Raw genomic sequence first — 133,666 nt, forward strand, 5'->3', positions numbered from 1 at the left:
CCAGGTGTGCTAGGGAGTGGGATTAAGGTTGCGTGCACCCTTCGAAGAAAGAGGGGAAATGTCACTGAAAAGACAATAGACATCATGCATTTATTTGCCTATGTTTTGTAGGTATAGGCTTAGCTTAACAGTTTAATCTGCAAAAAAAATAAAATCTAACGTCGGTGCGTTTGACTCGTTGTATCGGATTCCCATAATGCCATATGTGCATGTTGGAATGTGATATATCGGTTTTAGTAGGCCTATTGTATTGTGTAATTGTGTTGTGTGTGACCCGTTCGTGTATTGTGCATGTGTTAGTGACTAGCCTTGTGTGTTTGATGTTTTGACCTGTCTGTGTTCCCCGCTCCTGACCCAATAAATGTACTGATTTGAACCTTGTTGCCTCAGTTGTTACAATATGAATATAAATATAAATTAGTTGTATGTCACTTTGAACAGAAGCATCTGCGAAATACCATTATCATAACCATAACCAAATACGTCCTTGGTCAGCTGGCTACTAGCCTATATGCTTCCTTAGGCCTTATCACGTGCATCCCCCCACACCCCCGCCCCAATGCAATTAGCTCATTCTAGATTCTTCCTCCATTACTATTCTCCCTTATACCAACATAATACAGGCAACGATAGGCTAGTCGCGCATACAGAACAACAGAGGAGCCCAAATGCATATTGTCGTGCCTCATGCTAGGCCAGTGAATTGTTGTCCGATTTTCCCCAGCTCTGCGTTCTACGGCTTCCACTCCCCTTGCTCCTAGTTGATACAATGTAGCTGACATTTCTGCGTAAGTTAGCTTGTTTACAAACATGTCTCTAATTAAAACGTCATAGGTTTCAATGTAGGACAGCCTAGCGGGGATAGGCCAAATGAAAAATTAAGGAAAGTGCCGATTTCACATTCTTGTTGTGCGGATTTTGGATTTCGGTCTTGGGGATACAAAGTTTAATATCCAAAACAAAAACACGAGGGAATGTCCTATTTTGTTTTTAAAAAATACAGATATAAGGTCGTTTTTCGATTTTCAATTTTCGTTTCGAATTTGAAAATCAAATGAACAGAAGGTACACGGACCCAGAACTAACTTTAGGCTAAAACAGAGACGTGAACATAGTAAAATGAAACAACACAGAATGTTAATTTGATTGTTTCAGCACACTCCGAAGAGACCCAAGGTTAGTGTTCATGGAATATGTACTTATAAATATGCATGTAACTTTGGACTGTAATTAGACCATCTTTTCACTTGCTAAGTTGAGTAGGCTAAGTTAGTTTTAATTGACGTGAATGAACGAATACTTTCACCGCCTTAACAATCTTTGCTTCCACACCGGTGATTTCAAAGTAGCAAGAGGGGCTTTGATTTCGGTAGGTTGGTGTGTAGGCCTATATTTTAACTGGCTGCAGCATAAAATTAGAGGAGTGTTGACGCTGCAGTTCAGCACGTGCATGTGTGTTTGTGCGTCTTGGCATACACGCTGGACGTGACATTGGGGGTGTGGCTGCATCGTCGATTCTACTTTTAAGTTCGAAGTTCGAGATTGAGATGTAATTTCGATCGATTTCGAAATAAAATCGAAATCGTGACACCCTTAAATCTGTTTGATGTTTGTTGTTTTTACATAGCTATACAAGGAGTTTCATCGCATCAACCAGAACCTGGCATTCTCGTTTTTTGGGTCGCTGGATAAACATACACCACAGCTGTTCAAGCAGAAACGGTCTCGCGGTTCTGGGCAAAAAATGGCTGATCTTCTGTCTGACTACAGTATGCAGGTAAACATTATGCAAGGGTTGATGAATGGTAGGTTGTACTGTACTGTTATGCAGATACTTTTAATTAGCTATCTAACCTAAACATCTTCCTTTCTCTCCATCACTCGTACTCTATATATCTCTGTGATACAGAAGCTTCTTTCTCCCCCTTCTGTTCTCTCTCCCATCTATACATTTATCTATCCATCTAGTAGAAACATTTACATCCGTCTTTCTCCATCAGAAACGTCTTTCCTTCTTTCTCCTCCTCTCTCCTATATCTATCTAGCCATCCAGCTTAAACAACATCTTCTTTTCTCTCCCATCACTAGCTCTCTATGTCTATCTGATACAGAAACTTTGTTTTCCCTCTCATCCTCTCTCTTATGTCTCTTTCCCATACTTAATTGTAATTTTTGGAATATGTATGCACTAATCTACACTGTTCTATTTTATGTACTACATACTGTGTGCAAATTCACAAAATAACCTTTCTGTCCAACAGGATAAAAATGATATTCAGGCAGCAAGAACAGCAGTACTATTCGGTTTGTCGCTCTACATGCGGGAAGATTCTTCCGAGATATTCAGAAGTTGCAAGGTATGGCCTATATCCCTCAGCTCTGATTTTACAAAGGCCTCAGACCTCACTTGCTTTCCACTAATTTTCACCTGTGCATTCCTTTCCTGCCACTCTCCCAAAACAACATAACACTCACACGTACAGTGTCTCATGTACACACATAAACTTACAGCTCCTACACACAGCTGCGTGTGTTGCGTTGCTGGAGACGCATCCCATTCACTTTATATGGGCTCACGTCATCCGTTGCCGAACTGAATTGTGGGTCCGTTGCGTCGCGTTTCTCCCGCCGCTCGCGTTGAGAAGTTCAGCTGTTGCTGCACCGGCCAATCAAGCCAATCAAATTACGGTTATACTTCAAGTCATTTGCATAGCTACCGTCGGGAACACCCGCTGGCATGCGTTGACGGAACGCAACTGTGTGTAGGAGCCGTTAGACAGACACTACCTCCTCTCACATACAAATTAATTCTCACACACACACATTCACACTTCTATGAATAATAGTGTATTTAATAATTATGTACAACATGTGTATTTGCAACATTTTCAGGAAGAAGACTTTAATGAGAACCAAGGAGGAGCAGTCGCGCTGTTGGCAATCACAGATGAGGACACACCAGGTCTTGGTCTGTGCTCAACAGGACATCATGCACACACACACAGGATGACATGCGTGTACACACATACACAGGACATCATTCACACACACACAGGATGACATGCGTGTACACACACACACACGCACAGGACATCATGCGCGCACACACACACAAACAACCACAGGAGGACATGCGCACACACACACAGGACATCATGCGCGCACACACAACATGACATGCGTGTACACACTGTGAGGGCTCTGTCGGGGATCAGTGCCCCACATGGCTACAGGCAGGCCAGCAAAGGCAGATGAGAGGCATAGTATTAGATGGGCGGTACTACCTGAGAGCAGTGCGTTAGGAAGCTCCGCCCCCCAGGTGTCTGTGCCTGTCTCTGGCCAGGTGCAGAGGGTTAGTCAGGCAATTAGCTGCCTTTTTAAAGCTCAACAGGACAAACCTCAGGCAGACTGGCTTGGACTTAAGAAGAGTGGAGACCAGACGTCAAGGCCAGTCTCAGGTGGAACGGAGCTGAAGTGGAACGTGGCTGAAGCGATTGTGCTACTGGAAGCTACAACGGCTGGAACAGGAAAGAGGGCCTGAAGAACCGTGAACAACCAAGACAACCGATAGGGCTGGGTGACAAGGTCAGTGGCAGGGACTGAACTCCCCACTAACGTTGTCTTGTGTCTCTCTCTCTCTCCTTTGTCTCAGAAGCCGACACGAGTCCTCTGACTGCCTCAGTCCAGCACTGAAGATTTGAGTTGAACTTTGCTCCCCATCCCTTTTCCCCACACATTATAAATAAATTCCTAAGTTTGTTTCACTGCAACCTCTGCGTCTGACTGCTTTGTTCCGATTGGTTGACCCACTACTCTGCCCCGCACGGCCGGGCGGCCACAACACATACACAGGACATCATGCGCACACACACACATCATTCACACACACACACACAGGATGACATGCATGTACACACACACACACACACACAGGACATCATGTGCACACACACACACACAGGATGACATGCGCGCACACACACACACAGGATGACATGCATGCGCACACACACACAAACAGGACATCATGCGCACACACACACAGGACATCATGCGCACGCACACATACACAGGATGACATGTGCACACACAGGACATCATGCGCACGCACACACACACACAGGACATCATGCGCACACACACACAGGACATCATGCGCACACACACACACACACAAAGGACATCATGCGCGCGCACACACACACACACACACAGGACATCATGCGCACACACACACACACAGGACATCATGCGCGCACACACACACACACACACACACTGGATGACATGCATGTACACACACACACACTGGATGACATGCATGTACACACACACACAGGACATCATGCGCGCACAGACACACACACACACACACAGGACGACATGAGTGTACACACACACACACAGGACGACATGCATGTACACACACATGCGCACACACACACAGGACATAATGCGTGTGCACACACACTCTCATTCACTCACTCAAAGGAGGATGCAGACAAAGTTGCACTTCTTTTTTGTTCTGTTCACTCGTATCCCTACCTCATTCTGAGTAAAACACTTTTATGTTACATTTCGGAGAAAAAAACTTGTGATTTGTTTTTATTGAAAATGTAAAATGTTGTTAAATACAGAATCTGTCATCAACTGTGTTTTTGTATGGCAAATTATCCAAATAATAAATGGATTTAATATATTTCCGTCTCCTGATACATATTTTTAATGAGTTACAGTAAATTAAATGGTTTAAGGCAATCAGTTTTGTTAAATGGATTGAGTAGTACATTCGCTCTATTGATATTAGCCACTGCTCAAACAGAAAAGGTAGTGTTCAGATAGTTAATTTCTGTCATTCTTATGTAATTCTTACTTGTCATAATTACTTAATTGAAATGAGTGGAAAGCAAATATTTCACTCGAGTTGAAATTAGGTGAATAAAATTAGTATAGTTTACTTGACTCCTGTAAGTTATCCCAACACAAAATACACATGTACTCATAACTCAGTTGAATGACTTATTTACACTTATTTTAAACGAGTTACCAAACTCAAATGGTTCAAGGCATCCGGTTTCCTCAAATAATTTGAGTTAAGTTAACTTCCTAGGTGTCTTGCTACTGGCATGAGTAAGTGCAGTGCATAGTTTGACATTGTTTGGATATAAAAAGCTAAATATATTAGCCTGGCGGGCCATGCTATATCATTGAAATGTATAGTCTGGAATCGAACCATTCACCTTGCTTAATCTAAGGGGCGGGCAGAATTGTCTTTCAAACTGCCTAGGTATGCAATAGGCCAGCGGTACGGTCGGCAAAACGGCAAATACATCCTTCTTCGAAAGGAATGACTTAAAGCAGGGGTCCCCAACCTTTTATGTACCATGGACCGGTTTGATTCCAATTTTTTTTTCACGGACCGGTGGGGGGGGGGGGGGTTCGGGGGTTCCATGTTCCGTGTTGTGCATGCATTACTTGAAAAAAACTAGCTCCAGTTATGTATGAACAGTGAAGGTAACAAACTCTTAAAAATGTGAAAAACGTGAACTTGAAGAAGTGAAAATTGAACAATAACTATGAAGTCATTGCCGAAAACCTGGCCTCGCATAGATACGTGGTGGGAAATGGTAGCAACGTTTTCAGCGCTTTTACGGCTATCTCGGAATATCTGCTTTGGTTTTCATCCAAAAACCCGCCAGAGAGGTTTCCTCATAGCCTACACTATTAAGACCACCGTCATTTGCAATTTCGATCAACTGATCTTCCTCCTGCGCTGACAAGTTAGGACTATTCGGGATATTGACAAATGGGTTGCGGACCCACTCATTGGTTTGCCGTGGATCTTTGGAGGATGGGAAGTAACGCTCAAACTCATTTGAAAGCGCAACAAGGTGATCGCGCACCAGCTGCGAGAGAAAGGGCCCGGCCTCAGTCTCTCCCAAAACCCCCACTACTGTTTGGAACATATCAAATACACCCTGATCCACTCGTCGTACCCACAAATCAAGCTTGGCTTTAAATGCAGCGACTTTATCTGCCAGTTTAAAGACAGTCGTCTTTCTCCTCTGCAGTGGCAGGTTGAGGTCATTAAGCAACCCGAATATGTCACACAGGTAAGCGAGTTTTGACACCCAGCCCTCATCACTAAAATATGCAGCTAATGGTGACTTTTTTTTCTGTAAGAAATCTCTGCAGCGGCTCTCGCAACTCAAACACTGGCCAGTGACCTGCAATCAACCAACTTGGATATCGTACCACGGTGATCCATTCGCCCTGTCTAACAACTGTGCCTCAATATCCTCTGACATATCATCAATTTGCCTATAGACAGTGCTTGCAGAAAGCAGTACCTGAGCTATTTTTTTTTTGCTGCAGCCTCCCCAAGGAGTTCATTGCACATGCCTTTACCAGCAGGCAGAATTAACTCTTAACTCTAAAGGGCTTCTTAGATTTAGCAATCCGACTAGCCACTATGAGGCTTTTAGCGCAGCCACGTTCACCGATGTGGTTGCTTTACGCACTAGTTTTTTGTCCTTCTTGCTCGCGTTTCTTACGCTCAAAGAACTTAAGGGGTTTGTCTTTAAGTGTACGATGCTTCGACTCTAGATGTCGAATTAGCTTTGATGGTTTAATTGCTTCGTTTGACAACTTATCGCCAAATACCACACATAAAGGACTTGGTGCATGCGAGTCACCGGTCTCTGCGAAACCATAGGCTATTTTAAATATGACTCGTCATATTTCGTATTGAATGACCCCTTCTTTTTCTTTGAGGTATGTGGCTCACCATCGTCAGTGCATTATTGCGAATGTGACATTATTGCGAATTAAATTGAGTTTATTTAGTTTGCATGCATTTTTTGTCGTAGGCTACGGCCCGGTTAGGAATGTCCCGCGGCCCGGTGGTTGGGGACCGCTGACTTAAAGGAACCATATGTAAGATTGTGGCCAAAACTGGTACTCAAAACCATATTATGAACATTCTTTGCCATAGAGAAACACACAATAGTGTTGGATTATAAACATGCTTTGCCACAAAAACAGACAAAAACGTGAGGTAAGTCGAGCTATATGAAGTTATTATTTTTCTGTCACTTCGTCTGTACTTGGTATCAAATGATAGCTCTGTGTCTCCTCTTTCATCTGACATGCATGGCATATCTATGCGATCACAGTTCCACGAGAGTAATGGGTGTGCAGCGTTCGTTTTTGACATTATTTTGCAGTCACTTTGTCTGTTTTCATAAGCCAGAAAGATCAACATACTTGGTACGAATGGATAGCCCCATGTCTCCTCTATCATCTGATATGCTTGCCATATGCCTTCACGGGTTCGCGAGTAATTCAAACGAGAGTAATGGGTGCGCAGGTGAACGCAGAGAAGTATAGACTATGATGCAATTTCATTTAATTTCATGATTTTTTTATTTTCATACTTTACGTACAGACAAGTGCGTGGTCTCGTTGGAAAGCCTCTGTCACGCAATAACGGTTTCATCTTACTGCGATGAACAGTTGCGGAGCAGTGTAACAGAAGAAAGGGTTTGTTTTTTGACGGACTTTGCTTCAATCAGGTTCTAAGGGTTAAAATCTCACGTACCCCCTGGAGTGCCTTCACGTACCCCCATTTGAGAACCACTGGCCTACACTATGTTCTGCAAAAAGTGATTTGGTGTTGCTTTAATATTTCTAACTTTATAATTTATAATTAATATATATTTATTTATTTATTTAAAAAAAAAATTTTTGGGGGGGGTGTCCCGGATTTTCACAAATCAAATGTGGCAACCTCTGTATCTGCCTACACAAATGCCGCCTGCCGTCAGCTCTACACTGACCATAGACAGTAACACGGTCAGTGAGTGAGGCCAGCTAACACGTCGAAACATTTCATAACATCCAGGCTATTCATTAGGTTATGTCGAGATGTCATTTAAAACGTTGTATAGCGGTTTCTCGAACGCAGTTAATCCACACTTCAAGAACAACCCATAACTAGAAAAGCATTTCCTGAAGGAAATACAGTGCATGAAAATGCAAAAATATGATGTTAAATATCATACAGAGTAAAAACAAACTATACTGGTTGCTAGGTAGATGAGGTTTAATATAGTTGGAATGACTGAACAGTTAAATAGGTGGATAGTTTATATGGTTAAATTATTTGTTAGGTAGATGAGGTTTAATATAGTTGGAATGACTAAACAATTAAATAGGTGGATAGTTTAAATGGTTAAATTATTTAGGTAGATAGTTGACGATAACTTAGCCTGGCCCTTACCGCCTGTGACTACGAATTCTCTTCGTCATACAGTCTGGAACAAAGTAATAAGAATCCGTCTCCGTAATGGGCGGATGCTTATTTCGAGGTTTAAAATCATTGGAGTTCCCTTAACCAATCAGCAACGTTTGGTAATGACGTATTCTGTGCGCCGGAGTTCAGGCTATTACGCTTACCACTTCCGCTTCAGGCTCTTACGCTTCCCACTTCTGCTCTCAGTAGTAAACAGACCGCTGGCTAGTATGTAGGCTACCTGACCGCCAGGGCAGTCTCTTCGTAGTGGATATATCCCTAACTTGCGCCAGCCACAGACCGAGAGTTGTATACCAAAAGCGTCATGTCACCGAGATTATATCAGCTCTTGTCACACGCCAGTTTTCCTCTTATCTCTTCTCGCCGCTTATCAGACGATTGTTGTTCTACGCAGCCCGGTGACTTCGTCGGAGCTACGGAGCTTTTACTTCGTCCTACACGGGCTGTTCAGACTACACTCTTGGATAAGTTGGATTGTACTGATGACCTACGTGTTATTTAACCTGGAGCTTGCTCAGTTAAACTAACAGTTGTTCGGCATAAAACAACGCAGCCTCACCTTGAGCCATGCTCCGTGACTGGCCACAAGCACGGTAGCCTCGCCTGGAGCCCAGCTCAGCCACAGGCCTCTGTCAAACACAAACACGGAGTGGTTTACCTTGAGCCCAGCTCGGTAACCGCTAGTCCAAGTCAAGCACAATCACAGCAGCCTTTCCTTAAGCCCCGCTTGGTAACCGGCTAGCTCAAGTCAAGACACACAGCCTCGCCCTCGCTCGGTAGGCTAGTAGCTAACATTCCATTCCTTAAGTAGGCCGCATTGATTTTGTAAAGGTAATTTGAGAGTAGGGGGGAGAATAACGAGCAGCAAACGTTTATTTGAAAACATGAAAAGTAGTGATGCATGTAGTACACTTGTGCGTTTAGGTTTAGTAATCACCATCTGATAAATCAAACTTTTTTTCCAAAGCCAGTTGGAAGGAGAGTTTTACGACGTCCTTGCCATTTATAAAATTGACAAGACAAGCCTATTGTTCCTGCTTTAATTGCGTGATGCCCTCGAGAGTTGAGACAACTTCGCCGATAGCTTCTAGCGTCTCTTCCTCCGTCGCCATTGTTGCTATAATGTTGAACTACAAGCTTCGCTGGACTACAACAAGCAACTCGGCAGGCAAGTTCCGCGTCATCACTCAACTGTTCGCTGATTGGCGCAGTTGTACGCGAACCGCATACTGACTGTTGGGCCAGACTACGTGCGAGGCTTAAATCAAATTTTGGCCGGAAGTACGTAGGATGGTAACACCAGGCTAACGATAACTGACAGTTGGAATGGCTCTAATGTTTGCTAGCAGTTATGCTAACTATGTTAACAAAGATAATAATGCTAACCAAGTTACTTAACTTAGTTAATTTAGCTAATGTTTTCTAGCAGTTTTTTTTTTAAATGTTAATAATGTTAATGCTGTTAACTATGCTAACAATGCTAACTATGTGACTTAGCTAACTTAGCTATTCATTTTTAGCAGTTATGCTAACAATGTTAACTATGCTAACCATGTTACTTAGCTAATGTTTTCTAATAGTTTTGTCAAAAATGATAACTATGCTATTAATGCTAATTAGCATGTTAACTTTGCTAACCATGTGACTTAGCTAACTTAGCTTATCATTTTTTGTAGTTATGCTAACTATGCTAACTAGCATGTTAACAATGCTAAAATGCTAACAATGTTGACCATGTGACTTAGCTAACTTAGCTAATAATTTTTAGTAGTTATGCTAACTAGCATGCTAACAATGCTAACATGCTAACTATGCTAACCATATGACTTAGCTAACCTAGCTAATCATTTTTAGTAGTTATGCTAACTATGCTAATTAGCATGCTAACAATGCTTACCATGTTACTTACATAACTTAGCTAATCATTTTTAGCAGTTTTGCTAAAAATGTTAGCAATGCTAACTATGCTAACTAGCTACAGTGGGCATACCTGTCAACACTCCCGTTTTCCCCGGGTTCTCCCGTATTTCAAGGTCATCTCCTAGCACCCTCCCGTTTTGTTACTTCTCCCGGTAAACTCCCGTAATTTGCATGGTCATCAAAAATCATTGATCCATTCATTTTTTCTATTAGTCTGACATCTCCCAAGTTGCCAGATTGTGTATGAAATACACCCTACACATACACGATCACTTAGTTTCAATTTCAACCGTTTTGTCATAGGCTAAAACTCGGCAACCCAAAACCCAAATAAGGTAGCGGGTGCCGACTGCGCAGCCTGAGTCTCGTCGTAAGCAAGCGGGCTAGTTGAATGGCCTACTCCAGAACTAGCTGTTGTGAAATTGTTAGGGAATTTAATTGAATAACACATCACATAAACTGTTATTGAGTGTTGTTGATACACTGAACTTGTGCCCTCGGAACCAAATCTGATAGCAAGCAGCTTTGGAGTTTTGGAAGTAGGCTGCAGGCAGGCAGCTGGTGGATACATAACTGGCATGCGTAAGGTAATGGTAATGTAAAAGCAACGACCGAAATGCAGTGTTGAAACACGTGTATGAAACGTATTAAATATGCAAACACAGATCCAGTATAAACACTGACCCCCCCCCCCCAAAAAAAAAAAAAAAAAAAAAAATCTCCCGTTTTTGGAAAGCTAAATGTTGACAGGTATGACAGTGGGTAGGAGTCATAGTTGATGACAAGTAACAGTTACAATGGCTGAACAGTTAAAGAGTTCAGTAGTTTAAAGGGTTAAATTGTTTAACAGTGAAATATTGTAGTGAGGACTTTTATTTTGAAACAGTTTTTGGCAGAGGAAGCAGTTGAACAGGATGTGTAGTCTTAATAGGGCCAGTTTGTATGCTTAAAGGAATTATCCGGAGTAAAATGCACTTTAGATCAATTTACGGATGATTGGGAGTACATACGTTGAGTTGACACCCAAATCATGTCATTCGGATGTGTTTTGAGAAAGTTCGATGTTACCGTTTTTAGTCAAAGCTCGTTAGCCTGGACGAGACACGGGCATGTCATTTCGCCGCTACAAAACGCTATTTTTATACCTCTTCTACAGTTCCAAACAACATTACACTTACGTGGTAGTGAGTAGATGGTCCCTAAAGCCAAACCGAAGTTTCCCGAGGTCTTTATGTGGTCGGATAGAGAGTCCAGAATGAATTTCATCAAGCCAGTACCTTTCCGGAAATGTTGGCCTCCTAGACGGTTTGTCGGATTCATGTGAAATTTGGCTAAAATTATGCCAAGATGTTGCTGATGTTAAATTGCGAAGGGATTTTTGATATGTTGTAATATGTCATGATTTTAATATCTCACCATATAAACTGGAAATGTGTCATAAATCACAGTGCATTGAATGAATGGTCTGAAACTTCTCAGGTTAATAGATATCATGATTATGATGATATCCAGACACCCAATGGGCCTGCCTGGCATAGCGCCACCACCTGGCCCATCTTTTGTCTTGTTGTTATGTGTCTTGTTTGTGGAGCGCTTTGGATTGCACTATGTGCATGTTAAATGCGGTTTATAAATAAATCTGACTTGACTTGACTTAAATCCTGAGACTGGCAGTTGATCCAGGTGACCTGACCACCTGGCATAGGATTCTAATTGCTTAACGGCTCTATTGTGATGTCATCAGCCTAATGTTAAGTCTATGGGGGGAATTTTAATACAAAAAAGCCCCCATGTCCTAAGTAAGACCTACACAACGCAGTTTGAATGAAGTTTCTACGTTAAACGGTTGAAGCTGCATTAAATGCGTTAGAAGAAGAATCAGAAGAAGAAGAAAAAGCCTTGGAATAACAGTACAGTGCATTTTCATGCACTGTAATAATGTTGTAGGCCTAGGTTACACATTCAATGCATTAATTGAAAATCTCTAGCATTAGGTAATTGAACATCTCTAGCTTATAGCCTAGGTAGGCTATTTAACATATTTTAATTCATGTAGCCTAAGTCAGTCATTAGGCTACACAATATGATAGCCTATTATTTTGAAAGGATTTAACAAAATAAATAAATGGGAAGACTAGCTAGCTACCCTACTGACCAAATTGAAGGCTGGCATAAAGCACATTTACACCAGCCTCCAAGAATTGTCATCAGGTATTCTACACTTGATTGTAATTGACTGAACAGTGAGTTTGTGTAATTTAGACCATCTCAATCAACAGTCGGCTTCATCGCTCAGATGTTGATGTCCGCCATTGTGGTCAGAAAGTTGCCAGGGACATTGAAACTATAAAGCAATATGTTTTTGTCTAGAGCCATTTGTGCTGCTGTATCGCAATCGGTATGTGTTCTCTAATACGTATTTATGAATATATTTTAGATGTCGAGAGAGTTTAACCGCAAATTGTCTGCAAATATGTATGACACCGCACAAGGACAACCAGAACTTGAAATACCTTAGAGTGGCTAACTAGCGAACTAGCTATCGCGTGGGTCGCAGAATAACAGCATACAGTTATGCATAGCTGTGGTAAATACATATTGTTCATATGTATGGATGTTGCAAGTTATTGGCATGTTATTTGCGTCTCGGATTATTGTTAGTAACGTTACTCTGGCGTCTACTAACGCTAGGTATACATTAAAGGTTTCATCACTAGCTAATGCATGCTAGATCACTGGACATTTCGAAAATAAATATCTCCGTATGCTTACTGAGTATAACTATGCCATGAATACATTCATCCATATAGTTAATAACAAACCCTTGACATTATGATGTGTTGACTACTTTGTTGTCAGATGTGACCTGTACTAGTTAAGCTAGCTTGCTAACCTCTGTATCGCTAGCTAATACATTGCAGCGGTTACGGCAGGGGGAGTCATTAACGTTAAGAGTCAGGGAAATTATGCCTTTAGCTTGTTATGACATCTGCTTACACATTTATGCTTTTGCCTTTTTATTCAACAGGCCCGGCAGGTCCGTAGCCTGCACCGGTCTGCCGTGCGAGCAGGAGCAGGAGGTATCTTTGTGGTGAGTGCAAAATCTGTTCCTTGCATGCATGGTGTTAGTTGTAGCATTGGTGCAGCACGGACTCCAGGTTGCCATGCATCCATCCGTGATTACCAGGTGCCTTGAATCCCTGTTTATCCTCAAGCAGACCGTCTTTCACATATCATTAGTTTGGGCCATTGACGTGCATTTCTTGATATGTGGTCACTTTGGCCTCCTCTATGGGAATCATATCTCACTGATTTGAGCTTCTCCTACCGAGCCTGAACCCAATTTTACACAACGCGATTATGTCAATAGTCCTCACACCAACCTTACAGGCCACCATATGCTGCTCAGCAGAAGCCAGAGAAGAATGAATCTAGGTTTACTGTATAAAGTTACCTGCACAGAGATTGGCCTTGTTTGAGACTTTGATCTTTGCCTGGAAAAGCTGGTAGTCAGTGTGCTTTCCAAACTGCGTGCAGCAGGAAAAGAAAACCATATTTTTAAAAAAAAAATTGCCTTTAATAATTATTAACATTTTGCCTGAAATTGTAGCCTACTGAAATCTAATTTCACAAAATTGCTTCCAAACCTGACTCTGAAATTGCACTACCACATTGTACTTTATGTTCATTGTTTGTCTCTTATACAGTGTACTGTAATTGTGTCCTTTCTGTAAACGATATACACTGTCTCTGTATATCTTACACTGTTTATTTATTGTCTTTTTTGGAATTTATGAGGTGTATATATTTTCTTGCCTACAAGGGACTCCAATAGCCGGAGCCAATAAAACATTCTGTGTTTTTCTCCACCTCTGTAGCACAGAGACACACCCGACAATAACCCAGACACCCCCTTCGAGTTCACCTCTGAGAACATGAAGGTGAGTAAGCTCTAGGGAATACGCACATCTACGGACCTACTTAATAAATATTAAATAGGAGCATGCACAATATACATGAAGGCATTCAGGTGCTGTGCTGTTGTTTCGTATTTCACTGGACTCGTCCAAAGCACATTTTAATTAAGATTTTCAGTAACACTGAAATCGTCTTTAGCAAATTTGCCATTCAAAAAAGGTTTATAGGACAACCTACTTCAGTTTGTGATGGTATTCTTTGAGTTAGTATTTTGTTTACATCTCTATAAAAAGTAAACAAGTTGATCCTAATTTGTGAATATTTATCTAATGAACAAAGAGCTGTGGTCTATTGGGACACTGGTAGTAGACTGGTATTGCATGTTGTGCTGAAAGACAGGCGTCTGACTCCTCTCTGTACCCTTTCAGAGGATTGAGGCCATCATTCTCAACTACCCTGAGGGGCACAAGGCGGCTGCCACCATCCCCGTGCTGGACGTGGCGCAGAGGCAGCATGGCTGGCTGCCCATCTCTGCCATGAACAAGGTACCTGTCACCACGCCACACCACAGAGAGGTTTTTCCCTCTTTGTACCAAATCCTTCAGGTCTACATCCACATCTAGAGGCTTCATATAAACCTATATCCAAACCTTAGCGAACTGTATGCAGCAGTCCTGTGACACTATGTCATATTATAAATGGCACAACAAATTATTGTCAGACTTTTGCATACTTTTCTTAAATTTTGCATACTACAAGAGTATCACTTTGCATACTCTTGTTTACATTAGGGCTGTAACGATATGCGATTCGAAACCAAAATCCCGACACTCATATCCACAAACCTGTGTCGCGGTGTGAAAAGGCAGAACCGCGACACACCCTTTCGAGTGTTTCAAGCAGTGCTTTGCAGCTTACGCAGCCGCATAAGCAACACACATCTCCCGCTTTACTTACCGGTAGCCTACGTTGTCCAAAAATAAATAAATAAATCATAATTTCATACCTCTTGTTGCTTTCATTGTGTAGACTATGTGTTCAACTTTATACCAAACAGTATAGAAGTAAACCCCCTCTCCTTGCCCCGCTCTCTCTCGCTCTCCCTCCCTCCCTCTCTCTCTCACTCTCTCTCACTCATGGACACGCGCGACTCAGCCAACACAATCCAAATAAAACATTCAGTTGTGAAAGCAAGGACGCATAGAAGACGACTAGCTAAATTACTATTAAATCCGCTTAGCATCATTAGCATGCTGCACATATTTGTTTAAAACTCTTGCATTTAAGTTGACTTATCATCTCAATACCAATGTTTCCCAAAAGGGCCTGTCCCAAGGAGAACCAGACAACTGAATCAAAGAGGTAGAGTTGTAATAGAAACAGTAGGCCTAGGCTATAGGCTAATCTGCATAAAGTGTGCTGTCATAAAACCGTGGGTCAAAAATCGTGATACACAAACCTCACAATTTGGTTTGTATCGTTACAGCCCTAGTTTACATAGTACTTATGCATTCAGGATAATCTAGTGGCCTGAGTGAATGGGATCATGTTTTCTATGTTTGATTAAATCCCCTACCAAACTTTAACAGTACACTCCAGGTGGTTGTTTTGAGATGAGCAACAAGTTATGTGCAAAATGAAGTGCGCTTCAAACAAAGCTCCATACAGTCCAAAGGACCCTTGTTCCTTTTCTCATCTGTATAAATAAATGTTTGTTTGTGTGCGTGTGCGAGATGCCACAGTCATCTCCCAGTAATCGCATGGAATGGCATGGCACGAAAGCACACAGAGGATTTTTTTTTTAACTGCATCATCAACTGTGGCTTGCAGAATACACACAGAGTCCTTCCTCTCCTCACCTTCGTTCATATCCAGTGGTGTGTGTGTTTGTGCTCCAGGTGGCGGAGGTGCTGGAGATTGCTCCCATGCGCGTGTATGAGGTTGCCACCTTCTACACGATGTTTATGAGGCAGCCGGTGGGCAAGTACCACATCCAGATCTGCACCACCACGCCCTGCATGCTCTGTGACTCTGACAGCATCCTCGCTGCCATCCAGAACAAGCTGGGTAAGAGAGAACATATGCACGCACACACACACACACACACACACACACACACACACACACACACACACATATACACAGGCACACTACATACACATATTTATACATACACACTACATACTCTTACACATCCATACAACCGACACTTTTGCATCCTTGCTGCTATCCAGAACAAGCTGGGTAAGAGATAACATGCACGCACTCTCACACACACACACACACAGGCACACTATACACATATTTATACATACACACATTACATACTCTTACACATACAGCCCGGAGTTGGAGGATGCACCAGCGTCGCATAAGTCTGGTGTGTGTGAACATTTTGGATTTAGAAAACGGTAGATAGAACTGCGACTGTGTGAAAGCATTGTGCAACACGTATTAATTATGCTAGTACAGGCCCGGAGTGGCTAATCGGGAGTTTCGGGAGGATGGGCCTGTCTGAATATCGTGAGCTTAAATGTATTGTTTCTGAAGTTAATTTGCTGCGCCCTAGCAGCACTTCAGCAGCTTAGGCTGTGCAGTCGCAGGCTCTTTAGCCCTTTACTTGCAGTTTCCCAAATATTAACAAAGTAGCCCTCACAAAAACTGTTTGAAAATCGCAACTGAATTCTATATTTGCAATCATTAAGGGGAGTAGGAGGCTATATGAGCGGGCCCTCCAGTGGCACGCACGGCACTGATGAACTCTCATGTGCAGGGAAGACGTGTAGTAGGCTAATAATAATAAATTTTACTGTAAGGTAATTACCCGAGATCTCAAAAGCCCTCGAAAATAAAATATCATTACAATGTATGTTGGGTCTTCCTCACATGGAAGATCTAACGTTCCTCTTTAGTGAGCAAATATCCCCGTTGAGAGAAACTAGAGGAGCGTTCAAATTCGGCAGAGACGGGAGAGAATGTGCGCGTTTATAGGGCTAGTCAATGTTATGTGGTAGCCTAGAAGCTATCTTGCATAGCTTGGGTACGCTACGCTATGTGTAAAAATAAAATATTCCATAATATTTCAGTCAATCTTAGTGTGCTACAAAGGCACAGAAGTTACTGCAGATGGCAATAACACACTCTAAATTTTTGCCAAATAAATGAAAAGCAATTTGAAATCATCAATGCTGTATCAAAATCTCACCTTTCCTCAGAGATGGTCTTAATGATGTGCTTGATGTGTCGTTCTTTCAGTTTGTGCATGATCTAGTTACATGATATAACTACTAATACTGTAGCCTAAATGGTGGATAATTAAGCTATACATCTTATGCTGAAGTATGGTAGGCCTATTTCTGAAGTGAACCGTGACCTTAAAACCGTGATACAAACCGAACCGTGGGTTTTATGAACCGTGCCACCCCTAACATACAACCAACACTTTTGCATCCTTGCCGCTATCCAGAACAAGCTGGGTAAGAGAGAATATACACTCACTATACATACACATTCATACATTCACACGCTTTACAGACACATACACACACTACACACTCTTACACAGGCATTTATACATACATACACACACTATACACATACATTGCGCACATTCTAACACATGCATTCAATCAACACTTTTGTATATAAACAGAAATGTACATAAGCATACACAAACACGTTGATACATATAGGGTTAGTTTCCTGTGCATTGATTAAACCTAGTCCTAGACTAAAAGAAAAAGATAGAAAAGGCTTAATCTAGGCTTTATCTTTATCTGGGAAACTTCCCTTCATAATGCATTATAAAGGCATTTAACTAATCACTTTAGCAATCTGTGTTGAAAGACTACATCACAATCAAAATAGTAAACTTTAAAAAAGTAAATTGGTACCTCACACTCTAAACATAAACTAATAAAGTAACTGATGAAAGGTCATGGAACCTTTATAAAAAGCATTATCACTTTGCTGATATTGGAGACTGCACATAGATTAAATTATACTTGTATAAAACCAGGGCATGCTACAGGAATGTCCTTATTTTACTCTACAACCAGTTCCAATAGAATACAATTATCAGATATTTCCTGTAATTGTGTGGGTAGGGTTTTGATCCTTTTTGCTCTCCGTAGGTATCAAAGTGGGCCAGACCACGCCAGACAAGCTGTTCACTCTGTCAGAGGTGGAGTGCCTTGGAGCCTGCGTCAACGCACCCATGGTCCAAATCAATGACAACTACTATGTGAGTGCAGATGACACACACACACACACACACATACACAGTCAGTTTGTGTCAGTATACAACATCTTGTGTGTTTAAAAGACATTGGTTTCTGAAAACCCCAGTGAGTGGGGTTGGGAATGGAATGACAGAACCAAAGTCTGGGTGCCATATTGGACAGATCTGGAAGATGTCAGCAAGGGATGCTCACTCCTCCTCAACTGTGGCTGTGTGGTTGCCTGTAAGGGCAACTGTAAGTGCCACCGAGCTGGACTTCGCTGTATAACATTGTGCAAGTATGAAATACTTGAAATACCAGATTTCAAAATAATTCAGTGGAAATGCATGGATTCCAGTTGCTGCTACTGGAAGCAACCGGAATCCATGCATTTCCACTGAATTATTTTTGGAATCTAATCCCTTATCATACCTGTTCATTCTTACTCGTCGCTTGACTTATCGTGACTAAATTCAAGATGGCGGCGAACGGTAAACTTCATGAAGGTACTGTCTGTATAAATCGTCTTGTAAATAAACTATCAGTGCTTTTTCAAAGTTCTCAATGTCTCGTTTTAAATGTCAAGGCCCTCGGAAGTCTACCAATGAAGTATGGAGCTACTTTGAGCCTCGTAAATGGTGTAAAACAGTGATTTATTTGCATGGCTAGGCCGATGCCCGAGGCACCCCCATCGAAAAACTGTTGGTAGCATCAGCTAACTAGCGCCAGATTTCTAAGTGCAGGGGACAAGCCGAGATGAGCTATGAGACATACGTTCACACTTGGTATCATGTTTCAACACAGTTTAGGTCAATATCACACCAGAATTCTCCTTTAACATGGTGAAAAGCCCAATATAACTTTTCACTGTGGCATAGTTTTGAAGTTGTGTTTATTTAAAGCCTCAACAATGGTCCTTTTGGTCACATGTGATTTTTGACACTATAGTGATAGTGACGTGTCCAATCAACAAAGAAAAGCATACCTTGGAGGTAAAAATATGGGTCTAGGGCCCTGAGTAATATTTCAATGTGACTTTTTCAGAGATATTGACAGTTTATCTGAGCTAAATATGACTATGATAATAGATTTAACATGGAAATGGACTTAAAATAAGAAGAATATATCAGAATTGGATTCCTTGTATCAAACAAAGTAGAAAAAATACATTATACAATTATTTAAGACTAAAGGAAGCTGAGATATTCACCTTATTTAGCCCCGCCCATTTTTTAAAATTCCAATTGTCTTTAAACTTCTGGTCAGGGTTGCCAGATTGGGCGGTTTTGCAATCTATTTTGCGGGCAAAAAAGGGGTTGGGCGGGTGTATAAAAATTGGGGTGGTTTCGGATCAGTTCGGCGGGTTTTTGTAGCCGAAACACATAGGCACTTCAGACCCTTCTTCCAGCGACCCTCTCTGGTCAGCAGGCAGCAGTCTCTCACTCACTCACTCACTCACACACCCTCTGGCTGACGTGCCCCCTAAACTGACAACAGACACTCTCAGCTCACGTCACCTTATGTATCGAAACATGCATTCTAGCTATAAATGGCATAGTGCATCGTATTTCCATAACCGCGAGATATGCGCTTCACAATGACGGCAATTAGTTGTTAGATATGCATAGCAGACAGTAAAGCCCAGCAGTAATTTATCTAAAATAACACATATTAAGTACCATTCATGATGTTGTCAAATATTGAAGTTGTGGGAAGTTTAAGCTGATGTTTCTTTCGTCCCCCATGTCGTTTCATTTATCCCGGCCAGGAGGGACGAATGAAACAAAACGCACGTTCGATTTCTCCTTAAATAACTCCTGAATGGTTGCATGGACCTGAAAATGCAACTGTATTTGACAGAGGACAGATGTAGGTTGCTTGTGACAAAATATTAGCTTTCAGTGTTTTACGATGTCTTTGTAAATTACGTTTAATTAAAAAGTGTTTCAGTCTGGTTCTCCTCTACTGCGGCGCAGACCGCCCTTCAAACACACAGCTCGCGGGGTTTTCAAATTTAGCTAGCTGACTGACAATATCAATATGCCAAAGTGGGCAAAGATCATTTTCTCATTACAGTCAATCTCTTCATGAGGGTGCACACTGCTGAAAGATTACCTACGAGACAGGATGGACTTTCCCCTTCTTTCAGGGTTGATGGATGTGCGCACAGGTCTTGCGCGAATGGCTTGACATAGGACTACGGCCCACGTTCCGTCCAGCCCGACAGTTGTTGAGGAAGTTTGACAAAGCCTACTAGAACTTTTTAAGTATTTTTAGGCCTAATAACAATTGCTCAAAGCAATTTTCACGAAGGGCCTAGGCCATAGGCCTATGTTTTTTGTGTAGAGATGGCCCGAATGCATGAATGAGCGCACTGACACCCCTGTTCGTTCAACGCGACTTTCATGAAAACTCTAGGTTTAACTGCCTGTCAGGTAGGCCTACTAATTGTTCTAAATTACAGGTGTCAAACTCAAGTTTGCCTTTAGCCTATATCTGGCGTATGAAAATATTTTTTGCGTGTATAGAGTTGCCATGCATGAACGCACTGCTTCTGCAAAGAGCGCACTGACACTGTCCTAAATAGCCTATAGCCTAATAGGCCTAACTGCCTGGCTCAGGGAATAGATAGCGCCTATGTATTAATTAATTGTTCTAAATCACAGGTGTCAGACTCAAGTTTAACTCAAGCCTTTAGCCTACATTTGGCGTAGGCCTATGAAAATATTTTTTGTGTAGCCTAGAGTTGGCCCACCAGTTATGAACGCACTGCCTCTGCAAAGAGTCAACACCCCTGTTCTATAATCAATGCGATTTCATCTAATGTTATACATGAATATGCATGTCATGTTGCTATTATAAATAATTGAAATGTTGTGTGTTAGGCTATTTTGTATGTTCATATAGCCACTCAATGTTTTTATGTTAGGCTAGCCTACTGAATGCTTTTGTTCCAAGCGTCTATTGACACAGACTCATTGATGGTCTACGTTTATTGCATTATTTTCCGTAACATAAGCTTATAGAAGAATAGTCTGACTGAGGTCCGTGTAGCCTACTTTTGCGTTCATTTGATTGAATATTGTTTCTGAAATTGGATAGGCTAAGTCGAAAAATGGGTAATTTTAAAGCTTGTTAATGATTTCAATGTGTTTAAATGAGAAACAAGCAAAAGCAAATTTGGGCGGTTTTTGTGCATTCTCGCGGTTTTTGACGAGGCTTTGGGCTGGAAAACCTTGCTGGCATCTGGCAACACTAGGCCCTTTCACACAGAGATTACGCAAAATTTGCGGGAAGAGGAGACGTCTTTTTGCCGCAACGTGTGTCTGAAAACGAGGTGAAAATTTGCCGGCCTGCTGATCTGTTCACAAGTCCCGGCGATTTGGGGAGCCAGGAGACAGGACCTATGGGTGGGACCAGCTAGCAAATTTAAACGTGACGTGCAATAGGGGGCGTGTAGACTGATATGCGTGGGCCTTATGCACCCTTCAGATGCAGCAGGTGTGTAATTTTCAAAACCATGGCGGGAGAACTGACAACACTTTGGCTAGCTGCTGCCCACATCTTTAGTAGGCCTACCTTGCAGATGCAATTGAAGTTGCTTTGCATCATCGTGCAGTGCTATGCTTCGATAGAATCGGATTCATCTTGCGAGCAACGTCTTCGGACAATAAAAAGTAATTTGGATGAGAAATTGAAGAGAAGCAGGGAGCAGTTGCATTAAGCATTACAATACCTACTCTTGTTCAAGAGCATTATCGCCTGTCCTCGAACAATACAGCAGGCATTCCTAGCATTAAAGTCCACAATATTCTAAACAGGTGCAGTTATCAAAGCAATCGGTATACAATGCATTAAGCATTACAATAAGAAGTGTGATTTCACCGATTAGACGTCCACATTTGAATTACCGCGGACTTAGGCTGTATTTGTGAAGTCTGGCGAATGTAAATGAGTGAAGTACACAGGAAGATTAAACTATAAATGTTGTAATAGAAAGAAATGTGCTTGAACTATTTACAAGTGCAAAATGAAACATCCAACAGTGCAATGTAGGCATATTATAACTATTTACAAACATGAACTATTTACAAGTGCAAAATGAAACATCAGTGCAACAGTGTATTATAACTATTTACAAACATACAAAAAATACCATCCATACCAAAAATAGAGCCCTATAACTGCAAAATATGCAGTGCTAAAAAATGTTTAAAAAAATCGCAAAATTAAAAACAACAATATGATCAGTCCAGCTGCTGATAAGACGCAGACGGCCCGTTGTGTGACTCGTCCATGTGGAAGCTGGGGAATGGTGGCGGAGGAGAGTGGTAGGACGCTGCAGCAGGTGCCCGGTAGTGGCGTGGGGTGCTGTGCTCTGGTACAGGAGCTGGTATTCTTGCAATCATGTCCCGCATAAGGGAAGACTGCGACTGCATGTCCCTTTGGATACTTAGTTGGGTTGTTTCATAGGCAAACAAATCGGGGGAATGTTATGGCCTGCAATTGCGAAAATGAGTAGGCCTACGAATTTACCTGGTTGGTTATCGGTGGCTGATTGTTGGCTTTCGGTGTTGGAATCGCTGGTGCTGGTGTCGGCGCCAGAACAGACACTGGATGCTGGGGATGCAGGTGTCGCCTCCATGCTGCTCTGAAGAGCGACAGGGTTGGCCTAGTGGCTGCTCCCCCAAATCGCACAACAGAGGTCGAAATATGGCCAATCCAGTCTCCCCCTGCCACTTCTGCCGTTGTGGTCATTGACGCTGTTGAATTTTTTGCAGGCTTTTTAATTTGCTGGTGACCTGCATCTTGTCCCGTGCATAGCCGAGGTCGCGGAGTTTTCCGGCCAGTCTTTCCAATATAGGACCATCCTTTACTGTCCCGTTCATGTGGCGCCTCATCTCATCTTCTCCCCAAGGGCAAGGAGCGTCCGGATTTTTTGGTCTCCCCAGTGTGCCATGTTTTCTTTCTCCTTGTTGTTGTTGTTCTTCTTCGTTCTGATCAGCTGTGTGTGTTTTTAAATCTCCCAGGTAACGTCACTAGACACCCCCGCCCACGTCCCCTTCCCACGCCCACGTTCCCCCTTTCCGCCTTGACCCATTCACACTGGTGGCGGAACGAAAAAACTCGGCAAAATGTCTAGGGGGCTTGGTAGTAAATTTGGCGAGACCCTTTGTCCCGCCGTTCCGCCTCGGTCTATGTGAAAGGGACACTCGTTCCGCGATTCTGGTACATTAAATCGCGGCAATTTTGCCAGTGTGAAAGGGCCTACTGCTTCTGGTCGGCTAGCTACGTCTAGTTAGTTTCGTTGGGATAACACGGCAGAAGAGGATAGAGAGGCTAACTTACAGAACAGCCGGTCCAAAGTCAGTTTTTTCCTAACTTCAGATAGGAAAGCTGTATAAGAGAAATGTCTTAAGTCACCAAAATCCTAAATAAACGTTCCTAACTTTAGGATGACCCATAATATATGATGGCAGTCATCTCGATAGAGCTCTGCTATCTCAATGTATCGCAATGGCTGTACTGCTCAATCGGAAGTTCGGAGACAATGTGGGCAAAGCTAGAGCCCCCATGTTTGCGTGCGGAATAAGGTGAATAACCTTTTCTCTTTTCGGCGGGTGCCATTTTGGATTTTATGGATAACTGATAAGTCCGGATGTTTATAGTTGACATCAACTTAGTAGCGGCTTATTCCACTGCTTGGTTGAATTTCCCATTGTCCTACGTAATTTAAAACGACCATTAACCGTATGTTATCTGCACACCTATGAAGAAGATCCATTTTTTTGGCCGTATCACACTTGTATATTAATTCGCCGAACTCGTTGTGAAGTTTAAATGAACTGTCACGTTGCATCCGAGCTGTAAAATGCATACGTTCAGAACATTGCAACATTGTAGCATATGACGGAGGTGGCTTTTAGCTAGATGGATGACAGCAGGCTAAGTAAAATAGCGATGTTTCAAAGCTAAAGTTCATCAGAATCTTGGGATACGCCCGCTTGACAACGGGAGAGATAGAACTAACGACTGGCCTTTGGCCGTAGCAACCATCCATTTAGAACTAGTAACGGCAGTTTGTCCTGTGAGTTGAGAAATTAGTTGATATGTTTCGGAAGAAATTAGTTCTACAAACAAGACAGTTTTAGCGATTAAAACGTTTAAATTGTAACAGGAAATGAACACAACGCAAGTGGCAACAGTGGAATAAGCGGGATAATGGTTTTCACGGTGGTCTGTTTACAGAAGTTAATGCACTACGAGGTTTAAACGGCACTCCGCTTTGCGTCGGGGCCGTTTTACAACCTCGACCGTGCATTAACTTCTGTGAACAGACCACCGTGTCGTCCATTATCCCTTACATAAAGACCCCGTAACTTTTGAACGAGCTGATACCTCGCCTTGCAGCCACTACTGTTTTGCTGTTTTGCCCCTGAGATGAAATTTCATTGGGTGAAAATCGCGAGGTGTTTCGCTGTGTGGAAACGTACCGTAACGGTGTGTTTCCACACAACGAAATTTCGCGTCGCTCTCATTGAGGTTGAATGGAGACGAAATTCGCCCTAGTTGGGCAAAATGAAAGCGAATCGCCGAGGCAGGCGAAGCTAAGTTGGCCAAAGTTTAACTTTATTTAAATGAGGACCAATCGAGAACCAATCAGGTCCGCGTCTTTGTGTTTGGAGGCGGGAGTTACAAAAAAGTCTGACCAAGATGGCGGAGACTACCTGAGCTGTAACACGAACATTTGTATGTGATTAAAATGTTTCTACACGAACATTGGCACTTGTATCAACACGAATTGTGGTTTATATGCCACACGAACTTAGTCAGAGCACATACACCACTAAATAGACCACTATATATGTTAGTTTATTAAGCACTCGATCTTTTTTAGCTAGCTGACAGGCGAAATGCTAGTATTTTAGGACATTGGATTGCATTGTAAACCTAGCTAGACAGCTAGGCTACATGCTGCAACACAGGTATGAAATATATTATGTCTTATTGACCTTTGTTGTTTCTATGAACATGAATTGTTGTTTATAGGCAACATCAACTTAGTCGAGGCATAAAGACCCCTGGATATCTTCATTAAGTACTTAAACGTTTGAATTAGCTGATTAGCCTAATTAGCTCGCTTGCCACCACTGGCTAGACACTGCAGTCAAAAGGTTAGCGGTTTCGCCGTCACGCCCCCGAGGCGAAATTTCGCTGGCCGAAAATCGCGAGGTGTTTCGCTGTGTGGAAACACACCGTAAGAGAGAGTCAACCCACCACTCTGGTGGACCGGTTTTCTGTCAGGATATAACGCCTAAGACAACTGCAATTCCTTGCAATTCCTGAGCTCTATCTATGGGTCTCTGATGCATAAAAGTGTCTCCTCATGTCATCATGGTTAACCAGCAGGGACTGTCTACCCCCACCCAACCACTCTACCACCCGCACAAGCAGTTTTTAGCATTAATAATAATAATAATAATAACAATAATAATAATATTTATTTATATAGCACTTTTTAAGCTTTGAGCACAGTAGCAGCAGTAATAACAGCAGTAACGTTAATATCAAGGTCAATGAGCAATGACTGCAACTTAGGACTGCAGATGTCTTATACAGCTAGCCTGGCTCACACCAGTGTTGTAATAGTTGGTATTAAATTAGAACTACAACATGGGCTATTAAACCGTATATATTTTACTTTTTGGTTTTAATCCCCTATTAAACCCATGATTGTGGTTTTCAGGAGGATCTGAACACTGCCGACATTGAGCAGATCCTGGATGAGCTGAAAGCTGGAAAAGTTCCACCACCAGGACCCAGGTAAGGCTGACGCATCTCTGCAAATGTATGTTACAGAGAGGATTCAAGGATTCAAAAAACCTCAGAACCTTCAGAAAATGGTCTTGCTTAGAGACTCATAAAGGCCTTGGATAGAGGAACATAAAAACAAGCATTAAAGAAAGTAGGGATGGCACGATACTACTTTTTCATGTCAGATACCGATAACACAACCGTTACAACCGCAATATCTGCCGATACCGATCCGATACCGTTTTTTTTTCTCAAGAATTTATGACTTATCCACAATTAAACATTCCTGTAACGGTGGTTTATTATATATATGCATTGCTATGATGCAAAAAGTCAACAAAGCAGGTGAATAATATCAAAAGAATATTCAGCATGCAATACAATAGATGAAATTGAGCTAAAAAAAAAAACTGCCTATAAAACCTTTGTTTACAAGAAAGATGTGTTTTTTGTTTTAGATTAGATTCAACTTTATTGTAATTTAGCAGAGTACAGGTACAGAGCCAATGAAATGCATAGTATATAAGTATATATACTCTTTTGATCCCGTGAGGGAAATTTGGTCTCTGCATTTATCCCAATCTGTGAATTAGTGAAACACACTCAGCACACAGTGAGGTGAAGCACACACTAATCCCGGCGCAGTGAGCTGCCTGCAACAACAGCGGCGCTCGTGGGGCAGTGAGGGGTTAGGTGCCTTGCTCAAGGGCACTTCAGCCGTGCCTACTGGTCGGGGTTTGAACCGGCAACCCTCCGGTTACAAGTCCGAAGCGCTAACCTGCTGGTTAGCACAGGTTACATCCAACCAGAAGTGCAAAAGAAGCATTAAATACCAAAGTGCAGGTTGAGTACAGTATTCTGTGTAGTTATTTAGACGATAGAGATCGAGAATGTTGCCATCTTTGCTGTAGGAGTCTTATTGCTGAGTGTGTTGTAACACGTTCTGGAAATTCACAATTTCGTCGCCTTTAAAAAAAAAAAAAAAACATAGTCCAGTCCATACAACTTCATTTCAATTTCGAAAGAAATACTGGACTATGTTTTTTTTTTTTTAAACGGCGACGAAATTGTGAATTTCCAGAGCGTGTTACAACACACCCAGCAATAAGACTCCTACAGCAAAGATGGCAACATTTCCGGAAAGGTACTGGCTTGATGAAATTCATTCTGGACTCTCTATTCGACCACATAAAGACCTCGGGATACTTCAGTTTGGCTTTAGGGACCCTCTACTCACTACCACGTAAGTGTTATGTTGTTTGGAACTGTAAAAGAGGTATAAAAATAGCGTTTTGTAGCGGCGAAATTGAAATGCCCTGCTCACTTCCAGGCTACGAGTTGTGTGACTGAAAACGGTACAATCGAACTTTCTCAAAACACATCCGAATGACATGATTTTGATGTCAACTCAACGAATGTACCCCCAATCATCCGTAAATCGATCTAAAGTGCATTTTACTCCGGATAATTCCTTTAAAGACAATTTTCAAGAAGGAACTTAAAATAGGTGAATGAGCTAAATGGAAATACAGATTAATGAGTTTATGACTATACTCAAGGATACAAGGAAGTTTATTGTCACATGCATATAGTTACTGGAAGTAAGAAATGCAGTGAAATTATGTCTGGTGTCAGCCTATTTGTGCATTAATGGGGGGGGGGGGGGTAAAAAGTGCAGTAGAAGAGGGGTTTAGTAGATTAAGTGGCAAGGGCTGCATAAGGAAGGTGGGGGAAGATTGGGATTGGGTGGGGGGCACCAACAAGGAGCACCCAAGAGCAACAGGGGCAAGGAAAAACTCCCTTACCAAGGAAGAAACCTTGGGCAGATCCACGGCTCAAGGGGCTAACCCAACAACTGCCAGGGGTCTTGGTGTGTGTGTTGGGGGGATGACAAGGGAGATGGGATAGTAGGGCTGCACGATTATGACCAAAATGATAATCACGATTATTTTGATCAATATTGAGATCACGATTATTTATCACGATTATTAATTAATTTTAGTGACAAAAATATTTTTTCCCTAAACATATTGGACTTGCTATCTGGCTCACCCAAATTCTTCCCCTCACATTTACTCCCCTAAATTACTGCAAATCTAAATTTGACTGCGACTTCCAAACTTCCAAACAACTTCCAAACAAATGTTTTGTGCGTGCTACTTTGTTAAGATTTTGGAAAACGCCCACCGGGAATCCTCCCAACGCTCCCCATTAGCCACTTAAGCTCTGCTTCGTGTTCATGAGTTTACTGTAATCGTTAGTCCAGGGGTGTCCAAACTTTTTGACTGAAGGGCCACATTGGGTTTTGAAAATTGGCCAGCGGGCCACACACAAATAATAATAATAATAATAATAATAATAATAATGTTTTGTATTATTTAAATGACAAAATAATTTTGTTGTAGAAAATTAATTTCTTAAGAAATACTGTTAATTTGATGCTGTTTAATTCATTTATAAATGGTGCACTGTCACTGGGACTCTGCCAGCTCCACTCAAATATAGCCTATGGCTAGTGCTGTGCCTATGGCTGTGCCCTCTCACAGTTTATAAATGGTCAGTAATGGGAACTACTGTTGTCATCGCCCTCTCTCCCATGCTCAAATGCGTCCCCAATTAAATGGACTAGCATAACGTAGTTAGATCTGCTGCAATGGAGGTTCTATGTTTCTCGATGTGACAAGCTGTTTTGACATTGACATTGTAAACGTTCTCTAAGAAGAGTGTAAAGCAGTTTGCAGTAGCCTAAAGTTAACCACAACGTCGTCTATCGCTGGAAAAAAATAGCGAGCGGCCTATGATAAACTAATAAATGCTCGGCCGGATTAAAGTGCATGGCTGGCCGCAGTTTGGACACCCCTGGTTTAGTCATTTGTTGATATGTAAAACACTGACGTGTAGGCTACATTTTCATTATTGTTCACTCGTTTTGAGTAGGCTGTGTCTTGAAACGCATATGCATTGTAGGTTGCACATGTAGCTTATAAAATACATGAATAAAATTCACGGATCCCGTCGTTAGCTCAACTCTTATTACAGTATAGGCTATCAGAGGAAGCAAACAAGGACTAAAAGTTAACGTGATAAAAAAGGCATGTGTGGTTTACGTCATGTGATGTGTTTCACGGTATGAGTTGAGAACCCTGCTTTGCTTATATTTTTGGTTAACTTAACTTGCCTGAAATCCGAAATATTTTCGAACAATGCATGATCCGCTTCGAGGGACAAGCTCTTGGCCTTCTGCTGTGTCACACATTTGATTTTTGATCGTCGTTTATTGTATAGTCTAACTAGCCTACTAATAGATAACATAATGTCACTAGTCCACAGTGCATCAGGCTGAGCAGTGCAGGGAACAGCTGTCATTGGTAGGCTGCATGCAGGCACATGGTCAGACAGGTTTAAGGAGCGCTTGATTTGTTTTGTAGTGGAGCGTTCTATGGGTTGCCAGGTTGGTTCTATGGGTAGAGCACACATTTGAAATATCGCTCGATCACGCAAATTTGATCGTGGGAAGCCAAAATCGTGATCGTGATTAAAATTCGATTAATTGTGCAGCCCTATGGGATAGTATGCTGTGTATGTGGGGAGAGGGCAGTGTGCAATATGTGTGTTGGAGAAGCTTCCTCATGAGACAATGTGCTGTGTATTGGGGGGGGGGGGGGGGGCAGTGTACTGCAAGTATGGTGAAGGGACTTACTATTGGAAGCAGAGTACTGTATGTATGATGTATGTGAGTGATGACAGTGAAGATGTGTGTGTGGGCGGGAGGGGAGTGGAGCAGTGACTGTGTGTGTGTAGTGTGTGTGTGGGTAGGTGGGGGCAGTGTGCTGTAAGTATGTAGAGGATGTGTGTTGGAGAAGATCCTGAAGACAATGTGCTGTGTATGTAAGGGGGGGGGGGGCAGTGTGCAGCAAGTATGTAGAGGAGGCTTACTGTAGCAAGCAGTGTGCTGTATGTATGTGAGGTGATGACAGTGATGATGTAAGTGTGTGTGTTGGGGATGGGGGTGGGGGGTGGGCAGAAAGGCTAGGCAATCAAGGACATGGGTAGATGGAGGAGAAATCAAAAATAATAAATAAAAAGTTCTATGGAGATGTGCAAAAGTGGGAGAAAGTCAGATGTGTGTGTGTGTGTGTTTTGACGTGTGATGAAATAAGAAAATAAATAAAAGGTCTGTTATGTAGCATAGGGAGAGGGATGTAAAAGTGCTAAAAGTCTTGTAGGTGTGTGTGTGTGTGTGTGGGGGGGAGGGGGTCATGAGTGCTGAGTAGTGAATGAGTGCAAAGTCAGTATAATGTGAGTTCAGAGTTGGGAAATGTTTGAGAGTGCAGAGGAGTGAATGTGTGCAAAGTCAGTATAGTGTGAGTTCAGAGTTCGGATGGCCTGGGGATAAAAACTTCTCCTGAGTCTCTCAGTTCTGGCTTATGACTACATAGGCGTCTTCTTGATTTCAGCGGTAGGAATAATCCATTGTTAGGATGAGAAGAGTCCTTCAGAATCTTTTGGGCTCTTAGGAGTACTCTTCTGGAATAGATATCTTGTAGAGCAGGGAGTTGAGTTCTTATAGTACGTTCAGCTGAGCGCACTACTCTCTGCAGAGTACTACAATCTCTAACTGTGGAGTTCCCATACCAGGTGATGATGCTACCAGTTAGAACACTCTCAACCGCTGAAGTGTAGAAGGCCTTCATGATGGATGTAGAAACTATGAATTCCTTAGCTGACGAAGGAAGTAGAGTCGTTGTCTGGACTTCTTCAGAACATATTGAGTGTTAACAGTCCATGTTAAGTCTTCAGTAATGTGGACACCAAGGTATTTAAAACTTGTGACTCTCTCTACAGGTTGCCCGCTGATCATTAGTGGGGTGTAACTGTAGTTCTGCTGCTGCCTTCTGTAATCCATTACCATTTCCTTGGTTTTATTGATATTCAGTGTCAAGCTGTTAGATTGACACCACTGTGCCACCTCATCAACCTGATCCAAGTAGAGCTGTTCATTGTTGTTACTAATCAGGCCCAAGATCACTGTGTCATCTGCAAACTTGATGATGGAGGTATGACTACTGTTGGCTTTGCAGTCATGTGTGTAGATGTTGTACAGCAGTGGACTCAAAACACAGCCTTGGGGAGCACCAGTGCTGATGGTTAATGAGTCAGATGTCAGACCCCCCACTCTAACCACTTGTGAACGGTTGGTGAGGAAGTCAAATATCCAGTGACACAGGGTAGTGTTCAGTCCTAAGGCCTTCATCTTTGTGACCAAGGTGAGAGGTACTATCGTGTTGAATGCTGAACTAAAGTCAATGAACAGCATCCTCACGTAATTCCCATTCCCCTCCTCCTGGTGAGTTAAGGTGGTGTCCATGAGGTTTGAGATGGCATCCTCTGTAGACCTGTTGGCTCTGTAAGCAAATTGGAGGGGATCGAAGGAGGCAGGGAGGGATGAGCAGATAATGTTTTTCATAAGCTTCTCAAAACACTTCACTGTAGACGTCAGGGCTACTGGGCGGTAGTCATTCAGACATGATGGACTTTTGTTTTTCGGTACTGGAACAATAACAGACTGCTTGAGGCAAGTAGGAACTGTCTCTTGAGCCAATGATGTGTTAAAGATATAAGTAAACACAGGAGCTAACTGAGCAGCGCAGGATTTCAAAACCCTGTTAGAAATTCCATCCGGTCCAGCAGCTTTTCTACAATTAACCCTCCTAAAGGCATTGCTCAGTCCATGTATGGGAATGACCCTCAACATCTTTAGCATATTATGCTTTCTTTGTTGCTACAATTTGAAGCTAAAACTGGTATGTCATATTTGTTCCCCTGTAAAGCTATCATGGGTTTGAGAAAAGTGTAATGCAAATAAAGATGATGATTATGATGATTCTTGTTGTAATTATTTATCTATTCCCCATCTGTGTTTAAACCACAATATCAACAGAAATCCTCTGTAAAGTTTTGTGTTGCAATTGGTTGTTCATGTGCTGGCTGAAATAAACGTGTAATTTGGATTGACTCTAATTATCATTTTGTGTGTTTATGTTGAAGGAACGGGCGTTTCTCATGTGAGCCTGCAGGGGGCCTCACGTCCCTAACAGGACCACCCCCAGGACCCGGGTTTGGGGTGAGGTCTGACCTGTAGACACCCCCCCCCATATCACAAACACACACCTGTCAAGGGGTCAGCACCTGTCCCATGCGCCAGCCCTCCAGATATTTTCCTGATGTAACAAATAAGTTATAAAGTCTGTTATATCATTTGTGTAAATAAAACTGTTTATGTGAATATACAGTCTTTGCCTATCTTGGTGATCTAAAACGCATGGTAACTGGCGAATAGCTTAAGCAAATTTCGGGGTTTGTCCAGTCCACATTGGGGGTGGTTTTGTTATCAAACGTCGGCGCCTGGCGCAAAAAGGTTGGTATTATGTTTCTTAATCACTCATGGGTGTTTTGGGCATAACATCCTTTAAACCAGTGACAATGACATCTGTCATTCCCTTTAACAGCAAGCAGTGTATAAGGAATGTCCAAACATCACAGTTAGTTATGCTGACATATGGCAACATTGAGTCACCATGCCTCATGTCACTACTACAGAACTACAGAAGTGAACCAAGAAATTATCTGTTTATCAGCGAGAAGCAATTTAGTTGTGTGGTTCACTTTCCCTTAATCATTTCATTCCAACCAGAGGTAGACAGACCATCAACAACATTTAAATGAACCAAAGATTAGATCTAAATTACACAGACATCTTTATGAAAGTGGAACCTTACTTTTATTTGTGTGTGTGTGTGTGAGAGAGAGAGTGGTTTAAGACATTGGAGTTCAATAAATGAATAGATGAGTAGAAGTGGTGGTGGAGGTCTGATCATCACTTAGCAATTAAGAGCAGGCCCTATGGGGGGCCAGGCGGGGCCCGGCTGATCCTATCACATAGTTGGCTCCCCTATCTAAGAAATAAGTGAAATAAAAGTGAAATAAAAAAAATGTCTGATTGGTGAAACATGAACAATCCTGTCTAAAATGATGCTAAAGTTTTTGTTTCTGATCAGTTCAACATATGTGCGGCAATATTAAAAAATAATTCCGGTGTGATTTTGACCTAAAGTGTGTTGAAACATGATACCAAGTGTGAACGTATGTCTCATAGCTCATCTCGGCTTGTCCCCTGCACTTAGAAATCTGGCGCTAGTTAGCCGATGCTACCAATAGGTTTTCAATGGGGGTGCCTTGGGCATCGGTCTAGCCATGCAAATAAATCACTGCTTTACACCAATTACGAGGCTCAAAGTAGCTCCACACTTCATTGGTAGACTTCCGAGGGCCCTAAAAATTTTAAACGAGACATTGAGAACTTTGAAAAAGCACTGGTAGTTTATTTTTTAAGACGATTTATACAGTACCTTCAGGAAGTTTACCGTTCGCCACCATCTTGAATTTAGTCACGATAAGTCGAGCGACGAGTACGAATGAACAGGTATGATAAGGGATCAGATTCCAAAAATAATTCTGTGGAAATGCATGGATTCCAATTGCTTCCTGTAGCAGCAACTGGGATCCATGCATTTCCACGGAATAATTTTTGGAATCTGACAAGCCGAGATGAGCTATAAGACAAAAGGTCCCATTTATAGTTGTTCATTTATGTCCACTCTTCCCAAGAAATCATCTGGCATATGCTGGCATATTTTACTGCATTATCTACTTACAGGAAATAGCCTAGGCCTACCACAGGCCAGTGTTCAAACTCACCATGTGACTGCAGTAAATATTTAGCTTTTTAGTTCTGGGCTAGTGATACACCACTGATTTATGTTTTCAGTTAAAAAAAGCTATTTTTTGCTCAACTGTCAGCTTAGGCTGAACAATAAACTCTCAAGAAAATTGCGGTGGACAGTAACGGAGTCATATCAGATATTCTCATATAAGGCCTGAAGCAGCAGTGTTAAGTAGCCCTAATGATGAAATGCTGGAATAAAATCAGTTTGGGACATTTTAATTTAATAACGGTAATTTCCTTTGTATTGATAATATTCATTTCCAAGATTAAAGTATCAAACATTCCGTGGTTAACATTCCTTACCACAAATGAGAACATTTGCACAAATTTCTAATTCGTCTAAAAAAAAAATAGCCCAGTTTTATTACCATTTTTACCATGCAATGCAATGTCATTACACACACACACACATCATTACACACATGCACACACACACACTCTCTCTCTCTCTCTCTCTCACACACACACACTCACACACACATGCACATACAGCAGGAGCATTTATAATACATTCATCTCTTTTAAAGGTTGTGTTGTTGTGATTTAACAATAACAATGCGAAGATAACAGAAGATGCAAATCAGCAGATCTAAAGCAAGGCAACATAGTATACTGTCAGCTTTTTAACTACTTCAGTCCTGAACATTCTAGCCTTTCGCTACAAGTGCACAAAAGAGATTTGCTACCGACTTAAAAGTAGGAATTTTTTCTTGACTTCTTACCAGTACGCAGTAGTCTGTATGTCTTATTTTCAGACCCTTCTGTCACATTCTGAAAACAACCCTCAGTACCCTTCCTCTTCAAAATAAAATCACATTGGACACGCCCATTGGGTGAACATTATGCAGAGATAATAGACTAAGGACGCCCTCTGGTGGCACCAGGACCCATTACACCGCATAAACATAGCTCAGATCATAGACTGTATAGAACCAGTCTATAGCTCAGATAGTGTCCTCATCTGACATCATCTATGTTACTAAATTAGTGTGCTAAAGGTAGGCATGTAAACTGATTTGAAAAAAATAATACCCCATTGTCTATATAAAAATACACTATTTGTCCTAGAAAAAGTAGTAGTCATCAAGGCATTTTCCAAACTGTTTGCAAGAATGTCTCTCATCTTGTAGAAAGAAAAGGCCAATATTGCTGTGAAGTCTTTGGTGCTCTTTGTTCATGAAGACAGGAGGCAAAATCCAAGGTAGTTGTGGTCACACTGATTTTCTGTATAGCAGCAAAGCATCTCCCTTAGGTCATAACAGGACAGCCTTTTCTGAGGCGTCAATAGTTGCGATTTCACACCAGCATCGACAATAGGTGCATTCAGACACAACAGTTCTAAAAACACAGTTCTACTACTTAACTGAGAAGGCCACCCCTAGGACTACACAGTAACTAGAGCTTTTTATTTATTCTGTTTACATTTGTACACAGTAGGAACTTTGAGATGACATAACACACATTAGTAACCCAGTTATTACATGAACATAAAGTAATGAAACAGACAGCATTATTTAGTTGCTAGCTACTGAAATTTATTGACAAACTAGAAGCTAGTATCAGGAAGCATAAAAAAGAATCAGCATTGTTAATAACATTTCTTGTCATCTGTCCAGAAGGCATTTGTTGCGTGACAGTAGTCAGTCTCTGCGGCCTTCTCGTGCAGTTTATATGTTAAGCAAATTTAAACAGCTGTTTAAATATTTTTACAGAGATTTTAAAAAATGGCCCTTTGCTGCCTTGGCATGCACATCAGTCATGGTTCCCTTGCACAGGGAAAAGACCCTACCCATAAGTAGGAGCTCAAGAGGAACTCTTTAATCTCCTGTTCCATGCTGTCTGAATGCACAAAAAAGGGGGTTCTCTAGAACTGTATGGTCTAGGAACTGCAAAAAGTGTGAAAGGGCCTAATTATGCTTGCACGGCCATCAGTGCTAAATGTCCTTTAGGGTGGAGAGGGATTGTCTTGTAGGTGCAGGAGTGAAGGGAAAGTTATGTGACTTTTTAATATTGACGTGGACACCATGGGTACTGTTCATGTGAAATATGGCTTGATGGTCTTTTTGGCCCCCACTGTCGACTACAAGGCAGCACTGCTTTGGGGTCATTCCATGTCAAATCACCCAGTGGCTGGCAGGTCACCCTCTCCCAAAAAATCTGAAAAAAATCACAGGTGTTTGTAGACCAAACCTATGCATAAATCTTAAATAGTATATCTGTATCACTAATGGTTCCAAAACTACAGCCCTTTGAAGTTTCAAGTCATTTTAAGCATTGTGGTGAACAATCCTTTTTGTTCAACTTCCAACATTATTGGCTCTTTTGGTATTTCACACACATTAGTGAAACTATGTGCAGCAAACAAGTGACTCTCTTACTCTTCCATTGACTTCCATTGTATTAAAAGAGCACCACATGTGGTGCAAAGTGGTACTGCAGATAAAGTACAAATTCAGTGGATTTATAGACAATATTTGTAAAAAATCTTATCTCAATGAAGAAACTCAGCAACAAGCCCAAATTTTGGGCAGATGATCCTCACATACAGAATGATATTTGGTAAAATTAAAAAAATCCTGTTAACTGTCCACGTGGTGAAATGAGAAGATGAAAACAGGCTTTTTGAAAATCAAGCCCAATTTAATAAAAATGCTCTGACAATATGATAATGTTAACAACCAAAGGTAATGCATGGACATGACCTTATAATCCATACATGAGTGGGAAAAAAATCTGATGAATTTGTGTCACATACTTTTTGAATGACAAGCCCTCAAAGGTGGTGATGTTTTTTCACATAATGAATTTATAGCCATTTTCAGAGCTTTGCAGAGGGGAAATTACACAAGATACACCTGATTTGATTGGATTGTTTAATTCAACAGGAAAATGTACTTCTATTCACATAGTTTCACTAATGTGTGTGAAATACCAAAAGAGCCAATAATGCTGGAAGTTGAACAAAAAGGATTGTTCACCACAATGCTTAAAATGACTTTCAATGAGTTTCAAAGGGCTGTAGTTTTGTAACGATTAGTTATACAGATATACTATTTAAGATCTATGCATGGATTTGGTCTACAAACACCTGTGATTTTTTTCAGATTTTTTCGGAGGGTCACCTGCCAAATTGCGCTGAAATTGGGTGATTTCACACGGAATGACCCTTTGCCTAACCCTAAACCTTGCCTAACTGTAGCGCCTTCCAGGCAGCGCTGCCTTGAAGTCGATGGTGGGGGCCAAAAATACCATATATTTAATAAATACACACAATAAATAAGATAATAAATAGTACTAAGAACACAATAAATAAGACACATAAGAAATGCAGCCACACTACTTGACACATGGGTAGAATGGAGCTATGTGGTAGTGTAAGAAACTATTAAGGTGCCTGGTGGTCCTAGTGCCAATATAACGAAACCTGCGGCCTGAAGGAAGCTAGGAAGAAGCTAAACTAAGATGGCAGTCTGCACGATGCGACCCAGCAGCCTCTGTTTTTGTTGCAGCGGAGGATAACGGATAACACACAGTTATGGAAGAGGTGGTGATGCTTTCAATTGCGGCTCTGTAAAACTGAGTTTGAATTTAGGTTTCTGTAGCAACCTGAGAAAGAACCTTCTCTGGTGCGACCATTTGATAATGGTGGAAGTGTGAGCATCCCATCTCAGGTCGCTGCTAATTGTTGTGCCCAAGAACTTGACAGAGTCCACAATTTTAACTGCTGTGTTGTTTGTAAGTTGCGGGGGGTGTGAGGGTTGAGATTAGCGGAAGTCCATGATAATTTCCACTGTTTTATTGATATGTTGAGTTCAAGGTTGCTCTCTGTGCACCATGCCGCCAGCTGTGACACCACATTCCTGTAGGCCGACTCGTTATTATTCTTTTAAAGTATATATTTTTTGGGCTTTTTATGCCTTTTATGTGACGGGACAGTTGAGAATGACAGGAAGTGGGAGAGAGAGTCAGGGTGGGATTCGGAAAGGACCACGGGGCGGGAATCGAACCCGGGTCTCCTGCGTACGGTGCAGGTGCCCCAGCCAGTTACGCCAAGGCTGGGGCCTCGTTATTATTCTTGATGAGGCCTAGGACAGTGATGTCCTAGAAAGAACATTTATTTACGATACATTATTCATTCACAAAGAAAATTGGTGTCCTTAAAGGTTGTATTTTCCTTATTATTTTAAATTAAGGCATTAAGATTTCCAAAAGATTATTTTTTTATTCCTCTTTTTAGGCAACTTCAGCATGGGGGTGTAAACTTATGCAACCCACTGTATCAAGTGCCTAATACAGACAGGCCCATGAGAAACCAACCCCAGAACAGCATTAGCCTCTAGTGTCTTTACAGGTCACTAGTCCAAGATGTTCCAGTCAGAGGCTATCTTGCCCTATTTCTCTGCTTAAGGCATTGCACTGCAAGGGTAAACCTTTGAAGTTTAACATTTAGGCCAGCAATCCTTGAACATTTCCTGTACAAGGATTGCACCTAGTCCTATATTAAAAGTTATTTTCAATTAAGATTTTTCAATGAAGTTCTGTTTAAGACTAGATTTCTATTCAGCCTTTTAATGCACATTTTCATCGAAATCCTGATTGGAAAGATTAGAAATTTCCATACAATCGACTAATTGGCAAAAAAAATGTTTGTAGAGGGGAAGATGTAGCCTGAGGGAACATGTTAGGAAATTTGAATTACTGTAGCTCTGCAGGTAGGTCTGGATTCCTTTGACATTCGTTTCCAAATCACCAAAAACCCAGGAACATGTATTTTCTTTGGAATTAAATAAACAACTTTATTTCAAACCTTTGTTTACAAGAAATGTGTTTTCTGCACTTCTGAAATGATTTTGCAAGAGTTTAATAAACCAATTTGAGCTTAATTTCTCTACTGGTTACACCCCTGGAAGATGTAAAACGGGAAGTTTGGAAATGGGATCCTTTCCAGATGAGCCTGCAGAGCAAATTAAGATGTGGCTAGGGCCTTTGCACATGTCTTAAAGACAATTTTTTTTAAAGAAGGCAATAGGTGAATGAGCTAAATGGAAATACAGCTTAACAAGCTTATGACTATACTCAGTCCATGTATGTTAATGACCATTTAAAGTCTGCTTTATGCTTTCTTTATTGTTACAACATTCAAAGCTAAAACTGGTAGACCACACACACACACACACACACACTACCCATATCACAAACACACACCTGTGTCAAGGGTCAGCCTGTCCAATGCACCAGCCCTCCAGATATTTTCCTGATGTAACAAAATAAGTTATAATGTCTGTTCAGTCTGTCTTTGCATTATTAGTGAAGGGAAGCCGCCTGTGTTGCTTTGTGTTCTGTGATGACAAAAGATATACAGAAACTCAAACAGAAAAACCTATTAGCAACATCAACCATACAAATTCTGCAAATTCTATCTCTCTCGCGCACACACACACAGCTAGTCCTAGATATTATCTTTTCTCTTTCACACACTCACATGCTAGTGGCATTGATTCCACATTTTTGTCTCTCACTCACACACTCCGGCAATCGCTCAGACACACACACACCCACACAGACGTAGACTCACAGCATCAATAGCTTGCACACTGGGCACTCTCCGAGACCAGCAGTCAACTACACATTCCCTCCTTATACCTTGGGATCAACCGTGTGTGTGTGTGCGTGCATGCGAGTTGAGCAACCTGTGCGTATTGTGCAACTTTATGCAGCCACACCACTGGACCAGAGGAAGGGAAAGTCCTCCCATTCTCAACCCACAAACATACAATGACAAGAATTACTACTCAACAAGCCCATGCTTTATTGGGGAAAAAGACTTTACAGTTACAATAATAACACATTGTATTATAAAACGCCTTTCAAGACACCCAAGGTCGCTTCATTAATATCTAATTCGTGTGACCAGTCTTATTTCAGCCAATCGCAACAATTAAGCCAATTTACCCACCTCGACTAACCCTGGAAATCCAGAGTTCTCGCGAGAGCACAATGGAATTGTCTCTTCGAGACACTCTGGCAAAGAGCAAGGATGCACGTTACTTTTACCCCAACATTCCGGGAAACCAGCTAAACTGATGAAGACACCGCTGCAACGTTGGAGGAAAGTAAACATGGTCTAGTGTTATCCAATTGCGTGCAGTGAGATTTTTAAATGCATGCTTGTTGCCGCCCCTCGAGTTGGGCCATTACATTGTTCTTTGCCAGACCCTTAATCTTTCTAGATTATCAGGGTCTGGATTTTCCAGGCTACACCTCGCCAGAACTGCTTCCAATTTATAAACCAATCTCGTTTTCCTCCACTAACTGACTTGGCCGTCCTTTTCTGTAGCCAGAAAAGCAGATTATTTATTTATAGGAGGCTCATTACCTTGTTCATCCGCGGATCCTGCGGCTATGTGGAGAGAACAAAGGTGTTTCGGATGCAGTGTTAGGCCTACAATGAAGGACACATTGATTGCTGTCATTTTACTTGATCCATTTGAAACCACTATGGTATTCCATGTCAGTAAATTAGGCCTAGCCTCGATTTGACAAGAGCAGTGTCAAACAAACTTAAACCAGTAGCTTAACTGATTTTGTAAATTACGATGTAGCCTCTTATCTGGCATTAAATAAAAAGAGAACGCTGGTAAAGACTGGTGCAAGATATCCTACGATCCTACCAAAAATACTTTCTATATACGCCATCGTTAAACTGCAAGATATCCGTGTATCACTGGCTTTCTTCTGGTCTAGATCCCCCACCCCAATTTTCCTCCCTTGCGATTTAGCTTGTTCTGCAACATAATACTCGACCATGCGCATGCGCGGCTTTCCGAGATAATGCAAATATCACTGCGCCACATCGTGAAAAAGCTACGAAGATTTAACAACATCGCCTATGTCAAAAGTAAGTATGTAGGCTACCTACAATGTTCCATTAACGCATTGACAAATAAAAACTGACGAGACTGATCTACAACACTACCTCCACTCCTGCCCCCGACATGTTCGAGAACGTTCCTAGTAGCTGCAGAGGGGAGCGGAAAAGATGACGTCAAGCGCCCAGCGTCACTTCACCCCTTTAGTGTTTAGAATCTTGAATGTTGCGAGCGAAATGTCCACTAACACGACATTAACCATATCCCGCGAAAATAAGAATCCTATGTTATTCTAATCATATGGCAGATTAAGGATATATTGTAATAACAACACTAGAGTAGCGCGATATTTCAACGAGGTAACGCATTGTCCCGTGTCCACCATCTCCAGTAGACGCGGACCTTTTAAGCCTACTGGGTGCTCAAGCGATCACATGGCTAGGCGTCTACCAATGAACGTTGCTCTTGCGTGTTTTGCTGGGCTTTTCTTAGAGACGACGGACGGCTAGGGATGTTTTCAAACCAGCAGTAAGCTGGAAAGAGACGTCATACCATCGTAGACAACTCCTAATTTTCCCTATTTACGAACGTGTTCTTAAAATCTGCAAGGTGCGAACCGTTTATGCAAGAGCAAGAGGACCTGAATATGTTTTCTACGGTAAGCATAGACGACAGTCTTGACTGCCCGCAGTCGAAAAAAACAGTTAGCTAACACTGTAGCCTTTTAGCTTGCAAGCTAGCGTTAACGTTACTTGGCTAAGTTTAATGTTACGGTCCGAATTGAATGTTTTGTATCAACGTGGCTCGTATTGAGACTTTTAACTGAAGCGAAATACTTCTCATTACATGTATATCAATCTTACTAACAATATGTAAGGGAACCATGCAGTTTTGATACAACCAAATATATGATTTGGTAGCAATTCTGTGTTATTGCGTGTCGACGACGACGAGGTTGTGACAACCAGGTTGATTCTGTCAGGAATAGGAGGGAATATGAGCGGCTGGTGTTGCTGTGCTAGCGACTTGGTTAGCTTGCTAACGTTAGCTGGCCAGTAACGTAACCGTGCAGGGGAAGCGCAGACTGGGTAGCTAGACTTTCCTCCCGTGTCACTGCGGGCTATTGTCTCGTTTATTCGACAGGGTGGCGCAGTCTGCATCAACACATGGACATGGTTTAAGCTGTAAAATCCAAGTGCTGTACTTAAATTCTTCCAAGTATTCATAGCAATATAACTGCTTTGACAATCAAGGTTAAACCATACAATAATTTAATCATACAACGTTAACGCTATATGGATGATTAGCTTGTTCAGAGATACCTAATGTATGAAAATTCGTCTTTGAATATATAGACTATGTTGATATTCGTCAGTTAAAAATATGGCTGGCTTCTTAGATAAGGCAATGCCTCTTTCCGTCTACTAATGAAATCTGCGCCACGCTGCCAAAGCTAGCTAGCTTCCTCAGCTGAACATGCAACGTTATAGCTTAGCATTTGGGGGTGTGTTGCCACAAAGCTTTATTTGGTGACCGTCATTCGCGTACCAACCTTTTGTTTAAAGACATCGCGAAAGCGACTTCAGACTTGAAACGTGCAGCAGTTCTAGTTTGTGTCCCAATCGTTATGGGGAATCAACATTGTGTCTCAATTCCCTTTTTATTTTCTCCATTTGTGTAAATGACACAAACAACCGCCACCCTGTTTACTACGGTCACGTTTGAATTAAAGTGAAACAAACGTTTGACGTTACTACAAGTTGCTCATTGCGCAGTTCCAGGTACGATAAGAGGTTGTGCCGCTGTCATTTCTGGACTTTAATGTGGTTTTGAAAGCATAGCCTAGTGCATTGAACGTTTTATCGCAATTTTGATTCACAGCCTCAGTGTAGGTGTAGGGTTGTGCATATAACCTAACGTTAGTTGTTACGATTTGCTTTTCAGCCAAACACATTCTCCCTATGAGGTAGCCCTGTTGGTCTTGCACCACGATGTCGCAGTTATTCTTCCCGAAGTTGTCCTGTAATTGATAATAACCCTGCACGACAAACAATGAAAGGGTAACATAGACCTGTTTGAAGCCCTCACATGTCAACACAGAGATTATGCATTTCTTTTCAGATGTTGAGTAGTATACTTAATTCTGAATTTGGACATTTTCTTAATAAAAAAACATACAGGGATCTCATATAATCTCACTCACAGGAAATGGATTCTCTGTGGTAAACCTCTGGCGATTTGTTTGATTGTAACAAACCATTTGCAAGATAAGAAGTGAAGCCAAACAGAATACTGTGCAGTTGTAGAGGGTAGATTTGATGTATTTAGGCTTACTACTACAGTGAATACAAACAACACTTGGGGAGGCATAAAAGACATATTAGGGATTATCTAAATATCCTACTTTCCCTCAAATGGGCTTGGAGCCAACCAGAGCTCGCCGCTCTGTTTTCCAATTACCTTTTATATATGTGTAAATATATGTATACGTATATATATACCCCCCCTCCACTAACAGGCATTAGGCCATGTACACAAGACTTCAGACTTCTAGGCCATAGGTCTGGCACTAAAAGTTAGCGAGCTAGTTACAATTGGGAGAACTGTGATGTTGGTTCATTCTGTTTATGCTCATATGTTTATATGAGATAATTAGCAGTTCTTCTGATTGCAGTCATAATGTGGTAGAAACCAAAATTATATCACTTCCACAAAACCTTTAGTCTTACATAAAGGCCACACAGGGTGTCAGATGCTTTTGTTTTTAGAAATAGTCATTTTTTGTCATTTGTATTCACTGTCAATTGATGACAAAGCTTTATCTGTAGAAAATTAGATAACAATTCTGGTTCTTTTATGTGGATAATTATGATGTCGTCTGACATCCAGCAAAAGAGATCTAAACAGTCTGGAATGAGAAACTGCCTCTTTCTGTTACCAGCCACAACATTCTTGTAGTGAATAATTTATTCACCTTTCCTAAATGCTGTCATATTTAACAATAATTTAGAATATCTTGCAGTTCTTGCAAATGGCCAGTTGTGAAATTGTAAAATTATATTTTTCGTGTATATGCAAAGATTGAAAAATTAATGTAATATAGTGTGTTTAGGGCAGTTATTCCGTGATTTCTTAAAATATATCTATCAGTACTTTCAGAATCCTGCCCCTGTGGAAAGTTATATGAACAGGTAGGCCTAATGTTTTGCAGAAAGGAGACATTAGATAGTGAATGTGGATACATTAAATTCTTAATAAAAATGTTGGGCTGTGGAGATGTAATCTGTATATAGACACCAACTTAATATTAATTCAAGTTCACAGTGATGAGCTTTATATACCTTTCAATTAAACCGGTTTGAAATATAACAGTGTTTTCAGACTGAAAGTTTATCTGGTGAATACATTAGCACTAGGAAATCTTATAAACAGCAGCTTCTTGTCTGGATGATCAACTTCATACTTTTAAATAGGGGTGTCACGATTCTCTTCAATTCAATTTCATTTTCAATTTTAAAGTCACGATTCGATTCTCAAATTTTTCTTTCAGTTATATTACTATTTATGCCTTTCTTAATTTTTAAAAAAACTTTTTTGCCTTATTTCCTTGTTTTGGGGCGACATTTATTTTGAAACCGTTCCCACTGGGAACAGAAAAGACATTAAACATAGGTTGTGAACATGAAATGAAACAACACAGAACAATAGTTTAAATTGTTTCAATGTGCATGTTATGCCTTAAAGTAAGCCCAATTTTGGACTGCAACTAGAACTTGAACTTCTTTTCACTTGCTAGGTTGAGCAAGAGCCTGAATGAACGACAAAATAGCCTACTTCCATACCGGAGATAGGAGAGGCTTTGAGTTCGGTTAATGTGTTTTTATTATTATTATTTTTTTTTTTTTACTGACCTGAAGTTAGATGTGTGTGTGGTTCTCTCTTGGCATGCATGCTGGACGTGACATTGGGGGTGTGGCTGCATCGTCGATTCTACATTTGATTTTGAGGTTCGAGATCAGATGTAATTTCGATTTTCGACTTAAGACCGAAATCGTGACACCCCTACTTCCTAACAATTTCAGAAATCTCCATTCTAGTTTCCTTGTATCTCCTTGTAGTTTGATCCTTTAGAAATACTGTGAATCTATGTTTTGGCTACTTCTGCACTTTTGAACATGATTACTGCCAGCTGTGGTCAGCTAGATTGGTGTAGCAGCTAGTAAGGCTGAGCAGAGAATGATGGAAAACTCACACCAGTGGTTCTTAACCTGGGGGTCGCAAGATTGTGTGGATAAAAAGAACGCCTTTTTTTTATATAGAATATCTAGAAGGGACCTAAGTTGAATTCAAACAGGGTATGTACAAGGCTGTTTTCTTTTTGTCTTTTAGTGCCGCTCTCTCCTGCATCAGTATCTGTCAAGGCAGTGGAGGGAGTGGTTCTAAGCCACGGTAATTGGTACCATTGGCTTGTGTTACGGTCGTGTTAAATGTCTTTGGCCCCAGGCACAGGCTGACGTTCTTAGCAATTAACATTTGGCCATGACCAGTAGACCTCCTTTTTGGTTTATTCCCCGAAGACAACACAAACCTAAGTAAGTATAAGTATATATACTCTTTTGATCCCGTGAGGGAAATTTGGTCTCTGCATTTATCCCAATCCGTGAATTAGTGAAACACACACAGCACACAGTGTACACACAGTGAGGTGAAGCACACACTAATCCTGGCGCAGTGAGCTGCCTGCATCAACAGCGGCGCTCGGGGAGCAGTGAGGGGTTAGGTGCCTTGCTCAAGGGCACTTCAGCCATGCCTACTGGTTGGGGTTCGAACCGGCAACCCTCCGGTTACAGGTCCGAAGTGCTAACCAGTAGGCCTCGCTGCCCCTCAACCTAGTTTGTTGGGTACTATTTGTTTCATTGTTTATTTCACAATGAGTGAACTATTGTGATATACTCTTTAACAATAATAGTGTAGACACTCTTTCTTTTTATCCCATATAATAGGCAGTCTTTGATATGTTTCAGTGGTTTTGCTGGACCCATTGTACTGTTACAATTATTTTTATGTGCTTGTACAGGCCTAGCCAATGTCATAAATGACTGTTCAAGCCAATGTTTTTGTTAAGTGAAAATGGCATGTGTAATGTATCAATATCAATATGATTGTTGAATTACATAGAATTGGTCGTGCAGTTGTCCCACTGAAAAGAACATGGCTGGCAAGAAAGTACTGAAATGACTATCTTCACTAGGTGCAGTCTGAAGTGTTTTTTCTGATGAAATGAGTAGTCATACCTGGCAGAAGAAGGCTTTTCCATTGAACAACTATAAAGCATTTTCATAATAAAAACCGAGCGATTTTTCACCCCACCCATCAGCAAGATTCTGCTTTGACACTGGTGATGAGGCACTAAAACAAGGGGTTTCTGATGGCAATACCTCAGCAACAGGATAAAGGAAAAACCCGGGCAGTGTTTGAAAGGACCTGAGTTTGAGGCACTCATTCCATGGCGCTCTTGGACAAGTTTGTCTGACTTTGTGTGTGGTGTTTATCAGCGCTCATCTTTTCTTATCGACCCTTGTCTCTTCTTATCTCGAGCCCAGAGCTATAGCTCTCCTCTTGGGCTACACCCTGAGCTTAACCACCCCTGGTATGGTTCTCTGTTGTGTCGTCTGAGGTCAATGTGGAAAATGCTCCTCCACCAGGCCCTTTCATATGCATGGTCTCCTCTCTTCAAGTGCAGTGGCTTAAGCGATCAATTAAGGAGGTTTCTTTTATGCACTGTGCATTTTGGGTAGACATTTCTGTGTGTGTGTGCGCGTGCACGTCCACTGTCCACCTACCTGTTTTTATGAGATTCAAGGATTGTTGTGCATCTAAGCATACTTTTCTGATCTTCTGTTCTCTGAGACCCCTGCCCCCCCTCGCTTGTTACCCTGTGAAGCTGCCTTTGTAGACTCCAGTCTACCGAACATGCAGTAACCAGCCACTCCCTGGCATGCTCCTAGAGAGTAATAGCCTCAGGCTCGCGTGTGTGTTTGGGGGGTTGATCGCTAAGGCCTAGAGGAGCTTCTCAGAGGGGCTTCCCAGCTATCCTCAGTCAGTTTTAAATATTTACAATGTCCCTGTAATACAGCATGTAATTACATAATCAACGTCTTGCATACCTGGTTTTGCTCTTCAGACCCTGCTGAAGAGATGGAGTAGATATGTGGCTAGGTAGTTCAATGGGTGGATGGAGCAATTCAGTGCGTAGTAGTGGGGCTACTCTGCACAGGGACTGCACTGCATGGCTCAGAGAGTGACTGCATCAGCCCTGCTTGGCTGGAAGAGGCCAGCAGGGCACTGCAGGAAAGAGTAGCAGACCTTCGGCATCCTTCTTCAAGCCCCGCATTGCCATAGCAACTATTGCTTTAGCTCTAGCAGAGGGTTCTGATATGGGTTGGCGTCACAAGAAATTGTGTGTTTTTTTTTTTTTTTTTTTTTCCGCCTCGCCACGGTAACCATAAGCCAGGGATGTGATTGGCTGCTGCAGCAGTCGTCTGCTGGTGACTGTGTTGTGGTCCGCCCAGCTGCGTGTGCAGAGACTGAGAGGAGGGCTGCAGTCAGGCAGCAGCTGCTTAAAAATCTCCCTCTTTTCTCTCTCATTCTCTTCTCTCTTCTTTCCCCTCTCCCATCCTCTTTCCTCTCCATCCCCTTCTCTTTCTGCCTCTTTCTCTCTTTCCCCTCTCCCTCCCTCTCTTCCCTCTGTCTGTACCCCCTCCGTCTTTTGCTCTGTTCCTACCATCTTTCTCCCCCTTCCCTGTCTATGTCTACCCCCCCTTTTTTCCATCCTTGCCCTTTCTCTCTCTCCCTTCCTATTTCTCCTATTCCTCCATCTCAAGGCCCCCCTTCTTCCCCCATTTCTCTGCCTCCCCCTTTTCTCGGTCTCGCTCTCTGCCTGTCTCCCTCCCTCTATCTTGCACAGGGTGTTGTATGCCAGTGATTTTTGAGGAGTAACGTCCTCCCCACTTCCAGCAATTTAAAGGGCAACCGCCATGCATAAATCACATGCAATTTTGTTGGTAATGCACACACACACACACACACACACACACACACATAAACCCTTATTGTAGGGTACTATCTGTCTTTCTCCCTTACATGCAAAAACATGCATAGATAAATGCGCACATACAAACACGAGCACAAACAAACACTGTATAATAAACAAAGGGATTGACACATTCATTCTGTTTTAGCCTAATACACAGAAGGTGTTTCATTACGTGTGATCAGACTGTAAAGAACCTTGCCTAAAATCCATAGGGTAGAATCATGCTCTGCTAAATTACAGTGTTGTTTTGGTAAGAGTTTATGTAGCCAGATCATGAATGTGGTAATATTTACCTACAAGTTCAGTAACATCACACTTCTGCTATTCTGACTTTTCATGACTTCACAGTAGTAGATGTGTGGGTTTTTTATGTCCATGCAGGTGTTAGTGTTTTACTGTCAGAATACACATTTGACAGAATACACATTTTCCCATGTCACATACACACACATACGCACACACAGTATAGTAAGCACCCATGGTGACCCACGCACATACTCATACATGTATGGTATGATATCGCAGATCACATCGCAGAAGCCATTGTGACTCACACTACTGCTATTGAATGTTGCCCTTTGTGCTGAAAACCTTTAGTGTGGATCTCTCTGTCTGTCTGTCTGTTTGTCTTTGCCTGATCTTTAGCTGAGGCTAATTTGCTTGTTTCTGTTATAAAATTGTTATTTCCTCATTAAATTCATTGCTTTTTTTTCTGAATTGTTCCACAAACTGCTGTGAAGCTCCAGTGGTCCATTGTCATCCTTAGTTGTTAATGAATTGGGATTAGTGTTTTTTATGTATTTAAAATAAAATATTTTAACATTTTTACTTCAGTGCTTTTATACATTTATTTGGTTATCTGGTAGGGCTACCAATGCAAAAACGCTGAAATAACGAGACTCGGTCGATTGTTGCTGAAGGAGGGCTCTTCAGACAGGATTGAAAACTGGTTGTTTGCTGCTCCCGTGCAATTGAAACTGCTAAACGCGCATCTTGTCTGATTTGCTGGAACAGTTTGTATTGTTTTTATGGGCTAGGTTTGCCCAGGTTGTTTTCGTAGCCTGGGCTGACCAACAGAGATCGTGTTTTTTTTGTACAGTGTATTCAGGACACAGACAGCTAGCGGTTAGGTGATGTCTGCAGTAAGTGACACAAAATGTTTCACCCTGAAAAACTCGTGGCACCGCTTAGAGCACCTTTAAGACTTATTAAATTATTGTTAAAAAGTGGTTAAGTATGAGACATTTAAGAAAAACACAACACTGATTGTTTTTAGACTTTTAGACAGTGCCATAAAACGTAGAAAAGTAGACTATAAGATCAGTCCAGCTCTCTGCTAAAAAGAGTTAAAAGATAGATGGAATAAACTAAAACTGTCTATACCAATAACAGAAATGGACTACTATAGGTAATCCGTTGTTAAGGATGGTCACAGCTGATGGTCTGATGGCTTGTAGCCATTTTTCCTGGCTACTTGGACTGCAAGTCTCCGGCCTGATGGCAACAGCTCAGGCAACAGTGAACTTGAATGCAAAAGTTTCAAACAAATATGTGCAGCATGCTAATGATGCTAAGCGGATTTAATAGTAATTTAGCTAGTCGGCTTTTATGCGTCCTTGCTTTCACGATTGTGAATGTTTTATGTGGATTGTTTTGGTCTAGTCACGCGTGTCCATTGAGCGCGCATGCGAGAGGGAGGGAGAGCGGGGCAAGGAGAGGGGGTTTACTTCTTTACTGTTTGGTAAAGTTGCAAGTATAGTCTACAATGAAAGTAATGAGAGGTACGAAATTATGATTTATTTATGTATTTTTGGACAACATAGGCTACCGGTAAGTGAAGCGGGAGATGTGTGTTGCTTATGCGGCCACGTAAGCTGCAAAGCGCGTTGTGAAACACTAGAAAGGGTGTGTTGCGGTTCTGCCGTGATTTCGGTTTTGAATCGCATATCGTTACAGCCCGTCTGTTCTTGTTACACCGGCTGTTTTCATCGAAGACGCTTTTACGATGAGGAGTAAGTCACATGTTTCTGAGTATTGTGCAGCTAGTTTTTGGAATTGTCCAGGTGGTGTGTGTGTGTGGTGGTTCTCTCATACTAGATGCATGGCGTCACACTCCGGGGTGACTAGTCTCACCTTTGGCTAATCAGATTAAAGTCTGTGATCTGGCCTCGAAACTACCAGCATACCACAGCTTTTCTTTGTAGTCTAGTATGATTTCTCTCTTGCGTTGTCTTTATTTAAATTAAGAGTCAGAACACCATTCACTGTGTTGATTTCATTTCTTCTATTTACAGTCAAAAGGCATGTTTTCAGTAAATGTAATATGAATGAGATCCCAGTGCCCATTGATTGTAAATTAAATGGGACTAGAAACCAGCTGGGCTGAGCCACCAGATTCATACAGAACCGTTCCAGAAATGTCCAGCGTCAAGCTCTTTGAGGAACTTGCTTTCTGTCACCATTTCTAAAACTGATGTTTTCAAGTTCCGGTCCTTGATTGTGATTGACTAAATCACGTTCGATGGCGTTGTAAAATCCAGCACAAACATACACCTTGACCGCATTCAGTTCTATATTACTGCGCTACCATAACTTGATACAAAAGTTAAAGTAGCTTGGCAACCATTCAGATAGAGGAAATATATTTCTTGGCGGAAGAATGACTATGAATAAATCGTTACATTTCTCGTTGCTTTGCCTTTACTTTATGGAACTTTGCCAGGTATTTATAGCAACAGTTTTAGAAAAGCAATAAGCCACTCGAGTCCGTAGGTTACACTGATTCTACAACAGCTAATGGGGGTTTTAGGCACTCCCCCATAGCTGTTGTAGAATCAGTGTAACCTATGGCCTCTCGGGGCTTATTGCATAAGTATATCATCTGAATGTTTTAGATATGGCACACATGTAATTTGAACCTACAAAACCCAGATATATTTTTTTAACAGGAAGCCGTTGCCCTGATGTGTGATGTCAGGGGTGGTGTCATCATTAGTGGCCATCTAGTGTGATTTGGATAACATGGTTGTCATGGGAGTTTTGGTTTAAAAATGGCTACAGCTTTCCTGCAGAGCGAGCCTGCGCTTTTGAACCGGCAGGAGAGGTGGTCGGTCACGCCGTGATGGTAAAGTGCAGTGGTCGTGTAATGGAGACAGACCGCTGGCTTAAATAAATGCCCGAGAAGCAGTCATTCAGTAAGGTAACGTGTGACACTGTTTATCTCTTCCACTCCTGGAGACTGTGGTCAGAATACAGAGCTAATAGACATCAGTTGGTCATAGTGAATACCTCGGCTCTTTCTTTGAAGTCTCTTCTAGAAAATGTCTTTTGGGGGTGAGTCAGATTAAACACATGATCGTCTTCTGCTCTTCATTCCATAAGCTGCTTCCACACTGCCCAGACAATACCCAACAAACCCCAACATTCAAAAGCTGGTTCAATAAAGTGGGTGTCTCTTGCGCTCTAGCCCGTTGGTGCTCACGGAACAGGACCTCAGAATCAATCACAACTTTCGGGACCAAGGACCAGAGCACACGATTAGTTATACTGAGCTTTTGCTGGTGCTGGCGACCTAATGTTTCGACGCGATAGTGTCTTCATCAGAGTCAAAACTAGAGATGCACCGATATGGAATTTTAGGGACGATAACCGATATTTATTGGTTTGTTTTGACCGATAATATTACTCTTGAAAAGTGATTTGGGGAAAGCATTTAATAAGCATAATTTTAATGCAGTAATTTTACCTACCACCAAATGATGGACAGAACTCATAGTCCTCAATAGTACAGCAGTCAACATAACAGTAGCCTAGCCCTACAGTATGTGTGGCTCCTTTAAGTGAACCTGACGTCAGTGAATTGCGAGTGAGTGGCTAGAGAGTATGAATCGTTTTCATTTAGGACTAAACACTCATAAACGGCTCAGCTGGGAATAAGCTATAGTATAGTGACCAAATCAGAGTTTGTGAGGGAAACTTAGGTTTAGTTTCAACTGCGTGTAACTGAATAAAGCTGCAACTCCTCAGACTGTATCTTATGTCCGTCTACTCTGTTGCGCACAACCTGCTGCAGCAGAAATGAAAGGGGTTACCCCCGAAGGTTTTAATAGCTTATTATGATGACCTGTCTGGAACTGAAGCAGGAATGGTTAGCATATTTCTAGGTAATAATACAAAACCCAAGCTAAAGTAATGCAAATATAATACTAAAACACAACTTAGAACTAGGCCTACTTATGTACTCGTCCCACTAACGAGATTGTTTATTCGTTTCCCCGACCAGCGTGGTAAAGTGCAAACACATCACCACAAGACGACTCTAGATAGGGCTGAGCTCCGCTCTGGTAAGGTTAAATGGCGGATCATTCACTAGAGGATTTTGAGATGCACAGATTCCCAAATGAACGCATATCCACAGATTTTGTTAGAGTGGTGAAATACATTCACACCGCTGACATTATATTGAGGAAAAAGTATAGCCAACCAAGCTCAAGTAGCTCAGTGTAGCCAGACGGACCTTACGTAGGCCTAAATTAGGACTTTAAAAAATATCGGCGCAAATTATCGGCCAGAATTCTGTTATCGGACCGATAATAATATTTTCATTTTTTCACTTATCGGCCAATAATATATCGGCCGCTGATATGTCGTGCATCCCTAGTCAAAACGTTAGTGGCCTGAAAGTTGGGATTGATTCTAAAGCTGGTATTTGTTGGTTGGTTGTTGGACATGTCAAATGCGACCATCTCCATCTGACAAAAACAGACTGATGGTGCACACTGACCCAAATGTTGGAGTTGGCTGGCCTTTGTTGGGGCAGTGTGCAAGTACCTATAGCCGAAAGTTCTTACTGTGCTATTGCTTCCTTCTTCCTCACTAAACAAGTGTGCTCATCCTGGTATACCACTAGCTCCTCAAGCTACTTGCTCATGCTGGTGGAACGCTAGCTCCCCGAGCTTTCTTAGGCTTTTCCCGTGTTTGCCCCACTGCTGCACCAGCTAGCCAATCTGTTTATGCGGAATAAAACCGATAGCGTGTGATTACAATTTGAAGAGTATTTCAGTGAGCAGTGAAATCCTTCTAGGTCTCAGAAATGTGTATTTCCCCTTTTAAGATGTTCATCCATGCAAACAGTGTTTGTGCCTAAATAGGAAAATGTCTGTGTGTGCTTGCATTTATACTTGTACAGTGGTTGTGACTTGGCCATTAGAAACACTTCCTTAGCTAGAGTTGTTTGTTTATCTGAAACTGTTTACAGACGTCAGAGAAAGTGTGTAGGCAATTCTGTGTTCCTTTTCATAGAATTGTCATCTGTTGTATCTGTTGAATCAAATGAGCAAATAAACACAGAATGTGATCCGTTATTTCATTTCTCGGTGTGTATGCTGAGAAGTCTAAAAACTCCCGGAGATGTATCCCGGAGGGATGGAGATTATAATAGAGAGATGACTTGACATCTTGAGGGACGTCTTGTACTGTTTGTGGTACATAGTCCTAGACTAAATGTTGTTGTTTTTTTTTAATGGGAATCTTTGTTCTTTTTTTAGCGTTGCCTAATCCATAGGGAAAGTAGCCCTTAATGTTTTCCATTGCACTATTTTAGCACTGGAATATTGTGGTATTGATTGCAGCATTGAACATGCACAATTAACACTGGAGTGTATGAAGTCTTTCCACAGTCAGCTGTTTCATCTCCAGCTCTGTAGTGTTCCCAGTGAGAGCGAAATTGAGTTAGTCAAACGAGTTGATGAGTTCAAACGAAGCTAGTCACATCGGCCTCATTGAACAGAGAGCTGACTCTCTTCTACTGGGCCCGATGCCTAGAGGAGAATTGTACAGTGTGCATTTTTTTTTTTAATCCAAAGGAAGCTTACAGTAATAGCATAGGTATTTATACTGCCTTCCAACCATATGTGTGCAATCAGGGTATAAAACCCATGACCTTGCTGTTCTTAGCATCTTAGCATCCTTGTGGAATAGAATCAAAAACATGTCTGTTTACATGTAAATTGGTCCTGTATCTACAAACTGTCAACACTTGCTCATAATACAAGGCATTTACGGCATAGTACGACATTTCACCACATAAAAAAACATTAGTAAAGCAGGTAAAGGGAGGTTGAGGAACCTCAGCAGACAAGGCAGAACCCAGCTAAATCTAGGCTGGAAAGGTGCTCAAGCAAGTGGATGTTGCTGGTTAGTGTACACTAATGAAATGGGAAGTGCTGCAGCTTAGAGGTTAACCCAAATGGGGCTAATGTAGCATTAGCAGTAGACTGGCTTATCAGCGTTCTTAACACAACCATGTTACCCGTCAGTCAGTCCCGCCTTGAGTCGGCAGACACCTGGCTTAAACAGCCTCAAAGTGCGTGTGTGTGTCTGTCAAGATTGAGGTCACACATGGCGCAGTGCTTTTTTTTTTTTTTATGACTGTTTTATGGCAGTGTATGTCTGTCATAGAAAAACAGACAGGGAAGCTTGAATTGAACATTGTTGTATAGAATGTAATGGAATTGTCATGACATATAACAGGTCAGATTGATGTATTTTTGTGTATTCCCCTACTTCCTCGTAGGTATACATTTAAATCCTTTTATGATGGTTCTGTGATGGTACACTTTAAAATCTTTACAATTCTAACACATTTTATGGTTGCTGTTATCCTGTAGTAGTAGTAAGATGTAGGCCAGGATAAATTGAGATTTTGCCCCAGACTAAATTGGATTTAAGACTTATTGTGTAGAATGCAGGATTATGCATGACCAGGACTGAAACAGTTTGACCTGAGCTGCAGGCTACAGCGTACTGGAACGGTAAAGGCCAGAACAGATTCTAAGAAATATCTGCAGTACTTCTGCACTCAATCATGTCCTTGCATCAGACTCTCGGTGACCTTAAAGATCATGGCTGATTCAAATAGCACTCTCATTGGTGACGGGACCTATGAAATTCATCAGCAAAGCAGATTCAACCTCACACACACACACAAATTTGCCCCATAGTAGGAACAATTATTGTCGCTGCTGGGACAGTGATTTGGCCCTGGTATTGGAGTTGCTGGAAGGGTCCTGAGATTCCCTGCAATTTCTGTACAAAATCTAGTAGTTGTGTTCAGCTTGGCTTTGTTGACAGTTTCTTTGGCTTTTTCCTCCAGATGTGTCTAACTTCTCTCTTTCCTCTTTAACTAATTTGACATCTGTGTGTGAGAGAGAAAGAGAAAGTGAGAGAGTGAGCGCGAGGGGGAGAAGCATGTCACAAATGTCATGCTTTTCTTAGTTTCTGTCAAACCATTCTGCCCCTTCGATTCCACACCAATACTATGGCGTCCCCTACACTGAGCTTGGGCAGAAAAGATCTTCTGAAGCTAGTTTTTGGGATTCCCCCTCCTGAACTTCATCCGAAGGCTCTTCTTTGGGGTTAAATATAGGTTCCACACACACACACACACACACACACGCAGGTTCACTACCCTGAAACTATGGGGGCGAAGCAGTGAGTGTGAGCCGTAAAGGGCACCTGCAGATGGGGCTCCTCACGGGCCTGACCGGCCGCTATATATATATATATATATCCCCACGTGTGATGCGCAGCCCGCACTGAGGGGTTGTGATGAGGCACGTAGGGACTGCAACACTGCTTCGCTTCATCTGGATGTGCCTTACCCAGTCCCACACACAACCATGCATGGGTGCCTTACCCAGTCCCACACACAACCATGCATGGGTGCCTTACCCAGTCCCACACACAACCATGCATGGGTGCCTTACCCAGTCCCACACACAACCATGCATGGGTGCCAGGCCCCGCACGCCAACACATGCACACGCCTTTCTTTCCTGTCCTTTTTATTGCGCATGTAGTATACAGTATATACACACGCGCACACACACACCAACATACCTTTGTGGTGCGTCCCCCATGCATACACACATGGCCTAAACTAAACAGCGGATTTCCCTGTTTGTTTGGAGCACAAGGAGTTCCTTCAGGTGTGTCCCATTTTTCAGTGCTCTGTTCTCTGTGTGTTGAGTTGGCTTGTGTTTCTGGCGTGTGCATCTGGCTGCTCTGTCTGTTACGTGGCTTGTTGTGATGGTGGTGTGCTCAGGCGAGTGTTTTACGGTTGATTCCTGAGCTTGTTCCAGGGCGAAGATGCAGGGACAGAGGATGCCATCTAGATTAAATGTTCTGCTTAGAGTTTGTTTGGTGATGTCCCAAATTTAGAGACTTGCACAAATTCATTTTTGAGTTTTTCTGTCAACAGGGCAATATATTGTATTGAGTTGAAGAACTTGTATTACAGTATGTGTTTTTTGTCACATCTCCAATAGCAGATACACTTGTTTACTTCCACAGTGAGTGAGGTGATGGTCTTCATATTTTGTGGAAGGAGACCCACAGTTTTGAGTGATTTTGCTCATGCTTTGTTCTCCAATAAGAGCTGCACCAATTAATCAAAATATTAATTGCCAACAATTTTGATTCCTAGATTATTATTTCTTAGAAAATAATAAGTAAAGTTTATTCCAGAAGATTCCTAATTGAAGCCAGATTTATAGGCTATGTTTTTAAAAGCAATGTTGGAGGTTGTACTTTGTGGTAGCAGCAAAATTATATTTAAAATCAAACCAAGTAAGAAAACAAAACAAGGCTCAGCCCCAGTTTGCCAGAGTCTGTTGCAACTAGCTTATTTTCGTGGGTGGTCTGAAGCTGGAGGTGTCTCCCAAAAGCAGAACTGGAATCCCTCTGGTCATGCCAGGGGCTTTTAGTGAGTCTGATGGGATTCCCCTCACGCCACCACAGCCCCCTTGCCACTCTTTAGCTTCATCACGTTCCAACGTGTGTCACAGGCAAACCAAATCAGATGTACTGTAATGCAGCAGCCTTGAGTTTTGGGCTGGAACTAGCAACTACCTGAGAGCCATGTGGACACCTTGCAAACATGAGCGGTTGTCAGACACTGATAAAGACATGTAGTTGGCAATGAACTGGGAGACGATTACAAAACTGCTTGTCTTCTATAAAAAAAAAAAATCTTAAGTTGTTGCAGAGTTGCTTAGAAACCTTTGTGTCTGACTGGCATGCTGTCATGAACATACTACTATACATATTGTGGCACCAGGTTTCAGGGCTCGAAATTAACGACGTCCCGGGGACTATAAAAAATGCTTCCGGGACACAATATAATGATGTCTGGGACAACTCTGGGACAGTAGAAAAAATGGCAAAGCAAATTTCAAAATAGGTACTTTTTTTTCCTAAACTGTTCACATTCCAATTATTATGGATGTTATTGAGGCCTATTAACCCATTTACTCCTAAAATGCCTGCTAAAAACGCCTGTAGAATCCTATGGCATTCTAGACTAAATAACCTTATTTCCTGAGGGTTTTCTGAAAACATACTAAAAATTGTCAACGTCTACCAAAATTTAATATCTAAGCCTCTGTAGCACCTAGAAACATGACATAAAAAGCATGCTGCGCTACGCCGCATCCAGCGGGAGGGTCAATGTTGCGCTACGCAGCATCCAGCGGGAGGGTCAATGTTGCGTCATGCAGCATCCAGCGCGAATGGGTTCAAAGGAAAAAGCTTAACGTGATTCAATGTAGGCTACCTAAACAACGTTCAGTGATCACCAAATTTCTCCGTAATGGGCAGCTGGACAAAGCAGCGTTAGCCAGCTGATCTGTAAAGAAGCGGTTTTGTACACGCAGCCTTACAACACTGTTTACTGGTCTTCGAATCACTGTAGGCTACAATGTCATTTTTGGTACAAATATAGTATAAGATACCCAAACGGGATGGGTGCTTGCATTTCCTTAGGAATCCGCCATATTGGTTAAATGAATATTAAGTGACTCATAGGCCGACACAAAAATAGGGCGCGGGCGGTAGGCCTAATGGGTCACTTTCCGATATTCCTAGGTTAACTTCACTAACTAGCAGGCAGGTAAATGGCATTTGTTTTCATGACATTGTGAAAATTTTTGACTGATAGTGTAGGCCTAAGGTTATACTGGTGTTGTAAACGAGATGAATGTCCTCTCTGACTAAAACGCTGCGTGTTTTCTGTCGGTGACAGACAAAATGTCACCAATATCATGCTGAGCTAAATAGCCTAGGCTACTGCAACTGCGATTTGACAAAACGATAGTGTTGCAAGGTAGCCTGTTAACTATGAAAACAGTTATTTAAGTTAGCATTTGACATTTCGCTTTGGCAGTTCTAAGCTATAGGCTATTCTTGAGAAAAAACGAATACCGGTAGCCTATCCGACAGCTTCGTGGTAATTTCCCATGCTACTTATTGTTTTCAATGAGATCTGTGACCATGACATCACACTAAACTGACATTGAAATTAACAACACGTGAAAATAGATTATTGACGGAATGTTTTACAACCCTGTCTGTCAAAACGACGGACAATGAGAACGTCTAGTGCAACCTCAAAAAAGAGCCAAAAGCGCAATCGCTGAAAATGAGTGTTGTGTAAAATAAGCAGATAATGTTAATAAAATGGTGTTGAATAAATTAAGTCTTCAGAACTTACGAGTTAATTAAGTGATGCAAGTTACTGTTTATTATGTAGAATGGGAAAAAAACAAGAACTTGAATTTGGGACACTAGTGGTTAAGTCCGGGACAGTGGCAAGTAGAATTCGGGACAGCTGCGGGACACTGAGAAAAAAAGTTAATTTCGAGCCCTGCCAGGTTTGATTTGGAGCCTGAACATGCCCATGGTCTCAGACTTAACACACACTTTCGGCTTCTACACACAGCTGTGTGCGTTTCAGTGCTTGAGACGCATCCCATTCACTTTACATGGGCTCACGTCATCCGTTGCCGAACTGAATTGTGGATCCGTTACGTCGTATTTCTCTCGTTGCTCGTGTTGAGAAGTTCAGCTGTTGCTGCACCGACAGACGTCACCAGCCAATCAAGCCAATCGAAGGACGGCACCAACCAATCAAAATACGGTTATACTTCAAGTCATTTGCATAGCTACCGTCGGGAACACTGGCATGCGTTGACGGAACGCAACTGTGTATAGAAGCCGTTAGGCAAAGCATTTTCAGAGCATCATTTGCGACTTGTGACCAGAACATGCCTTTGGCTTCAGCGCAAGTCTTTAGACTTGATGGCATGGACATAGCCTTGACCTAGCCCTTAGGTGTGTGTGTGTGTGTGATCACTTGACTGTCCACTGACCATAGCGGCTGGAGATGGCTTCTCCTTGTTCCATCCTCAATTTTGTCGATTTTGATGTAGGCCCAGTGCTTGTTGACACGGCTGGAGCTTGTTGACGGGGCTAAAGCTTATAGTGGCTGAAATGAAAGGCCTTGTCTGGGGAAAAAAAAAAAAAAAACTTTTGTGCTTCCGTGCTGTGTGTCTCGGTGTTCTGAAAACTTTTTCTCAGTGGAGAAGTGTGTGTGTGTGTGTGTGTGTGTGTGTGTGCACAAGCACACTTGCATAAGAGAGTGAGAAAAATCTTATCTTTCTCTCTGTCTTTCTGGGTCTATTTTTATTTTTTTCTATGCCTGTATGACTCCATTGCTGCTTTTTCGCTTTGGTCTTCTCTGCTATTCTCTCTACAGTCTCTTGCTCTCTCTCTCTCTCTGTCTCTCTCTGTCTCTGTCTCTCTCTGTCTCTGTCACTGTCTCTCTGTGTTTCTCTGACTCTGTGGGTTCCTCCACATGTAACGGTTGCAGTGTGTGGTGGCACAGTCGATTACTGAGTGCTTCAGCGGGCACCGTGTGTGTGTGTGTGTGTGTGTGTGTGTGTGTGTGTGTGTGTGTGTGTGTGTGTGTAGACTACATGCATATGTGCCCACTCACACTTTTGCACTCTACCCTCTCACTCACACACAGACGCACACAACTGCATGACATTCTGTGTGTGTATATGTGTATCTCTCTTGACCTCAGGGTGCTTTGAGATACTCCTCGTAACTGCAGCAAGATTCATACAGGTCTACTGTAGCTCTTATCAAACACACACACACACACACACACACACACACACGAGTAGTAGACTGATGTGAGTAACAGCAGTTGTTGATTTGTCCCGTTGCAGCTAAGAGCAACAGCTCAAACCACCTCACTACACTACAGTGTCTATTTGTGCTCTAATGAGTAAAATGAAGACTACACAGGGGATATGCCCATGACTGAGAACGCATCACATTTGTGTGTGTGTGTGTGTGTGTGTGGCAGTTCCTTGAGACATTAACATCTGGTGTTTAGTCTAGTGCATACGTTTTCACTGCGGTTGAATCTCTCTTTGTAAAGCTTGTATACCGTGAAGCATAACCAGCTAAATTAGCTGCTCTGCATGAGCTCCGTGAGACAGTCTATCCTACTGGCCCACCATCAGGATGCCAGGATAGTCCAGGATAGTGTGGATAGTGTCTAATGCTAAGCTAGGCTGTTCTCAGCCTGGGTCATACTAAGTTCATCAGTGCCTCTGGAATCATGTGAGTTGGTGTGTGTGTGTGTTGTGTGGGCGTTTATTTGTGGGGGTGTGGGCGTAAATAGTTGAGTGGGAGTCGTGAATGTACAAAAAAATGCACGTAAAAATGAATGAAACCCTGTGTGTGTTTCTGTGTGTCTTCATATGACTGAAGGAGGAAAAGTGTTAGGAAAGAGTTAATGACTGAGTGTGAAGGAGGGAAATGTGAATGAAACTGACACCCTCTGTGACACACACTCACTCCACTCCTCTCGTCTCTCCCTCACGCGCACACACACATCCACATCCCGCAATTCCTCCTTGTAAATTGCTTGTGCGTGCGTGCTTGCCTGGGCTGGAAGCGTAGTAAGACATCACCTTGATTTTTCTTTCGCGTGTGTGAAGAAAGGAGTGAAGGTAGAATTCTGGGTTAATTCAGTCATCCCCCCCCTCCCCCCCGCCTCTGTACTTTAGCACATGGTTAACCCTGGCTCTAGTTTAAGCCAGACCCAGAGCATTTGGTCTTGGCCAGTTCTCTCTCCCCGGTATAAACCAGATTCTCCACATGGCTTTGGTCCAGCCCTGCCAATGGTTCCTAGTGATAAGTGATGCCTTTTTCCCATCTCAGCTGCTGTCTGCTGCCTTTCATTTTTGTGTGTGTGCGTGTTCAAAATCCCTGCTATCCTTGGCCCTCTGTCCTGACACATTTTCTCTCCCTCCTCAGTCGTGGTGTGTTGAAGGGTGCATTGTTCTCCCTGGCGTGGAGGAGCCAGTCGTTAACCTACATTAGGAGGAGCAGCATATGATAGGCTTTTAAAAAAATGCGCATCATTCTCTTTCACTCCCATCACATGCCCCCCCCCCCCCACATCTCTCTCTCTCTCTCTCTCTCTCTCTCTCTCTCTCTCTCTCTCTCTCTCTCTCTCTCTCTCTCTCTCTCTCTCTCTCTCTCTCTCTCTCTCTCTCTCTCTCCCCCATCCCCTCACCCTCATCTGTCTTTTTCTCTGTCCCCCCACCCTTTCTCTCTCGTTCTTTCTAAAATGTCTCTCTAATCCTGCATCTGCATGTTATGCAGTTCTCTTTGACTGTGTGTGTGCGCATGCGCGCGCTTTGCTGGTTTTATCAGCGTTATGTTAGTGAGTTAAAACCTTCCCTGTAATTTATTTGTGTTCTCTGTGTGTGAACAGGGAAGGACCTACTATCATACACGCCTAGTCAGTCTAGGCTGCTTTTGTTTATTTTTTCATTTTCACATATGCAAACACACACACACACACATACACACAGTAAGAGTAGTGTAACTGGAGTGGAGTCTCGTGGACCCATGCTGTCAGAATGTTCTGAGGGTGTCCCTGGCCTGGAGTCAAAACAGGCTGGTCGGAACACGCTCTGTGCTGCACGGAACACTGCAGGTCCATGTCCAACACACAACACTCTACTGCCTTAGTGCTGTGGTCTTAAACTGTACCAGTCTGGTCTTGGACACAGTAGTGGTGTGGTGGTCTTGGATTTGCTTGGATTTGTTCTGGTCCTTGACACATTAGTGTGTCTTAAAGGAGAAATCCAGACAATTTTTACATAGATCTTGATCGCTAGACGTCCCCGAGTACTGTCGATAGGGAAAAAAAACGACCAAAATTGGTGCTGCCGAACTGGAGTAGCTGCAGCTAATGGCCAGTGCTCCCAGTGAGCAACAATGCTAGGCCTGGGGGCATCATCTAAATGTGCCTTTTTGCCTCTTAACAGACTCAAAATGTCATTAAAAGGTCTGTGTAACATGAACAGGGTCCTTACGTGACAAAACGATGCGTTTTCCACTCATTATTGTAACGGAACTGTTTAAATTCAAAGTTTGTACTGTCTTGAGTCTGTTAGGCAGTTAGGCAGGCATAAAAGGCACGTTTAGATTTTGCCCCCAGGCCTAGCATTGTAGATCACTTTTTCCTATCAACAGTATTACGTGGATCTCGTCTAGCGATTGAGATCCATGTAAAAATCGGCCGGATTTCTCCTTTAACCTAATTATCATCGAGGCGCTAGTGCTCTCTAGGGACTGCCCTGATCTTGAACTGGTCCTTGACACGCTGATATTGAACTGGTCCTCCTTGACCAGTGCTCTGTTATCTGGTCCTCAGCAGTAGTCTCAACGGGCCGTGTGTGTGTTTGATCGTGTACCCCCATGCGTCCTTACTTTAAATCTCTCCCATGTTTCTGAAATTACTACCTATAACAATACTCCCTCTTAGATGTCCAGGCTAAAGGCGTTATGCAATCAGAGAGAGAGAGAGAGAGAGAGACTCATTGGGAGCTCCATGGGGCGAGGGATTACGGTCTACATTGGGACATACTAGGATGTTGTTGGTTTCTTCCCCCCAGTTGTATGATTTAAACAGACAGTTCTAGGGCGACAAGCAGAAATCTCTCTCTCTCTCTCTCTCTCTCTCTCTCTCTCTCTCTCTCTCTCTCTCTCTCTCTCTCTCTCTCTCTCTCTCTCTCTCTCTCTCTAAATATATTGGTATGCGTGAGACTCTTTGTGTGTAGAGCAGCAGGGCAGAAATTGTGTGTGAGACAGAGAGGGGGAGGGGCAAGAGAAGGAAACGAAGGAGGGAGAGGTAGCGAGACGGACGGTGGAGAATAAGCAGGGGAGGAAGGGATAATAGCTGGGCTTTTACCTCTTTGTTGCCTCAGCCATGGAGCTAGCATTCTGATTGGACAGTCTCAGGGAGATGGGTGTGGCTTTATAATGCTGATTTTGTGTGTGTATGTGTGTGAGAGAGATATTTTAAAGCCCATATCTAAATCCAGTCTGTCGTCAAGAGAGCCACATGCATGCATTAACGTACACACGCGTGATCATTCATACATAAAGATGCACACATAATCCAAGTGCAAAGCACCGAATAATCCATGGGATGTGTGTGTATATAACAGTTTTATATGAACACAAGCCACATGTTGCCGGCTGGCATTGTATGTTATTTACGTCACACAGACACACACACACACACACACACACACACACACACACACACACACACACACACACACAGAGGAGAGGGGGGCACACCCACACCGAGGATACGTAACACAAGCCATCTTGTTGGAAGCTCCACGTTCCAAACACGTTTGTTAAGCACATGGCCTGTGCGTGCTTGTGTGTGATTGGAGAGCGAAGCAGAGAAAGGGGGAGGATGGGATTGAGGGAGCGAGAGATGGAGAAAGAGGGAAAGAGCGGAAAGGGGGCAGGGTGCCGAATGAGAGAGGGGGATGGAGAAGGAAGGGTGAGCAAGAGATGGAGAGAAAAGGGGGGAGAGAGAGGGAGAGAGAGAGAGAGAGAGCAAGAGAAATCTGCTATTCTTAGTCCATCTGTGTCCCTCTGCAGTCTGTGGAATCGGGTTTCTTCTCGGCTTAGGCTGTTAGCTCTATACACGCTCTGTGAGTGTGTGTGTGGGTATTCACTTGCACATATGCTTGTGTTTGTGTATGTTAGTGCACACATATGTATGCACAAAGGTTCATGCATGAATGTGTATGTGAAAGTATAATGGATGGGGTGGTGGGTGTGCCTGTGTGTATTCACTTGCATATGCTTGTGTTTGTGTGAGAGAGAGAGAAGGGGCAAAAAGATGTATGACGCCCAGGCACATTTCTCCATTCACATGACGTATAAACACAGAATAACCACAGACACGCAGACCAGTGGTTCTGCTGGCTCTCTGTGGTGAGGCGTGTCGTGCGCGCACACATACACACTTGTCCACACACACGACCTCCTACACCTATACCCAAATTGACGCAGTGCTAGAAAGGTTCTTGCAGAGTGCCATAGCAACGGTTGCTCAGGCAAAGGCAGAGCATTGGGTTTACTTCTACGCCACTCACTCGGAGCAAGTGTGTGTGCGGCAGCTTGCCTGTGCGCCTGCTCTGGAGTGAAACTGGCCGCAGACATGCATGCATGTATTTGTAAGATAAATGGGTGTGTGTCTGACCGTATGTGATCTATTGAGTGTGAGCCTGTGCACGTGCAACTTATGTATTGGTATAGATATGCTGGCATCTTCTGTCTAACTCTCCGGCAGTCTTCTGTGATGGAGTTGATTAGCAGCCTACTGTAACAGAGACACTGGTGGTCTTCTGGTGGAATTTACCAGCCGCTCTCTTATGAGGTGGAGATGGTCTTTGGTGTTGTTGCCTAGGCCTGTCGCGATATTCAATGAATCAATTAATCGCATGATAATTAAAATTAGCTCTAATTTTTCTGGCCACGATAAATGCCATTTGCATGCTTGTTTGTTTTCCTCGTCTCTCTCTCCCTCTCGGGTCCTTAGAGTAACCATGAGTGAACCCTCATGTCAGTCACTTGTCAGTCGCATGGTGTGTGGGGAGGCGGAACTACTGGCGTAGCCTACCACAGAGTGCAGCTAAAGAGCCGTGTGAGAAGTATACCGGTAGGCACTAGGCAGAGAGAAAGCTAGTTGCGAGTTCGAATAGGCTATGCCTATTCGAGACAAAAAAGATGGAATTGGTTTCTAAGCCAAACGCGACAGCTGCAGTGTGGGAGCATTTCGGATTTAAACCGAATGCCCGTGGTGAACCACTGAACGTGTACGAGTCGGTGTGTCGCATTTGTTGGAAAACAGTCGCAATTAAAAGCGGCAACACAACAAACATACATATGCATCTAAAACACAATCATCCGCTGCAGTTTTCCCAGTTGGGGAAAAAAAACACAACAAGTGGGCCGTCTTCCTCTTCCCGAGGAAAATTCTCAGAACAACAATATTATCGCTTATCGCAATCATTTCTGAGACAATTTATCGTCAAGCAAAATTTTTTATCGTGACAGGCCTATTGTTGCCTGATCCTCCCTTCTCATGAGTGGAGTGTCTTTAATGGACTGGTAGGGCTACAGTCCTCTTGAATCTGTTAGATATAGAGATGCACCGATTGCAATTTTCTGGGCCAATACCGATTTCCGATTTTTCATAGAGTTTGACCTGCCGATACCGATTTTAGCCAATTCCGATTTAATTTCTTCTAACCATTTTACAGCACACACACAAATAGTTATTTTTTATCTTTTCTTTGATAGAACATGTTAATATAGAAATGCAATCAACTTATCAATAATGAAATGGCTGTTTAAAACATGGAACCGGTGAGCAGACAGATTCTTCTTCAAGTCTAACTTCAGCTGCAGTATCAAATTATGGATTAAGTTAAATTATGGAACACCCATTTTTTTCTTCACATTCAATATCCAACTAAAGATATAAGAACAATTTTCATGATGCATTTGAACATGCTACCATGGAACATATTTTCATATGCATTGATGAATTTATGGGAGGGCGAGGGAAAAGTGGGAAAAGTGGGAGTAGGCTATCACGCAAACACAGGGGAGGAGAAGTGCTAATAGCGATTAGGTGCTCCACCATATATGAAAACAGTGCACGTCTGTTTTGCGGTGAAAAAGTTAAATCCAAATTCCTGTTAAATGCATCCATTAGGCCAGCGGTCCCCAACCACCGGTCCCGGTACCGGGCCGCGGGACATTTATAACCGGGCCGTAGCCTACGACATGAGTTTAAAAAAAATGCATGCAAACTAAATAAACTCAAATTAATTCGCAATAATACCCACTGACGATGGTGAGCCAGATACCTCAAAGAAAAAGAAGGGGTCATTCAATACGAAATATGACTAGTCATATTTAAAATATGGTTTCGCAGAGACCGGTGACTCGCATGCACCAAGTCCTTTATGTGTGGTATTTGACGAAAAGTTGCCAAACGAAGCAAAGAAACCATCAAAGCTAATTCGACATCTAGAGTCCAAGCATCCTACACTTAAAGACAAACCCCTTGAGTTCTTTGAGCGTAAGAAACGCGAGCAAGAAGGACAAAAAACTAGTGCGTAAAGCAACCACATCGGGGTACGTGGCTGCGCTAAAAGCCTCAAAGTGGCTAGTCGGATTGCTAAATCTAAGAAGCCCTTTACTATTGGGGAAGAGTTAATTCTGCTGCTAAAGACATGTGCAATGAACTCCTTGGGGAGGCTGCAGCTAAAAAAAATAGCTCAGGTACCGCTTTCTGCAAGCACTGTCCATAGACGAATTGATGATATGTCAGAGGATATTGAGGCACAGTTGTTAGAGAGGGTGAATGGGTCACCGTGGTACGCTATCCAAGTTGGTTGGTTGCAGGTCACTGGCCAGAGTGTTTGAGTTGCGAGAGCCGCTGCAGAGATTTCTTACAGAAAAAAAGTCACCGTTAGCTGCATCATTTAGTGATGAGGACTTGGTTTCAAAACTCGCTTACCTGTGTGACATGTTCTGGTTGCTTAATGACCTCAACCTGTCACTCCAGGGGAGAATGACGACTGTCTTTAAACTGGCAGATAAAGTCGCTGCATTTAAAGCCAAGCTTGATTTGTGAGGACGACGAGTGGATCGGGGTGTATTTGATATGTTCCAAACAGTAGTGGGGGTTTTGGGAGAGACTGAGGCAGGGCCCTTTCTCTCGCAGCTGGTGCGCGATCACCTTTTTGCGCTTTCAAATGAGTTTGAGCGTTACTTCCCACCCTCCAAAGATCCACGGCAAACCAATGAGTGGGTCCGCAACCCATTTGTCAATATCCCGAATAGTCCTAACTTGTCAGCAGGAGGAAGATCGAAATTGCAAATGACGGTGGTCTTAAGAGTGTGTAGGCTATGAGGAAACCTCTCTGGCGGGTTTTTGGATGAAACCCAAAGCAGAATATCCCGAGATAGCCGTAAAGGCGCTGAAAACGTTGCTACCATTTCCCACCACGTATCTATGCGAGGCCGGGTTTTCGGCAATGACTGCAACTAAGACCAAATTGCGCAATCCACTGGACATTTCAAACACTGAAGGTGTCACTGTCTTCCATCACCCCCATATGGAACCTTCTTGTTGCAGGGAAACAAGCACAGGGCTCCCACTGTATTCGTAATGCACGTTTAGTTCCCATGTTTTGTTACCATATTTTGTTAAGCATGTTCACACATGATAGTAGCTTCAAGTTGTTCAATTTTCATAGTTCATAGCCTATTGTTAAATTTTCACTTCTTCAAGTTCACGTTTTTCACATTTTTAAGAGTTTGTTACCTTCACTGTTCATACATAACTGGAGCTAGTTCTTTTCAAGTAATGCATGCACAACACATGGAACATGGAACCCCCCACCCGCATAGCGTACTACTGAAGATTTTAAATGAGTGACCACGATAGTCTTATAGTAAGTAGCTTTTTAGCTAGGCCCAGCGAAGGCTGGCAATGTGTAATATTCCGCTGGTTGGCGCACACGCAAGTGTTCAGATTGATTGTCTATCCGTCTTTCACGTCGATTTTCTTGGAGCAGATCTTCCACACAACTTCGGTGTATGTCTCTCTTAGCTGTCCACTTTCATCAGACCGTATAGCCTATATAATATATTTTAAAAAAGGTTGCATTTTGAGTGCATTTGACCGACATAAAATCGGCATGTCTCAGACTGACCGGCCTGTCGCCGGTCATGGCCGATCACGTGAAAATCGGCCAATTCCGGTCACCAGCCTATCTATCGGTGCATCTCTAGTTAGATACATCTGTCGTTGCCGGTCCGCGACAACACTGCTGATCCGCAGAGCCCCGGAGTCAGATTATGCTGTATTTCTGTCACTTGTTTGATAATTTGCTGCACAATTCATCAAGGAACCGTGGACCGTGATCGTGGAACCGTGGGAAAATAAAATAAATGTTTCCGCAATCAGGAGGAAACGCATGCTAATTTCGTATCATCAAACATGAAGAGGCATAAAATTAAGTGCAAGTGGTATGAATGTTTATTCAATGCATGTATGTGCACGTCTTAGCGAGAAACTGAAACCACTCAATAACGTTGTAAAAAAAAAAAGCATAAATCCGCTTCAATATGTTGGAAGGCTATTAGAAAGGCTAATGACATTTAATAGAACAAAGTGGATTCTTGTAACTTCCATAAAAATGCTACCCTGGAAATCCAGAGTTCTCGCGAAAGCACAATTGAATTGTCTCTGCAAGACACTCTGGCAATGAGTAATAATGCATGTTACTTTTACCCCTTGCATCGTGAGGAACCAATCACATCGATGTATTTGATATAGGCGGGCCAGGAGGCGAGCTAAACAGTTGACGACAGCGCTGCAACGAATCAGCAAGTGAACATTGGTCGTAGTGTTATAAAATTGTGTCGAAGTCCGGAATCAGTCAGTAGTGTGTGTTGTAGTGTGATCCAATAGCGTGCAGTGAGATTTTCAGATGCATGCTTTGTGCCGCCCCTTGAGTTGGGCCATTTTCATTATTCGTGGCCAGACCCTTAATTTTTCTAGATTACCAGGGTCTGGATTTTCCAGGCTATAAAAACACAGCAGAGACTGGATTATACACTGTCTAGCATTGAGTATTGTATAGTTAGATTTGAATATAACATGGCCAAAAGCTATTGTAGCCTAATTATTCTTCCTGTTTAATAAAGATCTCCAGATCAGTGAATTACGCCTATCTGCACAAAAGATTGTCCTGAATCCTTACAATCGTGTTTGTGGGCCCTGTGACACCTCAAAGTCTGCCATGACCGGGCCTCAGGTCAAAGAAGTTTGAGAGAGGCTGTGTTAAATCTTAAAATCAGTATTTATGGTGTAGGTCAACAAATCTCTAATGTTTTTATTGATTGGTCTTTTCTAGTAAATAGCCTTCTGGGGTGCTTACAAAATTGTAGAAATGTTGCCTTTGGTTGACGAAGTTATAAGACTTTTAATCAACCTCTGTGCTTGCATTGGATAACCACTGTCTTGTATTATCTTTGATCATTCGTCTTCTGTGGTGTTGGTAATCAGCTCACTGTGTTTTTGCTGAACAGTTGTCCTCAGTCTGAGCATTGATGAGCTGTGTCGTTGTCTTTGATGAAGTTGTGTGCAGTAGTGGAGATGTTGAAGGTGCTGAGAACTCTGGCTGTGTTGGGTCATTCCTCAAATACTGAAGTAATCAGTCACACCTTACTTTCTTTCTCGCTTTCTTGCTTGCTCTCCTTCCCGTCCCTTGGCCCTTCCCTGTATTTAGTTTGAAGTGCTCTGTAACATGCGCGTGTGTGTGTGAGCCCATCTGGGCATTTTCTGATCAGATTAAACATTTGTGATGTTTTGGCCATGCCAGGCCCACCTGCCTTCAGTCACATTTTTCACATTGGCCCCATTAGTGTGTGTGTGTGTTTTATAGAAAGCCTTTGCTGATGCTCTCTTTTGTGAAAGCATGCAAAGCATTTGGGCATATGTACGCATGCCACCACTTCATTACTGCCAGCATTCTTCGCGTGATGAATTTCGTTAAAATATCAATAACGTGAAACATGGCATTTGGCCTTGTCGGACGTCTGTGTTTTTCATGTAAAAGTGTGTGTGTGTGTGTTTCGTAAAGGTTCTTCTAGAGAGAGAGAGAAGGAGACTGTTGTGCTTAACGTGCCATCACACCCTAAATCACCCTTAGTGTAATTCCGCTGACTGCCCACATGCTGGGTTGACCTGACTCGGTCCATGTAAACAAAGTCATTTCCTGTGTGTCCAGCTTGCCGAAGTATAGCGTCATCAGGCATGGCTGGACAACAGCTTGTAATACTAGAAAAATCCTCCATAGAAATGCATGGAGTTAGTTTGTAACAGCAATATAGCAGTTGTCTAAATATCCCGCCCCTTCCTTGGCAAAAAATTCAACATGTGAATACATTGTGCCAATCACGTGTGACTGGAGCAAGGTTGGTGTTGTGAAGCCTTTTTGCCTGAAATAGATGCCCGATAAGTGGCCAAAATGCATTGCAATATGGCCGCCGAGTGGAGGGACTTGCCTAAAATGACTTTGATACCAGTGCAAATCCGGAGGTCGGGATGAGCACTGTGGATCTCATGATCCCATATAGCTCTGAGCACGCTGGGCTCTCGTCTTCCGTCACTAAAATAGTTAGTGCTTAGTCCTACGCTAAAAGAAAACTTAAAGGAGAAATATGGCGAGTTTTCACATAGATCTCTGTTTCCCAAGGTAGCTGCCTGACTGTTTTAGCTGTTGGCTAAAGCAACTCGAGGTAGGTAAAACCAATTGTTTTCATTTTCTTCGTACCAACATAACTCGGTGACATTGAGAAATGGAGATCTATGTTAAAAAATTACCGTATCCTTTAAATGAAAATCTCTACTGAAAAAATCTGTGTGTGGATGATATTTCTTACTTGCAATTTGGTTTTGATGAAAGTGTTAGCTACACTAATAAATGGAAATGGAAAGGAGGCCTGTGGAGCTGCATACGAGGCTCCAGAGCTGTGAAGTGTAATGATATCACTGTAAATATGCTTAGCATTACTCATCCTCTTGGAAGAGCCAAAGACTCTATCCTTCTGCTGCCATAGCCAAAGAGGCCAGTGAAAACATACTAGAAACACTGAACTATTGTGGGCAAATGGAGTCTGAAGGATGCCTGTATGGCTGGAAATGTGAGCTTGCTGAAAGTTTATTGATACAGTTGTGCACTTAAGTTTGGCAAAGTGCATCCTAGATCTGTAACAGAGAAACATAGATCTGTAACAGAGAAGCATAGATCTGTAACAGAAGGAACATGCTGTATATGGATAGTTATATAAACGCTTTTGTATTCTATCATTAATGCCACACCAAAACTAAACACAGTCCTTAGATGTCGATGTTGTAACCAGTGTTGCCACAGTTACCTTGAAAAAGTAATCTGATTACTGATTACTGATTACTCCTTTAAAAAGTAACTTAGTTACTTTACTGATTACTTGATTTTAAAAGTAACTAAGTTAGATTACAAGTTACTTTATTAGTTACTTTCAGCAGCTGCCGACAACACCCCCAACGCCTCAACATAAAAATGATAACTGGTTTTGCCAATACTCACTATACTGGAAGTGCATTTTAACAGCAATGTATAGCAGACATCCCAACCTAACCTACTTAGATACTGAAATTCAGATGTTTGTTCAATAATGTCTAAGTACACCAAATAAGGAAGGCCTATTGATAGAAATTGTTATAGTAAAATATGTAGATCATTATGTTTTAATCTTTTGAGACAATGGGTACACTTTTGTGTAGTCTGATGTGAAATGGGTCTTAAATCTAACTTTTTGAGGGGCACTGACGCTGCCATGACGCTTCTGTTCCTAGATACACTGACTGAACTGATTAATTATGTTTGGGAGAAAAGAGATATAGTGTAAAGCACTTACACTGAAAACGGATTGGTTGATTTAGCAAAACAGACCAGGATGCTCTCTGTCTTGGATGCGCTTCAGGCACAAACGCACCACTCCTCTCTCTCTCCCTCTTCGTTGTGTGCGCATTAAGCTATGCACACGCGATTTGAAGCAAAGATTCTAGAATCTTTGATTTGAAGTCCGATCTGGCTTGCGTGCTCTTGTTCGCTCTAGGTTCCGGGAGATTTTATGTAATTTGCGGGCGTCAGGAAGCCGCTATCAATATGTGGGAGACTCCCAAAACTTCGGGAGACTTGGGATGTCTAGCTAGACAGCACTTTGTCGCCAGCACAGAATGTACAATGTACCTTAATGTTGTCATGTTTAGCTGACACAAACTCAAAGTAATGACTGATGAAATGTGCATCTCTCTCTCTCCCTCCATTGTTGTTTACGTTTGTGTCGCTGCACGTGAATTGTCCTCATGCTGAAAACGTGAGCATAGCCTCTACATGACATTAATACCCAAGACAAGAAGAAAGCAAAGAATATATCTTTTTATTAAGGAACATGACAAAAATAGTAACGCACAGTAACTTAGATAAGTAACTTTAATCTGATTACTGGTTTGTAAATAGTAGCGCGTTAGATTACTCGTTACTGAAAAAAGTGGTAAAAATAGACTAACGCGTTACTAAGTAACGCGTTACTGGCATCACTGGTTGTAACATGTATCTTATCCCTTGTGGTGGTAGACAGCAGGTCTAAGTTAATCTTATGCTTCAGAGTAATGCGCGTAGACCTTGGAGCTGCAGCTATCGATTTCTTTTTGGAATAGAGTATTCTATCGATTTTTCATCGGTTAATTGAGTAATCAGATAAAAATGTTTTTGTTAAGTGCAATTTATTAATATGCACAACAAATGTCATGCTGCAAACTAGTTCTACTCACTTCAAAGTAAATGAATATACCGGTATCTGTTTTATGTAGAACAGATACCGGTATATTAGGAGTTTTTTTGCTGTATTGCTCACTTGCAATTAGACATGAACTCTTACTACTTAAAGTTTCCACAGCTTAACATCATACTTATCATACTCATCAGACATTAGGCTAAAGCTGTTACAAATACCGTATTCTAACTAGCGGTAGTACATTAAATCAGCTAACATCAATGTTTACGCTCCCTTGTGTCTGCGACGCTTGGTGAGCGTACTGAAAGCTTTCGGCACTCAAATGTTGAATCATCGTTGACGTGCTGTTGTGAGTCGTCAGTTTTGCTTTGCAGTGGACCCATTGCACCTTGTTGTTTTCTATTCTAAGTTTGAAATGATCCCAAAATGTTGGATCTTCTCTTCCTTTTAGGGACGTTTTCTTGGCTCTGTCATCATGCCAACTTAATTCTGAAAGTAGTGTGCGCGTCAGTGATAACAGTCCGTGTGAAACAATGACCCCAGAGCTGAACAGGCCACATAACGCAAGTGATCGGAATTAAACGAAGCCTCGAGGCAGAGAATTTGCCTCGGATCATTTTTTGTAATCAAATTATTCAAGTTACTCGTGATCATTTCAGCCCTAGTAGACCATATCTCCTTCTTAGATTATGCTAAGGTGAATTGATATTGTGTATTACTGTATATTATGTTATCACAATGTGTTGAACAACATTGTGTCAACATGTGTTGAGGGCAGCACATAATCACCTACAGTGGTGCTAACATGAGGCCTAGACTTCCCCTCCTTGTTAGATTGTGTTACGTTATATCATCATGCTCTCTTCGAGAGCTTCTGCTTTTGTGATGCAATGACCCATTAGACATCTTGTGTTATGTGGAAGAGCATCGTCTATAGCGGTGTTGATGAGAAGACAATACTTCTGTCGTTTTGTACTGTGCTGTATCACGTCCTCTCCTGGAATAATTGTTTGAAGGTGTTATGCTGTTGCATTCGTTTATGTCATGTATGCATATGTCATGTTGTGTGATGGTGTATTAGGTTATGTCGTATTGCGCGAGGTGGCAGTGCATTTTATGTAGTGCTGTTGTCTGTCTGCCTCTGCCGCTCTCATGCTATCGTGTCCTCTCTTTCTCACTGCCTTTCCCGCTTTCTTTCTTTCTTACTCTTTCTTCTGTACCTTTTTTCTTTGCGCCCATCTCTCACTCGTCGTATCTCCCTTTAGTTTCTATCTCAATCTTTCTTTGTATGCTGTGCACCAGGTTGCTTCATTTCCCCCGATAGTCAGACACCACAGACGGTCAGACTCTGCTCCAGGCGGCCTTTTCTGTCAAGCCTTGCCTCGGAGCAACCCCCTGGGTCGTCACTACCCAGACAGTCAGGCTAGCTGCTGACTGAGTGTTATTCCAGTCAGCTGTCATACCTGGCTGGTAGTGGCTTTGCGTTTTCTGGGAAGAGGTTGTGTGTCCTTCCCTGGGATAAAATGCAGAGACCAAATTTCCCTCACAGGATCAAAATAGTATATATACTTATACTTTTTGAGGAGATCAACCATCATTTGTTTCCACTTTACTAAAGGATATAATTAACACGCATATATCTGAATATTAACCAAAGAACCGAAAACAGCGGCCAAATTGTTATTTTATATCGGTATCGATATCCACCCAGAACTTCACAATTGGTGGATCTCTGAATGTAATTCATGTCACTCTTCACTACAATTCTGGAATGACTTGCAGAAGAAAAAAAAATGCACTCCAATAAAGGCAAACTGCTGCTGTTGACACAGCAATGGTAACCATAGCCATGCCTAGTCCCTCTGCTCTCATCTTCTGAGAATGGCCATCCGCAGAGTAAAGGGCACGGAAACACACGCACGCGCGCGCACACACACACACACACACACACACACACACACACACACACACACACACACACACACACACAGCCTCTTGTAAGCAAAGGTGCTGATGTGTCCTCATAAGTGAGGCAGAGACTAGGCTGATGGTGGCTATGAGGCCCCTGTAGGCCTTTTGGATCTCATAGCAGCAGGGACCTATGGGGCCAGGAGACCAGAGAGCCTGCTGCTGCTCTTCTAACAGTGTTACTTGAGCAACTGCAAACACACATGCACGGTTCGGTCTTTTATGAAGTACCAGTAGAGCCTGATTCTCTGACCATGAGTGACTAAATGACTGACTAAGTCTGTGGTGGACTGCAAACCTAGGGTGTATTGAAGTGATGAAGAAGGGTGTGTTAAAGGCCTGAGGTGCTCACGGCTCACAGAGAGGGTGGTGTCCACGCTCCTCTGTGTGGTCGCAGTCTCTGTGTTGCTTGTGGTTTTTAAATGGCCTGTCACTGATGCGTATCACCTGTGCACCTTTGTGTGTTTGCAGATGTAAACATTTTACATTTATCCTCTGAATAAGACAGGACTGACCTCTCCCTCCCCTTATCTTGTCTTTACATCTCAGTCTCTCAATCCCTTTCTATCTCACCATTTCTTCTCTCCTTCTCTGTCTCTCCATCCTCACCTTCTTTCTCACTTTCTGTATCCATCTCTTTTCTTTCTCTCCAATGTGTACATGCTGGCACATCTTCACTAATAGCAGTAACTGCCCGTGTTTTCCCCAGTGTGTTGCCGTGCTCCCTTTGGTTTCATCACAGATTGTGACCCCCCGTGGTGTTCAGCGCTTGACGTGGTGTCCTGTTTCCGTGGAGTCAAGCTCCTTTTGTCCTTTTTGTCCTCCCAAAATTCTTATCTGTACTGAGGCAGGAGGAGAGGTGTGTGTGCGTGTGCGTGTGTGCGTGTGTGCGTGTGTGCGTGTGCGTGTGTGCGTGTGCGTGTGTGTGTGTGTGTGTGTGTGTGTGTGTGAAGGGGTAGATCCATGTATGTAGGCTTGTGTGTGTATATCGGGGGGGGGGGGTGAGGGGTATGTATCAGTGCTCTGATTGGTCTTGGGGTCTGAAGCGTCAATGTTTCTGTCTCGCTCTCTACAGATAATTTGGGCTGCTGTGGGTGAATGCTGTGAACTATGATTCAGCCTTGGCTGAAGTGTATTTCTGTCTATTTTTGGAGCCTTTGTCTGCATGGCATACTGAAATGTTATCAGAGGGTTGAGCTCTCAGAAATCAGAATGACGTTGTCATACTCAAAATTCTAGTCAGAATTTGAGTCTGGGTTTGCTTCATTGGGGTATGGGGCGTGTTTCAACTGATACAGGGGGAGAAATGCCTCTGCACTCAATTGGATAGACCTAACCAATCAAAACAACGAAACAGCTTATCTGAGCTGTAGGAAGAGGACCCGAACCATCCTTCTCCACAAATGCCTTAACATTGTTTAACAAGTTATTACGCTGTCAATATCTTGTACAATACCCGATAGTGAAATCTAAGACAACGAAATATATAGCAGGGTTGGCTATTCTGGAAAACAGATATTTCCCCTCCTTCGTTTAAAAAAAATAATAATAATAATTCCGTTCACACAGATGATGCAAACATGCTATATACAGCTGGGGAAGGGTGTCTCAAACCCCTCGAGCAAACAGGTAGGCAACCAGAGATTTTAAACAAAGGAGGGAACAACATATCACAATGCAAGCACAATGTTTTCCCTTGATGAAAGTGCAACCGGAATTTTCCCACATATCCACTTTGGCTAAAGTTTTTTTAGAAATAATAGTTTTCAGTGATAAAACCTCCGTTTTGATGTAAATGAAAGGGCAAACCGCATGGAAATAATATGCATTTTCCAATATGGGGTGTTAGAAGCCATCTGTCTAGCTTATATCCACAGCGTTTTTGTTTCAAATAAAATCAACCTAAGCATGCTCAGTTTGCAATTTGTAATTGTATGCCTCCTCCCTGTTTCCTATGGAGTTGTTAGAGTTGATGTCCAAGTCAGTTGAGGCTGGATTGTCAGGCTCATCTGCGTTCTAAGGGTGGCGCTTAACAACATGGCAATTGCTCCCCCACTACAGATGGTGATCAGGTTGTCACTGATATCAGTAACATCATTAATACTTATGAAGCAATACATTGGCAAGAATGCAGTAAGTTTAAAAATAAAATGCCTTTTGCCCACACCCTGGATGAAGAAAAAACGTTAGCGACATTCTCAACAAGAAATTAATCTGCAGCAGTGTCAGTTTTGTACATGTAAATGTGAGTACAAAACGGAACTTTGACACCAAAGAGCACCCAACTAAAAAAAACGTGAAGACTTTTTAGGACTGAGCACACTGACAGCCTTTATCTCAAATAGCACGTGTGCTGTGATCAGTTGGGTAGTAGAAGAGGCGTGTTCATCTGTCCAGAGGTTGTTCAGGGCAGTAGAAAGCATGTTTGTTTATCTGGAGATGATGAACCGTAATTCTAGGGTCACTCGCTCGCTCGTACGTATTTGTGTTGGTTATTTCCTGTCTGCAAGGAAACTGAATCCTATGATGTCACTTGCCTCAGTCATCCTTTGATCTTATTAACACAAACGCACGCGCACGCACACGCACACACACACACACACACACACACACACACACACACACACACACGCATACGCATACACACACACATGCCTTGCTTACTCACAAACAAAATTTCCAAGTGTGTATAGTAGTGTAGACTAGTGTAGTAGTACAATGTGGGGCCTGGTCACCATTTCCTGTGTGTGTGGCTAAAGGAAGATGACAAAGCATGATGAAGGTGTAGACGGTGACTTCCCTGGTTAACTGGGTTACTTGAGTCATCTTCATCCTTATTGGTTTACTTGTGTCGTCAATGGAGACTCATAAAGCTATGTGTGTACACATGCGTGCTGGGATGCTTTTGGGATCTGTTGTGTCTGCTACGAACAGCAGAAGCGCCACGGAGCCTTTCATGTGGTCTGTGTGTGAAGGAGGGGGTGGTGTGTGTTTCAAATACATCTGGGTATGATTTAAAGGGAGAATGATTTTGGGTTGACTGGTTTTGGTTTGTCTGGTCTGTCGTGTCTGTCTGTCCATCCATTTGTCTCTGGAGCTCTTAATTATTTTTTCTGCTCTGCATCAGCCAGTGTTTGCGTTGCTCGGGTCCTAGTTCTGATTTCTCATTCACTTTCTGCTGTAAGTTTGAGTGCTTGGGAATGTCAGGCATCTTTGACAGAATGTATCCTAATTTCAATGTTGTCTGTGTGTGGGTGAGCACGTGTATAGATCTGCTAGCAGAAAAAACACACCCCTGGCACTGAATTTTAGTGTGTTACCACATACACATAATGTGTTTGTGTAAACTACAGTTTCAACCATGTGAGTGTAGTTAGGTGTGGATTCCAGGGAGTGGTAAGTTGTGTTTCCGTTGTTGTAGTTGTTTTAAATCATTAAATCAAAGGTTTTTTTTTTTTTTTAAATCCCTGTGCATTTATTGCATGTGCTGTAATGTCTGCATGTATGTATCTAAGTGTGTATAAGAGTTCATAAACAGGTTTATAAATGTGTGTGTACAGGAGTTTCTTAATGAGGTGTGTAGGACTATCACAATAATTATCACCTTATCGTACAATATGTGAATATATTGACAATAGCTTTTGCAGCTTTTGTTTACATTCTTGTCATTGATCATTATATTTGTTGTAGACTTGTGTTTTAATGAGATGTCCCAAAATATAACGACAACTAACCTAACCTAAAGGTTTTCCATAACTTGTGCATATTGGTGTCTTCAAAACTATACTACTTTTGCTTTGGCAGCTAAGTCTCTCAGCAGCGCAAGCTGTATCACTTAATCAGTGTTTGAGTTGACAAAAAAACTGCAGTGTGTGTGTGAGCGAGATAAGCAGTTTATTAATGTCTGAGTGTGTGTGTTTTCGAAGCAGTTTCTTGACCTCTTTGTTTGTTTTGTGTGTTGCAGGTGCAGCATGCTCCCTGCTGGCCTTAGCTGCCATAGCCAGAGAGTGGCAGCACCATGGCCAAGCCAGGCTCAGACAGAGACGGAGCCATGGTGGAGAAACAAGCTGGCAAGAAGGTGAGCTTCACATTCAGGTTACTTCATTTGGACCCATAGCCATGGGTAACTTTGGTTTGCAGTAGAGTCCTCATAGACACACATGTAGAAGTACTCAAGCATTTGTTATGCATCATCCATCTTAACATCTCACCTGTGGTGAGACAACAGATCACTGTAACATCACAATTATTGTTATGGCCATCGTTCAGAAAAACCCATTCAACTAAACTTATTGCAGCATTCTATTTTTATTAGGGATGCACGATATATCGGCGGCCGATATATTATTAGCCGATAAGTGAAAAAATGAAAATATTATTATCAGTCCGATAACAGAATTCTGGCCGATAATTTGCGCCGATATTTTTTAAAGTCCTAATTTAGGCCTACGTAAGGTCCGTCTGGCTACACTGAGCTACTTGAGCTTGGTTGGCTATACTTTTCCCTCAATATAATGTCAGCGGTGTGAATGTATTTCACCACTCTAACAAAATCTGTGGATATGCATTCATTTGGGAATCTGTGCATCCTAAAATCCTCTCGTGAACGATCCGCCATTTAACCTTAATAGAGCGGAGCTCAGCCCTATCTAGAGCCGTCTTGTGCTGGTGTGTTTGCACTTTACCGCGCTGGTTGGGCAAACAAATAAACAATCTCGTTAGTGGGACGAGTACATAAGTAGGCCTAGTTCTAAGTTGTGTTTTAGTATTATATTTGCGTTACTTTAGCTTGGGTTTTGTATTATTACCTAGAAATATGCTAACCATTCGTGCTTCAGTTCCAGACAGGTCATCATAATAAGTTATTAAAACCTTCGGGGCTAACTCCTTTCATTTCTGCTGCAGCAGGTTGTGCGCAACAGAGTAGACGGACATAAGATACAGTCTGAGGAGTTGCAGCTTTATTCAGTTACCCGCAGTTGAAACTAAACCTAAGTTTCCCTCACAAACTCTGATTTGGTTGCTATACTGTAGCTTATTCCAAGCTGAGCCGTTTATGAGCGTTTAGTCCTAAATGAAAACAATTCAAACTCTCTAGCCATTCACTCGTAATTCACTGACGTCAGGTTCACTTAAAGAAGCCACACATACTGTAGGGCTAGGCTACTGTTATGTTGTTGACTGCCGTATTATTGAGGACTATTATGAGTTCTGTCCATCATTTGGTGGTAGGTAAAATTACTGCAATAAAATTATGCTTATTAAATGCTTTCCCCAAATCACTTTTCACAAAATGTTTTCAAGAGTAATATTATCGGTTATCGTATCGGTATCGGCCACAACAAACCAATAAATATCGGTTATCGTTATCGGCCCTAAAATTCCATATCGGTGCATCTCTAATTTTTATTATTTCTCTTGCTGGTCTGTTTTTTTCTTAATGGTTTGGTCGTTTGTTCCCTGCTGCACAAATACATTTTTAATCCATCATGGCGTGTGGCAAATAATCAAGGTATAATACCTACCACCACTTCCTCCAAAATAGAATCTTTCAGCAACCTCACCCAACATCTGTTACCATGGTTACTTTCAGATGAAATTCATTCTGAAGGACACACAACAGAGATGTGCTCAGTGTGAGCCAATTATATCATAAGGAAGGGTGGTGTTTTAGTGGGCTAGCAAACCTGAATCAAGAGAAGGGAGATTGGTGGAGATGAATGGCTTTATGACATTGCCCTTTGGCCAGAGGAAGCCAAGAGAAAGTAAACAGACCGTGGATGAGCGCGTTTCCTGCTTTTGTGCAGGCGAGGAGGGACTGATGCACCCTTGGACTGGGTTGTTTCTGGCAGTATAGTTGTTAGCAGATGCTGTAGTCCAGAGCGACTTCTAATGAATTTGGGATATCTTACAAGAGTCAGGAAGGTGATACAAACGGAACTCCCTTTCCCTGTGGTAGTAGCCTCTGCGGAAGGCATAGCCTACCATCCACTGCCTGCCCGTATGTCTGAGTGGCATCCCATAATACTTCGTAGTACCCCATAATGCAGTCACTGTTGTTTTTGTCATCCCAAATCTGTGTGACTGCTGATAACTGTCTAGTGTCATCTTCACATCTGGGCTGTTTGGATTTACTCACATCTCCTTTTCCCTGTCCCTCTTTGTCACAATCTTTCTTTCTCTCTCTCTCTCTCTCTCTCTCTCTCTCTCTCTCTCTCTCTCTCTCTCTCTCTCTCTCTCTCTCTCTCTCTCTCTCTCTCTCTCTCTCTCTCTCTCTCTCTGTGTCGCCTGTCTTTTTTCCTACCTCTTGTTTTTGTTCCATACCACACATATGCCCCCCCCCCCCTCCCCTTTCAGAGTAAGGATAAGATCTCTCCATTCACCAAGACTCCTAAGCTGGACCGCAGTGAGTTTCTGGGGAAGGAGGCTAAATCCAAGTCTTCCATGAAGCGCAAGCTGTCCTTCACTGTAAGCCCACCCCGCAATCAGGAGAAGGACTCTGATACTGGTAAAAGACACACACACACACACACACACACACACACACACACACACACACACACACACACTCTTATTTCTAAAGCTCTGACATGAAGTCACCTCTGAAATCTGGTTACCCAGTGACACACACACACACACACTCTAACAATTTTAGTCCACAGCTTTGGTGGTTGGTAGTGCCCCAGTTCACCTCCTGTGTCCAGCATTCCTGTGCCTGATCTAGGCTGCAGTGCTCTTCATGTCCCCCATGTGGTGCCTTGTGGAACTGCACTGAAATGAGCCCAAGTATTTATGTACATATTCCAGAACCTACTGAACACACAGCCCATCCCCTACTAGGCCTGCTACCACTTCTCCTGTGACACCATCAACCTCAGAAGATGAGGTCTGAGTGTTCTGGAATGAGTTTCTTTGTGATGTATTGAAAATGAAGCTGTTCACAAAGCAAACTAGCTTGTTACATTCTGCCACTGCAGAGCCCTGCATAGTCAGACTGCACTGCAATGCCCTGCAAGTCAGACTCTGGCTCTGTGCACTGCACACCGCACCTCTGAATCTGTTCACCTGACAAAATTATTTGTAGTTTACTCCTAATTTCTCAAAATCGCACCCTTGAAATACTGAAATACTCTACGGACATATACATTATGCCCACAAACATAAAAGATGGTAAACATGATGCATACAAAGTTAATAGTGGATAAAAGTGGAAAGAGACGGTATTCAAAGTGACCGAACAGCTTAGCAGGTAGTTTGTCCTAACATCCATCCAGCATGAGAGGGGAGACTGTTGACGCCTTCTGAATTTTGAGCATATCTGAACATGGGTAGTCTGTCTATCTGACTTGTGAAGGAGCTTTCCTGCTATCTGCGTGCGTGTGTGTGTCTGCGTGTATGTGTGATCTCATGCCTCTTACAAAGTTGGTTTTGTGGACATGTAAAACCATTGCTCATGTAATTGCAGTCTCGAGTGGGCAAGCATGCACGAGTGTGTGTGAGAGAGAGTGAGAAAGGGAGTGCGTGTGTGTGTGTAACGCAGTGCTCTCTTCTGCCTCCTCTCCTCTCCTCTGCTCTGTCCATCCCTCCATCTCTGCCCCTGTGCTGTAGATGACTCTGACCACGGCCAGTCGAGCGAAGTCTGGGGCGACTCTTTAGCGCCGCCCTGCAGGATCCACGCAGGTAACTGCTCCTCCAGCGGGACAGACAGAGACAGACAAGCAAACCAAAACAAACACAAGTGCCACAAGGTTACCTGTGCGGTGCCTGGAGAGTTTCTTCGCAAGCATGTGCCCACATCCCCACTCTCTTGCACTCAAGTGCACGCACACTTTAATTCGAGCAGTCACACTCGTACACCTGCGTGCGTTCACACGTGAGTGGCTGGCTTGAGCTGAAAATCTTTTTTTCTTCTGGATGCTTCCCTAGGTGCTGTTCAATGCCCTCTTTTGACACCGGCTGTCATTTCCGAACTTTTCCTCTTTTCCTCAATGTTGTGTGACTAGATAGTCTGTAGAATCCTTATTTTGTAGTCTTTTATACTGCTCGGTCTATTTTCATTTCTAACTTTTTGTATTTTTTTTCCCCCCTTTATTAGCCGTCTGCGTTGCCATAGCGATACTCAACAAGGCTAGCTACTGCCTTTTCTATTTCTGGCAGCATATTCAGACAGATTCTCACACACACACGGTCTTGCATGATGAATGACAATAGGTGAAGTACAATCATGGGAGTCCGTCGAGGGGAGGATTATCCAAGTGTTGCAGTAGTGTATATGTGTGCGTGTTTAGTTAGGTCATTGTAGTGACTCATCTGTGTATTGGTTTCTTCTCTCCCTCCCTATGTTTCTATCTCGCTCTCCTCCCTTAGAGAAAGATGGACCTGATAAGAAGAAGGTCAAGAAGGAGGTTGCTGGGAAGAAGTCCTCTTCCTCCTCCTCCTCCTCCTCCTCCACCCCAGTTAACATCCTGTTTGGCTACCCGCTATCTGAGCGCAAGCAGATGGCCCTGCTCATGCAGATGACGGCCAGGGACAACAGCCCAGGTACAATTATTTCCACACACACACACACACACACTATAACTACCTTTGGAATTAACTCACTTGGAAGCAGCTCTGCTGATGTACAACATAACATCACTTCCTTTGATGAGGTATTGCTTATATGAAGCAGCATGTGTTGTTGTTCATTCTATAGCCTGTGCATGTGCACACGTGCTGCAGTTTTTATTGACGTCAGAGCCTGCTCGTGTTCCTGCAGCAGAGTCTGAGTAAAGCCAGCGCTCCTGCCTGATCCCTGAGTCACTCTGTGTGTAAAAGGGAAGGTGGTGACTCACTGGTACTTTTTCTCTCTGTTCTCCCCTCCTCCCCTTCGGTCTCATACTCATCGTGTCCTCCCCTTTCTCTCTTCTCTCTTTTTATCTCTTGTTCTGTCCCTTACTTTCTCTCACGCTCTGAATCCTTGCTACTCTTTAAATCTCTCTACTCCCTACCTCTCCCCCTCTCTGTCTCTGTCTGTCTCCCTTTCCTCCTACCCCTCTCTCTCCATCCCTCCTTCTCTGTGTTTCTCCTTCCCTCTTTTTGCTCCTCCCCCTCTCCCTCAGACTCAACGCCGTCTCACCCATCCCAGACGCCGCCGGTGCAGAAGAAGCACACTGGCAGCAGCTCCACGTCGCGGCAGAAGGACAAGGTGAACAAGCGCAACGAGCGAGGAGAAACGCCACTGCACATGGCCGCCATCCGTGGCGACGTTGCACAGGTGCGCCAGCTCATCAGCCTCGGGGCCGATGTCAACGTCAAGGACTTCGCAGGTGAGGACGCAGAAACACATATTCTCTCACACACACATCTGCATGCTCTCACATGTGGCATGAGCTGGAAATCGTTTGGGTGTCTCCTCTTTCACACCTTTTGTTGTGACGATGCACTAATACACACAGAAACAGACACCGACACATACATGTACACATGCGCACACACACATGCAGAGACATGAACATACACATACATATTCACACACAACTCATACACACAACAAAGTAGTACTTTACATACAGGTATACACATGCATTGATACTGCGCAGTGTCATCACACAGTCAGCATGACTTGGCACATTGTATGGTAGTGCCTGCTTGTTTTGCGATTGCATGGCATCTTGTTCTTCTGTGTGGCTGAGAATATGCACAATACAGGTCTGCAGATTTCCTCTCACTGGTGTGGTCTGTTGCCTTTGCTGTCTGCTGTGGTCAGTGAGAAGTGTAAATGTTAACTGCAGATGTAGAGTAAGGATGCAGACAGACACTGTAGCGCATGGAGCATGCAGTCCTGCGCCTAAGTGAATCTACATGGGATTTAGCCTGTGACTGCATCAGGGCTCTCAAGTGTCACGCAACAGTTCAGTTCATGGTTTCAGCACAGAGTAAGTCATCTTTTAATGTTACAACAAATCCACAACTTGTTTCACACAAACAATGACAACGTGACTGCTGCTAGAGAATGTTTCCCAGATAATTAGCATCAGTTGTTCATGACTGTCTGTAACTTAGCCAACAGTTTCACAGCCTGTTCATTGACAACACTTGCTCAGAACAAGTAGCCTATGCCTAGTCATAGCCTACTTTTGTTCACACGATGACTGACATATTGTCACATTCTAAACATCTCTCTCTCCAAATAGGCTTAATCATTTTATTAATTGATTCATGACATTATGACAATGACATTAATCATTGCATCTGTATTCAAAAATGTCGGGTAAAAAGCAATTAAGCATCCTCATTCACCCTGAGAGGAAAGCCCCCTAAGGTTAGTGGATGCTCAGAGGTGGTGAAAAGGCCCATTATTGAATTGTCAGTGCCATGTGTCAAATCTTTTCTTTTGCAAATCTGAGCAATTATAAATTATACTTTTGCCCCATTTTGACTTAGGAGGGCATTTCTCCTACATACTGTAGCCAATAATCAAATGCCTGCTCTCTTTTGGAAAGCTGAGACACTGTTGGAAAACAATTAGAATAACTGTGTGATGTACTGACACAAAGTTACAAAAGCTAGATTATTCTTTTCTTTACCGGATAACAAGCATCTTTGAACTGACCACATTTCAGCCCTCTAGGTCTTGACTTGATATGACTTGAGTCCTAGCATTAGGTCTTGTCATGCTGTGTGCAAAAGTAGATCAATATAGAATGACAACATGAGTACTTTAGACCATTATTTGCCAAGATATTCTCATGCATTTTGTAAAATGCCCTATGAAAACTCCCCATAGGACTTTGGGTTATCCAAAATGCATACTGGGGGGGGAATTGTCAACGGGGAATGTCACTCTTGCCTGTCCTCAAAACTTGAGAGCCCTGCTGCATAAGAGGACTGACTATACCAGGGCTGGTAGTGAGGTGTCTTATTCTGAATAGGTTTGGTATGTATGATTGGTGCATGCCATTTATATCAATTCATGTGAGTTTTAATGAATGAATTGCCTGCATGTATGTCAAAGAAAGCATGCATTACCGTAATAATAAAATACCACATGAAGAATGGAATGCTTTTGTCAGTTGTGATGAGACAGTATTTGACATGTGTAATGAATACACATACAGTGTGATGCAATGTAAAATGCAATGTAATGTAATTTACTGTTTTTAAATTACTCAGCCTAAGATTGTCAGCACCATGAATAGTGATGGAAGTTCATTCAGGTTGGGCTTGCAAATGCTCTACTATAGTGATTACCGAAGAGTAGATAGAGTACTGAAGTGTGACATTCTATTTCCATGACTGCAGTGTCACTGGATCTAAACAGACTTTCGAAGTGGCATCGACAGCATTGCATATAGCAGCGTTTCTCAAACTATGGGCAGCGGACCGGCATCGGTCCGCAACGTGGAGACTGCTGGTCCGCGGAGCCGTGGAGTGAAATTAGGCCCGGTGCTTGGTGTGATAATTTGCTGCGCAATTGATCAAGGAACCGCAGACCAACAGAAAAAGAAAACAAACGTTTCTGCATTCAGGAGGAAATACTTGCTAATTCAATTTCATTAGACATAGAGCCGTACAATTAAGTAGTGGTATGGGCGTTCATTCAATGCATGCGTGCGCACGACAGAAACCGAAACTACCCGATAACGTTGGTAGCAAAGCTCCGATTCAACCTGTCGGAAGGCTGTTTAATTATTTAACGGCATTTAATAGAACTACGTGGATTCTTGCAATTTCCATAGAAACAGAGCAGAGACTGTATATAATACACTGTCTAGCATTGAGTAGGCCTCTGAGTATAGTCAAATTTGAATATAACGTGGCCAAAAGATATTGTAGCCTTATTAGTCTTCCTATTAAAGATCTCCAGAGATTTACGCTTATCTGCTCCGCCGTTTACCATACACAAAAGTTGGTATTATGTTTCCTGAATCCTTGCATTCAGGCATTCAAATTAAATTTCTTTAAAAAGCATGTACATTTTTTCTCCATTTGCCTAAGTATTTCTCATGCAAGCATCATGCAACCATGCAAAAGCAATTAACTTAACTATTGTAATTATTATCTTACATTAGTAAAGCATGTCCTCTGATGTGCATGTTTTCACAATGTTAGCACTTTAAACATTGACTGCTTTGAAGTGAAAGTGCATGTATAACAATATAGCATAATAATAATTGTGATAATGATAATCATCATAATTTGATGTGGGGGGGGGGGGGGGGGGGGGTACTTTTAGGTGGGCCCTATGACCCCAAAGTCTGCCATGACCGGGCCTCAGGTCAAAGAAGTTTGAGAAAGGCTGGCATATAGAGATGTGGCATCGATTCTACCTCATAAATTGTTTTTAAATGTGGGCTATAGCCGTTTAAACATATTTTACCTGCGAGGCAGCAGCTTAACCACATAACACGACACACACAACATCCTTTTTAGGTGTAAAAGTAAGAAACAAAATCCGAATGCATATTTCACGTCTTATCAAATGCTGACGGCCGTTAAGTGACATTTCTGTTTTTATGGTGCTAATTTGGTCAGACTACCTTAGACTGCCTTGATTATTAAGTAAGGCTTAGTCCTGGATAGGAATGTAGAAGTGTGTATGATGGCTAACACTGATCATCTCACTCCTGACTGACAGGTTGGACTCCGCTCCATGAGGCGTGTAACCTCGGGTACTACGACGTGGCAAAGGTTCTGATCTCTGCGGGGGCGGAGGTCAACACCCAGGGCCTGGATGATGACACGCCTCTTCACGACGCCTCCAGCAGTGGACACAAAGATGTAAGTTTGCTGTTGCGTAATATTCACTCTTGTAATCATGTGATGTGCATCATATAACATGAAATGTATAGGTTTATTTATTGATTTGATATTATTGTACTTACTACTACGCTTCGCTCTGTGTCTCTGAGCAGATTGTGAAGTTGCTGTTGCGGAACGGGGGCAACGCATTCCAGGCCAACAAGCGGGGCGAGCGGCCTGTAGATGTGGCCGACTCACAGGAGCTGGAACAGCTGCTGAAGGGGGAGGTGCAGCTGTCTGACCCCGAGGATAGCTCCTCCGGTAAGGGCTTGGAGCGCCCAGGTAAAGGGCACCCACTGTAGCTTTGTGTATTAGCTGCAAATGTGTTTGTGTGGAAACTCCATAACACCAGGTGAATCCCGGTGTTTGAATGTTCAGTCCAGGATGAAGTTATGGTTATGGCAGTGCCATAGTCCACAGTAGTTATGGTTATGGCAGTGCCATACCCCTGTTGCCTCAAATTAACCATTGTCATACAAATTAGTGTCAGATCAGAAATGTTTCAGATGTTTGTTTTTTTTCTTTGTCACTCTAGACTCTGAAGACCCCCCTTCTGTTAACCCATCCAGTGTGGATGACAACATGGACGATTCTGATGGAGATAAGGACTCTGACAGCAAGCATGCATCAGGGATGACGGCAAAAGCTTCATCCTCTGTGTCTGGCCTTGACGAGTATGAGTTCAAAGATGAGGAAGAGGAAGAAGACCTGAGCAAAGCACTGAACGACAGGCATATCCTTCGTCGTGAACTGCGTCAGAAGGAGAAGGAGGAGAAGGAACGGAACCACTATGCGTCAAAGCAGGCCAGCAAGAGTGAAACTCCCAACGCCTCAACTAAGCCCAAGAAATCCAAAGCCTCCAGAGTCATCTACTGCACTTCGGATAGCTCCAGCGATGAGGGTGACGCTCCTGCTGAGAGGAAGGGTTCTCCGACGCGATCAGGGTGTGTGGACGGACATAAAGCAGAGAGTCGGTCAAAGAAAGACTCCCAAGGTGGGATCTCCATCTCAGACCAAAAGGACAAAGGCAAGGTGAAAAAGAAGAGCAAGAGCCAGAGTAAAAACAAGGAGAACCAAGAAGTCCGGGAGGACGGGAAGGAGAACAGCAAAGCCCTGCTTTTCTCCCCATCCACAACGTCAGAAAACTCTGACAAGGTCACGAGGGAGGAGGACTCCTTCAAAATGTCCTTCAGCCCAAAAGATGACTCCTCTGTCCACCTCTTCCATCTGTCTGCTGTGAAGTCACCTAAGCTCAACCACAGCCTGTCAGACAAGCAGCCCACTACTCCTCTCAAACAGGAGAACTCCAAGACTTGTGTGCCCATAGTAGGTGATGGACCTTGTCAAGTCGATGGTATCAAGTACAACCATTGCACGGATGGCGAGTACTGTTTAGAGAGCTCTAGCAGTAAGGGCTGCAAACACAAGGAAAAGAGCAAACATCACCAAAAGGACCTGGGACTGGAGGGAGACGACAGAAGCTCCAGCCCTTTCAAAGATGGCAGCTTGGGCAACAGCGTGGACGGTGCAGACATTGCATTGCGAAAGACTGACAAAGACGGGAAGGTTGTGAAGAAACACAAGCTCAAACACAAGGAGAAGGAAAAAGACAAGGAGAAATCTAGGAAGGAGTACGAAGCAGACAAGAACCGCCACCGGCCGAAAGAGAAGGATGGGAGGAAGGATGCTCAAAGAAACATGGAGTTTGACCGGGAGTTCTGGAAAGAAAACTTCTTCAAAAGTGACGAGAATGAAGAACTCATGTCCATGGGAAAGAACGCTGATTCCTCTCTGGGCAACTCTTTGCAAAAGGCCTCAGGTGGATCGCCTGTCAAAGAAGAGAGGGGGACGACAAAAGACAAGTATAGTAGCAGCAGCAGCAGTACTAGTAGTAGTGGCAGTAATAAAGACAGGCGACCAAAAGAAGAGCGAGAGAAGGACAAGTCTGTGAAGAGAGAGAAAAAGGACACCACCTGCAAAGAGGAAAGAGAGAAGGAAGGGAGAGATAAAGAAATAGAGGATTGTGTGCCAGATGTCGTGGGCTCAGTGCGGGTTCCAGAAGAATCTCAGCACAGCGTGAAGGAGGAGGTTGAGGACAAGCATGTCACTGACCCGGAACACCAGGATCCCTCAGAGAAAAGCTCCCGTGAGAAAGGAGATAAGAAGCTACCTTCAAAGGACAGAGAGGGAGAAAAGTCTGAGAAAAAACACACAGACAAGGAAAAGAAGATCAAAACCGAGCACTTCTCCGATAAATATGAACTGCAGAATTCCACTGATAAGTGGAAAGACAGGGAAAAGACGTCAGGCAGCACCTCTCATTCACCCGGTGATAAAAACAAGGAAAGTGAAAAACTAAAATCCCTGTCAGCAGCCAAAAAGCATGAGGAAAACCGCAAGAGTAAGGATAAACCTGATCGGAAAGCTGAGAAGGATCGTTCTGAAAAGGAACACGCTGCTGGCGAGCACAGAGAAAGAGAAAAAAGCAGTTCTGATAGGAAAGGCCGAGTTCCCGATAAAACAACAGACCATAACAAGATGGATCGAACAAAGGAGAAGGACAAGGAAAAAGAGAAGGATAAAGATCGGGATAGGAAAAAGGAAAAATCTAAAGAGAACTCTTCTTCTTCTAGCTCAAATCTTAAACTGCTTCTGGAAGACAAAAAGGGCTATGTGTCAGAGAGCAGCAAAACTGCCCAATCAAAGGTGAAGGAGGATGTTCCCAGGACACCAGAGAAGGATCGGGACAGACGGGAAAGAGAACGGGATTCTGATCGCCATCGAGATCGGGAAAGGCACAAGGACAAGGACCGCTCACTGCAGCAGGGCAAAGTAGCGAAGCCTAAGCCTAGTGAACCAGAGGCAGACAGGACCAAATCCAAAGCTTCACCGTCCTCTAGAGACGTCCGGCCCAAAGAGAAACGATTGGTCAATGACGACCTGATGCAGACAAGCTTTGAGCGAATGCTGAGTCTTAAGGACCAGGAGATCGAGCAGTGGCACCGAAAACACCTGGAGAAGATCAAGCAGAAGGAGCGGGAGAGGATGAAGCAGAGGCCTGGCTCAGACCTCAGCAAACAGAAAAGCAACAAAGACAAATCCAAAACCCCTTCCTCCTCCTCTACAGGCGACACCTGCCCAGGCAAGGAACTCTTGCGCTCCAAGAGTTCAGAGGCCTCTGAACCACATAGCCGGGACAAGCCCTTGAGGGATGCCACCAGTGGGAGAACAGTGTCACTTGATTCGAAGAACCTGTCTGCCTTCGGTAAGTTGGGCCCTGCCTTGGAGAACAGCCTTAGTCGATCCCCAAGACCAGAGAGCGAGCGTTCAGGTCACATGTCCCGGTCAGTGTCCATGGTCTCAGTGGCCAGTTCAGAGGACTCGTGCCATGCCACAATACTGACACCCAGACCAGCTGAATATGACTCGGACCTCAACCTTGAAGCTTCAGACTCACAGCCACCCTTCCTCCAGTCTTCCCTTAATCTCCAGTCCTCCAGATCGCCTGTGGTCCACGAGAAAGACATCAACAGTCTTCCTGAAGCTCAGAGTAACAGGACTCCACTGTTGAGCCGTAATGTGTCTCCCTATTTAAAGGCCATCCTGGATGAGGATGCCAGGCCTGCGCCCACTGAGGGAAGAACTTTTGAGGAAACCCAGAGGACTGGATCGTCCCATTCCAGCGATGAAAAGTCAAGGGCCATGCTGCTAGAAACAAGTTCAGTACAAGTGCAGGATAATCAGAGCCAACCAGCACAGAGTCACCCCAGCTCTACAGCTGAGACTGAGAGTCTTAATAACCCAGAAGCTGAGGGAAGTGTGACGGGACCTCATTTAATACAAGGGCCAAACTCCAGAGATCCTGGGTGCAGTCAACAATCCAGCCTCTCCCAAGGAAGTTGTACTTTGGCTGTTCCCGTTGACTACCAAAAGCCTTCACTATCTGAATCTTTGTCAGGAAGTGATGTGCAGTGTCCACCACAAGAAAACCCATCTGGTCCTGATACGATAGAAAGCCCCAATAAGGACAGCAGGGATTTGTCTGTTACACTTGTGTCACGCATATCAATGTCCCCTCTACCGTCTCCACAACAACACTCAACCAACACCAAAGCATCTTCACATTCAGTTAGTCAGCAGGACGCCACCATTGATACCATCATCGACCCCTCTCTAAGACCAGATGGCCCCTTGCCTACAAGTGTGGAGCCACAGGATAGAAGTATAGCAGAAACAGCAGATGTTCGATTGGAAGAAAAAGAGTCCACGTTGGGGGGTTCCAGAATGGAATGGATGAGCAGCCCAGCAACTCCTCTGAGCACACTCAAATCAAGCCCAGATACCAAAAGAAATGCAGAGACAAAAGATGCAGCACAGCCGATGGATGCAACAGACCCTGCTGCCACAAGGCCACAAACAGAAACCTTATCATCTAGCGATGCTCAGATACAAAAAACAGAACATGTTTCTCTCTCGTCGTCCTTACAGAAAGCCGAATCTCTGTGCCCAAGTCCTGCCCATGACCCCGAGGAGCCAATGGAAGTCACCACAGAAGCTCCAGACGGGAGCAGTGGTGTCGAGATGTTGGTAGAGAAGGCCAGTACATCGTGGGAGACAACCACTCAGCTCCCATCTACTTCTGAAACCAAACCGGAAGTTGCTGAGGAGAAAAACGATCAACCAGCCGCTGAGGATCAACCACCTTTAGAGTCTAGACCTATAGTCCCCCTCAATGAAGGTGAGAAGGGTCCAATCTCTGGTGCAACTAGCCAGTCAGACGGCAGCACAGAGATGGGGTTGTTGGAGGGCACCTCAGGAGGCTCTTCCCCACTATCGGTCACAACCTCGGAAAGGGATACTGATTCCTCTGGAGCCAAGGCTAAGGCTCGCCCCCTAGAGGATGAGGTGGACATTCAGGTCCATCACCCGAGGAAGAGGAAGATGCCTCGCGTGTCTCCTTCTACCCAGCCTGTCCTGACGGCCCAGCAGATGAAGGAGCGCACTCAGCAGTCCCTGGCCGCCATCGTGGACTCTCTGAAGCTGGAGGAGATCCAACCCTACCAGACAGAGCGGGCCAACCCTTACTACGAGTTCCTGCACATCCGCAAGAAGATCGAGGAGAAGCGCAAGGTGCTCTGCAGTGTGATTCCACAGGCTCCTCAGTACTACGATGAGTACGTCACCTTCAACGGCTCATACCTGATTCATGGCAACCCACTCAGCAAGCTGTGCATACCAACCGTGAGTTTCTCAGCATCATGTCTACAAACTAATTAACACTAAAATAAACTAAACTTTATAAATGTATCAGCCCATCTGCGTGCAATAGAAAAATGTGTTTTAGAAAAATGAGTGATAAGATAAATGATAGGGGATTCTGAAGAGATGATTTTCTTTTAATTTATATGAATTTTAAATTTAGACATATTAAAATTAGACAGATGATGGTATTTATACAATACTGTGGTTTGTCCCTTCGTAACTCATTTATTTATTGGTCTTGTTGATTTGTTTTTTTTAAATGACAGATAACTCCCCCACCCTCGTTGCCTGAGCCCCTGAAGGAGATGTTCAAACAGCAGGAAGTTGTGCGGATGAAACTGAGGCTTCAGCACAGCATAGAACGGGTGAGTGAGACGGACATGACCTTGTTCTGAGGAGATTTTCTGAGATTCTCATTTTCAACTACCTTGCAGATGTATAATTTTTTTGTTGCACCACAATTCTGTTAGCATAGTGTGGCAAGGGTCAAGAAGATGCTGCATGCAGAGAAAGGCCCCCTGTGGTCCCTTTGTACAAGTGTCTATAAGCTGCTGTTTGTCATAACTGTAATTCTATTGTCCGAATTAAATGTAATTAAAAAAATCCATATTTACTATTTACAGGAGAAGCTGATAGTCTCAAATGAGCAGGAAGTCCTGCGCGTCCACTACCGTGCTGCCAGAACACTAGCCAATCAGACACTTCCCTTCAGCGCCTGCACTGTCTTATTGGACGCTGAGGTCTACAACATGCCCCAGGAAGTCCAGGCAAGTGGCATGAAGCTACCCTACACCACTTATCGTTGTTGATGGGGAAAGTACTTTATGGAGAGGGACTGCCTATATATTTTAGACCAGTTAATTTTCAGGTAACTTAGCTAATAAGATAACTCATAAGAGAGGTTGATCGCTAATGGGAAGGTTATAAACCTGACCTATAAACCTATTTTTATCCTTTTGAAAAAGGTGGTATGCTGAGTTGTTTGGGTTTGTGTGCAGGGGGAAGATGGGAAGACTTCTGTCAGAGATCGCTTCAATGCCAGACAGTTCATGTCCTGGCTGCAGGATGTTGATGACAAGTTTGACAAACTTAAGGTAGGTCTGACGGAAAGGACTGGCAGAAATGTTTAATTTTTTCCATTTTGAAACTTGTGTGTTTTCCATGATAAAGATAAACTTGTAAATGTGTAAAATTACATTTCTGATCTTTCACATGCAGCACCCTAGCATATGTTTTTTTTTTTTTTATAACATTGCCCTCTTTTATCCCTTCTGTCCTGTTATCTGTTTCTGTCCTCCATCTCTCCCTCCCCTTTTCCCTCTCTCCTTCCCTGTCCTTCATCTCTCCTTCCCCCTTGCTCTCTCCCCTTCCCTCCATCTCCCCTTTCCCTCTCTCCTTCTCTCCCTATTTCTTTCTTTGTCCCTCACTCCTTTCACAGACGTGTCTCTTGATGCGCCAGCAGCACGAGGCGGCTGCTCTGAACGCGGTGCAGCGTTTGGAGTGGCAGCTGAAGCTGCAGGAGCTCGACCCAGCCACCTACAAGTCCACCAGCATATTCGAGATCTCCGAGTTCTACATCCCCTTGGTGGAGGTCAACGATGACTTTGACCTCACCCCCATATGACCTCCCCCACCACGCAACCATAGCGACCCTTAAGACTCGACACCCAAGCCCACGAGGACGGAACAGGGAATGTTCATGCCGCCTAGCCTCGGAGCCGACGGCTGTTCCCACGGTAGTCTGGCCTCACAGCGAACATGAAGCACTTAGTTGGAGGAGCTGGTGTGTTTGTGTGTGTGTGCGTGCGCGCGTGTGTTTGAATGTTTGTGTGTATGAGTGGGTGAGCGTGTCTGCGCTGCGCACAGTAATGACGTCATCCTGTGACCTGTTGCTCCTGAGCTCTTACATGCCCTAAAACAAGCAAACAAGCAAGCGCGTGTGAAGAGGCACGTGAGTGGTGGTCGGTTCCCCTCTGGCCTGAGCACCGCTACTGGGCCCAAACACAGGCTCCTGGTCCAGATGCACTTGTGTCCCCTGCCAGGCCTGGTCCAACCACGGAGGTCCTGCGGCCTGGCCCGCCGCCACACTCTGCACTTGTTCGGTCCAAGGGGGGTTGCCGCAGGACCGGGTCTGACCCTATTGCACTTAAAAGACCCTTCTCAACCCTCCAGAGCAGATAATGGATCACCCCAGCACCGAATCAAACTCAGCCCTATCCCTCCCACACACAAACTGGCTCGTTGTCAGCCGAGATGGATGGAGGGAGGGAAAGGAGAAGAGAGAAAGAGAGATGTCCCTTTTCACTTCACTCTTACCAGAGGACTTGAGAGGTTTTGAAACCGAATATCTATACACATGTACAGACTGTGCTCCAGCATCTGTTCCTTTTGTTTTTGTTTTTAACTTATTTTATACGTACTGATTGTGCATTTGTACATAGCAGTGTAATTATTGTTTTGATTATTTTTTTTTCAACTTGTAAAAAAAAGGACATTTTAAAAAAGGACATTCAATCTAAGGAACTGAATTTGAAACAAAAAAGGAAAAATTTCAAGTGATTGGTCCTTTCTTGATTGTAAAACTAATGTTTCTGTCTGTTTAATGGACCAGAGTTTGGTTTATTTTTTATTTTTAATATATATCTATATATTGGTCGTCTCCTCTGTCGTTGTTTGATGTCGCTTAACTCTTAAGCATGTGCGTGTTCTTTGGAATTTTTTTGTTGTTGATTTCCTTTTCTCTTGTTTTCTTATGCATTTCTTCCTGACTGTTTCTCCTTGTGGGGGTTGTCATCACAGCAGCTGTTCTTAGACTTGTGATGTCGATGCTGTGCATGCGTTCGTTCTTTTTTCTGTGGACTCTAGTGAGGTGAACCGCAGTGGTCCCTGCTTTTTTCCCCACCCTGCGCCATCGTCGTGTCTCCTAGCAACAGCTCACCTCCCCATGTATCGTCTTTGTCTCGCGCACATTGAGGAACTTTAAAAGAAGAGAAATACGAGTTTCGTCACGTGGCTTCTCTTTAGAGGAAAAAAAATAAACCTTACTTTTACAGTTTCAATGTGATATCACAGCAAAACCTATTTTTACAACATAATGCCTTTTGAACGATGGTTCTAAAAATATGTCTATTTTAATATTTACTTGTTACATGACCTGTAAATAGCTGTAATATATAATTGAATAAATTTTATTGGTTGTGAAATTAAAGTTTGCTTTATGTGTTTATTTCCTTCTACCTACACTACAGCTAAATCATTTATTCGAATGAAGGCAATTCAGTTTGTGTTTCATCATGATTGTTACACTGGCAATAATGATTATTACATTGCCAAATTAACAGTAACATGATTGACTCATAAACCTAGGATTTCTGTCCAGAAGGTGGCAGTATTTACAAATGACATGTCATGACCATAGACTGTAAAAAATATGGACAAAGCGTCTGTGATGTCACCCATAGATTTTCTGAAGAACAGTTATGAAGCCGTTTATGGGGGTTATGGCTAGAAGGGATACAGCTAAGGGTTAGGGTTAGGTTACTTCCGGTCATGATACTGTATATTTCATAGACTGTATACAGTCTATGGTTTATTTCTATGGAGATTTCACTATCTGTTACGTGACTTCCGTTCTTAGCTGTATCCCATCTAGCCACAACCAGAGAATGTCTAATAAGGGGAGAACCGCCACTCTCGGGAAACTTCCGGTTTCTGAACTGGTTGCAGTTCCATTTCTGGTTCCACATGAGGGCGCTCACAAATAAGTGCAGAATGAATGGAGGCCTATGGAGCTGTACCCCTCAAATCCACTTTTCTCGGGATAAAATTTTTTGCCCAGAAATTCGAATGTTGCAGTCAAAAGAGGGGCCAGAGAAAATACAAACCGCTGAGTATTATATTTTTTTGAGTCACTTATTTGTTCTAAAAAGCCTTTCAAATGTGTCAATGACGTCATTCATTAGCAGAAAGCTAGCGTGTTGTGGGCAACAACGACCCAACCTATAAGAAATCGAAAGGACGTGACTACTCGTTCATTCAACTTTTGACCTATAATCCATATTGAGCTTGCAGAAACCACAATCAAATCTTCAATTTCTCAACGACAACCAGGTGAAAGAGACACATTTAGCCGTCTAGCTCCATAGACCCCCATTGTTTTTGCACTTATTCGTGATCGCCCCTAGCGGAACTGCAACAGATTGCAGGTAGAATGGAGTTAATAGGGAGTGATCCGGCTCTCCGTAAACGGGCTCTGCCACAACCGTTTGTCACTCCCCGATGTGAGTTTTTTTTTTATTTATTTTTTTATTGCAAAATAGTATAATACAAAGTGGTACAAATGGTATAAAATACAATTAATTAAATGTGTACAGTAAAGTAACAATGCATGAACATAAACAAATATTACAAACATTACCAGGGGGTACAGCATACAATAGACAATACTTAAAAATCATATAGTTAGGAAAGAAATATGTTAAATAATATACATAGATCAAGGGTTTTAAGGGCTTTGCTGTTTTTAGAGAATAGGATGGTCTTGATGTATTGCCTGGATTCTCGTTCAAATGCTATAAAGGACGGTTTGGAACTAGAAAATTACATTTTGTGAATATGTGCTTTGGCTAGTATTAAAAGCAGATTGATAATATAGAATTGGTTAGATTTGGATGTCGGGTATGAAGAGAAGCCAAACAGTACATCTTTAAGAGATAGAGAGGAGAAAGAGAAATCAGAGAGAATATGTTGAGAAATGAAAGCACTGAGGTCTTGCCTAAAGGTACAAGAGTGGGGACAGGACCAGAGTAAATGTTCAAGATTCTCAGGAGCCTGTTGACAGAAAGAGCAGTCTGTAGTAATGTCCTTCTTGAATCTTTGCATAAAAGTCTTACATGGGTAAATTCGATGGATTATTTTAAAAGACACTTCTTTAATTTTATTCGTAATCAAATATTTAGAAGATAAACACCATACTTTCTGCCATTCTAGGTCAGAAAATAGGTTATTCCAGTATGAAAGCGCTGTTGGGATAGAGACCTTGTCTTTTTGAAAAAGAGTGCATATTCTACGGTTGTTATTTCTTTTATTAGTAGAGAAACAGATTTGGCCAATCTCAGTAACAATGGGATTTAAGGGTAATAAAGGGGAGTTATGTGAAGAGTTTTTAAGAAGAGAAACAGCACCAGAAGGGATAGCATCAAAGACTATAGCGTACTCCCTAAGAAGAATAGGGATGTTGTACCTGTGTAGAAGTTCAGTGTAGGACATTAAATCTCCACTGGAGTTGAGCAGAGTAACTAGATAAATACCATGACCAAACCAGTTTTCTAAAAATAATGTTTTGTGTTTATAGCAAGTCTCTATTATTCCAGATATAATATCTGTGTGGTGAAAAGTTGTGTTTATATATCATGTTCCAGGAGAGAAGCATCTGTTTATGAAAATTAGAAAGACTTAAGGGAATTTTTTCAATATTATAATTACACAATAAAAGAAACTCAAGGCCACCAAGTTTAGAGAATAAGTAGTTAGGAATGAAGTTCCATATAGAATTAGGGTTCATGAGAAATTGCTTAATCCAGTTTATCTTGAAGGTATCATTTAAAGTAGAGAAATCAAGGAAGTGAAGGCCACCATGTGTATAGGAGTTCAATAAAACTGATTTTTTTAAGTAGTGAATTCTATTTTTCCATGTAAAATTGTAAAGAATTTTGTCAATGGACATAGATGTTTGTTTGTTTACGTCAAGAGATAGAGCTGCATATGTCAGACGGGATAAGCCTTAAAGAACATGTGGACATTGTTCATCGCCTGGGTCGATTTAATGACAAGGAAAAAAGACCGAGAACGACCATCATCCGCTTCTCGAACCGATCTACACGGGACCTGGTGTGGAGGAAGGCTAAGGGCTGTAGTTTTCTCACAGAGAACAAACTTCGCTTCACAGAAGACCTTACTGCAGCTGACAAAGCTTTGCGAGCCAAACTGTGCAATGATCGAGGCTGCCAAGAAGGAAGGAAAGAGAGCCCAATTTGCCGGGACCCGTGTGATAATAGAAGGAAAAGAGATTCGTCCAGCAGCTCTTCTAGAAGCACCTGCCGAATGGACACTGCAAGCCCCCCATAATGGTTTGCACCGTTAAGTAGCGGTTAGCTATAGTAGCTATTCAGCTATGTAGCCACTCTGCACCGCATATTCACATACATACATACAGGGGGGACTATCTGCGTTCACACAGACACGATATCACGAGCAGGTTAGAATACGTACACAACACTATACAAAACACTATACATACATGCACTATAGCATACAGTCCATAGGTACAATTTAAATCAAATAAATGTTCATACTTCAACTTATTTGTTCTGCTGGGGGGGGGGGGGTGGAAATTGTTTACATTGGTTTTAATTTCTACTCACGTCTCACTCGTTACACTGTCCTTATCAGTTGTTTCTCTCAATGCCAGGGGGTTACGAGAAAATGTTAAACGAAAAGCTTTATTTCTCTTTGCAAAACAGCAGAAATCTGATTTTTATTTTTTCCAAGAGTCACATTCTACGTTAAATGTTAAATGATGTTTCCTTTTGGAAATCCCAATGGGGAAATGAAATATGGTTTTCACATGGGTCAGAAAGATCCGCAGGGGTTGCAACTCTTAAGAATAACTTTAATGGTTTTGTCTTGCACTCAGAAAGTGACCCTCATGGTCAGGGGTAGCACCAAATTCTGGGCCCTATGCACAAGTGGTGGCCATGGGCCCCCCCAACCAACCAACCAACGGCTGTAAGCATGAAGCATGAGGTTCACAACTAACTATCTAATCACACATTGAATTAATCTAACAACTCTTATATGTACTGTATAACAGAAAATAATCTTATTACCCAAGACTTCACTGAATATCTGTTTTATTTGAAGAATGTTTAAAAGCTAGAACATGAAATGAATGAAAACACTTTTGGCTGAGAGAACAGCTATCTATACAAATTGAACACTTTCGGCTGAGAGAACAGCTATCTATAGCTATGCGTTTCACAAGTTAGCTTTGCTACATTTGACAGCCTTTCCTCATGAACCTATATAACATTGAGCCTACTAAGTTAAGCTATTAGCTCATAATAATTTTCGAATTAGTAGGCTATTGAAATGTTGTGGTAGGCTATAAATCAGGCATCATGTTATTTCTAATTTTGTGTTAATGCTGTTTTAGCGCTGATAATCGCGGATTCGCGGTGGTATTGAAGTGTTTTGTAACCTTCAGGAGTTCATTTCATTTGTAGACTATTGCTTTCACATTGGGCTCACCTTTCTTGGGAAAGAAGGCTGTTAACATTTGTTTTCCCTTATTTCTTTTTTTCTCCCTTTCTTGCCTGTCTTTTCTTTTCTGGAACCGGATTTAGCTTTCTTAGACTTAGACATCTTCACACCGTGACCGTCTGCATTGCAGCTTCGGCAGAATGAACGTTACTTCAAAAATGCGCCTAGCAGGGGAAGGCGGACTGAACCATTTCGTGCAAGGGAGAGGGTGCCTGCCCTCAAACAATGTTGGCATGGACACAATTTAATACATCAATCAACTGATGCATTTACCCGAAATATTTGCATCTATATTAGTTAATAACATTTATTAAGATCTTTAAATTAAGGAAATTATTTATTATTAAGGAAAATAAAATTCAACTCCTTAGGGGCCCTCCCCCCACTTGGGGCCCGGGTAATTTATTCCCACTTGTCCCCCCACTACGACGCCCTTGCTCATGGTCACTACCTGATACTGATTCTTAGTATTGATAACATTCCTCTTCTTCTTGCCAATATATACGGGTATAACTCTAAACGGGATAATGACTTTTTATTTGATGTCCTGGAAGCCCGCCTCCTATACTGGATATCTAAATATCCCAATTTATTGCTTGTAATAGGCAGATTTCAACATTACCTTAAATAGTTCATTAGACAGATGGCCACCAAGTATAGGTAAGTCTCCGGCCTCCAACCTGATTACTTTCATGCAAAAATTCAATTTGATTGATATATGGAGAGAGAAAAATCACAACAACTCTATACTTGGAGCAATAAAGCGTACACGTCTATGTCACGCATAGATTACTGATTAATCTCTGACCGCTTTGATAGGAGTAACATTACTTGCAATATCATTACAACGCCCCTAACAGACCATAAAGCTGTGTCACTCCAAATATCCTTTAAGGCTAACTACACTCAGAAATTTAGAGGCTCTTATTGGAAGCTCAATAACTCTCTCCTTAAGCATGCTTCAGTAATCGAGAAGATCCAGGAAATGATACGTTCTCAAACAGGGCCCTTATAGATAACAACTTTTGCAGAAATTGGGAACTCTTTAAATTTGAGGTTTCAAAATTCCTAAGAGAATATGGATCCACTTTAGCCAGAGAAAGAAAGAAAGAATAAACTAAAATTATTACTAAAATAACTGCCCTTACTCAAATTAAGCCTGAAGATTTATCTGAAAGTGACAGGGAAACTCTAATTTTACAGCAAGGTGAACTAAATGAAATATACAGAGAGAAAGCTGAAGGGGCCTTTGTGAGATCAAGAAGCAAATGGCTGGAGGAAGGAGAGCAGAATACTGCTTACTTCTTCCAATTAGAAAGATCCAGGAACAAATTAAATTCTATCAGGAAACTCAATGTTAACGGTGATATCACTGACGACCCTCGCAAGATAGCCAATTACTGTTCTTCATTTTACAGAAACCTTTATAAGTCAGATTATAATGAGACTAATGCCAACAACTTTTTAAAACATCTCTCTAATACAAAATCAATTTTAGATGACAAGAAAGATCTCTGTGATGCTCCATTAACAATTGATGAAATCCTATTTGCTATTAAACGTCTTAAACTCAACAAATCCCCAGGAGTTGATGGGCTATCTTCAGAATTTTATATTGCCTTTGCAGAACAACTAGCCCCTCTCCTCCACGGTCTGTACACGGAAAGCATTAAAAATCAAACTCTCCCACCTACTCTATCCCAAGGTTTATTAACACTAATTCCAAAACCTAAGAAAGATTTACTACTCATTGATAATTGGAGACCAATTTGTCTGCTCAATAATGACTACAAAATTCTAGCTCAGATTTTTGCTAAAAGAATAAAGTTAACTCTGGATCAGATAATTGATGAAACCCAATCTGGTTTCCTAAGACATAGACACATTTCTAACAATATCAGGCTTGTACTGGACCTTATAGACTACCATGACCTTTGCAACAACGAGGCTTATATTCTATTTCTAGATTTCTGTAAGGCCTTTGACACAGTCGAGCACAAATTCATTCTTCAGGCCCTAGATAAATTTGGCTTCGGTCCTTATTTTTGTGAGTCTATTAAGACTATGTATACAAATGCAAACTGCTCTATTAAGTTATATTCTGGGACCTCTCCTAGGTTTGAGGTGAATCGTGGTGTCAGACAGGGTTGTCCACTCTCCCCCTACCTGTTCCTGATCTGTGCTCAGCTACTCTCCGATTTCATTAAAATTAGCCCCTTACAAGGTATCTCAATTGCTGGGAAGGAAATCATCATTAGTCAGCTGGCGGATGATACTACCATGTTCTTAAAGGATGCCTCACAGGTTCCAATAGCTATAAATACAATTAAATTATTCTCTCAGGCCTCTGGGCTATACTTAAATACAAATAAATGCGAGCTGCTCCCCCTTAAAACGTATACTAGTCCATCCATTTGTAACATCCCTGTTAAAGAAACTGTCACTTACCTTGGTCTAACTATCAACAGTAAACAAGACACTAGATGCTCTCTGAACTTTAATCCTATCATAGAAAAAACACAGAAAAGATTTAATCAGTGGCTTCAGAGAGACCTCTCCATTAAAGGGAGAATTTTGTTGTCCAAAGCAGAAGGCTTATCCCCGATGTGAGTCGCTACCGGATGTGAGTCGCGCATGCGTCATTTTGCTACTTTGCCACTACCTGTGCTGTTAGCCACAGAATAATGACATTAGCCTACACAGGAGTAATGTATTATTTAGCGTAAGGCATCACATTTTCACGGCATGATCTCTAATGTCAGTTCTAGATTAGAGGCTGAAGTAGCCTGCTAGCGAGAGACTTCTGTAATATCAATAAAAATTGACCTACATAACGAAGTTTGTTCACTGCTGGCAAGTAAGTAAGCAATCAAGCACTGTCACTTGAATGGCGTTTGCTAACGTTAGCAATCAAACAATCTTAGATAGCTAAAACGTTTTTGAAACAGAAAAGTGAATTATTTTATGGATTTCAGTCGGATCCCTTGGCGTTATGCCGTAAAACCTATCAATCTGGGCATGCCTGACTCACATCGGGTAGGTAGCGACTCACATCGGGGAGTGACACCAAAGATTGTTAAGGCGTATGGGCGGCGCCATCTTGGGAAATCCTAACCCCGCCCACATATTGGCCAATCTATATTTGGGTAAAAGGGCGGGGGCTTTGTGTTGAGACTGGGCCAGCCGGTGGACCCGCCTCGTCGTCAGCCAAGCAACCTCAGCTATCTAACGTTAGGCCTAGAACTACTACAAGATGGACTGGCACAGACTTTGCTGTAACACAATTTGCTGGTAAGTTTAATCTGCTAACGTGAAGTTCATGTATGTTTCTTCAGACACTTTATAATTTTGTATGCTGAAAGGTAATATTCGGGTGAACGGTTGAAAAGTTGAGAATGAAGAGTTGAGTTTGCAGCTTCTAGCTTCTAGGTAAAATAAACTAACGTTAGCTATCCCTCCCTTGCTTAAGTTACGGTAAAATAACGTAGAGTAATTTAGCAGTTTAGCGTTACAGGTTCACCAACGCACGTAGAGTAACTTAGCAGTTTACAGTTTCAGCAACTCATACTGACAAAAATGTATCTTTGCCTTTATTGTTTTGTGATTACGTTACCCATCTCATATGCTCAGTGGCAGCCATTTCATTGTAACGTTAATTCATTTACGATAACATCAGCCAGCTCGCTGTAGCCTATTCTGTCAACGTGTGGTGTGAATTGATAACAAAATCGTAGTAATGTGTACATCATTAATTATTTTGATTAACTCTTAATATCGTTTTGAAATCGCTATATTGCTCTAAAGTTGTCAGTGGTAGCTTAGATGACTTTGAAATTGGTCATCGGTGGCCATTTCACGATCCAACGTTCATGTTCGGTTAGCTTGCCTTATCCCCCCTTATTGGCTATTATCAAAACGTTAAATCCAGTTACAGTGTCTTAGTGCAGGGCGATATGTAGCAAAAAAAGGTGTTTGGAACATTTCATATAGATTTTTGCAAATTATGTTTTTTCACTTCTTCAGACCCTATAGTTTGCAAAACTACCTGTTTCCAATTTTTTCCCGGACTGCACAGGTCCAAAATCCAAGATGGCAGATATATCACCAAAAATTGCAAATAATCGCCTTTTTAAACATTTTAAATGGATATATGTTAGGTATTATCATTATATACATACATTTTCTAATAAAATTGAATGACTTCAATTTTCATAATAAATAATAATTTATAATTTATAATAAATATGACCATGGGTGACATGAGATGTCATGATTATCAACCAGTGATGGGTGTAACCACCATTATGCTATTTATTTGGCATACCCGGAAAAACACATTGACTGTTTCCTTCACATAACCTAATAATCATTTGAATTAAAGTAATGTTCTGCACTCACCCCAATAGATTAGATTAGAGTAGATTAGATTAAACTTTATTGTAATTGCAGAGTACAAGTATGAAGACAACGAAATGTGGTTTGCGTCTAACCAGAAGTGCAAAAAAGGAGAAAAGTGCAATGTGATATATAAAGTATAGACAGGTGGTGCATAGACAGGTCAAGAAATATAGTGCAGTGTAAGTGCAATTTATATAAAGTAGAGAGGTTTAGAGTAATATAAATATGTGCAGTGTATTAGCAGTTACCTTAGAGAGCAGAATAAATATGGCTATGTAATGTGAACAATGTATGAACAACATACATGGGGGGGGGGGGGGGGTCTGCCTCCTTGTTGTCCCTGTCAAGGTTGCCATGGTCGTGGACACCTCAACAGGCACAGGCAAGGAGGCATTGGACAGGGGTGGGTGGGGGGGGGCTTAGTTGGTTGGTTGTCACTGGGATGGAGTGTCAGGATTCTCGTATGAACTGTTGTTTTTGTCTCCCCCTACCTGTTGGAGTGTGAATTCTAGACTTTATTTTTGTAGCCATGTGTTGGGTCATGTGCCCGGAATCACGCCCATGTCCTTATTTGGGCAACTTCCTACCTTTGTTCAATTCCCTCCAATTTCTCTGTTCACCTGTCTCTCATTTTGTGTTGATTTGTGGAGTATTTAAACACTGCCCTTTTAGTTCACTTTGTCAGATTGTCACGGTATGTACTGTTTGCTACCTGACTGCCACGTGAGTGAGACTAGCGTGAAGCTCTTTAAAGAGAAATAATTAGTTTACGGTCTTCCCGGTTTGAACCCTGCCTGTTTTGACGAGGTCTTCTGCCTGTCGGTTTTGGATTACTTGCCTGTACCTGTCCGTCTGTATCTGTCTGCCTGCCTGTGTACGAAACCTGCCTGTACCTGGACTCTGATTTGCCTACTGGACTGTTTGTGAATAAATCTTTTGATCTGCAATTGATTCCCGTTTTGAGTCGTGACATGGAGAGCTAAACTTCAGCTGCAGAAAAGAAGCTTCATCTGAACCTGCTGTGCGCCTTATGCAAGCATCGTTTGCCCTGGATGGCCTCAATGGAGGGGAGTGAGGAATGCGTTGGGCAGTTTTTACCACCCTCTGCAGTGCTTTTCGGTTGTGGGCAGAGCAGTTGTCATACCAAACTGTGACACAGTTGGTAAGGATACGCTTGATGGTGCAGGGGTAGAAGTTCACCAGGATCTAAGGAGGCCGGTGGACCTTCTTTAGCCTCCTCAGATAGAAGAGATGCTGGTAAGCCTTCTTGATCAGGGTAGAGGTGTTGAGGGTCCAAGAGAGGTCCAAGAGATGTGGACACCCAGAAATCTGAAGCTGGTGATACACTCCACTTCAGTCCCATTGATGAGAATGGGTGTGTGTACTAGCTTTAGACTTCCCGAAGTCCACAATGAGCTCTTTGGTCTTCAATAATTCTGTTAACAGGACTTGCAGGAAACTGTGGAAACATATGAATTTGTTGATTTATATGCAAGCCTAATGCTGCACTACAGATAAGTCTGCCTTCATCCATGAATTGTGACTGGTTTCAGAAACAGCATCCTCTGAACAATCTACAGAGAGTAGCTCAGTGCAATTAACACACACATTGGATAGCATCTTAATAGATGGTATGGCTGTTGTGCAGGAGATGGTTGTCAGGAAAAGTGACATAAACTGTTGCCAAGGTCTGGCAGAATGCTTCTTTGAAAATGTTGAAAGTAAGGCACAAGTCTACAATGACATACTTATTATTTAACAACTATACCATCGCAAACTCCATGAAAGACAGGACAAGACAGGTCCATACAATGGGAAAAGCACATGATAAGGGATACAAAATACAAGATTCTACACCAATCAAAGACTTTAAAGCTTTCCTGGGATCGAAGAAAACCAAAGCCAACCTCATCCTCTACCTTGGTCATAAAGCTGTTGAACTATGTAAACTGCCAGTCACAGTTCACACACACAAAGGTGGCAGTAGCAGTAAGTAATTTTGGCAAAACCCCATATATCTACATGTCACACAGATGTCTTGGTGCTTGCCCTTCGCAGGGTACCAGACATCAACAAAGACAGTCTCATCATCATGGGCACTGGAGAACGTCGACAAAAGATACAGCCTAGAAATCTTGACGCACCCTAGCGGCAGCAAATGTAATTTGCAGTCAGGGTAGTCTAGCAACTCTCCGTTGGCTTGTGAGGTGGAAAAACCAAACTTCTGTCATGCCAATCACATCGTGTATAGAGTCGGTGGACCTATCGGGTATCCTATTGTATCCTATCCTATCAGGAAATTGAAAGTCAACCGTTTATCCCGTGGGAAAGGAAAGGTTTCTGTTTCAAGTAAATCAAGTCATGATGGTGTCATTAACACACTTTGTAGGCTTGTAGTAGGTCCTCATCCATCTCCAGACGTGTTAGCTGGATGTGAGAAATTTGTGTCAGCTCCTCAAAACATGGTTTTCAAACAGCTAAAGCCCTTCGGTGGAACATGTTTAAAACTCTAAAACCCAACCAGGGAGTGGAAAAACTTGGGAACTAGGGAAATCTCATCTCTATGATTGCCCTACCATCGCCTATTGATGTCCCCATGCTCGGATTCCTGCCCGCGCAGCCTAGCGACCCACTATTTGCCCGATGACAACTCCTAATTCCTATGGACAATTCATCCCCTACACTGGACTATTTGAACTTAACACTAAATAGGATTCATGCATTATCATACTGGTTATGTAACCATCCAACCACTTTGTAACATATACCTCAGGTGGCTCTAAATACCATGTTCTATTCTCTGTATATAGACCTTATTGTCCTGTAACTGACCCCAGGCAGATGGGTCAGTCCCTTGAGTCGTGGATCTGCTTGAGGTTTCATCCTATATGTTTCTCCCTCCCATAACAGGGGCGAGGAGTTTTTCCTCACCCCTGTTACTCATAGGCTCTGTCTGAATGTTTAACACTCTGTAAAGCGCCATGAGACGTGTAATGTTTTGACGCTCTATAACTGAAATTAAATTGAAATTCTGAGAGCACGCAGGCAAGCAAATGTTTGGGCACAAGATACAGTGCCTGCTCCAAAGATTCTTGACTCACTATCACTGGGATGGAGACAAATTGTTGATAGGCAATGGGCTCCTGTTCTGTCAAAACTTCCACCAGCACCAGAGGCTGTTGTGGAACTTGTGAAGTGTTGTTTTGCCAGCCAATGCAGTATAAGGTGTTCTTGCAAGAGTAACAACTTACCATTCACGCAACTTTGCAGTTGTGAAGGCTCTGAGGAGATGTACACCAATATTAAAAAGACAGTGACAGTGGTGAGGATAAATACTTGAGTGACAATGACAATGTTTTGTTGAACTCTTCAATAATGAAACCAGATGCAGATTTTTTTCTCTTTTTTTAATATTTTTCCATTTTTTCTCCAAACTGTTTGGCAAATGATGCAATACATCTTTTGAAAATAGTCTGTATCTCACTTGTCTACCTTATTAGGTGTATATTTATCAAAAAGTTGACCACTTTAAGCCTTTATATTATTTTTCTGCATATATTGTCCGCCATCTTGAATTTTGACACTGAAAATGAAGAAAAAAATTGGAAACAGGTTGTTTTGTATTCAATGAGGTCCTAGCAAGTAAAAAAACACCAATGGCAAAAATCTATATGAATCAGGCCCGGGGTGGGTAATCGGGAGAATCGGGAGAATTCCCGGTGGGCCGCTTCACTTTTGGGCCGGTCGAGGAAAAAAAATATTGACATTTGTCACGTTAGTCTATCTTCTCTGCTATACGCGTTCCGCATTCTGTGCATGACACCGTTGCCTCTGTATGGGTTGTAGCCTACCATGTGAGGGAGTTCTCCCCTCCCAAAAAGAGTTGGTTGGGTCCATATCCCCCGTCTTTTCCAAAAAGTTTTCTATAGCCTACGGAAAGCCGGGCCGGCCCTTCAGTAGCCATAAGCGTCAGGAAGGATGGATGTAGAAAGAGGCCAGGAGGGATGAAACGGCCAGGTAGAATGCTGCTAAATGTGCCAAGCTTCCAGATTACAGACAAAAGTGGCAACTGTAAAGAGAGATAGCCTATAGGCAATGATTAGCCTATTGACAATGTAATTATTGGGCTAATATTGGACGTTTGTCAAGCTATTCGCAAGCAACACATTAAATTACTTTAAAATTAGCCTTTTGTATCCGATTCATAGACTTTGCAGTATGCAAATATTGATAACAAAACTGAAGCATGATCTGTGTAGGCCTATGCAATAAAAATTGTAGCCTCCGAGCAGCAGATCAACCAGTCGACCACTGAAAATGATGAGCCCGAAATTATTGATGAGGAGGCCATGACTACAGGGACAAGTATAGAGGATAATTTATAGTTATTTAATGTAAGAAAGAGCAATTATGCTACATGATAAACATATATGCCTTGTTTGCTCAGAAGAGGGTGTAGTAAAGGAGTAGGCTAAATCACCTAACAACATTATAGCCTACCCATGCAAAAACATAGCCTAAACATTAGTTCAATATGCCTCTTTGTGGGAAGCGTGGGATAGGCTACATTTCAAAGGCTTTCTTTCTTTCTTTCTTTCTTTCTTTTTTCTTTCTTTCTGTTTTTGTTAACTTCTGGAATAGTGGAATATTTTTTGTTAACTTCTCAGTTGAAGTGAATTATAACCTTTACACATTTGTTGAACCATGGTAGTAATAAAAACTACAGGATAGTAAAAGCCGAAATGTTGCTTCATTTATCCAATTTCCACCACTATGGAAAACATGGGCCGGTCTTGGGCCTGAAACTCCCGGGCTGAAAAGTGGCCCCACTCCGGCCCTGATATGAATCGTTCCTAAAATAACACAATTCCCCATACTATCTGGTGTTTGGCATAACAATGCCAATATTAGTGTACTTTGTCACTGAAGACCCATTTCAAATCGCACAACAGTACTACAGCATTGTACAACAACTGTACTTTTGTTAATTACAACATGTCTTGTTGGTTTGCATTATTGTGTTTTATTGTATAAACTTGTAAGATATTTAGGTATGACTAATGATATGTTTACCTTTCTGTTTTGGCAGTTCACCATGGGGAGAAGGCAGCAAGAAGGTCCATGGGCTCTAACCTGGGACTAGAGGTCCAGGTGAAGTAGTTTGGCTGGGGTGTGGTGATATTGAACCCATTGAGACTATACAGTACATTTCACTTTATGTCTATTGATGGACTGTTACACCTACCCTTTACTTATACCAGACCCATTTGCTTTCAGAAAGCAAATTTACTGTTGATGGCACTGAACTTGCACTTGGAAATGTTTATGGAACTTTTCTGTGAACTGTGAATTACATTAAAACTCATGCCAAACCAATTTTGCCTGTGCTCTCAAAAACATTTATACAAATCATTCAGCTTCAGTCAGTAGGTTGAAATGAAGACCCAAATGCAGAAGTAAAGGTGAATTTTTACTTGTATACTTTGAGCATTACAGTTAACCACTGAATTTGTGAAACTAAAATAACAAAAACTAAAATGTAGTAAGCTATACATAGTCAATATTAGATCACTTTAAAGAATCTATTGGGGAAAGGTTCTCGTGAGGGCTGGCATAGAAGTAAAGTGAGGGTGTGTTTGTGTCAATAGACCTCTGAAGTTTGCTTACAAAAAGGAACCAAATCTGGAATCTTTGCCTATATAAGGAGACCCGGGTGTTAATTGACGCTAACTACCTATGGTAAGCTGCATTGCAAGTTAGCTCTGTGGCAGCAAAGCCTGCCTACTTAACGTACCGAAGATCACAGGAGCCACTCGAAGGCAGAGGACAAAAGTTTGTTGAGCAAAACGTCTGCATTTCAGACAACTTTGTCTCCGCGAGAGTTTAACAGGTGCGATATATTTAGTCCATGAGCCACAGGGGGTCGTCACTACCACTTGGGGGGGCAAATTCTCACTATATTTTTCTGAAAGCTACATATCTCTGGAGTATAAAATGGTATGATAGCAAGTTGGATCTTGTAGCTTTGTGGCTGTACAGGCCTTCAAAGTTGACCTCTGATTTGAAAAAAAAAGGAAATTCCGCCTATTGGCTTTTTTTGTTAAAACACTCATAAGAGCCCAGAAAATAATCCAAATCTTATTATTACTGATGCATATGTGGTGTTTGATGTTGGCATACATATTTTGACTCATTATGTGATTTTGCTCTTCATTTTGGTTGATAAAATTCAAGAGCAACATGTTATACACTTTACTTTGAATAGACCTTATTGATCATTACTATTCTACCTTCCTTACTTTCAATTGCGAGTTGAAATTAATGTTAAATGATGACATACATAGGTCTGCAGTACAAATGTTTTTTAAATTGTATAATGTAGATCATTTTAGCACCTGTGATGCAATTACCATAATTTCCCAACTATTAGCTGCAGCTTATACAATGATTATACAATGATATATACAAAATTTCTTCAGCTATGAGGTTAATACACGGGGGCAGTTAATATGGTATATGGTTTTGTTTCTTTTAACTTGCATAAAACACTGTCCTGTGGCTTATACACAATACGGCTAATACACAGGAAATTACTGTATGTATTTCATGTGCCCTGGACATTATAAAATTATAATATTTATGTTAAGCTGGGTACATGTGGTGATGTGAACAATTTTCATATGGTATTCCTTGAATGTAAAGGTAATATGTGATTGGTAATCATGATGTTTTGATCTCTTGGAATATCTTTTATGGGTAGTTTCAATAAAATACTAATTTACTGAATTTTGGGGTGTTTCCGAATAGTACATTTACAAATAGTAAATAGCATAGCAATGCAGACCTATGTAATCATTTGTATTTCAAGTCTCTGCTGGGAGGTAGGAAGGTAGAAATACATTGATTAATGAGGGAGTTGGCATTTCAATTAGTGCTGCAACACGTTGTGTCTCTGAAAACGTAGATTTGCACATTATTACACATAAATCTTGAATTTTATCAACCAAAATGAAGGGCAAAATCACATAATGATTCAAAATATGTATGCCAACATCAAACACCACATATGCATCAGTAATAATAAGGTTTGGATTATTTTCTGGGCTCTTATGAGTGGTTTAACAAAAAAAAGCCACCCCCAAGTGGTAGTGACACGCCCCTTTTTGGGCCTGTGGCTCATGGACTAATTGAAAAACCCATGTTATTCTCCCATAGGAAAAATAGCAAGATACCGGATCTCAAAGATGACAGCTTTTTTGTAGGCGAACCTCAGAGGTCTATGTACACAAGCCCATAGGCCTACTGACTATCTGGTGTGTGCCTGGAGTCAATTTTATACACTTAGCTGTGGTCTCACCCATTTTTAATAATAGGTCATTTTTGACTCAGGAACACCAAAGGTACCAAAAAGTTGAAAATGTAAATGATCAAAATTTACTTTATGTTCAGATGCCTCTCTCTCTCTCTCTCTCTCTCTCTCTCTCTCTCTCTCTCTCTCTCTCTCTCTCTCTCTCTCTCACTCACACACACACACACACACACACATACACACACTCATTTATGCGTTCACTCTCATACACACATGCACACATTATTCTTTTGAAAAAATATATAATGTCCGCAACACTGCTTTTGACTCCCATATATTTAATGCACAACAGGCAACGTTTCGACCCTGCTGGGTCTTCTTCAGGCAAATGGTGGACACATTTGATGAAGGGATATATGTAGGCCTTACAATCAGCTGACCTACCATGTGATATCAACTGGTATGATTGGGTCTAAGAGCCCCACTAGTCACTCAATTAAGAGAACACTTTCATACAGGTATTACACAAACCTATACATTTCAAAAAGGGCATAGAAAAAACAATATCCCCAAAGGAGTACATGGCATTGCTATCAACAGAAAAGAAAGAAAGAAAGAAAGAAAAAGACAAATCAATCAGTGGATAAACAGTTCCATATATACAAGCCTACCCAAACAATGAAAGGACATTACCCCCACAGTCATAAAACCTGTAAATACAGACAGTTTCTTACCAAAATATACTACTACTATAGGAACGGTTTTATATCAAATTCCTCATTAAGACCATGGGGAGACATTGTATTTAAAAAAATGAATCCAAAAGGTTTCGTGTTGGAGTAACCTCTTGTCATGATCACCCCCTCTAGGTGGTTTATTGAGCCGCTCCACCCCAATATATCTGAGGGCGCTGACATTATGTCCGGCTAGTTTAAAATGAGCAGCGACAGGACTGCGCTCATCCCCTGTTCTAATAGTGCTCCTGTGCTTGCTGATCCTGGTCCGAAGCGCTCGCGTTGTTTTGCTCACATATGCTAGGCCACAAGGGCAGGGAATCAAATAAATAACATGTGTGGTGCAACATGTAATGACACCACGAATGGATAACGTCTTGCCAGTATGTGGATGATTAAAACTTTTACATTTATGTGTGTACGAGCACTGGGCGCAACTGCCACATTTATAGTTATAATCAGGCATACTCAGAAAGGACATCGTGGGTTGCGGGCGTGTGTCATTTTTCACTAGGCGGTCTCTTAAGTTAGGAGCACGCTTAAAAACCAGCTTAGGTTTTTCTGGAAAAACTCTCATAAGTTTAGGGTCCGAATCAATAATATGCCAATGTTTGAGGACAGCTTCTCTGAATTCTGACACAAGCGGAGAATATTTTATGCAACATAAAGGGGACTTACTTGGATCTTTAGTGTGCTTTTTTGATCGAAGACACTCCTCTTGTGTTGTGTGATCAAAACGTATTTTGGCCGAATCAACCCAGTCTTGTTTATAACCTCTATTGAGGAATCTTTTAGTCAAGTCTGCAGCCTGCGCAGAGTAGGATGTATTGTCGCTGCATATTATTCTTTCCCACATGCACATGAAGGGAACATCCATCAAGTAGACCTTGCTGTGTCCATCACCACGGGACTGGCTACCTGCATTTTGAGGCATGTTTGTGTGTCTAGTCCAAAGAACACACACACACACACAGAGAGAGAGAGAGATGGAGATGGAGAGGTAGAGAGAGCGGTTTCTGCTCAACATCCTGCACACACACACACACACACTCGCACACAGCTTTCTGCATACACATGCAGTTTTTTTGCTGAGCTTTACACACACACACACACACACACACACACACACACAGGTTTGTGCTCAAAGTTCCCTCCATCTTTAGGGTGGTACTGAAAGCTTTACATATTTACATTTGTGATACATAATGGTATATTTACTCCAATCAGTACCACTTCTAATCTCTGATAGATTCTTTCTATACGGATGTAAATATAGAGCTTCACAATTCCATGGAAAATGCAAAACAACTATCTAATCTCAGACATAAACTTGAAAGTGTCTTTTGTTCAATTTCTGTAACAGAAATTCCTGTAGAATTTACATAAGGCTCAACCATGAGATCTTCTGATCTGGCTCAGGTATACTGTGCTGTAGAGTCAGTGTCTGTCTGGGATGTTGAAGGAAACCAGCCCAGGTGTCTGAACAACAGGAGCCCAGCTGTAGCTACAGTGGAGAACCTCTGGGAGGCTGTGTCTCTCCTACTATACTGTACACACACACACACACACACACAGACTTTCTCTTCTCGGCTCACACATAGACACACACACACTTGTTTTCCTCAGAGACACACACACACTTGTTTTCCTCAGAGACACAAAAGTGGTGTAACCGTTGGATGGTCAGAATTATTTATTTCAAACACACACACACACACTGTTGGATGGTCAGAACTATTTATTTCAAACACACACACACACACACACACTGTTGGATGGTCAGAATTATTTATTTCAAACACAGACACACACACACACACTGTTGTTCCATCTGTGACTTTCTGTTCTCTCCTTCAACCATCTCTTCCTCCTCCTTCTTCCCCTTCTGTGTCCTTTCATCTTCAACCAATTGGCTTCACATACCATAAACATACACACATTCTGGATCTCTCGCTTTCATACACTCACACACACACACACACACAGATACTCACACACTCACTCACACACACAAACACACTTACTTATACACTCACAGACACACACACACTTACAGTACAGATACAAACACACACATCTGGCAGCTGACCTCTATTTTCCCCAACCACAGTCCCTCACCATAATGACCTTAAAATGTTCCACACACGTCCCATAATCTTCTCCTACATGCTGTCATCTACATGCTATTTTGGTAAATGTTACCGTATGTGGTGTCTCTCTCTCTCTCTGTGTGTGTGTGTGTGTGTGTGTGTGTGTGTGTGTGTGTGTTCCACTCAGTGGCTCAGTGTCAAAGGTTAAGTTTTGGTGTGCAGCAATGCAATATTGCTTGACATGAAAGTCTACAAGAATACCCGATTGATTTTGTTCCATTTTTACATAAATGTTTATAAATGACAGAGTTGCCATTGTTAAGGCATCAAGCAGCATATCTTCACTAAAAATGTAGTAAGTATCTCCTCAATTAATATAAAAACTGAGTGATTATGATCACTTGCTACACTTGCTGCAAAATGTTATTGTATGGCCATGTAAGTATAAGCAGTAATGCAAAGGCAAAGCGCAGTATAGCCTATAAACCAAATTTTGCCTAAATGTCAAAAAATGAAATGTTTAATATTCACCTCACTTTCATATATATAATGATACCCCTTGTTGAATATAATTTGATGCTTATACTTGGTGTAAGAAAAACACAAAAAGCTGTTTTTCTCAGTTTGGCATTTTTGCAGATACTGCTCTTTGGCTTTGTAGGGCTGCTTGTCACATAAGTCCCTTCAGTTGTTGTATTTTGCAAATGTCATATTGTCGCATGTTTCATTTCATTCGGGAAAACTGAACAAACAAAACCAGCTTGAGCTGTACTGGTGTCGATAGAGAAAACCACTGAACAGTGGGAGCCACAGATAGGTGTCCTTTCACTAGGTTCCGCCAGCTGACACAAGAACACTGTCATCCACTCAGGTTAAGACCTATATCTGATGAGGTGATGTAGGCCTAAAGCATGTAGGGCTAGTGTATAGGATTAGAGGTTAAAGTATTCTAGAAAAGGGGTTTTGTTAAATCTGACCTTGTTAATCCTGGGATGAAGGAAACTCTGGACTTTCTGTTCCAGTATGAAACTTAACTCAAACTCTGGGTCAGTTACTGTGGTAACTGACACTGTGAACCTAACCTGATTGCTAGCAGGATTTCTTTAATAAACCCAGTGTTTCTCTGCATCTCCTCCCTTCTGATGAACAGCTATTGGACATGGGTTGTCATTTTCTCATCTGTCTGTCCGATGCATTAATGCTTTATGCATTCATTTGCATAGTCTATACCTGGGAAGAGATTCCAAATAGATATGCCGCCATCCATGATAACTAATCAACGTTACCATTTTTAACCATCAAATTGAAATTTACTCAGTAGCTGAAAATGTCACCACTTTTCATCCTGTAAACTAGTAACCTAATAAAGCTATTTGAAAAAAATCTACTGCATTCTGGTGACATGGAAAACCACTAGGTCCATATAAGTCTGAACTGTAAAATTGAATAAACAAACAATATCCTAATGGCACTGTACCTTTGAACCTTATTGTACTTGAACTGTAACTTTATTGTACCCTTATTGTACCTTGAATGTTGTAAGTCGCTTTGGATAAAGACGTCAGCGAAATGACGAAGCCCTTATTTGGACCTTCCTGTGACTGCTCCCCTTCTACCTCACTCCAGACAAAGATGCATATTCTATCAATATATCTGACCGCGAGTCCTCTGGCTCTTGGTTCATTGTCTTGGCTTCACTTTGCGCCGTGCTGTGCATGGAGCAGAGGCCATAAACTTTGCTGTAATTATCTTCATCGTCTTCATCATCATGTCTGAAGAAACATCCAATGGGGAGGGGGTTTAGAGAAGGAGAAGACACTGTGCCATCAATCCAAGAGAAGATCTTTCAACCAATTGAAGAAGCACATGTAGACCAAGGTCTGCAAGCACCCTCAGGGATTATTCACCATGGCAACTAATGACTCCTGTTATAGTGCCAGATATGGCCGGGACATGCAGGGACCCCAAATGCGGTAAGTAATCAAAAGATTGAGGAACTACTCACCGTCTTGGTTGTTCTGCCTGTGTGATCCAGGTCTGCCGTTGCCCAAGGCACAGGGCGATCTGACCTGACCTGACCTGATTTGTTTTGGGTCCTCGACTTCCAGGCCGCCCTGCACCCTGAAGAAGGCGATCCCACTTCTCTGACACCAAAAAAGTGGTGTAAATTAAGTATTAATCCGCAAAAAGTAACGCACAAGCAAGCCAACCATACGGCAGAGTACAAAGCCACATACATCCTAGGCGAGCATGAGAGCAACAAGTCTGTCTTAGACAAAGTCTTACCATTATTATGACCGCCGCGAGTCAGATTTTTAATTTTTTTTTATTTATTTATTTATTTTTTCTTTTTCGCATGTCCAAATTTCCGTCAAGGATTCCCGGGACACTGTAAGACCGGGGTACACGAAACTTGGTGGGTATGTAACCCCACATGGATAGCATGGAACCTCCTGTTTTCGTTTTGATCTGTAGCCCCCCCGCTGGACTGGACCCCCCGAAAGGAGGGTAGGGCAGACACAGTTTTCTGTGAATATCTCGAGAACCGTAGGGTTTAGGAGGACCATTTTTTTTGCATGTTGATCTCAAAGGGCCATGTCAACCCATTCCATAACCACTCATTTCATGTATAGCGCCACCTACTTAAACACAAAAAAGTAAAAATGAGGTGTTGTAAGGTCGCAGGTATCTGTGACCTAACATAGTCAAAACTGCACGAAATTGGAAGTGTAGGATCATTATGACACCCTCTGAATGCACGCCAAGTTTCGTGGAATTCCGTTCATGGGGGGCCACACAATAAATTAATTTATGTTACTATACACCAACTGGCCTGTAGGTGGCCGGAGACAGTTTTCTGTGAATATCTCGAGAACCGTAGGGCCTAGGACAGGGGTGGGCAACTAATTTCCCCAAGGGGCCACATGACAAACTGGGACTGTTGAGGAGGGCCGGACCCAAAATACCGAACTCAAGTCTGAACTCAATTCTGTCCAATTCTATTCTGTTCTTGTATAACATTAAGTAAATCATATGGTTTTGTTTACTACTCGTAAGAACAGATAAAAATGTGAGGGAGACCAAGGAAAAACAGCAATAGGCTATTTAATCTATGTCCAGTAATTAATCCTCATTCTCGAAAATGATTTTTTGACATTGACATTTTTTTTTTTCAGTTTTCAAAGGCTGATATAAAAAAAAAGTACTACAATATCTATATAATTAGGCCAGGCCATGAAAATGTGAAGGAGTCAGTACAACCATAGGCCTATGCCACCATTTCATCAACACTCAGCAATATTTCATCATTAAATCATTACCATCATTAAATTAACTCTATGCAGAATTAGACTATGAAAATGTGAAGCAGACAATAGTAGGCTGTCATTAGTTAATCAACATGCACAAAGAAAACTATTTTAAAAATGTAGGCTATGTTTTTGCTTTAACTTTATGCACAAAACTGTGATTGGTCAACTCTGTGTGTTGAGCCGGCTGCTTTAAGCAACCTGTGGGTAGTAGCATCATACTAGTTCGCTAACATAAGCTTTGCAAATAAACTCAGACATATTTTGGTTACAGTGACGGGGTTATCCGAATGTAAACTGTCTATCTGCCAGTAACGTTTTGAAATTAACACTTCGTATCTCCAACAAACAGCAGGAGTTCGTTCTGACAACCTTTGCGGTGGTGAGCGACGCAGACATAAGATACACAAAACTTTGAAAGGTTTACGCCGACTTAAAGGCAACTGCATTGTGTCGACGCAGAAGCATAAATTCTATTCACCAGCACATCAGTGAGGGTGTCTATTTACATCGTATGCATCCACGCACAAATGTATGGGCGTACAAATAGCAGTCGCTTTCAAAATAAAAGCAACGGTATTGATTTGCGTGCATTATCTCTATGCTAGGCTCTTGACTATTGTTCTTTCACGGACCTTACGCGGGCCGGTCAGAGAAAGCCCATGGGCCGGATGTGGCCCGCGGGCCGTATGTTGCCCATGTATGGCCTAGGAGGTCCACCTTTTTTTTGTATGTTAGTCTTAAGGGGGCATCTCAACCTATCCCATTACCACTTATTTCATGTATAGCGCCACCTAGTTAAAAATTAAAAAGCAAAACATTAGGTGTTTTCATCACAATATCTCTGGCTGACATGGTCAGATGCTTTCAAATGCACGAAATTGAAAGTGTAGGATCATTATGACACCCTCCGAATGCATGCCAAGTTTCGTGGACTTTCGTTCATGGGGGGCCTTACAATAAAATAATTTATGTGTACATTTAGTGACCGTACACCAACAAGGATTCCCGGGACACTGAAAGACCGGGGTACACGAATCTTGGTGAGCATGTAACCCCACATGGATAGCATGGAACCATCGCTTTTCGTTTTGATCTGTAGCCCCCCCGCTGGACTGGACCCCCCGAAAGGAGGGTAGGGCAGACACAGTTTTCTGTGAATATCTTGAGAACCGTAGGGCCTAGGATGACCAATTTTTTGCGTATGTTTGCCTCCAGGGGTCATGTAAACCCATTCCATATGCGCACATGTGCATAAACAGATACACACGCACACACATACATTCACAGTAATCCTACGTATGACACATACTCACACAGTAGACATATATACGCATGCATGCACATGCACACACACAGGCACATAAACAGGCAAACACACACATGCATGCACACACACATAAACATAAACATGTACACGCACACATGCACACAATTCAAGAATTTCTCAGAATTATGAACAGGCAAGATGGGGGTGGGGTTGTATAAAATGTATATTACATGTGAAATCTATGAACTAATCATGTTTTGGTACTTGTTGTCTAGCAGATACCAGTGAGAATTGAGTGTGCATAATGCAATTCAGTGAGACAGTTAGAATCATATATGCCTTTCAGCGTGACTTATTTTTGTGGAAAACATGTGCTGGACTGGGCGGCGGTCATATTTTGTACCGCTCTGCGGTACATCTAGTTTATAGGATCTATTACTCCAGACTCCCTAAGGCGGTTGACCTCAGAGGTCATGGACAAGAGAAACCCAAAATAACTCAGACCGTCCTTGTAATGTCTATATTTATTTAAAGTGCAGCCGGTTGGACAACAACAACCTGAGTAGACATTAAACAGCTAAAGTGATGTCTCATTGCTAGAAATTTCCCCACACCAGGATTGTGTAACAGGTCAGTAATCAACAAGTTGTTATTGTTGAGCTGTGACTATTCAGATATAGTTTTGATGCTAAAATTATCTTTATTTAGTTGGCTGATGTTTACATCCAAAGCAGCTTACATATTTCAATTAATTGCAAAGCCTTGAGCATCTCGGGTCCCTAAAGTGCCTCGCTCAAGGCTGCTGCTTACCCGGCTCCTTAGCCACTACACTAGCGCCATCCATCACTGATGATGTCAATGTTGTTGTGCAGGAGTTGTGTGACTGCCGGGCGGCTGAGGGCAACTGCTTGTGCTGTAAGGAGTACCTGCTCTGCCTCAGCATACTCTGGCAAGAGTGCTGGGACTGTGTGGGTGGGTCTCTCACACCTGTCAATCAACAAATAAATAATTTACTAAGCCATTTGGTAGTCTGATGGCTATGAGGCCTGTTAACTATAAGGACACTGAGTTTATAAATGCGAGTTAACTGTCATGAGATGAGTCCAGACAAGCTGAGAAAACTGCACTACTGGCACAAAGCAACAACCAAACACGCTCCATTACTCCCTTTCCCTTTTACTATCAAAGAATGCTTGAGAACAATTCTGTTTTAGACTTCTTGCTTTTTCAGAAGCAGCTGACAAGTATCAGTCTACAAAGTGTGGCGACAAGGGCATTAGAAAGTTTTAAGTACTAATATGAATGTATGCAGCTGTGTTTGAGGTGATGAGCGTTATCAGTGTCTGGAGTTACTTGATTGACAGGGTACTTACCAGTGCTGTGCACAGCTGTGCATTGCATGCAGTAACTGCAATAAAACTAGATGTACCGCAGAGCGGTACAAAATATGACCGCCGCCCAGTCCAGCACATTTTTTCCACAAAAAGAAATCACGCTGAAAGGCCTATATGATTCTAACTGTCTCACTAAATTGCATTATCCACACTCAATTCTTGGTATCTGCTAGACAACAAGTACCAAAACATGATTAGTTCATAGATTTCACATGTAAAATTAATTTTATACAACCCCACCTCCATCTTGCCTGTTCATAATTCGGAGAAATTCTTGATTGTTTGTGTTATGTTTATGTTATGTGTGTGGGTGTGTGTGTGTGTGAGTGTGTGTGTGTGTGTGGGTGTGTGTGTGTGTGTGTGCCTGCGTATGTGCCTGTGCATGCAAGCGTACATATGTCTACTGTGTGAGTATGTGTCATACGTATGATTACTGTGAATGTATGTGTGTGTGTGTGTATCTGTTTGTGCACATGTGTGCACATGAAATGGGTTAACATAACCCCTGGAGGCAAACATACGGAAAAAAATGGTCATCCTAGGCCCTACAGTTCTCAAGATATTCACAGAGAACTGTGTCTGCCCTACCCTCCTTTCGGGGGGTCCAGTCCAGCGGGGGGGCTACAGATCAAAACGAAAAATTACGATTCCATGCTATCCATGTGGGGGTACATGCCCACCAAGTTTTGTGTACCCCAGTCTTTCAGTGTCCCGGGAATCCTTGTTGGTGTACGTCACTAAATGAACACATAAATTATTTTATTGTAAAGCCCCCCATGAACGAAAGTACACAAAACTTGGCATGCATTCGGAGGGTGTCATAATGATCCTACACATTTAATTTCGTGCAGTTTTGACTTTGTCAGCCAGAGATATTGAGATGAAAACACCTAATTTTTTGCTTTTTAATTTTTAACTAGGTGGCGCTACACATGAAATAAGTGGTAATGGGATGGGTTGACATGCCCCCTTAAGACCAACATACATAAAAAAGGTGGACCTCCTAGGCCCTACGGTTCTCGAGATATTCACAGAAAACTGTCTCCGGCCACCTACAGGCCAGTTGGTGTATAGTAACATAAATTAATTTATTGTGTGGCCCCCCATGAACGGAATTCCACAAAAATTGGCGTGCATACAGATGGTGTCATAATGATCCTACATTTCATGCAGTTTTGACTATGTTAGGTCACAGATACCTTCAATTACAACACCTCATTTTTACTTTTTTGTGTTTAACTAGGTGGCGCTATACATGAAATGAGTGGTTATGGAATGGGTTGACATGGCCCCTTGAGATCAACATACAAAAAAAAATGGTCCTCCTAAACCCTACGGTTTTCGAGATATTCACAGAAAACTGTGTCTGCCCTACCCTCCTTTCGGGGGGTCCAGTCCAGCGGGGGGGCCACAGATCAAAACGAAAAACGATGGTTCCATGCTATCCATGTGGGGTTACATGCCCACCAAGTTTCGTGTACCCCGGTCTTTCAGTGTCCCGGGACTCATTGACGGAAATTTGGGCATGCGAAAAAGAAAAAAAAAAGAAAAAGAAAAAATTCTGACTAAACCTGTATGACCGCTGCTTCGCTGCGCGGCGGTCATAATAAGGCACTTGGGGTGGGTGTGTTTCCTCTCTTGTGTCCTAGGTATGTTAACCCCAAGGACTACGCTGACACCCCACCCACCCCCAAGAGCACGGTAGAAGAGCTCCATCAACCAATCCCATTGCTGTTCCACACCCTTACACAGGGTGAAACCCCTGTCAACATGATGGTGGTGTCCACCCCTGTCGCTGAGGAGCTCTCCCACGAGAACCTGGTCTCCTTCCTGGAGACGCTTGGCGATCAGCACCAGAATGTCTCTTTGCGCAGCAACAACATCCATTCAGGCTATGACAGAGATGTGTAGTGCCTGCATGGGCAGGACAGCTGGGCAGCCATGCTTCACCAAAGGCATGACCTCAGCATATAGTGAAACAAACACACATACACACACACACACACACTCTCTCTGTTTCTCTCCTTTTGTCTCTGTTTTGTCTTGTCTTTCCCCTTCCTCTTTTTCCCCCTTTCATGTTAATTTTTTCTCTCTTTTTGCATTTCTCTGTCTATTCCCCAATTTCGCTCCCCTTTTCCTCCTCGGTTGTATGCAGCTGTCTGACACACCTGTGGTTTGTCTAATTCTCAGAGTGAAAAAGCATGTTGTTCGAGCAGCTTCTCTTCATCTCTGAACTCTCTTCATCACACAGTATACAGATAAGACACCTAATATATACTATAACATAACACTGTCCTCATATCCTTTGTCTTCTCCCAACTATCCATTCTCTCCACCTGTAGACTGTGAGAACGTGTGTACCGTGATGTTCTTTGACAACAGCACGCTGTGTCAACTGCATGCTTTGATGGTCCTTGACTTATGCACTTTTCACCTACATGCACCAACACATATACATGCACACCCATACTAGTCGTGATTTCAATGACATGGCAACGTTTTTTACCTTTACCTTTGAAACATGTTGGCGAACGGTTGTTTATGTTATTGATATCATTGAAATATGATAATTGAATGTCATCTTCGCTTTTTAAGGTGATATAATAATGTTATATACAGTATATATATTGTGGGTGAATGTACATTGACTGTTCATGTATCTAAGGTTTTTTGTTTAATTATGTGTCGTGTGCAGCTCCTTATTCATGTTGGTATGTACCAAAGTTGTTATGTTTCAAAAGGCTTGAGATGATGAAATTTGTTTTAATTTATTTTGTTTTGTTTAAAAAAAATTTGGCAATGAAATGAAAAGAAACATTGCAATGAAATGAAAAGAAACATTGGGTCACTGTACATGGCAGTGTTTATTTCTTCTTAGGTGCAGCCTTCTTTGCCTTTGTCTTGGTAGCTTTGGTCTTGGTAGCTTTGGGCTTTTTAGGTTTGGGCTTGGTAGCTTTGGTCTTGGTAGCTTTGGGCTTGGAAACTTTGGGCTTGGTAGCTTTGGGCTTGGAAACTTTGGGCTTGGAAACTTTGGGCTTAGCAGCTTTAGGTTTTTGGGGTGCTGCAGGCGTGTTCACCTTTTTAGAGGCCACAGACTTTTTTGTTTCTTTGGGGATTTTTGTTGCCTTTTTAGCCTCTGCTGGTTTCTTGGTTGCTGGTGTCTTCGTTGCTGTAGGTTTCTTAGCAGCAGACTTCTTGGCTTTGGAGACTTCCTTCACCAAATCCGTCTTCTCTGCCTTCTTGGTCACTTTGGGAGCCCTCACAGGGCTGGTCCCATTCGTTTGACGTTTTCGTTTCTTCCCAACTATTGTAGCCCCAGCCTTACGTCCAGGTTCCCTAAAGACAACTTGAGCAGGAACAGAAAAGTCCCTGCATTTCACACATTAGTACCCTATTCGGTAACACTCCATAATAAGGTGCCATAATAAATAGCAAACTAGTAATTACCTAACCCTTTGTTAATATTTGTTAATTGTTACTACTATTTGGCACAAGTTAATAGTTTTTTAATCATTAATTAAATATTAGTTGTTTGCATAAAATCTGTATGTTAATGTTTTAGCAAATCTATTAACTAATATTGTATTAATGTGTGTTAATAGTTAACTAAATGTCTTTTTGGCACTAATTAGCAGTTATTTCTTGAATCATTTAAATGTTAAATGTTTATTTGCAAACTATATGTTAATAGAAAAGTTAACATATATAATTTATTATTTAACTAATTGTTATTAAACTGTGCTTCTGCCTATCCCAATATGAACCGCTCTCCATACAATAGATAGATAGATAGATACTTTATTGATCCCCAAGGGGAAATTCAAGAAAAAAACACGTAGCTACCTTGACATGTTGCCACTGTTGTCGGCGCCGGAACCGCTTGCAATAAAGTTGGTTAAGCTTAATTAATATATTAGTAGTATATAGCTATAAGCGTGGGGCCCCTTATAATAAAGTTGGTTAAGCTTAATTAATATATTAGTAATATATAACTATCAGTATGGGGGACCCTTATAATAAAGTTGATTAAGCTTAATTAATATATTAGTAGTATATAGCTATCAGTGTGGAGCCCCTTATAATAAAGTTGGTTAAGCTTAATTAATATATCAGTAATATATAACTATCAGTATGGGGGACCCTTATAATAAAGTTGGTTGAGCTTTATTAATATATTAGTAATATATAATAGTCAGATGGTGAAGGGACTGAGACCAAAACTGGCTCATCATATTTATTCCTTTAGGAAAAGTTAAAACAAAACAACAAGTAGTTGAATGGGCTATATTACATGCATCATTCCTATACCATCACTGTCAGCCCTATTAGCAAGGGAGACATGCGACATGGAATGTTCAGGTGCACAGAATGACAGTTTATTAATATTCTGAAGTGGATGAAGTGGAAGAAGAGGAGCGCACACTCTCACACAACCAACCACTGGCAGTAGGGTGCCTTATACACCCCACTAGACCATAAAGCCATTAAAGCCATACATTTCATAAATTATCCACAAAGCTAATAAGAAAAGCTAGATAAATAATAATATGTCATTAACTTTTATATTAGCATATAGTTTGTAAATAAACATTTCACATTTAAATTATGTAAGATATAACTGTTAATTAGTGCCAAAAATATATTTAGTTAACTATTAACATATATTAATACAACATTAGTTAATAGATTTGTTAAAACATTAACATACAGGTTTTATGCAAACAACTAATATTTAATTAATAATGAAAAAACTATTAACTTGTGCCAAATAAATATTTTAGTAACAATTAACAAATATTAACAAAGGGTTAGGTAATTACTAGTTTGCTATTTATTATGGCACCTTATTATGGAGTGTTATCAAATATTCAAGTCTACATTTCACACGTCAATATTAGTGATGTTAGGAGCATCTAGCTCTTGGTGGAGCAACATGAGTGGGGATATCACACCAAAGTAGACTTCACTAAAGAAATATATTAAATAAATAGTCATTACACAAGTCAGCAAATGTGATACACAAATGTAATGTAAAATATGTTGTATAAAACAAATAAAGTTGTATTAGGGTCATCTCAGGCCCACCCCCTTCTCCTGTAGGGAGCTGGATAAGTGGCGGATAAATAGATAAGTGCTGTGACTTACTGCAATTGATTCACTTGAACTACACAAATTCACATTAAGGACGTGGAAGCTTGGCAACCCGTTACTCTACTCAAGGTCATATATTAACCCTCCTATTTCATAATCCTAATGGGTCAACAAGATCGATTGGAAGACAATAACAGACATTTTGTGAAGATGATCACAAGACAATAGGGCAATTCCACGCAAAACTGTCACGTCCATAACGGCAACTAAATGCCATGGTATTTGTATGATGCAAATGATTATGTGAAACGTTTTTCATGTAAGTTCTACAACCAAGAAGAGCGAATGCTCAAATTTCAAGTAATCATCATTCACATCATACCATACCATGGCATTGTGTTGGCGAAATAGACGTGACAGTTTTGCGTGGGATTGCCCAATACTAACCTTGATGAGTTATCTTACTCAACTGAAAAAGTGGGAACACGGCTGACACCACAGCGAGCTGTCTTCAGTGACAGTTCCCACCATTCCAATGAGTCAGCAGTGCATTGAGCACAGTGTTTAGATGCCAGGAGGGCACAGGGGTTTGAACTCTGTGTACCGCTTTAATGAACCAGAAAATAAGGGGGTGGTCTCCAACAGAGGTTCTATGTTCTCATGCTCGGCTGAGATTGCTGCCACATAAAGTGTGGATACAGCTCAGTTTCTTTCTCTCTCACTTCATTTCTCTCTCACACAAAGACAAACACACACAAACACACACTTAAAGCATAACTCTCGCCAAAATGCAACCTAGGGTCTTTTTGTGAATGTACCTCGGCCAAACTTTCGTTTAAAGCATAATTAAGACGGAAACGTCACTTTTAAGGTTGACCATATTGTCGTTTTCATATGGACATCTTTCAGCCACAGCATGTTTATGTGAGTTGTTGTCCATATTGGGGACCACACTCCATAGACTCCTTGCTGCTCCCTAGCCAATTAAGGAGGCAAAGGTCGTCAGGGTTACCCTGTAGTAAACCATACCCAATGACGTTCTTGTTGTGCTGTGCAATGTCCTGGGACATCACTGAATTGCTTTCCAGCAACCCAATTGTTAGCCGTTTGAGGCAACGCTGGTGTTGGACATACCAATGTTGAATTGGCCTCATGTGTAGCAGTCTCAAGGGGGTGGCATAGGCTGCAGAGGCCAGGAGGTCAAGAAACTAGTGCCACTAGTGCCATGACTCGTCTTTTCAGCTTGAAAAGTGATATAATTTGCAGAAGGGGATGCCACCTGTTCCAGGGTCAGTTTTGACCTCACCAAGGTGGAATCTAATACCACACCCAGATACTGAGCGGACGAACCAGGTAGCTCTTTTCCCTGTTTATTGTCAGCCCTAACTCCGGCAGGAGTTATTTGAGACAATTTGTGTGTGAATCAATCTTTTGGTATGCCACACATATTAACATATTAGTCAATTACATTTAATACATTTTCGCTGGCAAATACAGGAACTAGTTGAACCTGGTCTTGAGATTTTACTAAGACACAGCAGTTTAGTACTGAGGCATGTGCCCTCAGTAAAAAAGGGATCTAGTGACGCCCATGGAGGTAGCCCTGCTAACTCTGGATTAACTTTAGGATTTCTGGCATATTTAGCTGCCAGAATTTCTAACATTTTCTGAAGGGAGAGCACCCCTGAACCCCCATTTTGTTAATCTAGTCTGTGAAGCACCCCTGAGCAAAAATGTGTTCCCGCACACATGGCAAGATTTAGTAAAGTAGGGTTGTTGCACTGCTGAATGCTGACACAAGCATCCAGGGGCGGACTGGCCATCTGGCATACCGGGCATTTTCCTGGTGGGCTGACGCACCTTTTGGGCCGATATAAACTATTATATATTTTAATTAGTTTGTCCAACGGTTGGCCCAAAGCAAGGACAGTCAGCGGCCCATTGGTTCATTTTCCATACCGACACTGGACTGATCCAATAATAGCTCTTGTCAGGTCTCACCCCTCCCATTTCGGCTCAGAGCTAGGAATCTGTGAGCGTATCAAAGTTAATGGAAGTAGCCACATGTTGAAATTGCAGCGGATGCGGGTAGTGCCAATTGTGCAAAAATAACACCAATAACACTGTAGAAGCTTAAAAAATATACAATATTGCAAGTAGGCTAGCCTATGTCAGCAACATGTTGAAGTTAGTTGAATTCAGTGATGGAGCAGGTAGGCTATGTGTGATGCCATGCTGACGATGATGATTATGATGACTTTGTGATAATGTATGATATGGTAATGATAACATAGTAAGGCCGTGTTGTGATTATAATAACAAATAGTGAGGCTTAAGATTTGAAAACGCGGACAGTAAACAAGTGTCAAATCGACGTTAAAGCTGCAGTTGGCAAGTTTTTTTTTATCATATTACGGGGCAGCCGTGGCCTACTGATTAGCGCTTCGGACTTGTAACCGGAGGGTTGCCGGTTCGAACCCCGACCAGTAGGAACGGCTGAAGTGCCCTTGAGCAAGACACCTAAAGGCTTCTACATACCTGACGCACCCGACCGGTATCGCGACAATGTGACGTCAAAATGACGTAGATCTCTCTGGCGCGCCAGGGTTTTGGCCGTGTAGCACACGATAGCGCACCACTCATTTTTTTTCAGACGAGCGCGACAAGGCGGAAACAGGAAGATGGACTAGTTCGAGGGTAAACGAGAGTTGCAGTGTTTTGTTACAGTCGTGAATTTTTAATAGTTTGCTGGATAAGTTAACAAAGTTACCAGCGAGAGTTGCAACACATGGAATTAAGAGGAAAGAATAGAAACGATTTATTTTCAAACAAAGGATATCTATTAAGGCCTGAACAAAATCTCTTTCCACTTCAGGAAATTACACAAACTCAGCCAGCTGCTAGCTAGCTAGCCAGCTAACTAAACTGTTTAAATTATTAAAATTTCCCTCAGGATGACTAAAGTATCTATCTATATATATCCATCTATCTATCTATCTATCTACCTGTGCGCACACCTTGGAAACTAGATGATAATGATGGTGGTAGTTGTGAATAGTAGCAAACAAAATCTGAAGCACCATCATCACAGAAGCTAGCTACTAGTGTTTCTTCATAGATATATACACTAGATGTCGCCTTGACTACTGCTGTTCATTGGAACGAATGCGTCAATCGAGACGCCATCTTGCTTCAGTGATCCACTCCTCTATAATGCATTAGCGTCAATCTGGGCAAAGATCTAGCGAAAATAAAATCACCATAAATCGTCAAAATCTCAAGCAATTATCTAGTTTTTTGGGTTGTTCCAACTGACAGGCATGTATTTATGGTTGAGTCTAGAGAAAACTAAGCTTAAGACGATAATAAAGATACATTTTACCCGTCTAGCCCCATAGACTCCCATTCATTCTGCACTAGCTAGCGGCGGCCCCTAGAGGAACAATGAGTAAACTGCAACCAGGTTCGATACAATGAAAGTAAACAGGCTCTTCGTCGACAGGCTCTGGTTGAGGCCACATACCCCTCGTCTCGTTTACTCATGTAAGTTGTAATCTCACCAGAAGTTGCTGTAGATCTGTAGAACATTTACCTCTGCTACTACATAGGCTACGGCCAGTCGTTACTTTTATAATCATGGGTCAGTGCCATGGGCAAACGAGATGTAGCTGAATTCATAAATGACAAAGCCATGAGAAAGGTGATTTTCTTACGTTTCAACAACAAAGAAGCCGATCTGCCATCATTGTGAGAAGTTCCCAAATTTGTCGCTAATCGTTAAAAAGGTTTTCTATCGCTGGGGATGGCCAAACGTCGCTAAATAGGTAACGCTGACAATACAGGAGAACTAGTTTAGCGCTTCAGATCCCTGTACCAAGATGGCGGCGGTGTTGACGCATGCTGAGAAGCAGAAGGCGACATCTAGTGTATATATCTATGGTGTTTCTTACTGCAGCTTCTTCTGCTGTGTAACGTAGTTAGCGTTAATCTTTTCACAACAGCGACACCTCTGTTCGGGAGAATATTGCAACTAGTGTTGCAACCACCACGCGCGAGTATAAATGGTTACGGTGCTTCTGTGACGTCACATTGTCGCGCTACAGGTCGGGTGCGTCGGGTATGTGGCGCACTTAACCCCTCACTGCTCCCTGAGCGCCGCTGTTGTAGCAGGCAGCTCACTGCGCCGGGATTAGTGTGTGCTTCACCTTCACCTGCTGAGTGTGTTTCACTAATTCACGGATTGGGATAAATGCAGAGACCAAATTTCCATCACGGGATCAAAAGAGTATATATACTTACTTATACTTATATTCACTGATAGTCACTATGCTCCGACAGAACAACATAAATCAGCCGAAAAAAACCCCGCACTTCTACTTCCACCTAGAGCCTGTTATTTGTTTTGCAAACATCCACAGCTCCCGGTTCTTCTGGTCCAATCAGGGCAGGGCTGTGTAAGATCTGACTGTCAATCACAGTGTGGTGCAGTCTGGTGCGCACTGATGAGCACGAACTCGATGAGAGGGTGCTCGGTGGTAGTGGGGGAGGGGCATGAGAGTTGTAAACATTCAAAATTTTGGTCCCCTCAATCTGTCAGACTTGCCAACTGCAGCTTAAATGGTTGGTCAGATTGATCAGTTTCCATCAGAAAATATTTTCAGCAACAGGCAACAAAGTTGCCCTGTTTATTTTGTGTTGTTTCAGTTGTCCTATAGTGATAACTGGTATAAATTACAATAAGCCACAACCACCATCTAGGTAATTTTGTTCTTTACACATAAGCTTCAGTATTTTTTGGTGCTACTATCAACTGAACATTGTATAGTTTAAATGTAGCCTTTTGAATAATTTGAAATACTTTGAATTTAAGCAGAATCTTTCATATTGCTTGTATAGCCTACTTGAATATTGAGATGATGTGCTCCATGGCTACTTCTGATTAGTCATAATGATAGCGAATGAGGCACGTTTGTCCACTTTCAGTGCTCCACGACACTTAGTTGAAAATATATGCATATATAAGGGTAATGCAAGGATTTTGTATTTAATGAGGTGTGCCCGACCAATTTGAGGGCCGCTTGGATCAAATATGGCAGGGTCGATTTTTTGTCCCAGTCTGTCCCTGCAAGCATCCATATGTTTGGGATGAGAAATGTGTGCACACTTACATTGGACTACACCGGGGACGTTCAGGAGGTAGGGACATCATGATGGGGGCAACGTGGGCCCTTGGGACCTGGGACCCAAAGCTAGAAGGGGACCCCCAAGAACATTTGATTGCATTAGTTGGGAGCAAGGACAATTGACGAACCAAATGACAAACCATAAAACATGCTATTTTGTGCAGACTGCCCATTAATGTCTAGTCTCCTGTAAAATGTTATGAAAGAAATAAGGTGTTATGAAAAACAGAAATAAGACTATTTAAGAATTAAGAATATGTTTTCTGTCATTTGCTATTCTATCTTTGTATCATGTCAATGGAGCAATGCCCGAATGTCCCGATCTCAAATGTTGTAGGCGGGATTAAATTCGGGCTGGCTTCCAGGCTACCTTAACCCATTTGCGGAAGTAAAACTCGAGAAAATTGTTCCGTCTGAATTGAACTCACCTCTGATGTTGGAATGTGAACTGAGTGTGTTGTGTGTGCTCTGCACTGTTGTCCAGCTCTCAGATCAGAGTGGAGGTAAAGTTATATCTCTGTAGCATTCTATGTGTCATAAGCATTCTATGTGTCACAAGCATCCATATGTTTTGGATGACAAATGTGTGTACACTTACATTGGACTAGACTGGCGACGTTCAGGAGGTGGAGACATCATGATGGTGGGGGCAACATGGACATTTGTGACGTGGGACCCAGAGCTAAAAGGGGGCCCCCAAGAATATCTCATTGCATTAGTTGACAGCATGATTGATACAATGACCTGTCCAGTAAAACCCTGTGGGGTGTAGATATGTTAAAGTGTAATTCCAGCGAAAAACGAAGCACCAACAACGTAGTTAGCGAATCTGGAGTTTATTACAGAATAGTGTTAATTTCGTCAGACGAGACGAGAGGAAAAATGTTCGTCAACAACCTTTTTTTCCATGACTAAGACGAGACGATGACGAGACTGCACTAATGTCTGTTAGGTTATACCATAAGGTTTATTTTCAGATTGGGAGGGAAGTCAAATTTGACCTCTGAGGCCCGGGAGAGGTCAAATCCAAGATGGCCGCCAACAATATTCAAAAGTGCCTCACGTTGGAACCAAATAAAGTAGAAAAACACTTAAGGTGTCATTTCCCACTAACCTTTGGGTGCCCATTCTGTATCTGATAACTTTGAAACCACCAGAGTTCAAGAAAATGCATTTATGTAAAGGTCAAGGTAAACAAAACATCAAAATATTCATTTTTTATGTACCCTATGTACCCCAATTCATTTCTTTGTTGTCCCTGTATTATTCAGTTATTAGTTGTTATTTCATGAGATGTGTGGCTAATTTCATTTCTTCACAGCACAGAATTATCCACAGGTGACCCCCCTAGACCATTTTCACAGACCACCTGCCATACCACCGCTGGTTAAAAAAACCCCTGCTTTAGAGAGTTGTTGCCACAGTACGCACAATGTAGAGAGCACTTCAATCGACATATTCTAACAGGTAAACATATTGACTATGAACAAACAATATTATTACATAATTACATAATATTATTCATGTTGCAAATTAAATTAACCATAGCCAGGAAGGAGTTTTCCTTGGTAGTTAGCTTTTGAGGTAAACACCATGGACATTCATCAAAATAATCATCCTAGCTAAACTAGAAGACAGTCTGGAACATTTATGTGAGCTGAAGATAGTTTAAAAATTTGTTATGGCTGAAATAGGTAATGTTAACCGTTTTTTTTTTTTTTTTTTTTTAAACATAGTCCACTCCATACAACTTAATTTCAATTTCGAAAGAAATACTGGACTATGTTTAAAAAAAAAAAAAAAACGGCGACGAAATTGTAAATTTCCAGAGTGTGTTACTCCACACTCAGCAATCGACTCCTACGGACTTTCCCCTGAAGATGGCAGCAAAGATGGCAACATTTCTGGAAAGGTACTGGCTTGATGAAATTCATTCTGAACTCTCTATCCGACCACATAAAGACCTCGGGATAATTCGGTTTGGCTTTAGGGACCCTCTACTCACTACCACGTAAGTGTAATGTTGTTTGGAACTGTAGAAGAGGTATAAAAATAGAGTTTTGTAGCGGCGAAATGACATGCCCGCGTCACTTCCAGGCTAACGAGTTTTGACTAAAAACGGTAACATCGAACTTTCTCAAAACACATCCGAATGACATGATTTGGATGTCAACTCAACGTATGTACTCCCAATCATCCGTAAATTGTTCTAAAGTGCATTTTACTCCGGATAATTCCTTTAAGTACTGCTGGTTCCAGTAAGAGCAACTTGAGTGGCTTGTGCCATTGTTGACAACTTGTCTGATATCAAAGCATACAGTACTGCTGTACATGTACTGCTGACATCTTGGAAGTTTATTGTGATAAACACCTGTCACACAGGGTCTACTATGTAGCAGCGACTTCTGATAACATGTAATGGTATAGTGGTCTCATTTCCGAGGGAAATATTTTACCCCTTGCCACTTAGTTTCATGGGATTGGCTCTACGAGGTCTGATGGCCTTAACATTGCAAGCACTGAGTGGTCGGGGGGGGGGGGGTGGCGTGGGGGGGAGCAGATTGTACTGACATTGTACACTCAAGAGGTTTGGGGGCCCTTGCACAGTAAGCGCTAAAGAGGTCTTGGGGCCCTAGGGTTAGCTCACGTTAGAAGCACCAGAGGCCTTTCGGTCTATTTGCACTGCGCCCACTCAGAGCCCTGACGTTCAACCTCCTTCAGACAACTTGGGCATTTCAATGCTTGCGGCCTGTGGCTTGGAGGCCCTCTCCCAGATAGCAAAATTCGTCTGGCCCACATCTGGGCCACATCCTTGCTCAGTGTCGGCCCACTTCTGGCTGGGTGCCCGGCTATATACACTGGCTCACTCACTGAAAACTGCCTTGCATGGTTTCTGTTGGCCCAAGTCCGGCCAATACACTGTGAAATGACTCTCATGGTGCTGGAGTTTCATAGACTGACATGGGATTTTCCAAATTAAAAAGCTGATAAAAGCCATTCCCCACTAGAACTTCA

At 42.2% G+C, this 133,666-nt stretch overlaps 3 protein-coding genes and 2 long non-coding RNA genes across 9 annotated transcripts; 3 read left to right on the top strand and 2 right to left on the bottom strand.

Moving 5' to 3' along the window:
• The first annotated feature begins 1,749 nt into the window (after nucleotides 1–1,749).
• LOC143135065 (uncharacterized) lies at nucleotides 1,750–2,964 on the top strand. The gene is made up of 3 exons (XR_012988781.1): nucleotides 1,750–1,777; nucleotides 2,262–2,357; nucleotides 2,893–2,964. It is a non-coding gene; the product is annotated as an uncharacterized LOC143135065 (long non-coding RNA).
• Nucleotides 2,965–12,522: 9,558 nt separating this feature from the next.
• Nucleotides 12,523–32,473, top strand: ndufv2 (NADH:ubiquinone oxidoreductase core subunit V2). Its single transcript, XM_076293853.1, has 8 exons — nucleotides 12,523–12,632; nucleotides 13,263–13,325; nucleotides 14,113–14,175; nucleotides 14,581–14,697; nucleotides 16,051–16,219; nucleotides 18,286–18,395; nucleotides 26,120–26,196; nucleotides 32,236–32,473. Exons 1-8 carry the CDS (start codon nucleotides 12,591–12,593, stop codon nucleotides 32,327–32,329), a joined length of 735 nt encoding a protein of 244 aa, XP_076149968.1. The 5' UTR covers nucleotides 12,523–12,590; the 3' UTR covers nucleotides 32,330–32,473.
• A 568-nt stretch (nucleotides 32,474–33,041) lies between these two features.
• LOC143135066 (uncharacterized) lies at nucleotides 33,042–41,227 on the bottom strand. The gene is made up of 3 exons (XR_012988782.1): nucleotides 40,350–41,227; nucleotides 39,179–39,227; nucleotides 33,042–33,143 (listed from the first exon to the last, which is right to left on the bottom strand). It is a non-coding gene; the product is annotated as an uncharacterized LOC143135066 (long non-coding RNA).
• Nucleotides 41,228–41,346: 119 nt separating this feature from the next.
• ankrd12 (ankyrin repeat domain 12) lies at nucleotides 41,347–95,762 on the top strand. Of its 5 annotated transcripts, none has more exons than XM_076293854.1 (13): nucleotides 41,347–41,500; nucleotides 78,474–78,587; nucleotides 80,867–81,017; nucleotides 82,118–82,189; nucleotides 82,877–83,050; nucleotides 83,611–83,817; nucleotides 87,129–87,271; nucleotides 87,406–87,574; nucleotides 87,828–92,533; nucleotides 92,821–92,919; nucleotides 93,178–93,321; nucleotides 93,553–93,648; nucleotides 93,993–95,762. In XM_076293854.1, exons 2-13 carry the CDS (start codon nucleotides 78,528–78,530, stop codon nucleotides 94,176–94,178), a joined length of 6,207 nt encoding a protein of 2,068 aa, XP_076149969.1. In that variant the 5' UTR covers nucleotides 41,347–41,500; nucleotides 78,474–78,527; the 3' UTR covers nucleotides 94,179–95,762. The 5 variants fall into 5 exon arrangements, with proteins under 5 accessions (XP_076149969.1, XP_076149971.1, XP_076149973.1 ...); XM_076293856.1 differs by having other exon boundaries at nucleotides 87,406–87,553; XM_076293855.1 differs by lacking the exon at nucleotides 41,347–41,500 and adding an exon at nucleotides 44,780–45,434.
• Nucleotides 95,763–123,241: 27,479 nt separating this feature from the next.
• Nucleotides 123,242–131,378, bottom strand: LOC143135068 (uncharacterized). The gene is made up of 3 exons (XM_076295795.1): nucleotides 131,250–131,378; nucleotides 130,637–130,717; nucleotides 123,242–123,746 (listed from the first exon to the last, which is right to left on the bottom strand). Exons 1-3 carry the CDS (start codon nucleotides 131,360–131,362, stop codon nucleotides 123,242–123,244), a joined length of 699 nt encoding a protein of 232 aa, XP_076151910.1. The 5' UTR covers nucleotides 131,363–131,378.
• Nucleotides 131,379–133,666: the final 2,288 nt, after the last annotated feature.

Source organism: Alosa pseudoharengus, unplaced genomic scaffold (assembly GCF_046254945.1).
Source record: "Alosa pseudoharengus isolate Yale_2024_CS ecotype anadromous, Long Island Sound unplaced genomic scaffold, YU_APseudo_1.1 YU_APseudo_1.1_scf_2, whole genome shotgun sequence".
Taxonomy (NCBI): domain Eukaryota; kingdom Metazoa; phylum Chordata; class Actinopteri; order Clupeiformes; family Clupeidae; genus Alosa; species Alosa pseudoharengus.

What these genes read in the sequence shown, in the direction of transcription:
- LOC143135068 (XM_076295795.1), bottom strand. Translation starts at nt 131,362, where the DNA reads ATGAGATATTCTTGGGGGCCCCCTTTTAGCTCTGGGTCCCACGTCACA. An exon ending in CGTCGCCAGTCTAGTCCAAT is followed by an intron (nt 130,718 to 131,249) that starts GTAAGTGTACAC and finishes GTCCCCTTCTAG; the next exon opens with CTTTGGGTCCCAGGTCCCAA. An exon ending in CGTCCCCGGTGTAGTCCAAT is followed by an intron (nt 123,747 to 130,636) that starts GTAAGTGTGCAC and finishes TGTGAAATGCAG; the next exon opens with GGACTTTTCTGTTCCTGCTC.
- ankrd12 (XM_076293854.1), top strand. Translation starts at nt 78,528, where the DNA reads ATGGCCAAGCCAGGCTCAGACAGAGACGGAGCCATGGTGGAGAAACAA. An exon ending in GGCCAGGGACAACAGCCCAG is followed by an intron (nt 83,051 to 83,610) that starts GTACAATTATTT and finishes CCTCTCCCTCAG; the next exon opens with ACTCAACGCCGTCTCACCCA. An exon ending in GCAAGCTGTGCATACCAACC is followed by an intron (nt 92,534 to 92,820) that starts GTGAGTTTCTCA and finishes TTTAAATGACAG; the next exon opens with ATAACTCCCCCACCCTCGTT.
- ndufv2 (XM_076293853.1), top strand. Translation starts at nt 12,591, where the DNA reads ATGTTTTTGTCTAGAGCCATTTGTGCTGCTGTATCGCAATCG. An exon ending in TCACCTCTGAGAACATGAAG is followed by an intron (nt 14,176 to 14,580) that starts GTGAGTAAGCTC and finishes GTACCCTTTCAG; the next exon opens with AGGATTGAGGCCATCATTCT. An exon ending in TGCCATCCAGAACAAGCTGG is followed by an intron (nt 16,220 to 18,285) that starts GTAAGAGAGAAC and finishes TGCTCTCCGTAG; the next exon opens with GTATCAAAGTGGGCCAGACC.